The 122,128-nt window shown below is 43.9% G+C and overlaps 7 protein-coding genes across 8 annotated transcripts; 4 read left to right on the plus strand and 3 right to left on the minus strand.

Moving 5' to 3' along the window:
* Positions 1–283: 283 nt before the first annotated feature.
* Positions 284–3,334, plus strand: tril (TLR4 interactor with leucine-rich repeats). The gene has a single exon (XM_076755060.1). It carries the CDS (start codon positions 377–379, stop codon positions 2,864–2,866), a length of 2,490 nt encoding a protein of 829 aa, XP_076611175.1. The 5' UTR covers positions 284–376; the 3' UTR covers positions 2,867–3,334.
* Positions 3,335–4,404: 1,070 nt separating this feature from the next.
* LOC143335396 (cyclic AMP-responsive element-binding protein 5-like) lies at positions 4,405–18,911 on the minus strand. The gene is made up of 11 exons (XM_076754799.1): positions 18,878–18,911; positions 16,269–16,335; positions 15,893–15,986; positions 13,828–13,937; positions 13,163–13,395; positions 10,301–10,427; positions 9,935–10,006; positions 6,656–7,009; positions 6,250–6,537; positions 6,059–6,167; positions 4,405–5,248 (listed from the first exon to the last, which is right to left on the minus strand). Exons 2-11 carry the CDS (start codon positions 16,320–16,322, stop codon positions 5,112–5,114), a joined length of 1,578 nt encoding a protein of 525 aa, XP_076610914.1. The 5' UTR covers positions 16,323–16,335; positions 18,878–18,911; the 3' UTR covers positions 4,405–5,111.
* Positions 18,912–23,961: 5,050 nt separating this feature from the next.
* LOC143335647 (juxtaposed with another zinc finger protein 1-like) lies at positions 23,962–38,456 on the plus strand. The gene is made up of 5 exons (XM_076755213.1): positions 23,962–24,248; positions 31,055–31,127; positions 32,319–32,515; positions 34,322–34,491; positions 35,469–38,456. Exons 1-5 carry the CDS (start codon positions 24,134–24,136, stop codon positions 35,643–35,645), a joined length of 732 nt encoding a protein of 243 aa, XP_076611328.1. The 5' UTR covers positions 23,962–24,133; the 3' UTR covers positions 35,646–38,456.
* A 50-nt stretch (positions 38,457–38,506) lies between these two features.
* tax1bp1a (Tax1 (human T-cell leukemia virus type I) binding protein 1a) lies at positions 38,507–57,196 on the minus strand. Its single transcript, XM_076754319.1, has 17 exons — positions 57,061–57,196; positions 55,226–55,440; positions 51,886–51,988; positions 51,136–51,326; positions 50,684–50,839; positions 47,662–47,810; positions 46,998–47,088; positions 46,702–46,887; positions 46,286–46,537; positions 45,929–46,120; positions 45,719–45,791; positions 44,660–45,159; positions 42,600–42,686; positions 41,584–41,770; positions 41,287–41,495; positions 40,569–40,651; positions 38,507–40,050 (listed from the first exon to the last, which is right to left on the minus strand). Exons 2-17 carry the CDS (start codon positions 55,412–55,414, stop codon positions 39,840–39,842), a joined length of 2,859 nt encoding a protein of 952 aa, XP_076610434.1. The 5' UTR covers positions 55,415–55,440; positions 57,061–57,196; the 3' UTR covers positions 38,507–39,839.
* A 429-nt stretch (positions 57,197–57,625) lies between these two features.
* LOC143335197 (3-hydroxyisobutyrate dehydrogenase, mitochondrial-like) lies at positions 57,626–80,784 on the plus strand. Its single transcript, XM_076754439.1, has 8 exons — positions 57,626–57,755; positions 60,689–60,849; positions 61,015–61,124; positions 61,293–61,414; positions 72,251–72,384; positions 73,638–73,714; positions 78,426–78,582; positions 79,322–80,784. The coding sequence occupies exons 1-8, from the start codon at positions 57,686–57,688 to the stop codon at positions 79,478–79,480; spliced, it is 990 nt and encodes a 329-aa protein (XP_076610554.1). The 5' UTR covers positions 57,626–57,685; the 3' UTR covers positions 79,481–80,784.
* An 18,607-nt stretch (positions 80,785–99,391) lies between these two features.
* Positions 99,392–101,936, minus strand: evx1 (even-skipped homeobox 1). 2 transcript variants are annotated; one of them, XM_076755326.1, is made up of 3 exons: positions 101,573–101,936; positions 100,376–100,521; positions 99,392–99,919 (listed from the first exon to the last, which is right to left on the minus strand). In XM_076755326.1, exons 1-3 carry the CDS (start codon positions 101,934–101,936, stop codon positions 99,392–99,394), a joined length of 1,038 nt encoding a protein of 345 aa, XP_076611441.1. The 2 variants fall into 2 exon arrangements, with proteins under 2 accessions (XP_076611441.1, XP_076611440.1); XM_076755325.1 differs by having other exon boundaries at positions 100,376–100,611.
* Positions 101,937–111,482: 9,546 nt separating this feature from the next.
* hoxa13a (homeobox A13a) lies at positions 111,483–112,929 on the plus strand. Its single transcript, XM_076755002.1, has 2 exons — positions 111,483–112,143; positions 112,682–112,929. The coding sequence occupies exons 1-2, from the start codon at positions 111,483–111,485 to the stop codon at positions 112,927–112,929; spliced, it is 909 nt and encodes a 302-aa protein (XP_076611117.1).
* Positions 112,930–122,128: the final 9,199 nt, after the last annotated feature.

Below are 122,128 nucleotides of genomic sequence, written 5' to 3' on the forward strand. Positions count from 1 at the left end.
TGTGTGTGTGTGTGTGTGTGTGAGAGAGAGAGAGAGAGAGAGAGAGAGCACGCTTTTTTTTTTTTTTTTTTTGGCGAAACTCTGTAATTCGCAGCAGATGACCACTTGGGGGGATGAAGGCTTTACTGTGGATGTGAGCGTTTCCTCAGACAGCATCAGAGCGCACTGCACAAATTAATTTGCTCTACAGACGATGCTGCCAAGTGATGGAGCCGTGTGCTTGATGTGTGCATCGCTTTTTTCTCCACTTTTCAGAGCAACAAGTGGATAATGGACGAGTCGATCTCCAGCGTGAGAGAGGAGAAGGGCGACTGCACCTGAGCTACACAAAGCGAATGCCGCATCAGTCTCTGGCTGTGCCAGCCGCGCTGTGGGAATGGATACCGCCAATTTCCTGGCGGGGATATGCTTCTTCCTGCTGGTGCTCAGTGGGTTTATCTCTTCCTCACCGGCGACAAGCGTTTGTCCCGACCGCTGTGACTGTCAGCACCCGCAGCACCTCATGTGCACCAACCGCGGGTTGCGCGCTGTGCCCAAACCCGGCGCGCGGGTGTCCGAGGAGGTGCTGATCTTCAGCCTTGGGGGTAACTTCATTGGCAACATCTCTGCCTTCGACTTCACACGGTACAGTAACCTCGTCAGGTTGAATTTACAGTATAACCAAATACAAACCATCCAGCCAAAAGCATTTGAGAAACTCTCCAAGTTGGAAGAGCTGTACTTGGGACACAATCTTTTACCAAACATACCAGCCGGAACTTTACAACCCCTGAAGAAATTAACAATTCTCTATGGGAATAATAATGGCATTGAGAAAATTACCCCGGAACTGTTTGTTAACTTGGATAATCTTGTTAAACTGCGTCTGGACGGCAACTCAATAGAAGTTCTGCAGGACTCTGTTTTTAAAAGTTTGACCAGTCTACATTATCTCCATCTGGAATCCAACAAACTGCAGCACATTCACAGAAACGCTTTCTCTAAACTCACCAACCTGCGCTTTCTAAACCTGGCCCACAACAAGCAGTCAGCCGTGCGCAGCGCGCTCACTTTTTCCCAACTCAGAGCTTTGACAACTCTGCTGCTGTCTGAAAATGAAATTCAGCACGTCGGAAACCACGTCTTCCAAAATCTGAAAAAGCTGTCAACACTGTCCCTGAGCAACAACAGGATCTCTCGCCTGGACAGCGGGGCTCTGAAGGGGCTGTCGAGCCTCAGAGAGCTTCTGATTGACGGCAACGAGCTGGAGGAAATCCCCGCCGGTCTCCTCGACTCCCTGGAGCGCATTGAGGAGCTTGACTTCAGTCGCAACCGGATTTCCAACGTGGACTCTTTGGCTTTTTCGCAACTTAAACATTTGAAGGTGCTGAAGCTGAGGAACAACATGCTCACCAGCCTGTCCGGGAGCGTCTTCGCCCTCAACAACGTGCTTTACGACCTGGATCTCCATGGCAACAACTGGACGTGCGACTGTCGGCTGGATGAGCTGAAAAAATGGATGACTGCTGCGCATTCTCAGGGCAAGTTATTGACTGTTTTTGTGCAATGCCATCACCCAACCACTCTGAGGGGGAAATATCTGGACTATGTGAACAGCTCCCAGCTGCAGACTCTGGGGAACTGGACCCACTTGTGTAGGAGCCAAGCTGGGCCCGAGGAGAGCCGAGGAGGGGGCGTCTTGGTAAAGGTGGAGAGAAAAGAGATAGGACCAGCAGTTGCAATAAAGAAGGAGGAGAGAGGTGAAGAGCGTCAGGTGGAGGACACACAAGGTATAGATTTGAGACAGGGGGACAGGGATGGGGTGAAATTGAGGAAAGAGGGTGAGAAAAGGAAGAGAGAGGGACAGGAGGAGCTGGGAATCCAGGGAGACCAAGGCGGTGTAGAGGTGGCATCATCCTCTTCTTCACTGGAAAGAAAGAAAACAAAGAAAGTATCATTCCGCCCAAGGTCACGACCTGCCGCAGAGGCAGCTGGGAAAGGTGCTAAAGGGAGACAAAGGTCAAATGTCATTTCCAGAACTGATCCTCTAGTTGTTTCCACACCAAGTCATCCTGGAAACACCACTGATCCGAACACAGGGTTCACTACAACCTCTCCAGTCCAGTCAGGGGAAAAGTTTGATCTTCTGAGGTCAGATCAGGAGGAGGCTCTGCCTGTAATCACAGATCCCTGTGTGTTCAATCGCCATTTCATCACTAATGTTTCAGTGGATGAAGTGACATCTAGTACTGTCACTGTCTACTGGACCACCAGGGATCATCGCCGCTACACACCAGGACCCGGGCCAGGCCTTGATGAAGTCCACTACCGGATTCTGTTTGACCGGTTTGGAACTCCTGATCGTTTCCCCCGCTACGTTTACACCCGTGGCACAGCTCGCTCCGTGACCCTCAGAGAACTCAGCTCAGATGTGACCTACGTGGTCTGTGTGGAAGGAGTAGTCGGGGGATCTGTGTGTCAGGTTGCACCCCGTGACCACTGTGCAGGGCTGGTCACTCTCCCCGAGGGGTTCAGCCGCGGAGGCGTGCTGACCTCTGACCTCCAGCTGGTGACGGTGGCCACCCTGGCAGGGAACGCCGTGCTGCTGCTCGTCATTGGCGGCGTCTGGCTGGGGCGGAGCCTGAAGAGGAGGCTGCAGAGGAGGAAGTCGGCCGTGCACGTGCGGCACATGTACTCCACCAGACGACCGTTTCGTCCCACCATGGCGACGGCCTCAGTGTCCACTGACTTCACCAGCTACCAAAGCAGCCGTCCGACGCGACTTGCGCCCCTGGAGGAAGGGGACCTCATTGAGTTCCCTTGCGACCGCTTTCTGGACAGCAACAGTGTTCGCAGAGATAGTGACATGCAGAGATTCTCTGACTAGAGCCATAAAAACCTGACACTGTAGAACAGGAAGATATGTGAATCTTTGGTGTAGGCTTCAGAATATAGAAAATACTAAGTCCGCCATGTTGCGTTTCGATTTTCATTTGACCAGAAAAAGCTTTTAAAGGGACAAAAGAACAGCTGAGCTCATCAGTGCCTTTTCAGACACCAGAGGAAGTCCAATCCCTCTGACTTCCTCTTCCTGCTTTGCGCCTTTCCTCTTTCATTTCCTTGCACCTGCGTTCTTTCTAAATGTGGGATTTGTTGTGATAGCAAGTGTGCACGCATGAATGATTGATCACTGATTTCAACTATGGTGCTAATATTGAGTTCACAGACATCATAATGTCTCATATTTGTACAGTGTGTAATGATGGCTGCTGGTTGGCAGGAAAAAAAAACACTTTGTTTTGTATCACATCTATCATGTTTTACCATTTTATATATAATTTTGCATTACATTAAGTAAAATCCCCAACAATGTGATTGATTTGTCATTTGAGTGTTTATGGGTGTTTTACCTCTGTGATTGATGTTGGTGTGTGTGTGGCTTTCAAATATCTTTTATGTAAACCACTGATTATGTGAAGCAAAAGTGGATTATATTTCTAGAGACAAAGGGCATATATGCAGAGTACTCTATACATCCAATGATAAACATTACATATTCATACACAAAGGCTACATTCATCATCACCCTTTTGAACTCCAGGTTATGTTTCAAGCTTTTTTTTTACTCTTCATGCCATTCACTGGTAACATTAGCATAAAAGTATTTCTTTTATTTTAATATGCAGAGCAGTTAATGACATTTTTTCCTATGCAACTGGTATTTAGTGCTTCAGATGGAGACCTAACAGGGTGTGAGGGTGTGGAAGATAAAAGCAATAGTATGCTGGAGACGTAAGTGTGTGTGTCTGAGTGTGCATCTATGCTTTGCATGCGTGTCAAGATGAGGTCTGGCAATAGTTAAGCAGTCCCTTTGTTTGAGTAGACAGGGTGGAGTGCCTCCCACACTTAGTCCAAATCATAGACACACGCGCAAACACACACATATACATGCAGGCACGCAAAGTAGTTTCATATCACCAGTCAAGATGTCAGAACGGACGTTTTTTGACATGGAAACATTTTGCACTAAAGAGTCACTTTATTTACAAGCAGTACCAAAATGAAGTCCTGAAGTCTGGGGCACTTTACCTCACAGTCACAAAGTAAACATTTGAAGACAAAAGTCATTTGAAGGCCATTTGTTTGTGTATTATATATTAAGATATGTTTTTATATTAGTCAAACATAAAACATCTGCTGATCTACTTTGCAGGCCAACACCAGTGACTATGGTCAGCCACCACTAACAAAACCAGTCACTAGATGGCAGAAAAGACCACACTGTACATACAGGAACAAGCTCATAACTATTATCTCATTGGTTACAACCAGTGATTTTATGAGTCAAACACATTCAGATTTTATGTCATAAAAAAATTAGAAAAGAAAAGACAAGGAAATACCAGAATAAGTGCTTTTATTATTTACTGACAGCGACATGAGGTGCAGTTTATAGTTATTTAGTGTCTTGTGGCAGTTAGAAAAAAGTGCCTGAGTACTGTACAATTATGTTTTAAATGGCTTTCCAAGACAGATGTGGCTTTGATTTGAGCTCTTAAAATAAACTTTCTTTTTAATCTTAGTATTAGTTATTTGTAGAAAAATACAGTTGTGAAGCTGCTTCTGCGTTGAAGAGAAGGCATAAGGTGTGCACTCACAGATGCTCAGTTAGAAATATAAAACTAATATATAGTCTCAAAATTAGTGCAAGATGAAAGAGCAAAAGATACTGGCAGGATGTGTTATGATTGTGTATGTGCATAGCCAGCAGGCAGCAGGCAATGGTTAGAGACAGACATTGTCTGAATAAACACAGGATCCAGTTGCCATGTAACCATCACAGTTTTTAACAAGGCTTTCAGATAAGGTAGTTTTTGCATCTGTTATGGAAATGTATCAGTATGTGGTTCTGGTCTCCCCTCCAACCAGAAAAGAGGATAATAATGTTGAAAAATACCTCAGTGTTCACATGGATTTATAAATTCACCTATTCAGCTCAGTATTTCATTTACAATACAAAGAGACATGGATCAACAGCTGAGTGAGACTTTAGTGTAGTTAGGACAGAAACATAATTCAGTCTGGTCAGATTGAGTCATCCAGTCCCCACCCCCTCCTCTATACGGTGAGGGCTAGCGTCCAGGGTGGGGGTCATGCCCTGTGTCGCCTCCGACTGTTGAGGAGGTGGAGATGCTGTTGTGTTGGATGGCCTGCAGTTGAGACCCAGGACCTGCAGGGGTGGGACTTCCTCCGGGGCTCACCCCTGCAGCTGGACACAGAGACAGCTGTCAATCAAAGTCACTGATCCTGTGTGGACTGTCCATTCTGTGAGTGGATTTCGTGAGCATAGGCATGCAGATGAATGAAAAACCAACTACAGCTCAGATTAAAGGAAAATATCTCTTTTATTTTAACAAATACATGTAAAAAGACAACAATAGAAGTAAACAAATATAACACATGCCAATATTGCATCCATCATTTGTTCTCTGCAGCTCCACACATAAAACATAATGGCTGCTTTCATTTAAGCCACAAGGTGCAGTATTTTTCAATATCATTCACGTTAGGTCACATACAGGTTTAGTTCTTGTTGAACGTTAACTTAAGCCTGCCAGGAGTGCAAGATGGGCATGGTCTGCATTGTGATGCAAGCTAGCTTCATGCAAGGCAAAATGGCCAATGCCAGAATATTGCATTGCACTCCAACAGTATTTCAAATACCACCAAGGTCTGGTTCATTAAATGAGTATCAAAATGACGAAAACATTCCTTAAAGTGGAGAGTTAAGAGTGCAGTGCTTTCCCCTGATTGGCTCTCCATCAGAATAAAAGTGCATGTACCAATATTTGGAGAAAGTGGGGTTAAAAGCAGAGTTTTTACTCTTCAAGTGCTGTTTGGTTGCACTCTGTACGGTACAGTTTAAGGTCCCTGTGTGTGCAGAACGGTGGCTTGCACATACAAGGCGTAAAGTATGTGAATTATACCCTCAGTGGTGGATGGAGATGATTGGTGTCAGGCGTCTGGCAAAGCTGGTGAGATTTCTAGACAGAAGTGCAGGGTAGGGGGGTTTACTCACTGGGGTACCCCTGTGCCTCTCTCTGCCGGGCGGTGACAGGACAGTCCTTGTGGGTGAGCAGAATCTGCTTCAGTTGACCCACCTCTGACCGCAATGATGTCACCTCATTCTGGAAACACACAGAGAAATACTCAGTATCCTCGAGGTGTAGATTATGTTTGTGTGTGTGTGCTTGTCAGAGCGTGTCCCACCTGTAGCTGCAGGTTTGTGTGCGTCAGCTCCTCAGCTTTCTTCTCCAATGACGACACCCACAGTTTCCTCTTCTGTCTGCAGCGGGTGGCTGCAGCCCGGTTACGTTCCAGAAACTTCTGCCTGCGTTCGTCAGGGTCATGCTCTGCCGTCCTCCTGCGACGACCTCCTCCTCCTCCTCCCCCTCCTCCTCCTCCTCCTCCTCCACCGCTGCAGCTACCACCTGCCTGCACTGCATGCTGGGAGTGGGATGCTTGGGAAGGCTGCATCTGCTGCGCAACAGGAGATAACTGCAAACAAAAAAAAAGACAAACATTAGAAAAGTAGCCATACTGTGAGTCAGGTGTTACTTATAACATCATTCATATAAACACATATATACATAAATGTGAATTTAATGCATTATACCTGTGCTGGAACAGACAGGGGAGGTGCAGGAGGCGAGCCTTGGTGCAGGTGGGGAGGTGGTGATTGGTGAGCCTGAGCGTGTGGTACATTCGCTGACTGGTGAAGCTGGTGGCTGTGGGCACTCCCCAGATGTTGCGGAGGTGGAGCATGGCATCGCTGTTGATAGGTGAGCGGTGGAGCTGGAAGCTGAGAATGATGGTGATGCTGTGGATGATGGTGGTGCTGTAGCGGAGGTGCTTGATGGCGCTGTGACATCATCTCCATCATGTGCCCCATGGACGTCACAGGGTTGTTGATGGCGACCAATCCTGGGTGGTGCTGCTGGAAATGATGCCCCAGCGTCTGTTTGGATCTCTGAGTGGAGATAAAAAGATCAAAATACATATAGGTATACATTATTATAAATTGTTATCATTATTAAACACAGTGGAGTCTCAGTAATCGGCGTCCTCATTATAACTCTGAGTTTATTATGGACAGTAGGAATGTTACAGACAACCATATTCACTTCTCGGATATCTGAAGGATCTGGTACGACTGAATTTGATAGCACCTTTGCAGCATGGATCAAGATGCTTTTTTAAAATCTCACCTCCTCAAAGCCCCTTACCATATTCTGCTCTCTTGTACTTGTCAACATTACATTTGAAGCTCTGGTGCCTGGTTACAGACCGTCTTTCTTCCATATTCTATATCTCCTACAACATATTAAATTATTCACAAAATTTATGGCTAAATTGAGAAAAAAGCTAACTTTCTTCTATTGGAGACAATGAGTCATCCAAGTTCTCTTGGTAAGATCATACAGGAATGTTTCATACAAACACTATCTATGAAGAGCTTGTGATTATACATAAACATTTTCCATCTCTCCCATAGTGGGTGGGGTGAGCTGGACCCCCAACACTAGCTAAATTAGTAACAGCAGATAAGCTCCAAACCTACAGGCCACTTCAGGTAGAACAAGTCTTAACAGCAGGCTCCCACATATCCCACTTCTATGTCTCAAAATTTCAATAAGTGCTCTCAGACCACACTTGGTCCATCATCACCATTTGTCCACAACCGTGGAGACAACTGTAGATAAGTGGGATAATGTGTTCCAATAAATGCTATCGTTGCAGCTTGATACTTTCACACTTTATCATTGCCGCGTATCATCTGACTAAACAGACTGTAAGAGCTAAATTAAACCTCATCTCACCTTTCTCCTACGCTCAGCAGAGGAGAGGGAGAGAGGGAGAGGTCATGTTTAGAGCATGACATCACCCCCCCTCCCTGGCAATATTGCTATCTGCTCCCTGTTACACAATATTTCTTTAAGAGAAGGAGCAGATTTTTTTTTTCCCCCCTTCAACCATTCAGCGCCGAAAAAAGGGAGCACATTTAGCGGGTGCCAAGGATGAGGTCACCGAGCTGTCTGTGCCAGCTTTACCAGCCAGCCAGGCTGCCAGTCAAACACGCACACACAGCCACACACACTGAACAGGACGGGACACGAGTGTTTCAGCTACATAGAAACACCCTGACACTGGGGCCTGTGATTACATCATGGATCTCCTTGGACTGGATGACACACCACGTTGATATTTCTGTCTGGAGGGATCAGTGAATGAAGACACGAAACTGTACACGAAACACTGATCCACTTGTCAAACGTTTACTTTTCCACTTCAGCTGAGTGTGGAGTTACTGTACAATGGAGGCATGTTAATATACCTCCTGTGGTTTAGCAGACGCAGAGTCCCGTTTCACACCATGGAAAGGCAAAACAAAACACCTGGCAAGACTAAATTACAATAGAATAGCAAAAGATTGGGCTGGAAAAGAACTGTGTGTGTGTGTGTGTGTGTGTGTGTGTGTGTGTGTGTGTGTGTGTGTGTGTGTGTGCGTGTGCGTGTGCTCAAACAAGAGAAGAAGAGCAGTTCAGATTTGAACCCCCGACACTGAAACCTGAAACCACTTTTCATTTGCTGCTCTATATACAAGCTGTGCACATGAAGCCTCTGAGTGTGTGCGTGTGGACACAGGGCGATTTCACAGTTTTCCCTTTCAAGTTGCTTTTGATAGCACACATATTTTTAACAATTCATACTACATGCACCTAGAAAGAGGAAATGTAAAATTCACAAGGGGAGAGACTGAGAGCATTTTGACAGAAGGAAAATATAACAACCAAGGAAGCCTGAGAGAGCATGTAGATCGTGACTTCCTGTGGCACAGACCTGTGTGTGTGTGTGTGTGTGTGAGAGAGTGTGTGTGTTTAAGTGTAGAGTTACACTCTGTTTCCTGTCCATCCTGATTAGAGAGTAATAAGCCAAAGGCAGCATGTGAGGCAGAGTGTGTTTTGTGGCTTTCATTTAAGAGCAGAGATGAGAATACAGAGGTGAGCTCATACAAAGTTAAAGGGATAGTTTGACATTTTGGGAAATACACTAACGCAGAGTCAGATGAGAAGGCTCTCTGAGTTATCTGTTACATACAACGCAAATATGAAGCTACAGCCAACAGTAAGTTAGCTTACTGTAGCCTAACAACTGGAACCAGATGGAAACAGCTAGCCGTCCTCTGTCCAAAGCAAAAGCTCACTAATTAACATGTTATAACTGAACTGTGTAATCTGTTCAAAAACAGACTGAAAGACAATAATTCAATGTTCTAGTGTGCTATGTGCCAAAAACAAATCTTGGATCTGAGCAGTTTTTTTTACGGATTAAGTAAATGAAATAAATTAGGGGGTTTCAGGGGCCTGGTAAACAGGTTTTGTTACCTTTAGAGAAGGCCAGGCTTGTTGTTTCCCACCATTTCTAATTTTATGCTGAGCTATGCTACACAGCTGCTCGTGGTAGCTTCATACTGACCATACAAATATGAGTTTTGCTATAAATCTTCATCTCCACCGGAAAACAAATAAGTGTATTTCCCAAGATGTCAAACTATTCATTTAATAGCTGAACTAACAACTGATTGTCAGCTTTAGTCCAAAAAACAATGGCATTGATATCAATCGTCAAAAAGCCGCTAGTGGTCCTGCTGTAGTGTGTGTGTGTGTGTGTGTGTGTGTGCATGTGCGTGTGCGTGTGTGTGTGTGTGTGTGTGTACATTCTACACTAATGAAAACATATGTATGAATATTATATTCAACTGCTTGCCAATAGATCTACTTAAATCTTACAGACTCATACTGTCATCACGAGTATAATGTTATTACCAGAGGAGAAAGCAATAATCTACAGAAACAGGAAGAAAATATCAGTGTTTGAAAGGACTGCTCAGTACCTGAGGCGAGGAACAGGAGGGGTTGTGTACAGGACCTGGTATACCCATTATACAGGACATCTGCTTCTCTATCTGAAGAGAGGAGGGAATTGACACAAAAATAACCTTTCAACCATGACAAGAAAAAGCTTCAGCACATACATAACCTCAAGTATAAAGAGTTCCCCACAAGGTCATATCCATTTGGAGTTTGACACTTTTGATTAATTCATCCACAAGAGTGAAGTGAATTTTTCTGTCAGTCATGAATATTTCTGACTCGGGGATCTTGACCACTTTGGCCACTATACCTGCATATATAAATCATAGTGCACGCCTGTATGAATGCAAATGTTTGTGTGCGAGTAACCGCTCTCCCATACTTACAGGCATGTGCTGAGCAGATGCCCCTTGCATGGCGGGGTCTGGCAGGGTGCCAGGTAAGGAGGCTGGCAGCGGTTGTCTGTGTCTTTTCCGCATGTGGAGGAGGGAGGAGAGCGGCCCGGGAACCGGCCTGTGGTCAGCCACAAAGAGAGAGAGGGACGGATCATGCAAGACAGCTATCCACAGCTACAGTTTCACTAATCCGGGTTCAGAGAGAGGTGCAAGTTGAAACATTTATAGCCGGGTCTTAATGGCAGATGGAGGTGAGACTGAGATAAATGGGCATGGCTATTTTACATTTTCCGACTTACCCTCAGAGGTTATGGGTCTCTGAGATTTCTGCCTCCACCCCAATTCAGTGGAGGTGATTGAAAGTTTTGTTGGGGTGTTCAAAACATTGAACAGCCACATTTTAAACCACGTGCCTTTTCAGAAACAGTGTCCCAGTTACTGGATAATCCACAGTCCTCACTGTGAACAGTTTTATATAACAAATATTCCAGATGAAATCTATTGTTGTTTGGATTATCCACAATAATATAGACATTGTTTCTGGAGAGAGTTGCTTCATGGCCACTCTGTTCACATCCGTTGTACTGAGGTGGAGGCCATGTTGTCCATGTTGTTGATCATTTGTTGTACTGTTTTAATTGGTGCAGTTGAATCTGGTTCTGTTTCAAATTTATACTATTTTCACTGAATACTGGAAGTATGTCTTAGTACCGAATGCTTTATTTTCCTTGTCATGCTCGTATTCTGCCACAGAATTTAAGTGTTGGCTGGATGCAGGTATATTTGCGACCAAGCAGCATGTGCATGTGATTTTTACAAAATGCAATCACACCCGACTGGAGAAATGCGGCGAGACGAAAGGCAGATTTGAGGTTCTTATTTGGTTGGTTGGTGTCAGTCAAATCTGGTAACACTGGGAGGCAGACGAAATCCCAGAGGTGGAAACCTAAAAGAAATGTGGGCACCTAAAACCAAAACTATCCGCATAGCTACAAACCGCGAGACGTGTAAGTGAGAAAGTATGCTGTTTTGCAATTTCGGTCAACCAACTCAAAACAAATCTGGACAAATGGACAAATTAAAAAAGTTATTGTAAGTGACAAAAAAAGGCGTAAACAGAGGCTTGAGGTGAAGCAATGGCAATGGAAACTATGATGAGGTGACAAAAGTGAAAAAAAACAAAACAGATATGGATAAAAGGCACAGCTTGAGGGGCAGGAGAGCAGCTCAGGGATCACAGCGGGGGATGTGGAGACCCGGGGTGCCATGTGCTGACCTAACTGCTCTGGCTCTCGGCCAGTCGGACAGCGTAGGCCTCGCTGAGGTCATCGGCAATGATGTCATCACTGAATCTGGGGTATGCGGCCCGTTTAACATACAACAAAGTACACACAAACCAAAACAGCATTTCCTAACGTAACCACAACAGTTCTGCCGGGCCAACAGCCAGACACTGAGAGACCAGGTCACTATGGAAACCAGTGGTAAACATGAGGAGAAACAGTCAGACACCCAATCCATGGTTCATTCAGCAACACTGAGTAACATGCTGTCTGGATTCAGCTGGCACTGATTTCCTGCACCGTAATTGACTGTCAGCTCTCTCTCCTCTGTCCCGTTGTGTCCTGTCTGGTCCTGGACAGATGTTTGGAGCTTATTATGTCACTGACTCACTGCTGGTACCTCGATTCATCCAATCAACAGCACAGATGTGACAGAGGCTTTGTTTGTCCACAATATGTGTTGCGAGCAGAAGTCAGTCATGGGTCTGTTGATGGGTGGTAATAAGGAGGGTTTTATTTTTGTAGGGTTTAAAATTCTTTCTTAGGCTTCATAGTATTCAGAACAGTGCTACAAATGTGAGGCTTCCTGATGGTCTGGCTGTTTAATACACTGACCACGTGCTCACAATATCCCCTGGTTGAAATCCGGCTGGAGACCTTTGCATTTATTGTCATTCTCTGTCTCTCTCCCCCCTTATTTCCTGTCTGTCTTTATTGTTGACTCTCCAATAAAGGCATAAAATGTCAGAAAAAATTTTTCATTTATTAGGTGATGACTATGACTAGTAGACAAAGAAAAACTTGACTAAAAGAAAACATTAAGTGTGCTTGCAGCTGAAACTTTGCAGCTGAAACATTTGAAATAGTTAAAATACTGAAAGAAAATTTGCAAGATTAAAACAGTGGAATGTTGTAAATGTACTCTACACCAAATACAAAATCTAAAATACGCAAAATTGGCGTGAAATCTTTCATTAAACTCACAGTATGTGAATGACATAAAACAAAACCGAGTTGAAATGGCAGGAAGAGAAAGAGCAGCTGCTGGTCAGATGAAAGACAGGAACTCCTCTAATCTGTCTGTTGAACTGGGTGATAACCAGGGAGCCGTGGAAGCTGAACAGGCGCTGAGAGACTCCAGTCTGGTTCTGAGTCTTAACAGACATAACAGAGGCAGTGTTTAGGTGGCAGGGTGGGTGGTGTCAGTGGGTTTGAGTGGGTGTTACGCAGCCGTTCTCCATCTCTTTTGCTATGACTTTGTTCTCTCAGTAAATTGATGTTTGATTTTTTTTCCCCTTCTTTCTCTCAGTTCATTAGCGCAGTGATAAATTATGCAGGGGGAAATGCCAGTCTGTGCCAGACAGAATGAGTTATAATACATCCAAAACAGGATGGGCGAGACAGGGAGAAGGAGGGGAAGAAAGAGTGAGAAAAGGCAGCGTTAAAAGGAAATATATGTGTGTGGGATGTATGTGTGTGGGTGTGTGTGTGATGAAGAGAATAAGTATTACTGTATGTATACATTCAGATGCCGGTAGGTGTGTATGTGTGCAGCCATGGCCATACTCACCCTGAGTGTGTGAGCGGGGAAGGAGCCTGGGTGATGACTGATCCGGACTGAGAGGAAGCCAGAGCTTGCTGGGCAGCCAGGCTGCAGCTGGGGCCCATCATGGTGCCATGAGACTGGGGATGCTGCAGGGGATGGGTCTGGGGATGGTGCAGCGGTGGCTGGGGATGTGGGTGCTGGAGCTGAAGCTGGGGTTTGAGCTGGTTCATACAGGACGGCCCATTATGAGAAAGCGTCTGTGGGGAGAAGTAAGAGCGACAATCAGCTGGGACCACTTTGAACCCACAGAGCAGTGTCTACTTTCAGTCAGTGCGTGCTGTGGTATGAGGTGATTTTGATGTGTGTGTGCGTGCGTGCATGCATTTGTTGAGGTGTGTGTGTCTGCTTGTGCCTGTGATGTCTAGCTGTTTAATTTACAGGGGAGAATGTGATCGCCTGGTGTGTCTTTCCTTGCAGCAGGTCAGATATCTTCAGTCGTCTAATTGGGTCTGACTGCTTTTATCTCCCTCACATGAAGTGTCACTCAAAACGCTAACCTGACAGACCTCACAAGAAAGAAGAACACTTATCAGCATTCTGTCCTGATTCATTTTTTCTATCATTTTTAGGCTCACGTCAGCCAAGACAGAGAAATTCTGCTTGATTTTGGTTTGCATGTTTCTGTTGACCTGTTTGCTCTTTTCCTCTTCTTGGGCTTGAAGAAACTCCTCCTCTATCTCCTTGAATAGACCAACCTCTTCACAGTTCTGCAAGAATCGGGTTGGCGTCGGAGTCTCGTCTAGAAGCAGAAATATACATTAAAAATAGGAGCGACAGGTTTACAAAAATTAGAGCACATTCATGCATCGCTGTCTTTTTGTCACGACAGTCTCTCTTCTAGCTTGTTTGCTTTCAAAGTCAACCGTCGTCCAACTTGTGATGCCAAGTCTTGTCTCTCTCTGTGATAGCATCAGTCTGTCTCTCAGAGCCGTCTAAACATGCAGGGGTCAAAGGTCAGCAGGGCTCTTTGTTTTGACATGAGATTTCCTGCAGGAGGCGTGACAGGCTGCAGGACAGAGCCACAGAGAGAGAAAGAGAGAGAGGGAGGCGCAGAGGGAGAGTCTGGAGAGGTCAGATGTCATGCTGATGTTTACGTCCAGACAGACAGCTGTTTCTATGGTTACAGACAGTGTCATGTGACGAGTCTGGATCATGCCGGTGCAATAGAAAAAAATGCTTGACAAGTGAAGCCACTTATGCACCTATCCTGCATCCATCATTAGCATTATAACGGCTTTCAAATTCAGAACATTAAAGCTGTGACGTACAACTGGATTAGTGAATTGAAGCAAAAACATGCCCCAAATATCTGAACATTTTGTTTCATCTTCAAATAGTTGCAAATCTGTTTTATTTGATGTCTCAGTGGAGTTAAAAAACACAGCAATAATAATTTGCTGTTGCATGCAGTACACATTAGGGTTTAATTATGGTTTCTGAAAGGCAGTTTTTCCCTTTTTCTTATTTTTGCTTTGACAAAAAGGATATAAAGCAGCATTTAGACGACAATGGGACACAAAATCTCCCCACTGAATCCCATGATAATTCAATTATGTTTGGGTTAGCAGCTCTTTAAACAGGATGACCCCTTTTCTATTCATTTGTGGGGAAAATGAAGCCTTGAAAGAAGTGGAAGGAGATAAATAATTTACAAAATCAGAAAAATGAAAGTCAGGAGGTTTTGCAGTTTTTATCTAACTCTGTTATAGAACTGAAATGATTCATCAGTTAATTGGCTGGTCGATAAACAAAAATATGACCGGAAATTAATCATGTTTTTCTCATTTTACAAGCAGCTTGTCAAAGGTGAGTATTTTCTGTGTTTCTCTGGATTTTATAATAGTAAACTTCTTTGGGTTTTGGACTGTTGGTTGGACAAAAAGCTGTTTTGAAGATGTCATTTTGGAATTTGTGATCGACTTTTTTATGTTGCTCTTTTCTGACATTTTATATTCATAGCATTGATTTGATTAATCAAGAAAGTAATCAGCAGATTGCATAGTACAGTACATTTATGTGCAGTAACCCGCTGATATAATAGATGGCACTTACTGTCCATCTGATTTTGGTAAATATTTGCTCAATTAATTAGCAAACTAGTTCACTGTTATGGTCAAAGCCTAATGCAGACAGTGGGGTAGCTAAGACCGTCTATCCACAAACATATGGTTACATTGATTCTGTGTACTGACCCCTGTACACCTCCTCCCTGTGTTTTCAAATCAAAGTGGGTCTTATCAGTATGTTTGGTCTAATCTGATGGAGTATACTGTACATGTTGCAACATGGGCGACTCTGTTACACAGCACATACTATCTGAGGGAAGGAAGCCTGTATCGAGCTTATCTGATTTCATACAGTATAACGTAGCGTCATCATTTTTTCATCAAGCACTGATCCTGAAAAGAGGCCACCGCACACTCATGCAGCCAGACAACAGCTGAACTGTGGGACATGCAACATGTCTAAGTGGTGAAAAAAAGAGGAAGATTATTTATGATTACGGGGAGATAAGGGGAAAAACTACTGATTCTAAGTAAAATATCTCCAAAGGATCTCAGGAAACCAAATACTGTACACGAACTCCATATGATAATGGTCATCTTAATGTTAAATAAAACTGTGGAATGAGTGAGGGTTGTCATTACATATTTCCTTCTTTGCATGTTGCTAGCTTCTGTTGTGCTGCCTCACCTGTAAAAGCCGTATCCGTCTTGATGGAAGGGAACTTGAGGGTCATCTCATGCTTATGTCTGTGGATGATCAGATGCTCCTCTAACTGGAAGCGCTGCAGCACACCGACAGAGTGAGAAAGACATGAAGAGATGCGTGCAGCTGTATGACATGACACATGGGATGAGACGTTAAATCGGCTGATGACTCTTGTAGCTGACTATTCACTCATAACGTTCTTAGTGAAAATTAAATATATATGTATGCATAAATACATGTATTTCTGTTTATATACACACACCCCTACATATATACATATGTATGCATATATTTTCCTGCAAAATAATTTCCACTGTTACACTGCGGGTGTAACACACACATAATGTATCCAACTGACCTGAGAGCAGCCTGGGGCGCCGCACACATAAGGCCTGTCCTGTTTGTCATTCATGTCATACAGAAGCCTACAAAACAGAAGAAACAAGAACACCATGTTAACCTGCAACTTCATCATACTGTATGTAGGGAAGTTTCTCAGGTCCCAGTTACTGTATGATGATTTCACTCAGCAGGAAGCCTGCAGTTCTCTGTTCTGTATTTTCATTTACACACAGACAATGCCCTGAGATAAATCACACCCTAAGCTTCTATGATACAGTTATCCTCCTATTATCACATCTTTATTGTGGAAGCAGTGTGTAATGAGGTAGATGCCACAGATGATGGATGTTTCACCCTGAGACACAACATTATCTAGAGGAAAATGATCCCTTTGGTGCCAGCGGGAGTGTAACAGTCTTGGCTTCTACCAGCATCACTGTATGCTGCAGGTAGTCATTTTATTAGGACAAGTACTATAATACAAACAATCTGTTTGTGTCTTTCCTAACTACTCATTACACATTACTAATAATATGTAAGCACCAGAAGCGCATCAAGGCCTAACAGATCTTCACTTTTCATGGTTATTATGTAGCTACGTTCCAACTGTAGTGCAATTGTTTTGGCCTACAATTAGGCTTTCATCAGGGCATCAGCTAATAATACGCGGGTGATGAAAGAACACATGCTCTCCAATGCGTAACATGAAAATAAAGTCATCGCAGGGTAAAAATATCAACACAAACACAGAATATAGCACAATGATAAACCCGCAGGCAGCGCTAACCCAGGCTTGACCTACTCAGCTCTTCAGTGGAGATATTAAGCCAGTGATGGGCAGTAATTACGACCTATTTGAAGTACTGCTGCCGCTGCTGGCGCGTCGTTTTCCACTGAGAGCAAAAGAGGGGAAGAAGAGCTGACCACAGACATTCCTCTGAGCTGAGTGTCACCAAACAAGATTCACACACTTGTAGAGAATACCCAGAGGTCACCAGGGTGACCCTTCCTTGACTTTTCACCCTCCTACTGCACTGATAACCACAGAGTGGAGGAAGAAGTAATCGAGAAATGACAAAGATGAGAAATGGACACTTCACAGGTACACACACATTCTAAAACTCTGCATTTGCATGAGTGGAAAGCACAGAGAAGACAGTAAAGTGGGTCCTGATGTGATGGGAAAGACTGAGAGCGAAGAGACAGAGGGCAAAAGTACATGCTTCCATATGAAATGGAAAGTGTGTGTGTGTGTGTGTGTGTGTGTGTGTGTGTGTGTGTGTGTGTGTGTGTATTGGGGGGGTTGGAGAGTGACATTGAGGTGATGGACACGGGAATGGAAAGGGCAAGTGGCAGTGAGAGAGAGGACACAATGAATGGAAGACAGAAGGAATGAGGGTGGGAGGCAGCAGAGGGAGGGCTGCACTGTGGGCCTGACTCCTGACAGGTTTGAACCTGCCTCAGCCCCCATTTTCCAACCCCAGGCAAGTAGAGGTGACTTCATAGGTGTGTGTGTGAGTGTGTATCTTTGTTTGTGTGTCAGAAAACCGAATGAGCAAGCAAGTGTCCACAACACAGCTATAACTGGATATATAGTTTATCAAAATAGCTGAAAAAGGCAGAAAGTTTCACACTTTTTTTTTTATGTCAAACACTGCAGTTTACAGTGTGTAGCCTGTCTTGCAGCAGTGATACGTGATTGGTTGTGATTACATGACGTGATATTTCAGAGATAAATAGAGAGCTGGATAATGTGAAGATCATTATCTTCAACCGTTTTCACCGCTGTCCTCCTTTCAGCAGCACTTGTACACGGATCAGCGGACTCAGCACTTTTTCAGCAAAACCTTCTGTCAGAGCGGTTACATCAATGTAGAGTGACGTCATCCCTAATACATAAATCCAACAACAGACAGGACAACATGTTGCCAATTCAAGGCGGATTAATGCCCGTGTTGGAAAAAATAATATCTTCGAGGCGACTAAACCACACGACTTTTTTCCCCCTGCTTCCTCCTCTGGCATTGCTCGACACTCACGATCGTCAGAGCAATGATGGTGAATGACATAATACAAGCAGAACTTTTGAAACCACCTGTGCCTATGAATCACCTACAGCGTCCTCTTGTTCAGCTAAGAACGAGCCGACTTGAGCTACTTACTACTTCTCAAAGTTGCCATGTTTGATGGATGCATGTCAACAAAACATCGAGCGCTCGCGCCGGTTTACAGCTCACTCGGCTCACATTTAGGCAGCGGTTCTGAGCAGCAAATCCTCCGTCAAGGCGGCCGGTCAGCGCCTGTGTGTGTCTCAGGAACATGCCGGTGTGTGTCCTTTCCGCTCCGTAAAGCAACCTGTTCAACTCATAAACAAGCCCGGCACAGCTGTATGTCGAGTGCTGTCACACCCCCCAAATAGACTCTCGCGCTCAACCCGTCCGCCTGGTGATGAGACTTCACCGGGACGGCTAGCCAAAAAACTTCCCTCGTTAACTTTCCAGTAGCGTCAAATAACGTATAATAGAAACATTAAAGACAAATTCAGCAGACTGTGGTTAGTGTCAGGAAAGCGGTTTGCTGCGGGATTTTAAGTTTTGTGAATGAAAGCAAATTGCGGAGGCTTACCTACAAGTGGAGAGGGACAAGCGGCGCTCCAGAGAGGAACCACGTTGGACTGGAGCGGGATTACAATACGTTCTATTTACAGAAGCATTACATCACCCTCCCGGTGACGTCACGTGGGATTCCTGAACTTCTAAATCATTGCGGTCCCGTACGGAGAGAGGGATTGAGGGGGGGCGGGGTTACGACACCGGCCGGTAGGGGGAAGGACCGGACAGGGACACGGTGGTGGACCTGGACCGGCAGACGAGCCGAGTCAGACACACTAGCAGCAACGTGACGGGACACGGGACAGACCGGGTGGGCGGATGAAACTCACTTTTTTCTCCTCTCTCCACACTTTCAGTGTCTGTAACGGGACGTCCCAGCGTCTGCATCGAGTCTGTGCGTCAACATGAGCAATACAGGCCCCGAGGTTTTTCTTTTCAAAACTTTTCTGAGGTCTATGATGTCGTTTTATTCATTTTGGATTAGAACTGTTATTATGAGATAAAAACGGGTTTGTGGCGTGGAGAAATTAGGCCATGCTTTGTCCTGAACTGATCCCAATCGATGACGAGAATATGATTAATAGCGCATATCCTAAGTAGACAGCTAACAGCAAAGATTGACCTAATTCTGTAGTAATAATAATAACGATAATAATAATAATCAAACTGATGTTGTTACACATAAATATGAACAATAAGAGGCTAAACTGGTCCATTGGCCCTCTGTTTTAACCTCTGATGACCCAAAAAAAATATATTGCCTCTCTACCCCCAACATTTTTGTCTGTAGTCTTATTGAATAACGACCTAATACCAAAGCATTCACTTACCTACAAATTCTCAACTAGATATTTACAGTTAACATTCTTACTTGTTCCAATATATTTAGCCATATGATCCATCACTGTCAAATTTGACATCCGCACTTGAACATACTGTATATAAACAGGTATACATGTATATACTGTACATAACATCCACTTCATGTAAATAAGTCATCTTCTTTACTCATTCAGTATTTATTCATTTGCATTATTTAAATGTGTTTACAACTTACAAAGAAAACTTAAACTGTATGTAGACATTGTATATTGATGGTCATTCTTGCTTTCACATACATATATATACTTGTATGTACATATAGTTCTACATTTATTTTGACGTGTGTTTGTTCAGCTTTGGTGTCACTGTTTTTAGCTGTGTGTCTTTTCCTATCTTCATGTAAACTGACATTGGAACTGTGTGTAAATACATTGAGAGCAATGTAAAAAAAAAAAAAAAAAAAAAGAGATTACTTGAATGTGTGCACACTTGACCAATGAAGCTGATTCTGATCTCTTTTTCAAGAGAGACCTGAGAATAAAAAACATGTTATCAGACAACCATGCAACCAGCACACAAGAAATTACATATTTTAAGTCAGACAACCAACAATCAAGGGACCAACAGAACAGGCATAATTAATACACATATGTTATTATACATATTTTATTACAGTAATCATAAAGCATATTAGGGATTATAAGGATTTATAAGGATGAAAGCTGTTTGCAGTTAATTCCATTTCAAGGTGCATATACTTGAGTGTAGTTTTGCTGAGGTTAGAGCAACCATGTGGTTTATGTACAGTGACATCAAGTTATCACTGGATCATACAGTGTACTGTGGCTACAGACGGAGGAGATGTGGGGTAGTTCAAAAGCTTTAGCAAGGGAGCACTATTGATGAAGTTTGACACATTGTGACTGGGTTTATTGTTGCCATCAGTGCATCCACAGTCACTACACACTGTAGCCATTGTGTGTTTGATATGATGTCATAAGCCATGATCAGGGCAAGGAGTCGCACCCCATCCTGACACAAGTTTGTGTCATATTTTTTACAGACGGAGCTTCCTAGTTTGACAAGTTGTTATTCATCGTGTTTTGTATCAAGGCCTTTTAATCAAGTGTGTATGGTATATTCAGGCTTATATATCCTTTTTTTCAATGAGTCACATTAAATTATTGCTTCAAAAATGTACATAAATGGTGACTGTTATGTCATTTGATGAACTTATTTATATGATGCCATGAAATTCCATTGGCCATACAAACTAACAGGAGGGACTTTGGCCATTCACATCTCCATGGAGTAATATCTCTGCCATGTTTGGTCAGGCTTTCCGGTGAGGGTTATGGTTGTGTTGTGGATGAAGTGCAAAATGGGACCCAACCCTACTGACTCATCATCCACCAATCGCATGAAGTATGCAAATTCTGGTAGCCACAGCAATGAGAAGAAACAGGAAGTTGTGATGATGTCACTCTGTGTTTTGAGCTCTTCCCCCATGTGCATGTGAATCACTGAGTTTTGTTTTCAGTAAAGATAAAGGATGTTTTACAGCACGTGTTTGTGTGCTGGTGAAGAGTGCAGAGTCACACTAAAAAGTGCATCAGGGCAGACAGGAAGTCTCTGGCTGGTGCCCCGGAGCAGACGATGCTACTGGGATTACAAATACCTCCATAACTCAGTGGCTATACCAGTCATTACCATCTGGCATCTTCACCCCAGCATGGCTTTTAACGGCCAGACTGGGAGCTTTAGCGAGCTGCCTGCTCAGAGCCTGATGTCACCTTGTTTGTAAAGATATGGCGCTGCAGGTCAAAGGTCGAACAAACTTACTGACCTCAGTCCACATGTAGTATTATCCTCGCTGCAGCCACATCACACATCTGGCGCTGCCGCCACACCACTTCAGTTTGATACATGGCGGTTTGTGACTGTTTTTATCAGTGAGGTGCAGAGTAATGTGAGACTAATGAGCGACTTAAAAAGTAACTGGAAACAGATACTTTAAGCAGCATCCAAGTATACAAGTTACAGTCATCTGATTATGTAATGAGATGGTTGGAGTTAAATTTACATCCAACTGTGCCCTCGCATACAGATCCCCTCATGAGCAGACTGCTGATGTGTGTATATGTGTTCATGTTTGTGTGTATTATGACTGAGCGTGGTTCACATTGCACAAATGTGTACACCGGAATTGTGAGTTGGACTGGTTGGACTATTTGTCTTCAGCAGAAAGGAGCTGATCATCAGGAAATCTGCGTGAGCTTGAAATCTATCCCAAGCTGTTACATTGTGCACCACCCACAGATCTCAGATCAGATGATGTCACGCACCATAAACACTCTCAGTGTCTCTCCCTTTCTCTCTTGCACTTCACAACACATGCTAGCACTTCTCATTTACGTAATGGCATCGGGAGCTGCGTCACTGCCACAGTTCTGATACACCATGTGTGCGTAATGAGTGTGCTTACGTTGAGTGTGTGTCCACATGTTTGTGTGTAAGAGAGAACATCTGTGTTAGGCCGATGAAGTCACTGAAGCTCTATACTGTACATGTGTGAGACTGTGGCCACTGTGATGTCATGTTGTTTGTGTGAGTGTATGTGTTTGTAACAGTTAGGACTTACTTGAGGAGGTGAATTGGAGTTTATTTAATGTTTTTGTGTGCATGTGTTGCATGTGGTTGGGTAGATAGAGGGCAGTCAGAAAAAGACCAAGTGTGTTCCCAGGTCTAAGGCTGTTTGCTGAAGTCACTGGCCAGTGGTTTATGACAGGCCATTTTAACGCTCGATTAACAGGCCCAACACAGGCCAGCCGGCTCTGGTTAGCCAGCCCCAGTGATTTAAGGACATTCTCCCCTCTCTGGGAGCCACACACGCACACACACACACACACACACACACACTACAGAGTCCTCTCCTCACCACTGAGCCATTAAAGGGTAACATTAATCTGTTAACTTTATGGATGTAATAGATGCTGTTGTCAATGGGTTATGTAACTGCTATAACTTAAAAATTGATACACAGATAGGCCTACATGTTGTACTATAACACCCCATTCGATCAAATTATCTGAGTGACTTTGCCAGTGATGGAAAATGAGCTACAATAATTTTAAATACTGCAAACAGTGATTAAGGTCAAGCACCGACATGTTTTCTACACACGTACAAAGTTGGATCCAGCCCATTACCTGGCAATAATTGAATCGATTCAATTAAACAAAAAATATAAATCAATAAAGCCAAGGCAAAGTATTCTGTATTGCACATTTTAAAGTGATTGTGTAAGGCATAAAGGATATTTAGAAATGCACTACAGCAGGAGACAAAATAATTTCTTGAAAAATTGTTATCCAGAAACCATTTACCATGATGAGTATAAATAGAAGAATGTAGATTGTCAGTATGTCCAGCTCACAGCCAGCTGTTATTCTGGGCCTATGACACCGCCACGCTTGATCTCAGGTGACTCTGATCACCAGAAACTTGGTTCATCTTCCAAACGTCTATCGTCACAGTACCTGGATGACTATTCAGGCCTGTTCATTGGCAACCTCTGAGATCCTAAAGGGACTAACTGGCACAAATTAACCATTGAGGACAAATGAACAACATGTTACCTCCAATGGATGAATTTTCTGATTTGCCTTCCTGATAAAAAAAAATTTGGGGAGTAAATACAATCACTAATATATCAAATGAATTCAGATTACATATGGTTTATTCCTCCATACAAGTTCTGGGTGACTGTTTCATCGCTCAGTGTACAGTGCTCCACCAAAGACTTAAATCTCAAGGCCAAACTGAAATGATGTTATTAAAGGCTGTTGCACTGTAAAAGGCAATATGCACACTGCAATGCAAATGTACATCAAATAAATCATTACAGATGTCTGAATTCACTGATACCTACTGATTTCATAAATTGCTCATTTGCAATTAATTTAGAGAGATATAACCAAAACATTTTGCTCAATCAATATAAACCAGATGTACAATATCTGGGGAAAAAAAAAAAAGGTAAATCAGATTATGTTCATAGTGTAAACTACACACTCTTTTCACTGTGTGCCTGTGTGTTTCTGTGATTTGTACATAACGCATGCAAATGAGCTAAAATCTAACTCTGATTTCGCCAAGTGTGTCTGATGTCATTAATAATGTCACAGTCAGCCTCCGGGGCACGGATCCCAACAGGTAGGCAGGCCGTGACGTAGGCTGCCACCAGCCAGCCCTACCCCCTTCCCCACCCCCACCGTCCCGCCTGCCTCCCAGCTGCGTCCGCCGCTGTCCTGTCTGGCCGCCCGGTGTCTGCTCCGCCGCTCCGCGCTCTGCGGCGCTCCCACCCCGACCCCGAAGACTCTCCTCGCGCACCACCCCGGCTCCCGGACCCCCCTCTCCACCCGGTGAATGCACCAGCGCCGAAAACATGACGGGCATCGCCGCCGCTTCTTTCTTCTCTAATTCCTGCAGGTTCGGGGGCTGCGGTCTCCAGTTCGAGTCTCTCGCCGAGCTCATCGTCCACATCGAGGACAATCACATCGGTGAGTCGAGCCAGAGGGGGAGACGGAGCTAGGCAGCTAGCTGGTATTAGCTAGCCTCCTAGCTAGTTAGCCGAACGCACGTAGGCTCGGCTTTGCATTCCGCTATTCCTGCTGCTCGCTCTCCGTCGAGGCTCGTCGGAGTGCGACTTATTCGGCAACACGACTTTAATTCTTTAAAAATTAACGCCGCTTCTCTGTGAAATAAGTGGCCGGCTTGTTTTGTCTTGCATTTGCCGTGATAGTCACCTTTTGCAGCGGTAACTCGGCTGAGAGGGCCGCGTAGGTCTCATAGGTGTAACTAGCATTCCGACCAGGCAGCGGTGTCACAGCTAACATCGCAGAGGAGCCCGTGTTTACGTCTCCGGGCCTGATGCAGAGCAGACGGGGCTCCTCTCACACCGTCTGTGTCCTGATCTGCCGTGTCGCGTTTGTCACCTCAGCGCACCCAGACATCACCTTTTGTAACACTTTCAGATTATGTCGGCGTCACTTCATTAGCGTTTGACGCCTTATCAGTTGAATCGAGTGGGGGCAGACGTTCAGTGAGATGATTTATTTTCTTCCACATGCACAAGTTACAACTTGTTGCACCGCTTATTAGGTTTTCATCGGACAGTAAACCCTTCGATAACTGTCAGCTGGCATATTGAGACTCACCATCACCTCACCCACCATTAACATCAGACAGTCAAATGCCATAGGGAGTGAAGTTCTTTAATTTATTGATAACCAATAAAGAGTGCTTTACTAAAAATATGCTACCTGTGGTAATTCATACATTTATCAACTTACCTGTCAATGCAGATAACAAAAATAGCCTCTCAAGAGTAACTGGATAGACATTATGTTTTAATTGCGCTAACTAATGACTGCCTGCAGAAATGCCCGCCATGCATGCAGGCCAGCACAGTTAATTAAATCTTTGGAAAAGTCTGGTTTTTGATGATATAAGAGGGTGAAAAAACATTGACATGTACTCTAATTAGTACCCTGCAATGTAATCCTTGTTAAATATTGAACACTTTTTGATGCACAGCCCATCGCATCTGCTTAAACACTAAATAGTACACCTGTGATCCACCACAGCAAAGTAAAGTCTCAATCCCCAAACACTCAGTAATCTGTGACAAAGTTGATGTGGACTGATCGTTATTTGTGGCATGCATCCGTCCTCGGGAGGCTGTTTGTAGTGGGTGAGGCAGTGGGGTGAGGGGGTAGAATGGATGCTTCATTGAGCCAGTCTCCATGGCAACCGGCTGTCTCTAAAGGGGTTGGGGGCTGTATATTGGCTGAGTTATTGCACACCTGCTGTCTCAAAAACAAAGAGCGCTGCCGAGCAGCCAGCTGTGGTGAGGACGACCCGTGCGTGACGTCAGGTCACACGTGGAGCGGGACTGATGCGCTGAGGTTTCACAACGGGGGTGAAGTCTTCGTGCGAGGGTGTTTGTGGGTGAGGAGGAAAGTGGAGCGGTGTGGGTGGTGGTGTTGTGGACCGCTCTTCGCCCTGCCATATGCCCCATTTGAAGATTAACCAAAAGGGGAGGGGGAATCATCAGTTGCCATTTTATTGTTACCTGCCGACCGCCATGTCTCCCCAAAACCATGTGAGCAAATTAAAGGATACAGACTAACATGAATGCTTGAATAGATTTAGTCTGTTTCAGCTGCACAGCCCAAACCCCTCAGACACTGATCTATGCCCCATCTGGCTCTTTGACCTTTGACCTCAACCGTCAGCTGAGCAGAATGGCGCTTTACCAGCCAGATCACTTGGATTAATGAGCTGCCCCTCTGCTCGCTTCTGCTGGTCATCTGAAGCTTCAAGATCACACATAGCCTAATCAATACTGCTCTCAGATCAGTTACCACGGGGATAAGTGTGACAGATGGAGGGAACTGAGGTGAGAGTGTGGGAGAAGAGGAGGGAGGAGGACGGGTACTGGCGCTCAGCTTCGACTCCCCCCTTGGAGTTTTGAAATAGAGCTGGAGTGTGGGATCAACAATCAATGGAGAGATAAGAGAACCTCCTCCTTGATCCTCAGAGCTCCTTCACACGAGACGTCAGATAAGCTGTTTGAGGCTCTGCAGATAACAGATCGTCGTGATGGTGCAAACAGATTCTGAAAAAGCAAGCACTCGCAATAAATCAGATAATGCAGAGGTGACAACAGGCCTGTGCTGTCAGACATAAATAGCGGTGAGAACTGAGTCAGTGGGTCTCAGGTCAGGGTGCAGAAATCAGTGCAGGCCTGTGCTCAGACATGTGGTCATTACTGTAGACTGTGCTGCCCTCTTGTGGTAGGACATCCTATGTGCTGCATCACTCTCCCCCCCAAAAAATGTGTATTTCTTGTTCTGCCTCTGGTTTGGTCCCCTGTGCACCTAATTTGAAGCACACAGTAGCCGGCAGCAAACAGACCAGATGAGCCTGTTGGGATCTTTTCCGTGAGAAAATCAGATAATATGTGGGTGTTCAGTGCTGACCTCATCGTAGAAGAAAGGACAGCAGCCTTCCTCTAACATGCCCGTACTGTTTAGATTACAGCTGAATGCAGGAAGAATGTGTCCGGTGAACTGTGTTTAGTGTGATGTTTGGTTGTTGACGAAGGCTTTGTGCGGTGACTCTAGGTAAGGTCTGAGGAATGTAATGATGTCAGGCTTGTCTGCCTGCGAGCACAGCAGCGCAGTGCACTGTGTTCTCACCTGCACAAGCACACACTTGCCTCTTACCTCACCACAGAGGAGCTGGGAGCCGGGGGGGGGGGTCCGATAGAGATTAAAACTAAGGAAGAGCTTTGAACGAAAAGGTTAAGGAAGGCAAAATATGGGTGTGAGCACAGGGGAATCCCAAACATCTCAGCTTTGTTTGGACAGAATTGTGTATAATATGTAATACTTGGGTTGACCTGTGTGGTAATGATGTGGGCTCTGCTGAAGCATGCTGATAATTAACCGATAGTAACTTTTAAAGATGTAAATCATTCAGCCCACAGGCCAAGTTTGACTCCGTTATCTGCTCTGGCTCAAACAAAAGGCGAATGCAAACACAATACGGTGAAGAAGTTTTGACCTGTCTGTCATTAACAGGAAGGAAAACCCCGTCCCTGCTGTTGGTAGTTTTTTTTTTTTTTTTGAATAAAGATTTAATTGCATAGCTTTGGAGGTATTGCCAGGATTTGCACTCATTTTTGCATTTGTTTTTTTATATGGAGCCTGTGGGACTGAGCAGCTACTGGATGTGATTCTTTAATGACTTCCAGGTGCAGTCGTGCTGACAGTGATTGTCAAAGCTGAGATGATTAGTCAATTGATGGAAGAGTTTCACAGGCACACATTGAATTAGTAAGTGCTTTGATAGATTTGCTGCTTTTCTTCATCTTACATTGTAGTAAAATGAGTATCTTTGAGTTCTGGGTGGCTGGTCAGAGAAAACAAGCCGCTCAAAGTTGACCTCTTTAACTCAGGCGAACTGTTTTCACTGTTTTCAGACATTTCATAGACATATTAAGTCAAATCTGTGATTTTAGACCGAGAGAAGCAACAAATCTACTTCAGATGTGATTTTTCAAGCAATTGCCACGTCATGTAAATCAGTATCAGAAAAGCCCCTTGTTAAGACCGTGAGGGTGATTTAAACCATATAGTCCGATCGCTTCCCATCCTACTTTGAGAGGTGTGACACGGGAAGGGGCGTGTGTTTGTGCGTGTGAGAGAGTGCGTTCACCATACTTCCCAAATGACCTGTCAGGGTGTAGCGGAGCAATTAGTGGACTGGCATCCCGAACTGGAAACTGCAAACCCTCTCTTTTCACGCTGCACACACAGTCACACAGTTTGCCTTTCGGAAGTCGCAGGGCCCGAGTGCCCCACCAAGCACTGGGAAGTGTAATTACAGAGAAGTTTGCCCCCCCCCCCCTCACCCATATCCCCCCTGCTCCTTCTCCTCCTCCTCCTCCTCCTCTCCTCTCCCTCCATCCGGTTGCCTGCTGCTCTAGAAACACGTTAAAATGCTCTCTGTGGCTTAATTAGCAGTCTGCAACACAAGCCATGCATTCTTGGCCTGGTTTCAACACATAAGGCACAGACCTTTACACATGTGCACATACATGTGGACTCACTCAGTGTGCGTTCAGCAGGGGGCAGCAGTGCACCGCCTGCCAGAGATGGATGTCTGCGTTGAAGTGAGTGGAGGCTGTTGATTGGTTTCTGCTTTTAATGACAGCAGTGCTAATCAGGGAGATATTTATAGACCCCAGAGACCCTGAAACGTCTCAGACATGCAGCACACATGCACAGAAATGTGGACGGAGCACACACACGGAGTAGGCTGCCGTTAATGCACTGTGTAGGTTAAATGTGAAACTGGTTTATTGAATCAGTGAAAATTGATGTTCATGTAGCTTACTGTGTGTGTGTGTGTGTGTGTGTGTGTGTGTGTGTGTGTGTGTGTGTGTGTGGAGGATCAGCAGCGTGTTAGCTTCCTGTCCTGCTAGGTGAGCGGAAGTCGTAAAGCCGGTGAACGTTTACTGCAGCTCTCTCTCTCTCTCTCTCTCTCTCTCTCTCTCTCTCTCTCTCTCTCTCTCTCTCTCTCTCTGTCTCTCTGTCTCTCTCTCTCTCTGTCTCTCTCTCTCTCTCTCTCTGTCTCTCTCTCTCTCTCTCTCTCTCTGTCTCTCTCTCTCTCTCTCTGCACCTGGCTTGCTCCATTGCCACCAACACCCCTCTCCCCCCCCCCCCCCCCCCGTCTCTACACACACATGCACACACTTACCTCATATCTGAGCTGCTTGTACATCCCAGGTTATTAACTCTGGCATTTTTTCTCCTGGAACTTGTTCTTTAATACCTGGCTGTGAGACATTTGCCGAAATGGCATTTAGCTGACTTCAGCTGACAGAACTTCTGTGTTCCATATACAGTTTGCCACTTTGGGAGACTGTAGCATCCAGTTTTTGCTCTTTGCTGACCTTTCATAGATGCGGCACGAAGCTGGAACAACACGTCGATTAGTTGATCAGCAAAGTTAATCTGCAGCTGTTCTGATCATTGATTCATCGTTTTGGTCAATGTTCCAAACAAACAAGCCAAAAACTCGTTGGTTCCAGCTTCAGTAGTGTTTGATATCTGACAGATGTTGTCTGAAGGTGTTGGTTTGTTGTGATTTTGCCATGATATATGTTGTTTTTCTGTTCCTGAGGGCTACATTACAGTCAGATGATACACTGCTTCAGTTGAGTTCAAGGAGCAATGAATGCCCTTACACACACTCACATTTACTATTTTTCTTGTCTTTTAAAATCCTCAGAGCACCTCAGTGGTCATTCCTATAGTGTCACCACATTATATCAACATATAAAGTCACACAAAGATTCAGGCTCAGCGGGTTAAAAGAGGCCAGACTTCATTGTCATGTGTTGTGACGCAGCCTTGTCAGTGATGTAGGTCCATGAGTGTATGTGCATGCGTGTGTGTGTGTGTGTGTGTGTGTGTTTGTGTGTGCGCACACGTGCAGAGACCTCTGGCCTCTACATCTGAGCAGCAGGTAGGATTATTAAGGCTCAGCTATAAACGACTGTCAAAGACCTCCACTGTGGACCACCTCAGACGCCTGTTTGTGTCTGTGTGTGTTCATGGATGCACGCCCCTGCTATCTTTTTTTCTCGGCTAGCCTTTTCAGTGTTTTCACATATAATCACATGTAAAGGAGGACTGCGGTCCACACAGCAGCAGCGGCAGCAGTGCGCATTTTTTCGAGGTTGTTTTCGTGTTTGCTGGGCTCCTCGGTGTTCTCCTGCGCGGTGGGAAGTCTGCATTCTTTTTTAATTATGAGGTGTGAAAGCCTAAAAAACCAAAGGGCTAAGAAGGCCAACACACAAACACACACACACACACACACTTGGGATTTGTTGGAAGGGAACGTCCAGGAGTGTGTTGTTAATCGTTGCACAGAGATGATCCAGTTCTTGGATCTGAATCGCAATACATCTGCTAGCCATTACATATAAAGCTGCAATTATGCCCACATACACACACAGACATAGCCATGCACGCCATGGCCTGGGCCTAGTTTTTTTTTGAGTGTGGCTCCCTCTGGATGTTCCCCTGTTGAACACTTGATGGCACTGCTACTGCACAGATGCACCCACCCACAGCGTTTTCATGCACACTTGCCCCTGTTTTCCAGGGGGGTGGGAGGTGGGGCTTTGAAGTTAACACTGCTTCCCTCAGGCAGTGGAAGTTGCCTACTGTAGTGTGACTGACTTAGCAAGTCAACTGGAAAAAGCATGTGTCTGTGTGTGCGTCTGTGCATTTGTGTGTCTTTGGTGTAATACACTGTGTACATTCATCACGCCTCCAAGTCGCTCTTTCACTCACGGACAAATTTCGTGTTTACCACATTCAGCCTCCGGCGATAATTAAGCAGCCTTGGGTCACTTTGGGAAAGGCATTGGTAGTAAATTACTGAGGGCTTGGCGCTGGTGTAATAATGCGCCACTTATGAAAGTATCCGAAATGTATCTGCAGGCTCTCACATATTATGGAGTAATACAGAGAACGCAGTGTGAGAAACATCCAGTAATCTATCAGCTAGTCTGGCAGGAAGAATAGATGTATGAGTCAGCTGCTTGCTACGAATATTCCCACAACATTTTCCCTCCACAGAGAGCTGTGATTAATCTACATGTCTCTCTCTCTCTCTCTCTCTCTCCCTCTCTCTCTCTCTCTCTCTCTCTCTTTCTCTCTTTCTCTCTCTCTCTCTCTCTCTCTCTCTCTCTCTCTCTCTCTCCCTCCCTCCCTCTCTCTCTCAGACACAGATCCACGGGTCCTGGAGAAGCAGGAACAACAGCAGCCCACTTATCTGGCCCTAAGTTACATCAACAGGTACACACGCGCGCACGCACGCACACACGCACACACACACACACAAAACCAAAGGTGTCCATCCAATAGGGGGCAGCATTGCTCCACCGGTGAAAGTCCATGGTTTGTGTGTGTGTGTGTGAGCGTGCACATGTGGCTTGCAGAGGGCAGCTCCAATGACTGATGCCTTCCCATAGACACAGCAGTGACTCATCCGCAGACCAGTGCAGAAAACCACACAAGACAATCACTCCTGACTCCACGCGCTGCGAACGGCACAGCCAAAGGCGCCGTTTCAGGATTATGGCATGTGTGTGTTTTTGTGCGGTGAACCGATGTGTCACGTCCCACTTAATGCTCCATTAAATCACACCAAGACCCAACGTTGAGAACGATAACGGTGAAACATAGAGGGCAAGAGAGGATGAGGTTTGTTTTCTGTGGTAACTGCTCAAGTGGCGAGGTTGTAAATGTCATCCGTATTCACTGTACAATGTTGTGATGACTGTATATTTAAAGGGGCAGTTCATTCAGCTCAGTTATGTCTTGTCAAACCTCAGACTTCCCTCTCATAGTGTACAGAGAAGCTATAATTAGACGGGATGAAACCTTAAATGCTCCCGTGCTGGTCACAAATAACACGAGACAGAGAGAAAACATGAATAGAAGCAGAGTTTAAAGAACATAACAGCAGATAGGCTTTATTAAAGTGGATTTCCAGTTAATCACAGCTGGACTGGGGCCTCATTTTGTGGTTTTGACCATCATTCCCGTCAGAATTGTAGTCACAGAGGATCTGGGGACTCAGCAACATCTGTTAAAATAAGTTGGAGCAGAAAACATCCGCAGTCAGACCATCAGACAGGTTTTTAAACAAACCAGAACTCATTTGGGAGGGAAGACAAAGGCGATTTGTAACATTAGTTTCCAAACGGTCTGTTGTGAACATCCATCACAGCCTAAAGACTGACTTCCTGGTTCAGTTTTGTCTTATCACACTTGCTGTAGTTGTATGTGCACAGTTTTCCTGTTCAGTAAGGGATTGTTTCTGACATCGTTTTTAGCTTTACTTCTAAATAACAGCAATGGCCAATGAAATTAACACCCAATAATTATCGGTTAAGTGATGAAGTTTGGTATTTCAGTAGGTTCGCCATGGTTGCCTGGTGGGAGGTTTGCTGGTAGATTATATTAGATCGCCTGTTCCATCAGGTTCATGACGGATGCGGCCCGCCGGGAGCAGGAGACCATGAAGAAGAAGGCCACTCCCAAACTGTCCCTGTCCATCACCGGCGGAGTGTCCAGGAACAGCACGGCCACGCCTCCTCGCCACACCAGCGGTAACCTGACGCCTCCCGTCACGCCCCCAATCACCCCCTCCTCCTCCTTCCGCAGCAGCACGCCTACAGGTACGACAGGTGTGTGTGTTGAAATGTGTGTTTGAGGGCGAGGAAAGGCAGATTGCTTACACTTGTCGAGTGAATGGAGGTGTTGAAACGGGCTAATGCAAATTAACCCCGGTGGTGGTAACAAAAAAACGCTTGCAATTAGGGTTGCACCATCAGGAGCCCATTCGTCAAATTCAGACAGCGTACTGAGGAGCAAATGAAGATATTTGCAGCGTGAAAGGAATGCAGCTCATTTCATCGCAAAAATCCAAATATTACTACAATATCTGCCAAAGAGCACAGGCCAGCTCACCTTTTATTCAGTAAAACTGCACATCATTCACTTTCAACCATAAAAGTTATTTTGTAGGATTGTAGGAGGATTTTTGGATGTTAATATTTCTTCAGATTTTTTGTATCACAAAGAAAACTGACTTCCAGAGTGAAACGTGGAAGAGGCTCAAACCCCAGTCACTGTCTGCTGCTGCTTGTGTGTGTGTGTGTGTGTGTGTGTGTGTGTGTGTGTGTGTGTGTGTGTGTGTGTGTGTGTGTACGTACCTGTGTGTGTCTGCGTCTGCTGTTTGTGAGTTGGATTTGGTGGCCCCTGTAGTGAGCAGACCAGTCAACACTCTGCTAATTACATAGCAGCTGTCACGCTGTGTGTCTGCATGGGGCCGTGTGTTGCACAGCCCAGAAGCAGATGTCCAATTCCAGCCCAAATGGTTCCAAACGTAGTGTTAGGTCTGGGCTTATACACCAGCGTGGCTTCACACACACACACACACGCACACACACACACACACACACACACACACACACACACACTCTCTCTCACACTCACATGCACACGCCCTCTTTCGACATGTGCCAGGGTGCCATCCATTTCCTCATGCTGAGGTGCAGCATTTCCTGTGAGATGGTGGGGGGTCAGTGGGCCTTTATGTATGTGTGTGTGTGTGTGTGTGTGTGTGTGTGTGTGTGTGTGTGTGTGTGTGTGTGCGTGCACATGCGCCTGAACATTTCAATAATGTGGTATGTGGATGTCTGTGTGTGTGCATGCATGTGAGTGGAAAATGTTCTGCACTTAGCAAAGCACTTTTTCCAGGCTGAGCGATGGGGATCACTCCCACTTAATGATCTCTTTCTCAGTGCCAACCCCTGCGTTTTGACTCACAGGCGCACATGTAAACACACATGCACACCACTGCTGCTTTGTGTGTGCAGTGATTTCAGTGACATGTGGGCTGTTAAAGAATACATTAAGAACAGAATATAGAGAAAACTGTTGTTAATAATAATCAATACTAACAATAGTAATCTGTATTTATGGAGCACCTTCCTAAACCCACGTTAACAAGCTGATCATCAGAACACTGTTGGTGGAGTAATAAACAGATGAAACCAATCACACAAATAAAACCAGTCAATAAAAAAGGAGTAGAATCAGGAAAAGATGTATAGCGTGGAGAGGGGCAGAGCTTTGAAAGGCTGCAGAAAGATCCTGAAATCAATTGTAAAACATGCTGGGAGCCAGTGCGAGGAGGCTAAAGCAGGCTGAAGGTGGCTCTCTGTACAAACGGGAGCTGATTACGACAGAGGCTGTTGCAGCAGTTGAGGTGAGAAGAGATGACAGCGTGTAAAATGCTGTCCATGTCTTCAAATGATAAGATCGATTGTGTTATGGAAATATTTAAAAGAAAAAGTCACATATTATCTCTGTTTATTAAATTCCCAAGTCATGATGCGCTTTTGGCTATGCTCCCATTCATTTTTCATCGGGGATGACTCACAGCTTTTTTGTTCTGTGTGTCTCCATTGTGCCTCCAGGCAGTGAGTATGATGAGGAGGAGGTAGACTACGAGGAGTCGGACAGCGATGAGTCGTGGACCACAGAAAGCGCCATCAGCTCTGAGTCCATCCTCAGCTCCATGTGCATGAACGGGGGAGAGGAGAAGCCATTCGCCTGCCCTGTCCCCGGCTGTAAGAAGAGATACAAGGTGAGGCTGCACCAGAGTCGGTCCCAAGCGCTCAGCCTTTGCACACAAGCTTTCCACACTGGAGCTTTTGTCTGAGAATCACATGCCTGACATAGTATTTGAAAAGCACATTATAAATCCAGAATGTCTCGATTGGAAGCAGTGATAAATATATCATAGTATATTTGCTTTGGTTCTAGTTTATTACAGCTTGTGACAAAACCCTCATTCAGCTTTTAGACCCTGCTCTTTGACTAAATGACACTGTGGGAACATTTCTCTCTTCTACCCTTTTTAGAGCAAAACAGTGATATGGGATAAAGCCGCATTGATTGTTGGTCTGTTCACATGTGTTATTCAACCTGACTTCTCCACCTGCTGTCTGACAGGGTTTGATGGAGTTCTGACCAGCTATGATGTAAAACTGTAAAGAGGGATTTCTGTGATAACTTCACTTTAAAAGTTTCTGTAGGATGACTATGTAGTAGTTAGTAGTATCAGTAATCAAATGCTATGCTAGGCGAGTCCAAAGATAACAAAATCTGCCGCACACCACCTCTGAAGTTCACTTAGTAACATGTTCTATCTCGTTTTTTTAATGTGCACAAAAACCACAGAGGAAAAAATGACGCGCTGAACCGTTCCATGACCAGCTGCAGTGACTTCCTGCAGTCTCCACTGGTTGGCTGGTTTCCTGGAGTCTTGCTCTGACATAAGAAAGATATAAAGTGTACGACTTGTAAAAGGTGCTGGAAGGTGGATTTGTTTGTCTTTGGACAGAGCCAGGCTAACTGTTTCCCCCTGTTTCCAGTCTTTATGCTAAGCTAAGCTAACCACCTTAGATGAGAGTGGTTTGGCACAGTTGCAGACCTGAGTCAGTAAGTCTGCAGGCTGCAGTCTGGTATGAACGCCGGTCAAACGTGATACTCCTGTGTAAAAAGTGTGCTTGCAACCATTGTCCCCTTCCATGACGCAACTCCTCCTTCCCGTCTCTTCAGAACGTGAATGGTATCAAATACCACGCCAAGAATGGCCACCGCACGCAGATCCGTGTGAGGAAACCCTTCAAGTGTCGCTGCGGCAAGAGCTACAAGACCTCGCAGGGCCTGAGGCACCACACCATCAACTTCCACCCGCCCGTCTCCACTGAGATCCTGCGCAAGATTCAAGGCTAGAGCCCGCTGTCTCACCAGCGAACTACCCCAAACATAGCCCTATCGTGACGCTCCTTACCCGACCCTTTTATACACACCCCACACACTAAAGGAAGTGCATGCTTTAAGTTGTTCTCATTTACTTTTTTTTTTTTTCATCTTTTTGTTCGTGTTATATTTTTTATATCCATGTTATATCACTTGTATTTTTGGAAAAAAAAAAAGTATCTTTGTAGTATTTTTAATGTTGTACATTTGCACATTCGTATATGCTATCACGTTACTTTTTTCTATTGTTTGACTTACATAAGGTGCTAACTGTAAAAAACAACAGAAAGAAAAGACAAAAAAACAAACGGCGTGAAAGAAGAGAGGGGAAACGTAAAAGATGTGAAACAGGAAGTGCAGACGAGCCCTGCCCCTTCTCCTGCTCGCCTCTGAGCGGAATGAAGTTGACCCGTGCGCTGATCTGAGCTCAGCGCTCGTTACACACCCTGACACTCCCGCTGAGCTTCGATCTGTGCCTTCGCAGCAACTTCTGGGGGTTTAGGCGCGAGAGTTAAGTTATACTTTAAATAGATATATTGATATATAAACAATAGATATGTATGTGTACATAAAAATATATAAAAGTATTCATGAGCATATACATAAATAGTTACACTTTATTTTCAAGCTTTATTTTATATATTTCTGTCAGTGTTTTAGATAGTGTTCTTTTCTTTGAATCAGTAAGTGTTCCTTTTATTCCTTATTTGCTGAGATGGCTAGTTCTGTCACCTCAGAGGTCGAAGTCAAACAGCTGGCTGACTTTCGGTTCGGAGAGTCAGGTCGTCTCTCGCCGCATCCTCGAGGTCAGGAGCCGACGCGCCTTTCAGTTCGACGCTTCTCTGAATCTCGCGCGATGTTTCACTGTCCATCAGGAAGGGACGCTCAGCGCTGAACGTATTAGGACACGGCCCAGGCCAGTAATCCATACCTTAAAGTTGTCATCCCCGCAGAAAGCCATCCATGTCTTTCATATCTCCAGTGTTTCCTCATTCCGAGTGCCAGAGCTGTGCTCCAGAGACTTAGCCGTGAAAGCAGGTTAAGCATCATACTGTATTCCAGTTGCCAAGATCTTAGTTGTTTTGTTTTTCCATGATTGTTGCCAACAGCTCTCCACTGCCAAACATTGACCATACCATGTGCCTGATGGGGGAGGGGTTGGGGGGGTGGGGTGGGTGGGTGGTAGGGAGTTGTAATGGTTTCACCCTGGAGGTCGCCAAACGCGTGGCAGTGATGTTCTTCTTCATTGCGCCTCCTAAACGTGCGGATGAGTGGATGTACATCGACGGAATGTTTTCGTGCATGCTTTCTGTGTCGTAACAGGAGAAACAACGTGTGAAAGGAGCCGGTGGATTTGTATTTGAAAGAGATTAGCATCTACAACCTGTCATTTGTGCGTGTGTGTTGTAGACAAGAGCATTCCAGGTCACTGTATGTATGTATGTATGTATGTATGTATGTATGTGTGTGTGTGTGTGTGTGTGTGTGTGTGTGTGTGTGTGTGTGTGTGTGTGAGTGAGTGAGTGTGTGTTTTTCAGCAGTGTCATCAGCCTGTAGAGTGTTACTGTGTTCTGTGTTTCAGTGCTCGGGTCTGTCGTGTTTTCTGCGCCAGGCCGCCGGTTTGACTCCTGCGGAGCAGGATGGCTGGCCGGCCGGCTGGCAGCGTTGCGTCATGTAGTGTAGCGGCGGCCAGCTTGTCCCACTGACTGGGATTTCATCATTCATTGCCTCAAGAAAAACAAGAGCGGTGCGGTGCAGCGCCGCGAGCCAAGACACACAGATTTGTGACATCATTTCTCTCATTGTGCACGATGTTTTTTTTTTTTTATTCTGTGGAAGGCTCGAAGCATGGGCTGTTTCTGTTTTGTTCATGTGATGGGTACAGCGACCTCTGACATGCACACACCCTCCTGTCCTACGAGCTGCTGTTGCCATGGAAACCACTGGGCTAGCGTGGCAAAGATACCTTTTTTTTGTGATAATGCTTCATTTTCCACAGTCTTTGCAAGGCAGGTACCAGATTTTGTTCTCTGGTATTTCCTTTTTTAACCCCTTTATTTAGGTTAAATGAACATGTTTTTTAAACCCCTGAATTTCTTAATTTCCTGTTCTTATTTTACAAATTACCATGCGCCTTTACTGTAATCACAATGCCTTTAAGTAGTGTGCTACCTGACAAATAAGCACAAATGTGGCCGGAAAGACATCCGTGTCTATGTCGAGGCACCAAGAAGTGGGCCAAGATCTCTTAAATCCTGATATCAGTTTCAACATCTTTGGACTTACTACCCTGAAAGCAACCCTGAGATAATGGTGTGTGTGATAGAAAAGCTTCAAGGCTGGGATCAGAGCAGACCCGAAGGCAGACGGAGACTGAGAGTCTCCCGTTAGGAGCGCTGTCAAACACTCGTAAAACCATCCCCACTTCATGGACACCATGGCAATAGTTTCAGCTTAACACCTGGGCCAATTGCAGTATTAGACATATGGGAGAGGAGGAGCGGAGGCTGTGTGCAGGAGGAGGAGATGAGGGAGGGGTTTCAGTATACCGTGTACAGTGAATGTATTGTAATGTGTGTCTGTTTGTCAAGTGCTTTTAAATTATATTTTCGTATGTAACGTGGAGACCGATGTTTCCTTTTTGTATGGGGGGACAACAGGTTCTGAGCAGAGTAACTTGTAAATGATGTCAAACTGTCTTTCTATATAAAAGAGAAGCTGCTTCAATGTAAACAGGAAATGACTGAAAAAAAAAATTGAAAAATAAAGCAAAAATGCTCTGTGGCTCGTGTCGTTTCTTCCCTCTTCAACCCAAAGGAGACGTGACAGTTGAATGCATTTAGACAAGCTTAGTTTATTCATAAAGATCTTTGCGGTACACACTTCAACCACCAGTGTGACACTCTTACATGAAAAGGGCTGCATCGGACACATGACACACACACGTTTGCCTTGTGATTACTGGGCATGTGCAATTTTTAAAGCCTGAACACAACACTGTCAGGAGTCACTTTGTAATGACAGAAAATAGACAAGCGGTGACATGGAGCCCTGTGGACACACACGCATAAATGGTACTCACTCGTGATGTGGACCTGCACACAAAGCAATGATTTTCTTCACAAGTCTAATTTTAAAACGTGGAAGTACATGTCAATAAAAGTGTCTGTAACTTAGTGTCCTGCAGTCTATTTTCCCAGGGTCTTACTGCAGTAAGACATCATTGGTCCATCATTCTGTCATCGCCAAAACATGAGGGAAGTAACGAGTGGAAGGTGGGGGTGGGGGAGTGTTAGGGTCACGACAGTAACTCACAGATCTCGCCACAACTCATTTTCATATGTACAGTACATTCAGAATAAAGCCTTATTTAGTGCAGATACATGAAAACGTAGTGCTGATTTTGTTTAAACCATCTGATGTCTTTGCAAAACACTGTCATACGTACAGCAGTACTGTAGTTTGGGAGAAGTCACTTCCCATTCAAGTCACGAAAATCTCCACCACACCATTCGTCAATGATATACACACCATGCATTTACACTTTAAAAAAATCTTTTTTCTCATCTCTCTCCAGCCTTTCCAAACTCTTTGAATCACGTGGACGTTTAAATGAAGTCTTCCTGGCCGCTTTAACACAACAGAATCCTACTCGTGAAGATATGTTCAGGGTAGTTAAAGAACGGGGACATTAACATACTAAAATGTTTTGTTTTTTTTCTGGTTTAACCTCCTGCTGTGAAAAAAATTCACCCCTTCAGCTTGACCTGCTGTAGTTGTAAGTGTTGTGAACACGAAATAAATGCATGCGCTACCAGCAGTGTTTTCGGGACCTCGAAGCAGCAGGACGAGCGTAAAAATGATACAAAAAAGTTAAGGACCATGGCACTGCTCCCGAGTGTTAATGATCCTTTTACCTATCGTGGATTAAGGTGAAAGCTACCCTACTTAATAAACACCTTGGTGGAGTAGCCGCCGAAGAACAAACTGTTTCCTTTCAAAAGTGGACTACATTCTTTCTAACCTTTGTTCAGACTGCAAAAAAGTGCTAATGATTGTATATTAACAAGACAACTTAACCGAATCCCAATCGAAATGAACTAATAGCTGACAACACACATTTACCCATACACTAAGTCAGAATTCTCCGTTTGCCCGCCGCGTCCTTCATTCGATCTGCTCGAAGTTGAGCACGTGGCCGTCAAAGTGCGTGAGAACGTGCCTCTCGAAGAGCTGCTGCTGGCAGTTGAGGGGGAACTGCTCGGAGCACACGGGACAGACCTTCCAGTGGCTCTCCACGTGTTGCTCGAAGCTGCGCTGCTCAAAGTGCGGTGGGAAGATCACCTCGCATAAAGGGCAGCGCTTATGAACGTCGCTCCTGGAGAGAGACAGGGGCAGATGTGTTAGTGTTTGTTGTATATGTGGCATGTACACACTGTGCAAGTGCGCACATAGATGAGTTGGTATGTTGTATGTACAATTTCCCTTTTAAAACATACTTGACGCTCGAAGTGTAAGTCGTAAAAGTCGTGTATTTACAGTGAGGTGCTATATTTAGATCTGTGGGGATGAAAATCCAACCCTTGGCTTGCACATGGTCATGAAAACTACCACTTCATAATCTGTAAAGTCAGCAAGTCACCTGCAGGCCAAACTATGAAGAATGTCTTTTTTATTAACGTTGTTTGGCTCACCATTGGCACAGTGATCGACTTAAAGGGTAATTCTGATAATTCTACATATTTTGGGGTCTCAGTGACCATCAATGCTCTCCATTTTTACTGATGTCCCCGTCTTTGCTTGTGGAATCTTGTTTCTTCATCGCGTCTTTAAGTGAAGCACAAAAAGTCTATTCATCCTAAAATCGTGTTTTATGCGTGTGGGTTGGCACACTACCTGGAGTCAAAGCAGAAGCTGCTCCTGGTTTCACTACGTCTGCTGGACTGATGATCACAGGATGACTGAGCTCCATCGGCAGCCTGATGAAACACAGCACAAACACAGAAGGATGGAAAATGATGCCCCTCCATATTACATATCATATGGGTGTGTGTCGTCGTTTCTATTTAAAGAACAACGCACCGTAAAGCTCCCAAACAACCAAGGATATAATCCAACAAACTGATCTTAGGTCTGTCCCTTTGCAAAATCTCCCCTAATTACTCTCCAAGCCCTTGTTATCTCTGTCTCTCTGGAGTTCTGAGGGAGTGACATTAATTAGAGCTTTATGCAAATGAGCTCAAAGCTTCATCTTTTAAGGGCAGGCAACTAATTCCCTTCATGCAGTGAGGAGGAGCACTCCAGAGATAGAGAAAGAGGGATTACTGTGGCAGCAGGTTGGATGCTGAAAACACAAAGCGGGGGTGGAAGGACAAACACTGGGACCAGAGTTAGTTTGTCATTTATGCTGCTTTAAGATATGGATAAAGCTCTACAAGAATATATGTGGAAGGACCACTGCACTGAGATCAAACTGATGCTGTGATCAGTCATGGTGCTTGCAGACAACATGTCCAATTAAGACTGATTTTATTCATAAATGCATCATCTATGCATGATCAGCCGCATGGGAAACGTCATAATAACACCAGCCTGCACCTTTGCATGCACTTACATTTCGTGGCTCCTCCAGTGGATGCTCCAGGCTCTCGGGGGGACTTGTGGTGCGGGAGGGCTGGATGCAGACCACCTCTCGGTCCCAGCCTGGTGCCCCGGGGCCCGGACTCGGCGGTGCGATCGGGGGTGCGCAGGGAGAAGGGCAGGGTGGGGCCTCGGGTGGAGGACGGGACATGTGCTCAGGAGACAGCGCAACGTCCATCCGGTCTATAGAGACAGCAAAATTTAACTTAAAGAGAAGAGACAGGTGCAGAGTGAAGACAACATGGAGGAACGAGTTTTTAATTCCTCCCACCTCTCGTGGTGTCAGTGGAGTAGGGATTGCCGTACTGCAATTCAGCTGGCCTCTGTGGCACCAGTGGGGGAGGAGAGGGGTCCTGAGGGTATGGCAGGGGGTAGCGCAGCACCATCGGCTGCCTCATCTCAGCACCCTGAACACCGACTTCCTGTTCCCTCTGCCTGGACATGCAGCGCTGCAGCTCCTGGACGGGGGACGAGATGGATCCCTGAGTGTCACAGTAGCTGTTGTAGACGCTGTTACTTAGCATGCTATGCTACTCAAACAGCAAGGCAAACATACTTTTCATTATTCATTTAATTATTTTTACCTTCTATACATACATTAGTTTTAGAAAAGAGACAGATGAAAATAGCTGTGTGAAAGAAAGTCAGCGTTTCCACAGCTTATTTTCACTACTGGAACCACATGGGGAATAAGTATTTTCAGCTCAGAGTTAAGTTTCCCTCTACATTGTTTCTGCCCTTTGTGATTATATCTGAAACAAGAGCATTAGTACCCTACTCATTACTGTAATGGGTGTCAGACTCTGGCTCCCTCTGCTCTGGCTTTGCTGATGGCGGCGCTCGCCCTCTCCCTCTTTTACCTCCCTCCTTCCTCTCGCTATTCCCCCCTCTGACCTCTTCTCTTGATGACTTCATTAGTGCGCTGCTATCAGGTTTAACATTTAAACCAGGGTTGGGAAGGTGAAACAGACACGTCGCGTGGCATTTGCACTGTCTAATGGCACTGTACCGATGGGCGAAAGAAGCAAGTATGGATGTATTAATTAGTGGGTGGAGGGGAGTATGGAGAAGGGTAGGAAGAAGGAGTTCATACACTGTACTGAAGTGCTCACAACTGAATGTGATGATACTGCTGTAGACTTCAGTTCAGAGCCTACATTATCTATCAGAAGCTGTATGTTGAGATGCAAATTTCAGGTGGCTTTACTAAAATAAAACTAAGATCTAAACCTGCACTGTTTCATCTGTTGACATAAATAAACTGCGCACCGGGAGCTGCTGCTTTACCTCCTGTAGTTGCTCCTTGTCTCTGAGGGCCTGGGCGAGGCTGCGCTTCAGCTCCGTCACCTCGCCGGCTCGCTCTGCCATCTGCACCTAGAGACACACAAGGAAATAAAATCCCACAATGCACCCTGGAATTACTGTACTGACTGAATTTCACTAACCAACGAGAAAAAGAAACCATCCACACCAAATAAAACTACGAGCAGCAGTGCTGTAACAATGTCTTTGTGCAGAGGTTGCGTGACATTTGTCTTTGCCCTCTGGCATCAGTGCATTTTAGAGTACCAAATATTTAACTATTAAAACTACTTAATTATGAGCTGGCTTACTAGGGATGATGAAGGGAACGATGTACAGCAGGAATACTGAAAGATACATGGGACATTACTGCCGCTTCTAATTCCAATTATTTATATGTATTTAAATTCATACTAATTAACTCATAAAGTATTTGTTTCAGCTCAAAAACTAACTAAACCAACTCATTATAGATTCACTCATCCCTTCTTTTCCCTGCTTTCAGTCTGCATTTCCACTCTACTCGTGCTGACTGATGAAGAGGAATATCAATGGGCATCACACAGTCAGGCAAGTGAACATAATATTTGGTCGGTTGAGTTTTATTTAACCTGGATCGGTGTCAAATGTGTGGTGCTTACTGTAAAACATGCAGCTACAGCCACAGAAACAGGGTGCGTGTCAAGGGCAGGCTGGAGGAGCACTGCAGGCTGGAGCCGGCCGGGGGATCGTAGTAAATCTCTGACTCTCTAACAGGACTGACCCTGTGGGATAGTTTACATGACTGGTTGCCTGCTCTTCTCTCATTTCATCCCATTACAAAGGTTCCAAATCCCCTCCTATCCCGGTTTCTCTTTCTGCTTCATGACCGTCTGTCTGTCCTACTTTTTTTCACTCTTAAATTCTATTCCCGTCATTCTCTTTCATCTCCTTTTGTCCTCTCTCGCTCTCCCCCTCTTTCGCAAATTTACGGCGCAGCATTAGAGGGTTAAGTTCAGGTGAAGGGATTCTGCAACAATGTATTTCTGTGCCCCCCGACTCCCACTCCTCCCTCCCTGTCTATTCCTCTCCCTCGCTCCATCCTCTGCGCGGCTGATGTAAACAGCCGTAAAGCATGGCGTTCTGCGGCTGCCTCTCTCCTCAGTCTCCGGGGCCATTAAGAGCGGCTCGGGGCCCCGGGCATTTGCCTCAGACAGGAGACTCTATCAAAGTCAGGGAGAGCCTTATTTACAGCGCAGATAAACACACACTCACTCATGGAGATTAAATGCTGGCAGGACATTCGCACGCAAAACGCAACAGGCCCACATAGATGTAACAAGCTCAGGAGCTTGCATCGAATCACACACACATACCACACACAACGGCTCATGTGTGGCATGGATGCAGAGGCTATGTGTGCATGCGTGGAGTAACCCGGTTACTCTGATTAATGCATACTCAAATAAACACGATGAACATTCGCTCCTCTGTTACCACTTAGTATACGCTCTCTCCTTGAATCAGCATCTGTGTGGCTGTTAAAGTTCAAAGTCGAAGCTCATTTGCATAAAAATACAGACGCTAAGAACACTGGGCTCATCTGAAATATGTCGGAAATATGTTGAAGATGACGAATGAGGGACAAAATAACCAGTGTTTGTTAGAATAAAACAAACTTTATAACATGTGTAACATGACGGATGACAGCCTCAACAGCTAATTCAAGCGACTGGTTTTCTTTGTGTGTAATTACATCCAGTAATAGAAAGGACCCTAATTAAATGGACTGGAAAATTGACTCGTGAAAGGGGAGAACAGGGATTACAGATCTGAGGCGCTTAAAAAGGAGTTAGTGTGTGCGCATTGAGGATAATGAGAAATAGAATGAGTTAGTGTGAGAGGCTTCCTTTCACGAATGCCAGCCTACACTGTAGTTTATGTGCTGTTTTAATCTACACTTAAGGAAACACTGCCTTGCTTAAAGGCTTACATAGAAACGCTGAGTATCAGGAACAAACTGATCCCTCATGTTTCCAGCCACTCTGTGTACGCATGTATCTTACTCTGAATCGCTCCTCCTCGTTGGCCAACCGCTGTTTGAGCGTCTCGTTGATCGCGCACTGCTCCCTCCACTTCTCCTCCATCATCGCCAGCTCCTCTTCCACCGAGCGAGTCTGTTCCTTCTCCGCCTCCCCCATGCTCCTCCCCTCCACTGCATCCCTCAATTCCTCGACTTCCTCCTTTCCTGCCATTTCCACCTCGCTGTCCTCCCGGGCACTCGGCCTCTCGTTCTCCACCTCCACCCAGCTCGTCATCCTCAGGCTCTCCTCTGGCAGGCTGTCCTTCTTCTCCTCGTTCTCTTTGTCTTCTTTCGGTCTGTCCTCTCCTCGCTTTGCTCCTTCCTCAGCCTCCGCCTCGGCCTTCTCCTCTGGCATTTTCTCTCTCTGCATCTCTTCCTTCTCTGTGCTGATACATGCATCTATATGTGCGGATTCCCTGTGATTAAGTTCTGGAGTGATTGTCATCTGGGCAGCTTGTTGTAGGACTGCAGCAGCTATATTCCCTGTACAAACACAGAAAGTAAGAGTAGAACACAGAAGATTACACAGTCAGCAGGACAGTCTCTGATTCAGGTATTAAAACTGAAAATGAAGCGCTAATAATGGTTATTTCAGCACCATCACTTCTTGTTTTCCGTACTCTTTCAATCATACTGCTGTAATTAACATTCTTGGTGCAATTGCTATCCGTCACCCAGGCCTCGCCTTGTTGTTTTGAGATGTGCATGTTCGTGTGTCAGGCGAAGCGAGCAACAGTAACAGCACAGAAAGAGTTCTGTCCAGTCAAATAAAAGTGAGTCACAACACTTTCTTTTCATTATGTCATGCGATTGCAATGTGTCACTGTCGACTGAAGATACCGTTAGTGGAAAATCTTGTATTTCTAGCTTTCCACTTGCATGATGCAACGTTCGTCATTACATGACTGTTTCTTAACTAGTTTCAGTGTTTCATCATTTATTTGGCATCCAAGGGAAACAACTGCTCTTGAAAAAATGTAATTATAGTTGACCTAAGAATACTACAGTCTGTGTGTGTGGGGGTGAGTGTGTGTGTGTGTACCTGCTGTTGGTGACTCTGGACTCGGGGTCAGTGGCTCCTGTCTTGTCTCGGTGGATGCATTTCTCTTTGGCTCCTGCGAAAATACGCACAACAACAGGAAGACTGTATCAACACAATGTAATGTCTACTGCTTTAGGCACAAACTGCTCTGCGTGTAGCATTTATTTTTTGCCCCGTCTTTGCATATGAGTTTTATCACACAGTACTCACCCCCTGTGACTCAGCTGTGTTCAGTTTAGCCACCTGCCTGCGGAGACGCTGACACTCCCGGTACTTCTCCTTGTAGTGCTCAGCAGCCATGTGAAGACGCAGCTTCAGCTCCTCCACCTCTCTCTGCAGCTCGGCCTCCGCCTCTGACACCACCAAGATGCTGGGTGTCATCTCCCCACTGGTCCCAACGCCCTGGGACAGAAGCAAATTAAGAGAAAATTTTAAAAAATAATACGCAAAATCCCTCAGGAAAAAAAGGAATTTTCTTTGGTTTGCTTCAGAATTCCCAGAAGCCTGGCCTATCATAGCGTAGAAAATGAAAGACACGGATACAGAACGAGGATGTCGGACACTGACCACTTCCTTCTGTGCAGTGCTCCTCATGCGGTCTAGCTGGCTCTCCATGCGTTGGCACTCGGCCTGGGCATCGGCTAGACTGGCACGGAGCTTGTCAACTTCCAAGCGGGCGCGGTACAGCTCGGTCATCGTGTGGTCACGGGCGCTGGCTGAGTCGCGGAGCTCCGAGGCCAGCAGGGAGGCCTGCTGCCGGGACGCCTGGAGCTGCTCCTCTGTCTGACGGAGCAGCTCACGCACATGGGCCAGCTCTGCCTAAAGACATGAAGAGGAAAATTATATAAACAGATTTCGCTATACAGACACACACGTGGGTGGATGCTCCCACATGAGATAACAGGCAAGAAATTTACTACTTGTGTTTATATTTTGACTGTGTAGTTCGTTTAGATGATCTTGGCAGTAACACTTCAAACTACCTTGTCAGCCTTGTGTGCCAGCAGCTCTTTCTCCAGGTTGTCCCGCTGGGCAACACAGGCCCTGAGCCTGTCCAGCTCCTCCTGGAACTGGGCAATGGTCACCTCCCGGTTCAGCTCCACCGCCTTCAGCATCTGCAGCTCCGCACTCAGCTTTGTGTTCTCCAGCTCGGTGCTGCGCAGGTGTGCCTACACGGAGCGAGACAAGAGAAAGGGAAATGCAAAGGTCAGAGTAAAGACACAAAGGCTTTAATAGTCAAAATGCACCTTTTCATTCTTCCTGAGGAGCTCTCTCCCACCTTGTAGAGGTCTCTCTCGTCCTTCTCATTCTTCAGCTGGCTCTCCAGGCTGTCCCTCTCTACTGTCAGCTTCTTCAGACGGTCACGCAGGCTGAGACATAAAATGATGAAAATAACTTTTGTGCAGCTTTCTTTGTCAAACATTCCACAACGTCATCATATTACAGTAATTCTCACATGCTGCTGTTTGGGAACTAAGTGGGCAGCTTCAGAAGATCTTTCTAATTATGCTATATGTGTGTGAACAAGTTCCCAAATTAGAAACCACAACCCAATGAATGTCAGCAAAATCATTTTTTTTGCCAGAAGGCTTGGCTGGATGGTCATGCCTCATCCATCATCTAAGAGGTTGAGGAAAAAATTGGAATAGATAAGCATTTAATGCAATGCACGACAAAATCTGTGGAAAAAACACAACACCCCGTAAATTTAATTTTTAACAGCATCCGGGATGTGTTGAATGAATCTAATCTCTATGTTTGAGTGCATGATTGGTGCTTAGCATTATTTAGTCCAGCGTAGATGAGTGGAATGATGAAGATGTCGAGGGAGCAGAGGGCAGACAAGAACTCCTCCTCAAACACAGTCATTTTGACAGTCATGTCTTCACAGAAATGGATGACTTTGGATGATTGATAGTCACTTGTTTGCAGTCTCCACTCACCAATCCAGCTCCGTCTCCTTTTGCAGGCCTCTCTGGGTGACTCCCAGCAGGTCCTCCTCCAGCTGGCGGACCCGGTCCGTGGCCTCTGTCAGCCTCCTCCTCACCTCCTCCCTCTCCTCTGACAGGCCCTGCGACGAGCGCAGCAGCTCCTATGGGACAGAGAAGCAGCTGTGGGTCAGATGGTAAAATTTCATGTGACATGCAATGGTCATGTTGCATGCCGTATGTAGTGCATATGTCACACTGCGGTATAGATTTGTTTTTATATGTTTTCATGTACACTGTATTTGACAATTGTACCAACACTCAGCAGCCAATTTATTAGGTACACACACATAAAACTAAAGCAGTCTACGACTTCAACAGCCTTCATGAAGGTCACAATGTCGAATTTACATTGCAAATAGTTAAGATTTGCTCTAGTGGACTAACTGTTCTTGCACATGTGCATCTGCACAAAGATTTGCCAAAATTCATAAATTCATGTAAACAGAGTAAGACATTGTAATGCATATATAATAGATTGCTTTACATCTTGCTTCATTCTGTTTTTTTAATTTCATTTTAAATAGGCTGTCTTTGTTTCCTACCTCTGCAGCCTGTTTCTGGGGCAGTTGTAACATGTGAAATTCCCCTCAGGGGATCAGTAAAGTCTTATCTCATCAATCACAAACACCAGTCACAAATTATGACTCATGAGATTTTTGAGTGACGCGAAACACACATTCAGTATCTGAAGCTGCTGCAATGTTCAGACGGGACAAACAGTAAAGCATGCGGTGAATGCATGCAGACATCACTCATCTAGTATCAGCGAATTCCTTTGAACAAAGTCTTGCAGGCGTACAACAGATCATACAAGCTCTGTTTTCTGCATGTGAGGCCTGCTGAGGAAACGCTTTGTTTCAACTTGCTGCTAATCAGCAGTGAAGGACATTAAATCATCCATAGCTAATATTGGTCGTGACAGAACAACATACCTTTGCACACGCCCTCCTTTCTGTTTGCAGCATGCACACGCATACTCACTCACGCAAACACACCTGAGAGCAACAGAAAGACGGACACACAGCTACACTCTCAAGGGCGTTCAGAGACAGACAGACAGCAGAGTACGGCCATGAATCTGAAGCAGACAGAGTGCACATGCACACACCAATGCGTACTCCGGCCTGTCTCCCTCTGGGCTTGGCTCTGCGTAGATTACTGTATGATTTTTACGGCTGGCGTTTGGGAAGCACTTTAGCAGTGCATAAAGACCTTATAAAAAGTGTAGTCGTAAAATTAGCAGCCACAAAATATGTACTTATGTTTTCATGTTAAACTCGGGATATTTTCATCAGCGTGGCATGAGCTAACACACCTACTGTAAATGCTCCACGAAAAGAGACACACACCCCTACTCACACAAGTCGTATATCTACAGATGGACATGCCTGTTGAATGAGAAGCAGCACGGTAATAACAGTGTGTGTGCGTGCGTGTGTGTGTGTGTGTATTACCACGTAATTTATGGCGACTTTGTCCTTCATAAAAAAAGAGCAGCGGACTAACTCAAAGCAGCCCACTCTTGCTCTGAGCCTAGACCCGAGAGCTGCACTAGGGGGCGATAAGAGACTGGATTCAAACTCACAAACCTCTTGGCAAGTCGTAGAGTCCCCCCCCCCCCCCCCCCTTCTGCCACACCGCTCTCTGCTTTCATTGAAATTGCTTGAGCTGACTGCTTTTAGGCGTGTGTGCCAAGTAGCTGCTTATCAAATGAGAAACTCATAAAGCACTAAAATCCAAAATCTGACTCATCCTGGTGAGTGAGCGCACGGGGAGGGAGGTGAGCGAAAAAGTCGATGAAATTAAAGCAGAAGTTTACTTTTAGTAAGTAATTGTTCTGATTTGTGTTCCCAAATGTATTTTTGTTTACCATGCTTTAACAAAAACAAACAAACAAACAAACAAACAAACAAACAAAAAACACCTCATTGAAAACTGTGAGAGAGGAAGAGAGGGCCAGCCGGGGGAGAAAATAGACAGTGAGAAAGCAGTGGCCACTGCATCGCGTGACTGAGTGGTGTTTGTCCCTGAGGCTGGGCAGGGCTCTTTTTTCAGGCAAGCGGTTTTGCGGACTACCCTCCTCTCATTCCACACACAGACTAAAAGGGTTTGCGAGCGGGTGGCATAATGAGCGTGTTTGTGTTTGTGTGCGCGCTTGTGCATGTGTGAATGCACATTAGAAGGGGGCCCTGTGGTGTGGAACCTGAATGTGAGTGCGACAGTGAAGGGGGGCAGTTAGTGTGCGCGTGCGAGCGTGTGCGTGCGTGTGTGTCTGTGTGCGTTTGACGTCATGTTTGTTCACTCTGTGGTTGCGATGGCATCGTCCCTGACGCCAGATGCCCGAGAAAACTGTGTCCCGATTCCGTTCTGGCCCACTGAGTCAGGTCGTTAAAGAGGGAGAGAGAGACTGGCATGCACACATGCACGCGTGCGTGCGCGCACACACACTCACACACTCACACACACACACACACACACACACACACACGTGCGCTCTTTGTGTGTCTCTCAAATATGGATGCAGATTATTCATAAGTTCGGGTCTTTGAAGTCTTCAGACCTGTGATCACTGGCGAGGAACCGGCTCCGCACACACATGTGCAAATAGAGACTGTCTGTTTATGTACACACTCCCCACACACTTGCATACAAACACACACATGCACACACACTGAAACTCACCTTAAGTCTCCGTGTTGTTGTTAGAGTCTTTTTTTTGTGTGAGCTGCAAATTCTATTTTGCTCAAATATGCTGAATACATTAAAGAATGAAAGAAGATTTTTTTCTTTTGACTTCATCTGAATTAATAATAATTCTACATTTTGAGCAATAGTTTTTCCAATCTACAATGGTAAATTAGATGATGATGACCACCTGTGGCATAAGGAGGGGGTGGGACAGCTGTTAATCTCAATGTTGGGCAAATACCGTTTGATCAGTAAACTCACTTCCTGCCTTCGCTTCCTCTCTAACCTGGTTGTGTGTCCGCAGTAGACAGCATGTCTCCCTCTCCTGCTCCCTCTCCCTGGCCAGTCGTTTCTGCTCCTCCTGCAGCTGCTGTTTCTCCTCCTGGAGGAGACGCATGGCCTTCAGCAGCTCCCTGCGCTCCTGCTGCGCCTCCTCCACATGCTGCCAGGCAGGAGGTGAGTTAAGGGGAGAGAGAAAGAGGGTGAGGGTACATGTGTATTGAAGACTTCGGTGTTCAAGTCACTTAGTTTTGTCAATTTGTCAACACTTGAAAAGCTTTACATAAAATTCAATTTGTGTCGATATACTGTGTGTTGTCTCTGTGGTTGGTCAGAGTCATGTAGGGAACAGAAGCCCTGGATCTGTTAGGGATCTAGTACCTTGCTGTAGGACCCTTTAATGGGCACCCAGAAAGACGGAAAATTAAAAAAGAATTATCTTAAATTCCTGTGGTGTACCTCCAGCAGTCCAGTCTTGGTGGTGACGACCAGTATATCTGAGTTGCTGTCGTCCTCTGTAACAGTCAGCAGCTCTTCGGTGGGTGTGGCTGACCTGAACTGGAAGGGTGTGCTGGCTCCTCTAATGTCACCAGTATGCGTGACATAACAAAACTGGTAGAATTCTCCATCAGATTTAGGAACGTAATAACCTATAAAGAGATGAGAGTGTGTGTTTGTGTTAAATTCTCTTTTTCATTGTATTTAATGCTATATTCATCAAGAAGTGTCCATTTCATTCAATCAGGCTCTGATCAAACTGTTCAATTTAGCAAAAACCGGTGGCACACCATGTATACATGTTAGTAGGTCAAACAGCCCATAGCTACACTGTGAGATCTCACTGGAGCACATCGTTCACACGTCAGGCCTGGTTCTCCGGGACGGAGGACTAAGCGCAGAACATCCAGCAGCCAACCGGTTTTACTGACTACTGACACACCACAGCGTGCTCTCATATTTTCACTGTGTAATATCTGACCGTTCCAGGCCCAGTAAAACCAGTTTGCAGGCCTTCAACCTGCGTGTGTGTGTGTGTGGTTTGAGAGGTGCTCAGGTCCCAGGCCGCCGTTTGCGGTTGTGTTCCCTTATTAAATAAAAGTGCTGGTTTTTATATGCGCCGTAAAATGGAGGAGTTACTTTGGAATACCCTGGGTCTGTATAGTGGTTTACATAGTCTGTGTGTGTGTGTGTGTGTGTGTGTGTGTGTACCTTGAAACACCACAGTCCTGTGCACAGTACTTCCTGGTTCATAGTTTTCAGGCATAGGAGACCAAAGAAAAGTGTAGTAATCTCTGGCTGTGCTCCAACCCACCTGAGGACATAAACCATGAACAAAAATGTTGATCCACAATAAAAAATAGTGCCTGACTGGACAGAATGAAGATATTATGTGATTAAAAAAAAAATCACAAATGCCACAAGATGTTTTGCATTAATATGAAATGTTAATAGCCAGATGACATTTTAACATTTTTCATCGTCACATTTTAAAAAACACGCTTGATAAAGACAGCTGGAGGACTGCGTACAACGTTCAAGGCAAGAATGGAAACATTTAAAACCATGCTCCCTCATTCTTCCACACACCTCCTCTTCCTCCTCTCCTTCCCCTCAGTTCCTGCCCCTTTTGGGCTCACACAAAAGAGGGGCAGCGAAGGTGTGAGAATGGGGGGGGTATGCAGCGTTGTGTGCGTGTACACACATGCGGAGACTCGTGAGATGGCAGAGAACAACCCACATGGAAATGAGACAAGCAGGGGGGAAAAAAAAAAAAGAACGAGGGAAGAAAAGGTGAAAATTTTACACAAAATGGCAAGGGAGATGTAATTCCGTGGATTTCATGTGTTGTTAGGTGACAGATGATGAAAGGGAGTTGTGAACATCATAACTCAGGTCCTGCGTCGTAAATCTGTCGCACACAACCGCACACGCTCACGCACACACCTCATTTCAACTCACATGTGCGATACATGTTTGTGACGTTACATAACTGTAGTTCAGCTGCGGCTAAGTCAACCACCTGTGGCACTATGGGACGTTTTTACATTTTAAAAATGGAGAAAGTGGTGCGAGCGAAAGTCTCTCGTTTGGACAGCTGTCACAGGGTAACAGGATAATATTACATGTTTAGACAGTTGGTTGACTATGCTATATTGGAAATTACAGGATGTGACAGACACTGGGAGGGGTTTCTTACTTTTGTTGGATTTTAAAGGACCCATAACTTTCAAATATTAAACAATAACATGCCAGTAAATTCTTACCATGTGCACATAAAACCATTTACGCATGTTTAAATAAACAACAATCACATTTACAACTAAATAAATTTGAATTAAAAAAAAAAGATAAAAAAAATAAGAATAGGCCAATATCTGACAAAGCATTGGGAAGCAACAGTAAATCAACTCAGCTACTCAAAACATTTGTCAAAATGTCTGTTTTGATAATGCTGTTGCATGATACCTAATTGTAGTGTTTGCCTTATCAACCCATTACGCTGAGTATAATGCTACTCCAAACAAATGGTAATCGTCAGTGTGAAAACCTGGGCCAAGAACATTCTTTCCACATCCAACAGCATCTCAGTGAGAGCCCAGGCTGCGATGGACCCCTGCCAAGTTTGCTTGTGTGCTCACGTGTGTTTGCTTAAGAGAGAACAGACATAAATAATTTCACTAATTGCAGAGTGAAGTTGACTGACATTTGGTTAGGTATGGTGTGGCATTCCAACACGGGAGTGATGTTATAAAATAATCATAGGCAAAGCAGCTATCAATCATTCAGCCAAGGTGTGAGGGAACAGCACGATGACACGTTAATTATACACTTACACAACGGGTTTCTCCCTGCCGCCCCAACAAACATGCCACAACCAAAAAACCTCCACGGGGCTTTTTTAGGGAGTTGTGTGTGTGTGTGTGTGTGTGTGTGTGCGTGCGTGCGTGTGTCAGCCATCAAACTAAACTAAACCAGGCTTTCACTGGACAAACAAAGTAAAACTACAAAGCAATTTACGGGTGACGTATGGATAATGCTGTTAGCATGCTGGAAAACAAAAGAAAACTTGTCCGGCTTGATTAGATTACACTCTGTTAATGTTTACTGTGCATACACTGCATGCGAGTACTATTTGAGGGCACCAGCATCTAGGAGCACGTTTGTTAAACCAGGATCCTTTTTATTGTACTATGAACATTTTCAGCCACTAGGGGGTGTCTGTGCACAACTCAAATGAGCAGTGCCTGCCTGTGCAGTCTGAGTCATCCTCATGGCAAGTCAGCTTTATTGCTCAGTGTCTCTCTCTGAAACAGGTAACGCCTATGATGTGAAAGGTAAGAGGGGGGGGAAATGCTCTCTCCCTGAGTCATCTCTGAACAAAGGTTTTGCCTCTGGGAGGCAAAAAGACATAAATGACAGAGGACTTCAATTTTCATTAACATGTTGATCATCATTGCTCAGCGAAATCTAATCAATCATTTTTAATGATCCACCAACCCGTTCATTTTGACGATAAAGTAGTCAACCATCCTAACAAACTTCAAGCCAAAAAACAAGATTTATTAGCCTCAGTATAGTGACACGACTTAATTTCCTATTATAACCAAAGAGGATGATTATTATTTGGAAAAGCAAACAGAAATATTGACCCCTTGATATATGCCCCACTGACAAGAAGATGAAATAATCACGCGTTGAATGGTTTGTTCTAATAGTATGTATTCACACAGATTTCGCCAGAATTAAATAGACAAGTATCTCTACTTATCACAAAAAGACAGACATGTACGTCAAAAGGATTAATGGAGCGCAGTCTGCTTGTTCCCTGACATAAAGCGCCGACCATCAAACGGGCTTCATTAGCGTGGATTACAACAATTAAATTTTCCAATTGACTTTTTTCCATATAAACCCAGCGTCTTTATTCCTTTTTAATTGAGCTGGTGGATTTGAAGTCAGTTCTTAAACAACAATAAAATGTTTGTCTTTTGACTTTACGAGACATTAAGTTTCCTAGTTCACATTTCCTGTTAATTACGTGTGAGATTTGATGGCCTTGATAAAAGAGCGGAGCGGGGGCTGGATAGCAGGAAGCAGAGGGAAGACTGATGGAAAGACAGAGGGGAACGAACAAGTGAAGTGGAGGGAAAAGAGGTCCTAATAAGAATCAGAGTGGTCCATAAAGAGCACCAAATGTTTGCCCCCCAGCGAGACCAACTGCAACCAGCCCACCATGTACACTCTTCCTCCTCCTGCATGCAGAGCAACCACACCAAAGCTTGTGGTGAGGTATTAGGCATGTAGTGAAGAGCTCAACCATTAGTGTCAAGGCGGATGTATGTGTTAATGCGCCAACTGCAAAACTATAGCCAATTAATAAAACCCTAACACATAATCCATATCACAAACACTTATGTAATAGGCTGGGAGTAGTTCCAGTCTCCAAATCTGTCTTTGTAACATAAATGATTCAGATGAACTAAAGGCTGGTGCTTAACTGATGATGCTGGACGATGACTTTGAAGCAGCTGTGTTGCGCGTGATGTACCTTAAAGATGCCCACCCAGTCTTTAGGGTGGGGAGCGATGTAAGGTGTCAGGGTGTAGCGACACTCCAGGGGGGCCTGGGGCAGGAAACTCTTCCCCACATTCTGGAAGATGACGTGGGCAAAGTTGGACGTTTCCATAACGCTCATGCTGCTGCCCGGTGACGAGTCCACCACCTGGAACGATGACATTGTATCCTGGTGGTCACTTCATTTGTCTGTAAGACAAAGGAGCAGACGACAGAGAAGCTGAGTTTCACAAACAGCAGAGTGAAGGACAGTGGCACACACACACAACACAAAGACAAAATTAAGTTAAAATGGAGACAAAAACCAGCCTTCCGGTGGCTTTTTGAGGTTCCACACCATCTCAGACAATATGTATGGATTAAGGAAAAGACACAGCAGAGAAGTGGAGCACACACAGCATATACAGAGCACATATAGCACACATTTAACTTTTAATTCTCGGCTTGCTGTGCTTTTAGATTATTTATTGCAATCCCTTTACTTAAAATCGGTGGAACATGCTGGAACTTGTGAATTTCCCTTGGGGATGAATAAAGTATCTATCTATCTATCTATCTATCTATCTGTAGCCACCTGTAGGCAGGGGTACTCCTACGTAAAAACAAGGGTCTAAGGACAGAGAGTGTTGTAAAGACCTCTGAGGCAACTTTGTGATTTTGGGCTGTATAAATAAAACTTACTGACTTAAAATAGTTCATCTTGCGGAGCAAAACCTGTCGCCAGTCATGTTATAATATTTCTTGTAATGTGAGATGTTTGCAGCACAAACAAAGCTTTTGTTTAGTATATTTGACCTTTAACATAGGGCTGTCCCCCAAGCAGCTGGTGCACTGCCCTAAAATGACATCAAGCCTGGGAAGAAGTTATGACATGTAACCATACATGACATGTATCATGTATGGTTTTGAATTCAAGACTTTTGCATCTAATGGAGTATTTCTATAAGGGAACAGCATGATTTTACTTGCCAAAGTCAACTGACTAGTCATGATGAGAAAGAGCTACTCAGCCTGTGAGAACAGGGCATCATGCGCTTTCTGTGGCTCTGGAGGAGCTATGTCACGTCAGAGATGGTGATGGTATGGTGAGTCAAAGCTCCCCCAACTTCACAGAAATTAAATACTAAATTGCTGGAGTGCCTTTTTAAGCAAAGGATACACGTTCATGCAACTCTCTTAACTACATCACCTTGATGGTGTTGCTAAGCTTGTTGGAAGCCACTGTATACCAGTCTACCAAAACACCACCACATTACTGTGATTAAGTACCATGCAGCTGCCTTTGAACAGCTCAGGCTGAGCCTTTGGTGGTGGTCAGGATTAGAGGAAGAGCAGGCGTGAATGTGTGTGTCGCTGCTGGCAATCATGCAGCTGCTTTGCATCACTGTCATCTTTTCCTGGATGAGAATGAAGCTAAAACAACAAAGCCCCTCCTGCCCATCATTCTTTATTCAAAGCAACGCTGGACTCCTCTGTAAGATAAACGAAAGTGAAACAGACTAAGTCATAACTGATGCTCAGTTCAGCTAACCAGCTAACATAACATCGTCTGCACACTGAGCCACAGCGACCAACGTTGAGTATATGTTTCACGACGCAGCCAACGCACAGTTATGCCATATAAAACGAACTCAATTAGCCACAGGACAGTCTTATTTACGGTGGCTAGGCAGCTAACATTAGCTTGTGAACAGGCCATGTCGTGTCAAGTCACTGGCTAGCTAAACATTATCCGAGTCGGCCAGCTAGCTGGCTGACTCAAGACACGAAAATGACAGGCTGTAATTTAGCTTAAAATTGAAAGAGTACCCTTTTCATATGAATTCCACTTGCGAAAAAGAAGGAAATTCTGCCGGACAGGCCGATGTTTTTGTCACTGTCCCCGTTGTTGTCAAAGCTCTGACGATGATGCGTCTCTTCCTGAAAGAGCAAATGATGCTGAACTTCCGGGATGCTGAGCTGTACCAATGATGCTGAGGACGCCAAGTTTGGAAGCAGGTGTCTCTACGACTGAGGAGAACTCTATTAATTACTTGAGTCAGTTAAATCTGTTTTCCAATTCAGTTCGTTTGCTTCATATATGTGTATTCTTGCTGACTTAAAACGATTTCACAGGACAACTGTGGAGATGTTCGGCAGTCTCGGACTGTGCCATTCACTGCAAAGCAAAATATAGGGTGTACAGTTAATTTATTGCTGTTAAATAAATGGATTTTTGCGTTCTTAACAATTTAGAGAGGACACTGAACTCACAGAAGCGGCTAAAGGGAATTAAGTAAAAGCACAGGATATCCCGCCTTTGCCTCGTTTCTATTGGCTGTGGAAGCTCACCGAGAGCTGTGATTGGCGAAAATCACAGTCAATCATAACAGTTCCGTTTGGCTTTCCTGGCTTGACAGCTGTCACCATACGCCGAGGTCAAGGGGAGAGAAGCATGGCTGCGTTGTTTAGAGGGTCGCGACATTTATTGTTAAGGTGGAATAAGCATGTCGACCGTGCCTTCGGTAACGTATTCGCTTATGTTGTCAGTTTTCTTGTGCCGTTTTTTCCATTTAAGAGCGTTCAGAGGAAAATGTAAGCGGAGTTTCCCTGCTCCAGCCTGCTAGCTAGCACGTTAGCCCTCTGAACAAAGTATGAAGAGTGGCTGCCCTAGCTAGTTACTTGTTTAAGTCTGGACACAGTGTCCCTGAGTTAGCCACCTGCTGTGGGGTGTTCAATCACGCGGTATGTTCGGACAATGTGCTGAATGGAAATGAGCGTTATGACAGTAACAGCTACTTTTAAAGGAATGATTTCTTTATAGAACTCTCGTTGGCTGTGTATAAGACCCATGTTGGGTTCTGATTGCATTAGCCTTAACGTGCTGCTATTCTCAAAACAACAGTTCGTTTTACATTGGACACCTTCAAAGCTTGCATCACTGCCACAACGCCTCCTGTGTCCACTCCTCCTTGCCCATCCAAAGATTGCAGACACATCAGTGTTTTTTGAATCAGCAACAGGGAGTGTTGGTTTGAGTGATCCTAATTAAGATGCTATTTGAAATTAAGGTCCATTAACATGATATTATAATTACACTGTCCCTTGTCTCACTGCATGTAGCTCTCTGCCGTTGGAAGGGTCGGTCGTGTGATCCGTTATTATATTTTTCTTTAATATGTTGTAGCATTGCATGTCATTGGTTCAGTTTGTCTACAGGAAAAAAAAACCTGAAGGTTTTTCCTCTAAAATGTCTAATCCAGAACTTCCCCTTCTCTTCTGGCAATACCTTCACAAAGCAGACATGGCTCCAAGCCCAGTGTACCCACTGTCGGTTGACATGTGTGAACATAACAAGCGAGGTTATTATTGTATCAAAATAAATAGACGTCTATAAATAGATGATGAACTGTGCAGGGCTGCAACTAATGATTTTTTTTATTTTATTTATTTATTTATTTTGAATAATCTGTTAGTTGTTTGGTCTATAAAATGTCAGAAAATTGTTAAAAAAAAATATTGTCTGTGTTTCCTTAAGCCAAAGGTTTTGTCCACAACCCAAAGATATTCAGTTTACTGTCACACAGGATTAAACCAGAAAATATCCACATTTAAGAAAACATTTAAGAAACTTTTCCTTAAAAAAATACTCAGTGATTTATCAGTTATCAAAATTGTTGGTGATTAATTTCATAGTTGACAACTAATTGATGAATCGTTGCAGCTCTAAAATCGCTCGTTGCCAAGTATTAAATCTTCACAGCAGAAATAGACAAATTACCTGAAAACTTAACCCCTCCACTGCCTTTCAAAACTCAGAATTCAAATCAATCAATCTGTGAATCAGTGAATAGTTGTGCTAATATTACATACCAAGATTGAAATTAGTGTAGAAATGATAAATTAATATATTAATTGGGAGAAAATAAATAATAGGTCTTTTACTGCAAACATTTTTTCTGATTTCAGCTTCTCAAATGTGAGGATTTTCTCTGCTTTGAATAATTGTAAACTGAATACAGTTATGCATTGTTTTGGACTGTTTCTTGAACAAAAATACATGATTTGAAGAGAAATTGCAGAAATGATAGACTAAACAACAAATCAGAAAAATTACTCAACATTTTAATTGGTAATATGATATAAATAGTAGTCACAGCCCCAGTTAAAGTAATTACAAAAATGTCATTGTACTGTTTTATATTTGTTGAGTATACAACCCAAGGAAGCGGTGTAACCTGCAGAAAATTCATAATTAGCTTCAAAACTGAGGAGTGCCTGCAAATCTGCCTTTCATTTAAAGTTTCACTTAGTTATAGCACTCACATTTTTATCTAAGACTGCAAAATGGAACAGCGGATGATTTGTTCATTCATTTCACCATGTGCAATTCAATGGAGAAAATAAGGATTGGAGAAAAAACTATGTTAGAAATCTGAAATGTGTCATCAGCCTTAAGTCCGGGAACAATATTCCCAGACTGACTGAAAGATCTCTGTGAAGATCCTCAGTCATTCAGGTCATGGTTATCCGAGGAGGGTTCGATCAAGAGTGACTGGACATGGTTGTAGAAATGTGAAAATGTTTTACCTGTCATGTAAAGAGCTTCTTCAGTTCTAATTGACTGGTGGAAGTTATGCATTGTAAGGACAGAGAGCACACTAAGGCTACATATCTGTCTGGAGGAGGCACCTGTTTTTGTTTTTATGTCGTGCATCATGCACCATCAGAGATACTCCTTGATCTTACAAGATGTTGGCGTCCCATTACACAAATCTTATTCCACGCAAAGGAAGCAGCACCTTAACAAAGTGTATTTGTTTTGGTAATTTTAGGCCAGTGTCAGAGAATACTGAATCCTCTTGAAGGTATTGTTAAAAGTGTCCTTACTGAAGTAAAGGCAATGTAGCATCTGCAGTGTAAGCTGAGGGCTTGAATTTCAGGTAACGCTTTATGTTTGGGCTTCACTACCAAGGCCTAATCCTGTTGTTGTAGTCTGGTCACCTTGCTCTGTTTAGTATCTGTTAGCCTGGCTGGACCTTGGCTGAGGCAGCAGTGTTTAATAGCTTGGCCAGACTGCCAAAAGCTGGTTGTAAGTTACAGCATTAAGATTTGCTCTGCTGTCATTGATTCTAATGAGAGCATTTCCTTCATTAGCCATAGGGGCCCAAGTTTTTCATAGCCCTACTCATTATGTAAATTGTATGTAAAGCACTTTGAATTTCCTCTGACATTCAAATACACTTGCCTTGTCTTTATTGGGTAAGCAGAAAAAAAAACAATCAGCTGTATTATCGCAAGTAAAATTATGTTATTGCAGATAGCTACTGTATGTGATTTCACAAGTTTTGTCTATAGCCTCTCTGAACTGTTTGTGATGTATTTGTATTACTAAACAAATACCTTGTGTTTTTTTTTTCTCACACCTCTAATGGCATCTTTATCATCCCCCCTTCAGTGTCATCACGATCAATGGCCTCAAAAACACCAGTGGGGTTTATTGGTTTGGGGAACATGGGCAGTCCCATGGCCAAAAACCTGTTAAAGAATGGTTATCCTGTTATCGCCACCGATGTCTTCCCTGAGTCCTGCAAGGAGCTGCAGGACATTGGTGCCCAGGTAACACTCAGTCAATGACACCTGTGGACGTTTGAATGTTTAGTGAATGCAAAATTTTTCCACTTCTTCATTGAAACTGAAATATGTGCATGCATTTGTTCATGAAGACGTTTATTTTGTGTTGATGCCATGATGATATTGTGTAACGATGGATCCAATATTCAGGTCGTAGACTCTCCAGCAGAGGTGGCGGAGAAAGCAGACCGTATCATCACAATGCTACCCTCCAGTCCCAACGTCATAGAAGTCTACACAGGCCCAAATGGCATCCTCAAGTAAACAAACTTTACTATCACAGGCTCTGTGTGTCACATTTCTGACATTCATACAACCCCACCCTGCCTCTATTTAAAGAATCAGCACAGTTGCAAGGTGCTTAATGTACAAACAGAAAGGCTTAGCCAGACAAAATGTTTGAATGCTTTTTGTCTCGGACTCTTCAGGAAGGTGAAGAAGGGCACGCTGTTGATCGACTCCTCCACCATCGACCCTTCCGTCTCAAAAGAGATGGCGGTCGCTGCAGAGAAGATGGGGGCCGTGTTCATGGATGCTCCAGTGTCGGGAGGTAATGTGTTTGAAGGGGACCTACATGTTTGTAAATGGTACTGAAGGCTTTGTTTCTCTCTTTCACACCAGTGTCCCTTGTCAGGCATTCTATTAAGAGATAAGAACAGGTGGAGGTGGCAGTATCAAAAGCAGATTTAGACCACTAGTTTGTCCATTTGAGAATACCAATCATAGTGTTAGGCCTATGACCCCTCAGTCTTATTTCTGAACTGTCTTACAGTCTTTTGTATATCTAAACTATGGGACCTTTTGGGTTAGTGCTAGGACATGGGTTGTAATTACTGAGTGGGACAGCCAGTAGGTGCCCTCTTGAGGTTTTATTGGTGCTTTTGACCAGGGGTCTTAAAGGCAAGGTTAAGGTTTTAAGTCCTCATTATGTCGGTGCTGTCTGCTTGTGACGGCTTCTTGACAGAGCACAGGATCACCAGTCGTCCTTAATGGGCTGAGCCGCGGTGGAGAATCCCGTGTCAGAGCTTTTCATGTTGATGGAGCCGTAATGGCGGGTATCCCATGTTAGTGCCTTTCATGTCAGATAAAGAGTCATAAAGAGGAGAGAAACTGCGCCTCACATGGAGTGCGAGAGAGGAGAGGAGGGAGATAAGACATGAAGGAGACACATTGCAGTAAAACTGTCCATCTCTCTGTCTTTCTCTCTCTGTCTCTCTCTCTTTTCACTCTGACACACACACGGTTCTTTTCACTCAGGTATGCAGGTAAGATATGCTACATCGTGACACTCCCGCACATCAGAGTACTAGTACTAGCACTGAATGTACTCTGTTTGCTTTTTATTACACCATTCACGCACAATACCCAGTGTAGCTCCCGCCCTCTCCCATACAAACACAGACTTGGCCCACACTGGCATGTTTACCAGCTGGCGTCTGGAGAACAGACTGACTGCAGTCAGCGAGATCAGAGCCTTAAGCCTGTTACTCTCTCTTAACACACACTGTTTACATACTATAGACAGTGGACAGTTTGTGTGTGCAGTCCTCTGTGAAGGTTCTTCCTCTCCTGTCTCTTAACTAAGCCTCTTTTACTAGCCTGAGATGACCAATGATTTACCTGCTACCTCTGCCCTCTGCAGCTTGCTCTGCAGACACACTTACTTCACACACGCACACTGCTGCTGCACCCGCCCACCCAGTGTCACTTCGAGACAGCCACGAGTCATATCCATAAGTGCATACGGCCAGTTTAACAATTAAGAAACAAGCAATTTTGAGAATGAGTTATAATTCTGATGATCAATTAATGTTATTTATGATGCAAAGATATCAAACGTTCAATAGCTTTAGCTTCTGAAATGTAATTTTCTCTGTTTAGTATTATTCTAAATGGAAAATCTTTGGGGTTTGGGCTGTTGGTTGGACAAAAAAAAGTCATTTAAAGATGTCACGTGGGACTCTGAAGTTTTATAGACAAAACAATGAATCTGCTAATTTAAAAATGAATCAAACAATTGTTGATAAGAACAGAAATAGTTACAGCCCTAATAAGTCTGAGACATTCAGCCCCACTCTGAAGTGGGTGGTGATGGTGTGACCTTGATGAACCAGGATAAACCTGTGCGATATAAAGGTCATGAAAGAGGGTTTCATCCTGTGGCAACTTCACGGGAAATTGCAGAGACCTGTATCCCCCCCGTCCCCACCCCCCTCACCCCACTTTCCTCATCCCTAGGTGGGATGTGAAGTTACATGCTCTCTTCCAACCAGGAGATGGCACCCTACCCAAATGGGCATTGTCATACTCATGAGGTTTGTGTATGTGTGGCCAAGAGAGGAAAGTATGAGTGAAATCAGCTCTTAGTAATTCTCATATTTAATACTTTATGTTCACAAATTAAAAATGCAATATAGCATAAAGGTAAAATAGAAAATACTTCCAAACAGCAGCCGTTGTCTCAGACAGACTCCAGAAACAGGAAACAATATAATATCATATTCATATTTAATTGATATCATTTATTATAGCTTGTATTGATTTAGGCTTTGTCCAATCAAAATGGGTTTTGTTCACTGAGTATAACAATACACTCAGCACAGACTTGCTGTGATCTCTCGAACTCTTAAACTTTTGCAGACAGCCTGTTCTTTTTGTGGTTTCTGCATTTGTTTTCATTTTTAATTTAGATTTTTTTTTTTGATATAAACTGAATCCTTTCGTGTATGAGTGGTGTGTGAGGTGGTGTATTTTACACAGAAATGTGTGTGTGTATGTTGTGTGCGTCACCAGAGGTTTGGCAGCCAACCGTGGGATCTGAATGGCGGAGTCATAACCCTTTTTAAAAAGAGCAATCAAAAAAAACTTTCACTTTCTTCTCATGGGCACCCTTCTGGCTTTGGTTCTTGCACATTGACCAGTGTCTTGGCTTTAGCCCTGCTTGACCCAGCTGTGTCCATTGTGACACACACACACACACACACACACACACACACACACACACACACACACATACACATCCATGCAGAGTTGTCATCTCTGTGCAATAACTTTCCTGCATAGACACACTTATATTAACTTAGACACTGGCTCTTCAGGCATGCTAACATTTCCTTGCACACCCACACACACCCACACATACATACACACACACACACACACACACACTACTACCACTGTCTGGTGTCATTAAAAGCGTCCGCATGCAAAGTTGACCCACAACAAAACAAGCTCTGATGTCACAGGCCCAGGGTGTTGGCACAGCGATGGCAAAAATAGGAGGTCTGGCTAACAAGCGGCGGGGTCGTTAGCAGTAATTACCCAGAATGCCTGTGTTTGTGTCTGTGTGCCCATGGTGGGCTGCCACATTGCTAACGGACGATGGCTTTAAAAAGGCCCTAAAAAAACCTTTCATTGTGTTTTTCCCAGTGCTGGGAAAGTCAGCTATGGCTGCAAATGAAAGCAAGAAGGAGCCTAGCTGTTGTGGGACCATGGGTACTCAGGCTAATGTTGCTTGTTTGCGAGGTCTTATAATCCTCAGCTAACTACCTATTTAGGCTGAGTCTCAACACCACTCTAATCATATCCATACCACATAAAGTGAAGCTTGAGTGTTGCAGTGTGTCATTTGCAGACAGTTTGAACGTCATCCTCCAGCCTGTAGGAGCTTGTTCAAGCCAATGCTGGCACCAGTTTGTTCGTCAGTCAACGCTGCCAATCCACTCCTTTGCTGACTGATGGAGGTTCTATTTCTCCCTCGAGGCACGCAGGACCTGAGGCTTCTTCTTCTTCTTCTTCTTACAATTAACAAATAGTCAGACTTGAGGTTCATTCAGAAGGTCATTATTACATTATTTAGTTCGCTGGTTGCCTAAAGTTGTTTAGTTTAAAGCATTAACGTTCATTCTGGACCTTAGAGGTGATAGTTTGACTAAACAATCCTTTTTCTGGAGCTTTCAACCACGGGCAGAGTTTGATAGGAGAAGGCTGTTTCCACATTCATCTGCTGAAGGGGGACGTTTTCTCTGGGCTCATCTCAAATTTGAGTTTAAGACGTGGATGTATGAGCAGGATTTTGTGACGTGAAGCAAATCGATTGTCCAATATAGAATTTACAACTATGGTGTGGGAACTTTAACCCCCAAGAACACTGAGAATGGACTTTTCAGGGAAGTAGGATTAGATTCTGGATTTTTCAGTGAGAGGGAGTAGATGTTAGGGATGGGCAATATGACCTAAAATTTATATCACAGTGTGTTTTTTTGTTGGTTTTTGCGCCGGTACTATATCACAGTATTACAAAAATAGAAAGAATACTTCACTCAAAGCATTATTCCACTTCTTTTCACTCTGTTAACAATGTAAAGCAACATATCCTGGGAAAGAAAAAATGATTTTAAAAAAATGGATTTGTTTATTAGCTCCAGATAGGAATGATAATGAGATTTAGGCGTGTTTTGGAAGGAAGAACCTGCCCCATAATGCAGGTTAATTAGAAAACGCAGTCAGACAAGGGGGGCATGAGGCATCTCAACAGCATTTATTTGTCAGGAAACCCAAAGTACATCATCTAAGTACAGTAGTCAGTGTACCACGGGTCATGTCTATCAAGTACATTTACATACGGTAACACGCACATCCCCATGCAGCACACAGCAGAGAGGGAGCTTCCCTGTAACAACAAGCCAGCTGAGCTTGTGTTGCAGTAGTAAGTGTGGAGATAACGTTAGCTCTGGCTGTGTGTGACGACACAAACAGCAACCTGAAAAAACTGTGTCCCACATCCAAGCTACTCCTGTGGTTATTTACCTTGCTTCAAATGAGGCTTAATGTTCACACAGTTTCTCTTGACTGACCCTCAGTATTAAATACAGTAACATTGCTCCAGCGTGTGGGTACACAGTAGATGCTGCTAGCCACGGAACATGCTAACGCCAAATACAAAAGGCTAAGCAGCAGAATAAACAGTTAAGGAACATAAAAATGTCAAAAATTACAGGTTCGAAGTTTGACTTAAGCTTCAGTTTTAAACCGAATCCTGCTTTGTGTTGGCCCTCAAAGCAGTCTGAAGTAAAGTGATTAGCACACACATAGCCTAAGAGTTTCCCAGTTTTTCCAAGGAATTATGGTTCCAAAAAGTAAAGCTAAGAGTTATTTTCATTACTGATTAATATGTTGATTATTTTCTTAATTCATCCGTTTATCATTAGGTCCAAAAAATTCTGAAAACTGTCCATCACAGGTTCTTCAACCACAAGGTGATTGTTTCATCCAACCAACCATCCAGAACCCAAAGATATTCAGTTCATTATCACAGAAGATGGCGTTCCTTTTTTATCTGATTAGATAAAATAAGATGTTTGCCATTTTTGCTTGAGCAAATACTTAAAGAAATAATCAATTTTCAAAGTAGTTCATTAATTTTCTGTTGATCATCTAATCTATTAATTGACATACCGTTCAGCTCTAGTATAAACCATGCTCTGTTGTCACCAGGACTGAAATTACCCCCTTTTTCTCTCATTCAATACTCCCTACATAATGTCCACATTCATCAAAGTCGAAGCATTTCATTTTGGGGTCTTTAGAAAAAAGTAGTGAACAGACTATGGATACTTTTCCGTTTCCCTGTGGGAACATTGTGCATAAGATTGACACGGAGAACTGGGACTCTCGAAAGTAAATATAGTGGAATTAGCAAATAGGGAGTGATTTTGGAAGCCTAAAACCAACCGAACTTGTCCGTGTAAAACCTGCCATTGTTAGGTCTGGAAGGAGGAAGGAGCAGGGGAGCAATCAGGCCAACCTAATCCAGTCTGAGAATGGGATTAATTGAGAAGATGAGTCTGGGAACCTGATGGCCGTTTAGTGAAGGTTACTGATGATTCTCTGACACTGAGTTAAGGAATCAGTTTGGACGGGCAGGGGGTGGTGCTGTCGCAGTCTGTCATGTTGATGGCTTACCACTACTAGAGAGCGTCAGCGGTCCAAAGACTAGATTAGCATAACAAGCCTCTCACTGACGGGCTCTGGTGACATAGAGGGGGAATGGGGAGACGAGTGGGAGGGAGGGTGCAGGGCAGTAAAGTGACCAGGGATGGTGATGATGGAGGGCTGGTGACGGGGGGCTCTAGCCCATGTTCCAGATGGAGGTAGACCCACAGCAGCTGGGGACTGGCTCTCACATCCCTGCCCCTATGTCAGCTGTTCTGTGTGTGTGTGTGTGTGTGTGTCTGTGTGTTTGTGCGTGTGCAGGCAAGTAGTCAGCTGGTGTATGAGTCATACAAAAAGTCTCTGTCCGTCAAATGTAGCCTAAACGTCACACCGCGTGTCACTCAACCTTAAAGCGAATTAGCGCTATGTATGACAGACAGTTTGTGCAACCATGTGAGTGACTGTGTGTGTGTGTGTGTTTGTGTCCCTGCCTGCTAACAGCCTAATTGGGGATCATTATTAACTTGCTCTATCCTAGATGAGTCTCATTGGGCCAGGGAAAGGATTGATTGTGTATCTCTCCTGCTCCCTCCAGCCTCTGTCACCTACCATTGACCAACCTCGCCCCTACAGAATAGAGCAGTTACTGATGATGATGATGATGATGATAATGATGATGAGGAGGAGGAGGAGGCTTGGCCTGGCGGTCAATGGACAGGCACTACAAACTAAACCCTTAAGATTGTAGCAATGTTTATATACAAGAAACTGTTGACGTCTCTAAACTGAATTAAGTCTTCTCTTGTTTTTCTGTGTTTTTTCCCCAAACCCAAACTTTCTCCAGTCGCCTTCACGGTCGAGGTTCTCATGGAGTATTTGTGTGCAAAAGTCAGTTCTCATGGCTCTGCGCTCGTTAACTGGAGCCGATAAAGAGTCTGTTTTTAACATAACAGAGGAGCATTAGCAAAGTTGGCAGATAAACTATTGAAAGTGCTGATTTTTGTTTTATATGTGTGTGAGCGATTTTGGTTAAAGCGCACCCTCGTACCGTTTCTCGTATTTACTTGATATCCGTTATGCTTTTTACGGGGCCTGTTTGGGTTTTTAATTTGTTTTAGAAAAAGATCTGCCCTTGGGTGTAATTATAATGGTGGACCACATGAGGCTGCGTTGTTGGCCTGTAAACATCCTACCCCCACTGGCTTACACTGCATGCAGTCATCTCCCATTGACTCAAGGCTGTTACACTGTAAAGTGTGAAAGCTCTTTTCAGCCTGAATTATAGATGACTGCAGCCGAGCCAAAACCTTAACCTTACATGTGCGCATAGTTAAAAACTTAGGAGCAAACAGTGTAGTATATTGCCAAAGCCGGAGTTTGTTTACACCAGCTGCATTTGGACTTGAAGGTGTGACATGAAATCTGGCGTATCCCTAAATCTCTGCTGGCGTTCTCGAAGTGAGTGCAGTTACATTATCATTTTAGGAAATGAGGTGTTTGGAGGAGCTCTAATGATATTATAGGTGTTGTTTTGCTTGAAGTGTTTTTCCCTATGCTCTCTGGGGGGGGGAGAAAGCAGGGTTGTGGCACATTGTCAAATGCGTCATTCATTACCAAACTCTGGGAACATCCCTTTTTTGTGTCTGTGTGTGTGTCTGCAACTATGTGTGTTGTTTGCGTAGCCTCATATTCACAAATGTAGTTTAATTTAAACCCACCACCAATAAAAAGTGCCTACTGGTTTACATGCGGCTCGTAACTCTGAGACACGGCCTCAGAAGCTCTAACTGACGTCTTATTGGCGGCCGGCTCTGGGATCTGCACCTGCCCCTGGTACACACACACACACACACACACACACACACACACACACACACACACACACACACAGGGAACACACACACAGATACTGCATGCACATGTACACAGACATTCTCACTTACTTTGTATGTACATCCACCACTTCAAAAAGAGCCTTAGTTTAAAAGGTTCTAAGGCTGTCATGAATTGCTTTGGTTGATCCTTTTGTGTGTAATGAAAGAAGTGCTAATGAATTCAGTGTTCGCTACAAACACGCTAAACCAAAGTTGTTTCTCTGATCTTCCTTTGCCTTCACACCACCGGCTGCTCCCTCTTATGTTCATGGTTAATGCCTGTTGTCGAATCCTGCTGTTAAGCATCTGTCCTAATAGTGCTTGATTGCCTGCTTATTAACTTGGACCTTGTTAATTGAGGAGATCAGAGGAAGGAGATGTCTCTGTGTGTGTCTGAAATTGGATTGGAAGCTAACTTGCGCACGGGCCACACACGACTACACACACACTCACAGGGAGACACAGATATACACACTGTGCAGCGCCTCCTCGTACGTCATACAACACACTGTAGGAGCCACTTTGATTCTCCTCCCCTCCTCCTCACCCTTGCACTCTACACAGTAAAAGCCACAGAGTAGCTCATTAATAGTCCAGCCAGATTCAGCATGCTCTGAGAATATTTGCGTTGGGTGATTTGGGGGTGAGAACGTGGGCACCCACTACTCAGCCAACCAGAACTTGCTCTGAGAGAAAGTGACATAGAAGAGAGGTGGTTCTTTCCCAAGGGAATTATTTCTCATGAAAGCATCGCCTGCTACACACTGGAGTGGCACTTTTGTCTTTATTCTGGATCTGCTGTCATTTTCCATGAAAGAAGTGGCAGTATGTACTGTTTTTAGCACTCTGGCATAATTATATCATCCTGAATTTATTAAGTAGTATTTGGTGCGGTATTATATGCAGAAGTTTTTCTCTTGTGCATGTCTTTTTAGCGTTTTTGTCCCTCCTCTACTCTTTCCTCTGCATCTCTCAACCCTGTATCTTCTATCATAGGTGCCCCCCATCCCTCACACACACACACACACACACACACACACACACACATGCACACACGCACACACACCTTGGCTCCCCCCCTAGGGGGCGTTGTGTAGTTGTGCAGTGCTAACGATCCAGGACTGTCACTCCCGCAGGGATGGATGAGCCGGGCGGACCCGGCGCTCAGGAAGCCTCATTAGGATTCCTCTTTAATCCGTCTCTGACAGGACCAGTCCGAGAGCGGGATGTCCCCTCACACACACACACAAAAACACACACATGGTAAAAGCGTACACACTACATAGACACTGTCGTAGGATTCCGCGTCACACACGCAAACACAAATGCACTTTTGCCCATGCACAATGAACAGACTCACTGATACCCCCAACACGCATACACACACATATTGTTATGCTAATGATGTGTTATTCTTCCACCAACAAGGATCTTCCATCATCCCGGTGTCACTGCCTATAGAAATCCACTACAGATCATAAGAGCTTATTATGGGTGATTAGTTAATTTGAGGGAGGGAGAGTTGGGAGGGATGCTGGGAGGTAGGAAGAGAAAGATCGTTTTCCTCCTCTGCTGTCGTCTCTACATCTCTCTCTACTTCTCTCTCTCTTGCTCTCTTTTGTCTTGCTCTCCCTCTTTCTCTCCTTAGTGACATATATTGATCAGCACGTTGACTGTGATATCAATAATCTCCTCTTTAGTCGTCCGCGAACAGTGATCTCCACTAATGAACCAGCACAGTTGTCACAATGCTCCTTCTATGTGTGTGTGTTTGTATTTGTCTGCGAGAGGGAGACGATCAGCCTGAAACTTGAAAGCTAGTAAATGAAATGTTAATAAAAGGGGATACTACAAGTTGAACTTTTACAACTCGCTGTAATTAAAGAAAACTCCACTTGAGATTTTATTTATTTCAGAATTACTGCATGATGATGAAACGCTCTTTAACTGTGATTGCTGACTAAAGCTGGTCAAGCAGACAACATGTGAACCATCTCTGTGCCACTAAATAAAAATGTCATTGTATTAAAGTAAAAGTAGACTCTGATATGTTAAATGAGACCTGTGAGTGATTTAAAAAAAATAAAGACAACATAAAGTAACAGGAAGGGAACTGAATCTATCATGTCCATGGTCTGTGGACCATATGTGTGTATGATTGGTGTGTGTGGCGGCCTTATGGTGAGCGTGTGTCCATAGGCAGCTGCCTCAGAGTGGGCTCTGGGCTTCATTATATGGCCCTAATGACCCTCTGACAGCTCAGCGCTGACACACACATATACAGTGTAGTGGCATCATCATACAGTTGACAACAGCACAGCCAATTAAAGAGGGGGGAGGGGGAAAGGGATGTATATTTATGTTTATGAGGTATATAAATATACAGTAAGCCTCCTCTCCTCTGCCTCTGCAGTGAAGTCTGATAATGTGATTTCAGCTGTTTGGTCCCCAGCAATTCCCTTTTAATTATTAACACTGACATTATTAGGCTTTCACTATTAAGAGGCCTTTCATTAGAGCTAGACGACACCCTAAAGAGAGATCTTCTCCGTCCCTCCCGTCCCATCTGAAGAGCTGAACAGTCTGTCATTTTGCATACATGATCACAGCCTTTTTACTTCCACTGTATCAAGTGACCTGTACTGTATTGCAAGATCAGCATCATCTTTCGTTTTTTGTCCTGCGTGAGTGTGTGTATGCATTTTGTGTCCACCGGATTTCCTGTTTCTGTGGGGCTAGTCGATGAAGCATTTCAGGGACAGTGAAGTGGAGAATCAGGCCGGCTGGGTCCAGCCTACTCTGAAAAGGGGTTATTTCTGCATTAAGGACCCTGTGGATTGGCTGTGGTTGGGGCGCGGGGGGGGTAAGGTTGCCTCCTACAACATGGCACGCTCCTTAAGCCATCAGGCATGGGGAGGGACGCCTAATTGAACATGATAAAGTGTAAAGTTAATTACCCCTCACGCCTGTCACTGATACCCCCATGAGGAGGGCTGGCCTCAGGCACAGCTGTTGGTGTGTGTGTGTGTGTGTGTGTGTGTGTGTGTGTGTGTGTGTGTGTGTGTGTGTGTGTGTGTGTGTGTGTGTGTGTGTGTGTGTGTGTGAGAGAGAGAGAGGGAGAGAGAGAGTAAGGGTGACAGGACAAAAGGCAAGGGCTCCCACGAGGGTTGTGCAGTGGATGATGGCAACAATCGGCTTTTAAAGATACCTCTGTCCCTCTGGTGCACCACTACTTAACACGCCTGTCCCAGTATGAGTTTAACACACACACACACACCCACACACACACAGAAAAGTGCACAGCTGACCTTTTAGACACAGTTGGTAGTGTGGAAACAGTCAAATGGTTGATATATTATGTTCTTTTGTGTGGTAAATCCATATGTTTTAATTGGATACACCTGTTTACTTTTTCTCAGTTATGATTCGTCTCATCGAGAGTTTTGTAAAATTCAGCTCACACAGGTTAGACTATTTCAAAAACCAGGCATTGATACGTCTAATGTGTATCATAAGTACAGGAGGTGTACACCTTGGTAAACCCCTTCACTGTGTTTGCACACGTGTTGTGTGTTTAGGTGTCGGGGCTGCCAGCCTGGCCAAACTCACCTTCATGGTCGGTGGAGTGGAGGAGGAATACAATGCTGCTCAGGAACTGCTCACCTGCATGGGAGCCAATGTTGTCTACTGTGGACAAGTTGGCACTGGACAGGTAAAGACATGCCAATATACACACACACACAGAGTATGTGCCCCCCTGCTTTCTAAACTGTGTCTTCACTCACTCACTCGCAAAATTTCCCTCATTTGGGTGACATACATACATACTTGTATATACCGACACATACTGTAGAAATACACTTTCTCCATGCAGATTAGGGTGGGAGAAAAAATCAATTCTTAGATGCATCACGATTCTCTCTGGAAACATTATGTCTTGTTGCAGAAAATCAATGATCAGAAAGTTCAAACCCAACTCTTGACATTGTGATTGCATGTAACGATAATGGGCTGTATGTTCCTTATTGAACCAAATGGATGGTTAAACGTAAACATGTGCATTGTTTTTACGTTCTAAACTGGGCTACATCTTGGGTTTTGGTGAGGATGGTTAAGTGTGAGCAACTTCGGCTGGATACTGACTTAAAAGCCAAGCTATGGAGGCATTTTGGCGTCTTTGAAGTTGAAGGGAAAAGGGACCTGGACAAAAGCCGCATTCTATGTGAGTTGTGTTCAACTAAAGTAAAATATTTTGGGAACACAACAAACATGAGAAACTGTATTTCACATTTCCTCCTGGATTTGAAGAAATGACAGCCGGTTTTAGTTCCTGCCAATCAGAGAACAGTTGAAAAAGTGATATTAAAGCTAAAACCCAACTCAGAAAGGGCAAAACAAATCTTAAATTGATCACAACTTTTAAACCCTACTCAGTCACTGAGAACCAGGGTTTTCATGCTGTGTTGCACACTTTGGAGGTGAGATACAACATACCATCTCAACATTTTTTTTGCCAAGGATAGCCACACTCTACAACAAGACCAAAATTAAAGAGAAAAGTGGGCAAGTCTGTGTTAGTTTAGTACAAGGATGCTAAATTCATCTGTTTATTTGAATTACGGATATTTCCAAATATGCTTAAAAGTACCACGTAGTCACACACTGAGAACAAATGAATAATGTACAGAGATCAAAAATCTTCATGCATCTTGATGCATGAAGATGCATCGATAATTGTTTTGTCATCACATCGTAGCCCTCTGAATTGGAATCGATTCATGAGTTGCTTATATTAAATACATATCTAGGCAGTGTGTTCCAAAGCTGGATGATCTTATGATTATGGGCCTGTTATGATGTACCTTTAAATGTGTTTATATTCTGTATTACATCCTGTTCTGCAAACCTCCTCATATATACACACAGTAAAATTGCCTTTTCCGCTTTTTGGTCAATCCTTTTCAGGCAGCTAAAATCTGCAACAACATGCTCCTGGCCATCGGGATGATTGGGACCGCAGAGACCATGAACCTCGGCATCAGGTACTGTCAGCCAATGCTAAGCTGCTTCCGACCTGTATTCTCAAGAAAAAAGCATGGATGAAACACTAGATTTACATGAGCAAGGCTAATGCCGCTGTAACAGTTAGTGGTAGCGCACTGATAGAAATTCTGACACAGGGAAATGTGGGATATTAAAAGTGGATATAGCTAACTTAAACTTATACCCTTAAATGTAATATGAGCTAGTAAACACAACATGTTTTTGACATGCAGATGAAGCTGTGTGAGGTGTAACCTCATGGTCCAGTAGATCCAGTGCGGTTCGTTTTCCTCATTGAGGCATGTGGAACAAGGACTTTTCAGTTTCCAGACATTTGTTAAGTACAAGCACCGTGAACTCAAAAGGGGCACGTTAGAGGCTTCCACGTTTCAGCCACGCATGAATTTGACTTCAGCCTAGCCCTTAGATATAGCCGTCACCATAAACACAATTACTGTAACAGTGATATGTTTGTAACTGTGGCAGTAATTTACTACTTCAGTACAGGTTTGGAAATGTGTGTGTGTGAGTGTAGTTTATGGAAGTGTGAAGGGGTCAGCCCAGCCCCGAGTCAGAGAGATGGATGAGGGGGTGGAGCCACAGAGTCTGATTTACATCTGCTGATTGAGCTCTCACCAGCATCCTGTCACAACGCTGTCACTGAGCACCGCCTAGAAATCCCATCATTCATCATGCCTCGTGCTGGCACAGAACCTGTTTGGCCAGGGGGCTGAGAATGATGGGATATGAAGTCCTTTGAGTTAAACCAAAGCAGTTTGATGTGATCTGAAATATCTGGCTCACCGAAGGATGCTGGACAGTTGTGAAACAAGTGTCTTAGCATCCAGAGCTCATCATAGGACAGATTCCCTTCAGAATCTCCCTTTTTGGGATGGGAGGTGGGATGTAGTCGGTTGTCTCTCTCATGAATAACCTTACCTTAACCATCAGGTCAGTTTTTCACCTTATTATCTACTCTGTTCATACGTATCCCTGTCAATAATACACCATTTCCTCTGCTCACTGTGTGACTATTATGTGTTTTTTTTATGGGTTCTGCAACTTAAAAGGTGTGTGCACCCAGTTGCGTGTGTGTGTATGTGTGTATGCATGTGCGTGAATTGCTCTCCTCACAGTGCAGCTGTGTTAGTGCAGCTGATTTATCTGTGCTGAGACAGAGGAGGAAAATTGGCATGAGCAGACACACATAAATCCCCCCACTAGGCCTCTGAAATATGGAGGCATTAAGGGAGCAACGCAGATTTACACATTGCCACACTGTCTCTGAGGCACACACACACACATACACACACACTTGGACACACAGATTTACATCCACAGACACTGAAGACAGCAGTTTTCCACCAAACTACAACAACTTCTACTCACTGTGCACATCATTATAATGTATATGAAAAAGGACAGGAATAGTAAGTGCAGCATCCCTTCACTTGGAGTGTGAATTATTTTCCTACATCTTTACAAAATGACCTGTGTTCAGTCTTGATCATGTTTGCATACATGCATGCGTGCATATGTGTGTGTGTATGTGTGTGTGTGTGTGTGTGTGTGTGTGAGATCCCATGTTTCCCTCCTTCTTACTAGTCAATCTCTAGGGCTTTGTTATTGGGTTTGACAAAGACTGTCATCGTTTAGAGAGAGCCCACACCCGTAAATCTCCCATGCTGCATTGCGGCCCAGTCTCTTATGCAGAGAGGACGCTCTCTTAGGCGTATGTGTACAGACACACGCGCGCGCACACACGGGCGGCACAGTCCGACACAAAGGAGACCGAGCGCTCACAGCCAATTTACAGGAAAACGGCAATAACATTTTATCATTCTGGAGTTGGGCCTGATAGAGCTGCCCTTTCTTCAAATACGTGTGTTTCTTCTTACCTGTACATGCCGGCTGACACACACACTCACACACACAGCTCTGTTCGTGGAGCTAATTTGTTGATCTCAGATGGAAGCTGGGGCCGTCTCCAACAGAGCGTGACGTTCTCTTAGTGCAAGGAATGGCCACGCATGACAATTATGAGCACGCGCGCACACACACACACACACACTCTCTCTCTCCCAAACCCATATACACAACCACCCTGCCTTTCTGCAGTCCTGTCTTTCAGCTTTTTCCCCCCATCCCTATTTGCTTTACCTCCTCATTTTATTCTTTTCTTTTAATCCCTTCGTCTCTCCTCTCTGCCTCTTTTCCGCCGGCCGTAATTTCTGCATGCAGCCAACCAGTCAGTGAACGAGGGGGATGAGAAGCTGCAGAGAGTAGCAGTTTTAATGATGCACATGAAGATGAAAGGAGAGGAAGAAGAGGAGAGAGGCAATTGGCCCGAGGAGGGATATGAGGCTTTTACAGCTTACGGTTCACCTTGCATGCCTGTGTACCTGCACTCATTCATGCATACAAGCCATGCAGTCACTGTTATTGAAGCACAAGCAGACACTCACATATTTGCCTCTTTATTCAGTTTATGGGAAGAATGACGGGTAAATCAAAGGGTATAATAAGACACAACCCTTTGTGTTGAGAGACAGAAATAGGTTTGCCACCACACACATGAACACAGACACACATCTCGCCCGCTTTTAAATGAATTGTGAACATATGTTCCGATGAAGATTAAAGTTGGATGATAAACGCGCTTGTTGCCTCTATAAATGGGACAGTAAATGCTGGTGTGTGTGTATATGTGCTCGTTAGCTCTTTAATGTAATAATAAATGGGGAACGGGCTGGGCTTCCTCTCCTGTGGCATCAGACGAGGACGAGAAGCTAATCGCAATGAAACAGACAGTTAATATCGTCGCTGCAAATGAACTCCACCTGCTCGAGCTCCCTCAGTGCATAAACACATAAACACCCTCCCCTCTTATTTTCATCTCCGTCCCTCTCGCTCTTGCATTTCTTTAATCTGCAGCGGCGTCACACAGCAACACGTACTTCTCACCGTCTGTGTCTTTGTGTGTTTATCCATGTCAATCTTGTTAAAGCGTGACATGTCCTCTTCTCCACGCAAATTACCGCAGGCGAGGAACAACACCACTGCGGCAGCTAATAACCACTGCCGTGCGTGTGTGAGCGGTTGTGTGTGTGATGGGAGCAGGAGGGGAACTTCATTGATTTATCGTTAACAGAGGACAACAGCTCCCCGTCAGCGTCTCTGGTCGCTATAACAAACGATCTGCGCGCTCGGACGCGCTTTATTGTAGCTCAGCCAGTAACCTTTTCAGCTGCTGACCCAGAACGCAGGGAGGGGCTGCCTGCTTGTGTGTGTGTGTGTGTGTGCATGGAGAGATTGGGGGAGCTGGGGTTTGTGCGAGATGTCAAACATATGTCCCCCAGAGTCCTCAGACAGGGAGGTGTCAGCGGGGAAGATGAGGGGCGGAGGAGAAGGGAGGCAGGATGGTGTAGGGATGCTTACAGACATAAGCTAAAAAAGCCATCATCAGAGAGACTGCCATTAAAAAAAATTTGCAAGCTAAAGCACACACGCACACACGCATGCACGTAGTGCCACTTATGCCACATTTCCAAAACAGTTTGTTAAAAAACACAAGAGGGCTGAGCGAACACAAAAGAGACGAAGGGTAAGGGAGGAGGGAGAGACATGGAGAGAGTGTAAATGCAATTCCCATTCTTAATTAGTTAGTAGACAGCTAATAAAAACTGTGGTAGTAATGGCAGAATGAGAGCCAGGTGGAGGGAGGGGGGGGAGGCTGTTGGCCTTAAGGACCTATGATGGTTTAATTGTCATATTGAGAGCAGAATAGAGTTACAGGCCCGTAAGTAACAGCGAACGGAGGCAGCCATGGCTTGATGTGGTCAGCTTTACACTGGCCTTTAAAACATTAATATACAAAAGCTGCACTACACAAGCAGATTGAACGACCGACACAGACGCTACAGTTACACCCTCCTTACTGTAATGGCTGGCACTTTGTTTCACTCCCTGCTTCTGTCTGCCTGCACCCTCTCGCTCTCATTTGTTTCTTCTCATAGCCTGGAGATTTGTCCTCTTGCATATGAAAGTGGGTTGCTGCAAAATGGGGCAGCAAGGAAGTAAGAGCGTACTTCTGTACATTGACAGTGAGGTTTATGGCTCCCCTGTGCTGCTTAACCACTTCTCCTCCTCCTCCTCCTCCTCTTTCTTTTTTCATGAAAGAGGGATGATGAAGGATAGATGTGCTGGTAAACATCAATACTGCATTAGCCAGCATTACAAAGCCTTCAGCCATTAACACTGAGGAATGGTCACAGCCTAGCATAAGGTTCAATGGGGGTCACTACAATCACCAGCCGCCCCACACCCATCTTTTTCCATGTTCCTCTTTTGCTCCATTTTGAAGTTAATTCCATAATCAGCGCTCCTATACCTTCCATCCCGTCTGTCCCATGTCCGTTCTACTTCTGGCAGAATTCCTCTTCCCTTTTTCTGTCATCACAAGCAGTTTGAGTCGCTCTGGATTAGAACGTTAGCCAAAAGGCTAAAAAATATTCATCTTCCACACATGAATGTGATACATTAGATGTATGCTCCTGTTTATGAGACATGTATGTTGCACTTCATACAAGAGGATCAGTATGTCAATAAACACAATACTTCAGACATGGCTGTTTCACACTAACGACGACATGGTTTTCCCTGTTGCCTGGTCTGAGGGAGACACTGACCTCTGTCTTCTCCTTTTCCCAGACTGGGTTTGGACCCCAAGCTGCTGGCAAAGATCCTCAACATGTCTTCAGGTCGTTGCTGGTCCAGCGACACGTATAATCCAGTCCCCGGTGTCATGGAGGGAGTCCCCTCAGCCAACAACTACCAGGGTGGCTTTGGTACCACGCTAATGGCCAAGGTACAACCTTTGATTTATCTCTTGATTTCTTTTCATTTTTTTGGCTTTATTGTCAGGTTTTCTTTGTTTCTGTTTAGTCTATAAAATGTCCCAAAATAGAGCAAATGTTCATATAATTTCCTGGAGCTGAAGCTGACTGCAAATTTCTTGTTTACTCCATGCAGTAAACCAAAATCTAAAGATATTCAGATTTTACAATAAAATGAAACAGAGAAAAGCAGCAAATCTTCACATTTGAGGCGCTGGAAGCGGCAAATGTTTGGTGTTTTTCCCAGGATATGTGACCTAAATGATTCATCTAGATTGTTGCCATTTCATTTTTGGCTGATCAGCTAATTGAATAACTGTTTCAGCTAGTACTACTGCACTTTCTCTTTTTCTTTTGGCCTCTTTCTCCTCAGTCTCTCAACCCTGTAATTTGCTTTGTCTCACTTTTAACTGTTCTTTTGTGTGTGTGTGATAGTCCTGTTCTCCTCTTCACCATCCCATCTGTGACTTATTGTGTGCCACTTTATTTTACTGTCACTGCATTGGCTGGGTCAGTCTGTGTCTGTGTATTATTTAGTGCATCTTTGTGTCTATTAATACACTCCAGTGCGTGCTCTGCATACATCAGCCTGGGCAGTCCTATCCCACACACCAAATTACATAGAGTTGTCCGCCGTTAGATAAACAAAAATAGATTATTGGATTTGTCCACCTATCTGACACTCTGCCTCTCTTTCTCCTCCATTACTAGGATCTTGGTTTGGCTCAAAACACTGCCACCAACACTAAGACACCCATCCCTCTGGGTTCCCTCGCCCACCAGATCTTCCGAGTCATGTGCTCCCGCGGCTACGCTAACAAGGACTTCTCATCCGTCTTCCAATTCCTACGTGAGGAGGAAGGCCAGTGAATAGAGGGGGATGTTACCATACAGGCACACACACACACACACACACAACCACACACCCCAGTGCCCCTTATCCCACTATGCTCAGGAGAGACTAAGGCCTTGCCCTCAGGCGCAGATCTGCGATCTAATTCACATACTGTATGTTGGCACATGTCCTCTCATTGCATTAGCCGAATAATATTGTCAATTCACAGCTCCCCCTCTGCATGGGGGAAATGCTAAAACTGACATTAGATCAGTATCTCGAGACAAATGAACTCCGCTCCTTGTCCGAGAGGCCAGAGTGGAAAATGAAAAGTAGGACAAGGAGCTCCAGGTTTACATATAACAATGCAAGTAATATGGGATATTTCAGGGTGATTGATAAGAAAAAACTGCATGATTGTTCAAAGTTTTGCTTTTTGCCTGTTATGACTGACTTGGACCTGTCCCTGTTAAATGAAAGAGGATAGAGAAAAAAAAAAACATAAGCAACTCTACGGATTGACTATAGTGATGGATTTGTTTAGGTTGAGGTCGAGGTTACCCTTTTTCCACTGAAAACAATTCCCATATTCACAGCACTACATGTAAGGTAACCAAAACTGGCCGCACTGTGGGCTCGAAGTTTGCTTGTTTTGTTACATTTGTGTGTTTGTGGCAGGAAGGTGGTGTCATTCAGTGAACCTGCCATGTCATTTTTCAGTCATTCAGTTAATTTTGTAATGTGTGAACACGTGAGTCAGCAGTGGTTTCATCTGATTTGTTTTGGTACATGTAAGAACATTAAGACACCTGTCACTGGATCGGCCAGTTCTGCTCTTCCGTTTGAATACTGTGAGATATATATCTAATTATTTTTGCACTGTCCGCATCGCAGTGCGATGTGCCGGGCCATTTTGATACAGTTACAGAATACCTTTGAACTTACCTCTCTTCTCTGCTGTCTGCATCTGCTTATCGAGCCATTGGAGTATTATTTTCTGACCAACACTGTTAAAATTTTATTCTTTTCACTACAAAATGTTCTTCTCACTGTCTGGCACTTTCTCTTGGCCGTTTTTACTTGAAAGCCTGTCCTCATATCCCCCTGCCCCCAGCTTGTGCGACATCTGTGTAAAGTGTAAGCGAGGAACGGTTCCTCCCTGCTCTGAACAAATGTACATACTGTATATTTCATATTGTTGTGTAGTACTGAAGAGGAATCTACATGGACTGTCATTTTTTTTTTAGTAAAATTCAGTAATAGTGTCTACAGTTTGTCTTTGCTCTGTGAAACAGATCCTCAGTCACGCTGTAGCCTAAAATAAAAGATGTTCTGTGTATTCGGTGTTTGTCTGGTTTTGTAAGATAGTTACAGTCTGCTGCTGAAGATGCTGAAGACGGCTCATGTAGTTATTGATATAGGTGCACACTGTGGAAACAGCTTATTTGGTAGTGATTAGTTCAGTAAGAACAGAGCTTTTGAGAGAGTGGCTCAGTGGCTTTTTTAACTGTCACCTCAACATGGCTGCTGGAGCTGTGTTTACTTTAAATGAGCCCACATGATGAAGCACATGTTTATACACCCACTATATTCACTACCTACTACATAGTAATGTCTGTAGCCAATCAACCGATTACACTGGAATAAGATGCGCTAGCTGTTCTGTTAGGCTGCGCTCAGGTACGGTGATGCTTTGAGGTAAATGCTAACATCAGAGCAGCTGGTATAATGTTGTCCATGTCCACCATCTCAGTTTACAAAGTACAGCAAAGGCAGAGGGGAATGTCAGTTTTGCAGGTATTTGGTCAAACTGCAAAATATTGGATCAATTATGCCAGATTAAAAAGTCAAGAGATCACCGAAGTGATATTAGTTTAGTACTGTTAGTACTCTTACCACTTTAGTACTTAGTAAGCCAATTCAACTTAAAATTTCTGGTTTGAATAAAACTTACAGACATTAATTCATTTCAAGTCTTTTGACTTGAAATGATGAATGAACATACTGCTGAGTAACTCAACTCATCAAGTTTCAATTAATCAATTTCTGAAGAAACATGATCATCATATTTTCAGACCTCCAGCATGCATTGTTTGACAGCTAAAACTCTCCAGAGACCCTTCTTGTTTGAAGGAAACCGACATGATGGAAACTTCCTGTGTGTCTTTGATACATTAACATAAGTCATGGTGCTACGAGAACCGCAATGGAGATTAGTAGCAAATTCAGTCCCTCCCCCAGACACTTAGAATTCAATAATGAATCTGCAATCTATAGCGATAGATATTTCCTTCAGTCAGTGGACCAACAGACAAACAGACCAATTTACGTAACTTTAATTTCTACCTTATCTACTATTATTGGTCAATAGCACAGAACACTGGGTAATCCTTTACCTTTTCAACTGTATGTTTCGCCACGTGTGTACACGCCACTGTCTTCTGGTTCCATGTTTCAGAGCCTGTCACACAGTCTTACTTCACTTGGAGTTTGCTGTGATCCAGCCATCCCGCTCTTCAGTGGGCTGTTGTTCCATTGTTTCTCCAAAGCTCTTCAGCAGGCGCTCATATAACGCTTAACGTCAGTCGGGGAGAAATAGCAGCACTAATCTCAGAATGATGCCCTTATTTCCATCATTACAATGAAATGAGAGGAAAAAAACAAATGCGGTTTTGTTTTATTTTACTGTCTTTTTTTCTGAGGGCTGGTGTTTCTTCGCGACATTTTATGGAGCTGCTGTCGTCTAAGTGGCAGCCACAGTTGTAGCAGACTGCGGCGAGCCATTGGTGGCAGGGGTTGTGTCGTGGGCTTGTGACTCACTCTGTTATTGTTCTTTGGGAAGTATGCACTTGCCTCGGCTGTGCGCTTTGAAGATTATCTTCACCTGATTATGAAAGAGAAGCACTGCTAGGTTAAGATGAAGAAGCTGTTGATATCACATGTTGCTTCCCATAGAAAAGCTGGGCTCACTTGTCGGGCAGGACTTGGTATCTTTTAGCCTCCAACACCATCTTGGCCCGTGCAGACAATAGACTCTGGTCATCCTGAGGTCTTGCTAAAGAAGAGCTACGCCTCTGCCCTGGCCTGCCGAATTAGGCAGCGTAACTGATTCATATTTGGGTGTTTTAATTTGCCTGTGTTTTATAGGAGGCTGCTGAGCCGGCGGTTTCCTCATTAAAGGACACATGAAAGCAGGCTGTAAAGGAGCCTTGGTGAGACCGGCCTGCGCTGACGTCTGAAGGGGACGCAAGCAACCGAACGACCGACCGAATCCCGAGCCAGCCGGTCTGAGCCGGAGGGCCTCACCCTCTCAATCAGGCAGCCAGTGGCGGGACACCAGACACACCACACTGAACTGTGTCCACACCAGGATACGACACCAGTCTGATGTGTCAGCAGGAGTTCAGCGTTTGATGCAAGACTTGTGTTTGTATTGTGGGGTTTGAATAGACTGCTTTTACAATCCTGAGCTGAGAGATATATGGCTTTTTTAACCTTTTCAAGCATCAAACAACACCTCCTGAACATAGATATCGGGACACGTACATGAAGCTGAGCTAAACTGGTCCTGAAATTAAATTTAAGTACGTTATACACAGATCAAGTTTTGTATCTTTCCCATTCCTGCTGATGTGTTCTCAGACTTTGAAGTTAATTGCCCACTTAGTACACCCCCCACTTCTGCCACTTAGGGAATAAAACAGCCTCGGCTCTGAGAGCTGCTGCTGTGATAAATACCTGAGGCAACAGAGTCCATTATTTCACCATTATAACTGCTGGTGGATCCTCTCGCCTGTTTAACGACTCGCTCTTTAAGGAAGTAAGAGCGGTGGGGTCACAGTGCAGGGAGGCACCCTGTGATTCATATCAAACTCACGCTAAGTGGCATGTGGCCAAATTAGTGGCTGAAATCTAGCAGGTATAATAGCTAACCCGGCGGTGCGTAACGAGTCACTGTCTCACTGTGTAGTAATGTGGCCTTGATATCTTTTACATGAACCCACCAATAATAGTCAGGCTATTTAGCCCGAGCCCATATCCACACCCACAGTGTCTGCACATCGGCACAACACCCACACAAGTCTTCATCCTGTTTTGTAGACAACATTCTCCCATCCTGAGTCATTGACTCTGCTTAGGTTCATTAGTGAAGATAATTCTATTGCAGACAGCGGGTCAGCACATAACATGTCATGACGACAGCGCGGCACATAACAGCAGCTAATTATAACTATGAAGGCCTCATTAGAATATGTATGGGGGCGTAGAGAGTTGTTGTGAAGCATGGAGCCACTTTCTGGTTAAAAGCTTGCATCTCAACAATATGAGTAAACGTCTGAGAGGAAAGGACGTGGTCTTGTCTCACTATCTTGTTTTCACTCACTCTGCGGTCGCATCTTGCTCCGAGCTGAATGTGTGTGTTCAAAGGCCTGCAAAAAATTCCATCAGCATATCTCAAATTATCTTCCTAAAATGCTATCCTCCAACATTGTATTTATTCATACTTTCCTATCCTGCTCTGGCTCTCTCTTACTGCCCTTTCCTCCTCTTTCGCACTTCCTTCCTCATATTACCCCCCACACACCCTCTGTCACCTATGAGTAACGACAAAATGCACACTCTATTCATCACACAGTACTGCACATGCTCAGTAGCTCTTCATTATATTAATTACTCTCATTGGAAGAGCGATCATCAGCCCCCGTCAGAATCCATCACCGCCCAGTTCCCACAGAGACCCAGGCCCGGTAAATAATCACTGGTGTCGGTAGCAGGGCTCCGGCCCCGCCGTTCTCGTCAGACCCACCAGGGTGGGCCCTAAATACCCAGGGGGTTGCAGTTCCCACTGAGCTACATTCATCTCTGCCATTGGCAAAGGTAGCTGTCAGGCCAGTTCCAGAGGCTGCTGGTGCTGCTTCATAGCTGTAATGGGTGAGAGCAGAGTAAAGGCAGTCTGAGCCCGACTCAGTCAGAAGGGAATAACACATTCTGTTTTACAACAACCTCTGGAAAGGTGTATGAGGTTCTGTGGATTCATCTGTGTGAGGTAGTAATGGCTTTAAATGAAAAATTAGATCAGGAGTTCAAACAAATTTAAAACTGTAGCAAATCAATCACAGGACTGTGAGGGAGCCCAAAGGGTCAAGTTCACGCTAAACATGCTCGGTGTGGTTCATCAAATGTACGGGTTACTGAGCTGATATCAGTGTTATCTTCTTCTGAACTTTAAAATCTGTACCCTGCACTGCTTGGAAGTCATTGGAACCATTTTAATGAAAGGTAACATGAGGCCAGGGACTGCTGTGGCACTAAAAACTCATTCACTGGTTGGCCATGACTGAATGAATGTAAATGATTCAGCACAGACTGTTAAAATGACACGGATGAAGCAACTGTTGATTGGTCATATCATGCTTAATAAAATCCTGATCAGTTCAGTTTCAGGAAGTTTGTACATACTTCAGGGAGTGTAATTTGAAGCAACTCCAAGAAGCAACCCCAGAAAGCATTTATTGATAGCTTGCAGTTACACTGCAGTTATTGTCTGTAAAGAGGAGCATAACAAAATGAATTAAAGGTCAAACCATTGTCTTGATCGATGCTCAGCTAGTTTTTCAGCCGTTTGTATGGTACCTGGTGTAAACAAGTATTCACTTTGCTAAATGGACTGGAATCGCCTTTATAACACCAAATCTCCAACAGTGTGTGGTTTTTTTAGGTCACTAAAACACAAAGTCCATGTGCATCTTCTTATAGAGGATAGTTAACAGTAAGAAAAGTACAGAATATCACCAATACACCTCCTCTTTCACAATATTTCTGACTTGGAAGAAGAGACCTTTTTGAAACACAGTTCACGACCGCAGAAGCGTTTAAAATGCTAATCAGAAAATTAGCTTACTCACTCTGAATATACCGAATTCCAGCCTCGAGTTGCCCTGAGCATAGCAACTCTGTGATAGCCTCATCTTGCTCTGTTTAAAGCTCTCTTCATGGCCAATTGACCTGATGCTTCACTCTTGTCTCTTGCTAATTGAACAGAGAAGGAACAAGAGAGAGGAAGAGGAACAGAGAGAGCGAGAAAAAGAGGGGGGCTGAGGAGGAAGGACTGGTGTGATAGAGGACGAGTGAGAGGAGAGAAGCGAGGGGTGGTGTAGCATGCAAGGCCTCATTGATTAGGTGGTGAGCGGTGCAATGTTTCTCTCCTGACGCTTACACGCATTAAAGCTACATAAACACCCATAATTGGTTCGTTTAGAGCAGAGTGGAGGGAAACAGCACACCCCCACACATGCAGCCATCACTGTCTGTATGTGTATGAGGAATATATGGAGAGAAAAAAAGAAGCAAAATTAAAAAAAAAAAAAAAAAAAAAAAGGTATCACAAGTTTGCAGAATGTGGGAAGAATGGCCATGAATATGTGTGTGTGTGTGTGTGTGTGTGTGTGTGTGTGTGTGTGTGTGCGTGTGTCACATGTCCCAGTGCTGTACTAAGCAGGAATGATAAAACCATCCTCAGAGACGTGGGATGACAATAACACTCACTTCAGGGAGAGGACGAAATGGGAGGAACGCTGCTGACTGTGACAAATTGGCTCTCAAATATCGAGGTCGGCGATTGGCTGTGGGAGCCAGGAGGGAGAGATACGGTTGGCTGGCTGAGTTGATGGATAGTTATTATGCCACTCTATTAAAAGAATGTGCAACTTTGGGGCTTTGCAGTTCAATGATAGTTGTGGAGAGCTGCTCAGCATGGTCAAATGGGATCCTGCGGAGTGTGCGTGCTCATCTGTGCGGTTCTGTCCATGTCCTGGAACATGCAATAAGACACAAAGTGTGGTAAAGCAAAGAGTCGACTATGAGAAGATTAGACTGCTGTAAGAGCTGTGTGTCCTGCAGCACTGATGAGAGTGAGCCTGTCTCTGTTCCTGGATGACAGTGAGTGTGAGAGGCAATATTCAGGGTGTTCCCTGCGTCCCGTAGCGTTACATCCATCAGGTCGTAAGACCCCCTGACATGGCGTAACTGGCACCCCCACCTCCTACCACACCCCAGAGGACCGTGTCACTGGCTGAATGCAACACACCCTGGATGTGGAATGATGGGATTTCTCGGTCCTGGCTGTCATCTCTAATCTGACACTCTCACCCACACTGCTGAATCTTCATCTGAGTCTCTCTCATGCTGTGCACCGCACGTCCGGTCACACACACACACACACACACACACACACACACACACACACACACACACACACACACACACACACACACACACACAGTGAACTTTCTCCCTCATTCTCCCAATACTCTGAGCCACAAATAAATTTGCATTCACTGCCAATTCAGATGCTGTATCAACATCGCTGAATCTACATATCGTTGACGTGTCCAGGTGCTAAGTCACCATTATGTCTCTCCAAAACACACACCCACACTCTCTCACACACACGCACACAGGAAGGGGGAGGCAGGTCACCGTGGCCCCAGAGCACTGGACTGTGCTAAGCAGGTAAATATAGCGAGGACAAGCTTTATTAGAATAGAAAAAGCTCTGTTACTGTCACAGGTAAGCATGACCGATTGGGAGCTTTACCTCCACGGCCAACTGTGCAACAGTCGCCCTCAGCTATTCCGAGAGGCCTCCGCACCTCTGTGTTGCGCCTTTTCTGTACTTTTCCTAAAAGAAAAAATGTCTCATAAGGCTAATTTTCCTCCTGTTTTAATTATTCCACTGTTTAAAAAGGAGGCATCTGCGGTTTGGTGTGTGTGTGCATGAGTGTTTGTGTGCACCCTCTGTAATTTATTACTAATGTTCTCGGCCTATAAAAAAAGAGGTGTGTATATGTCATGTCTTTCTAATGTAACTGCCTAGCAGATTACCGCCTTATTGCCTCCAAATCAATACCCTTGAGTGGGTGAAAAATAAGGCTTGTTTCATCTCAAGTCCCCTCGGCATCTGCCCTGCACACACACGCACACACACATTCACACACAGACACTGTGAATGCATGCACTTTAACATGCATGTTGATTATAATGTGAAGATGTAAAAAGATCACTGGAAAATGGAGAAAAAAGGGTAGAAATAGAGTGATGATGAGAGAGATGGAGAGCTCAGGCTGGGAAATCTCTCTGGCCATGTCATCACCACTGAGCTGAGACATAAGGAACCATCCATTCTTGATCCTCTGAAGCTCATTGATCCCATCAACCTCCAGATGTAGCAAGAAGGTCCCCTCTCCCCCTTCCATTGCTCCACACTCACTCTATTACTGGGATCAATTTTGATTATCATCTTTAAACTGCCTGTCTTTGACCATGTGCTTCAGGAGCTGGAATAGCTAAAGGTACTGAGGAGGTTTGAGGAAACAAATGGCTGACTTTCGCTCTGAATTTCCCATTTTGGGGTTTTGTGATTCAAAGTGTGGTTGCGGAACCAAAGCACAAGAAATGAAACAATGAGAAGAAAGTTAGGGAGATGGGAATATATGGATAAGAGAGGCAAATTCAGTCTTGTAGATTGGTTTTCTGGTTTGTGGAATGGGCCTTGAATCACTACGTCTGTATTTTCTCTCATCAGTAGCCGACACTTTTTGCACGCTTTTGCCACCAAAGGCACGTCTGCATCAGCATCAGTGTCCAGCTCCTTCCTGTCCTCCTTTATTCCACTCTCCCATTCACACACCTGACTCCATTCCGTCAATCATGCCTCTCAGATAGCACCATGATCGCAATCGACACTCAAATGATGGAAGTGAATAAAACTCATTACTGACAGTCAGCGTGAGTCATGGCAGGGCATTAAAAGTTGCGTCTGGCCCGCAGCCGCTCATCCCTCAGCCATGCTTTATGATGGGGAGAACCTGGTTCTGTTCCCATCGCCTTTCCGCGCCAGTCTCCATCAATCCACCACACCTACAGACACCCCCGCCTCCCCTGTACTTAATGCACCTTGTGTTGTCAGACATCAAGCCGCTTTTATCCAAGTAGTGGGAGTTTTTAGCTGAGGGTTTTGGACGAGCAGTATCAGAGAAGTCTTGGTGTCTGCGGTTGCAAAATGTGGTTGATGTAATAAACCGAACGAGCTACTACTTTTTATTTTTAATTACTAACCCATTGCCACTCTCTGGAACTTGGGACCAATTATTTCTCACACTGGTAAATGCAATGGTTGCAAAAAAAAAGACCCCTGTGCAGCCATTACACTGCTGCTGTTCATACTCTCCACCTGACTATACTAACCACTGCCTAAACAAGTCTTTACCTAATGTAAACTAAGTGAGTCACCCACCGTCTTCGACCTCCTCCTAACTGTTCCTGTCCTCATAAACCCAGAGCAGAGAGAGAGCAGTGTTTACAGGAACACAGGAGCGGCTCACCTCTGATCTGCCCTGTGATAGGGGAAGAAGAAAAGACAGAGAGAGAAGGACAGAGAGAAACAGAGAGGAAAGGAGACACCAGGGGTTACATGATTGCAGGACAAACTCATAAAAGTTCCATTAACCCGCGAGGAGTTAAAGAGGTCCTGTTTTCATCCAGCAGACAGCCGTCACAAACAGAGCATCACCATAAACCGTATCCTCCTTCTTTACCTCCATCTTTCTCTTAATCTCTAGCCCTCGCTCTCACAGTCTCTCTGTCTTTTTCTCCTTCAGGCCTTCCTTTTATTTTATTGTCCTTTTTTCCTACTTTTTGATATTTTACTCATTTATTCCTTCCTAAGCGGTGGACAAACACAGATCTATAAAACAAGGATTCCCTATAGGCTCTGTTCCTTCAGCTCTTCCTCCCTCTCTTTCCCTAACCCCCCTCCTCCCCCTCAGATGACCAAAACAGGACTCCCTCCGTACGCCCTCTCCCCCCTTAATCTGGGTTCCTGGTCTGTGAGTCACAACCTGAAGACGCCACAGGTCTGTCAGCGTCAGTCTGTCTGTCTTATTAAAGCGGCTCGCCATTCATCCATGTCCGTTCACCGACTGCTTTCATGTAGATCTGCTTTAAAGAGAAGTTTACTTCAAATGTGACTGCAGTCTTTTTATAGAGTACACGTGAGTGTCCTTAGATTACACACGTAATAATTAAACTGTGTTTGCTCTTAAAGTGAAAACAAGAATTCTGGTTGTGAGGACTGTTTGTTGAGGAAATCTGTGATTGTGTTGTTTTAATTTTGTTGCCATCTTCAGTGTTGAACTCAGCATCAGATCTACTCATCTCTGCACTGTCCAGAGGGTTCACTGTAAATCCACTCTTTTTCCTATGCTTTCAGTCCTGCTTTCTATTGTTGCAATATGCTTACTAAGCAGCTCTTCTTTGATTGATTCCATGCAAACCACGGTGGCCTCTGCCAGCAACAAAACACATCACTTCCTGTTCGCCAGGGGGAGACCCAAGTAACAAAGACTTCACAGAACAATAAATGTAAAAGAGTTAGGTATGAGCTGAAACATAACTGTCCATCAGTTATTGGTAAGAGTAGTAAGTGCAACTTTTTGAAATAAATATAAGGTCATTTTAGAGAATGTTACTTCAAATTAATTCAGAAAATTCTAAGAATTATTTTTAATCTTAGTCTTCTCTACATTATGACTTAAATGCCGTGCAATTTATTGTGCAAAAAATCATTGGCTATTTGTCAGTGTAGGTTTTGGTCTCATTATGTCTCAACATCTCTTTCTGCAGGAGGGGCTTTACACAAAACTATCATGACATGGGTACTTTTAGGCAAGAAAACGATTTGGTTAGGTTTAGGTTAAGATCGTGGTTTGGGTAAGAATTAGCACGTTTGCGTGAGTAAAATACATTATGTATGTGATGTTACATACACAATGTTACGTATGTGACGTATCTTAAGTTAACTCATGTACTTTTTTAAATGAATTGGTTCTGTGTAACAAACCATCTTGCTCATCATGTTGTTCTATCTGCTGTTATTAAAAAAAACACATTAAGATGATATAGATTCTAACAAAACAGATGCAATAAAATATGATCATGTGGTACATCATATCATCAAAATTAATAATCATGCATCTAGGGAAGAATCAGGATTAGCATTTAAGCTCAAATCCTGCAGCCTTACATGTAATCGTGCACTTCAACCAGCCTTTAATCCTACAGATAAATATGTTTCTGTTGACTCATCCATTGTGAAATAATCCTGACAAGTTTATTTGTACAGATACTTTGAGCACTGAACACACACACACATACAAACACACTCCGCTCACCCCACCTCTACCTTGTCAATCATAACAGTTTTATAGTTTTGGGGAGGTCTGCTCGTAGTCAAAAAGTAGGAGTGTTCTTTCAAATCATCCATTAAGGCACTAAGCACAGCCTCTTTGCTCCTCTTCTGATGCCCGCACTATCTGGTACCACTATCTCTTCAGCAACCTTTCCCATGGTGTAACCTTACCTCCCAAACTTATCTTGTCTCTTTCTCTCTCTCACACGTGTGCGCGTGCACACACACACACACACACGCACACACATCAGTCTGTTCCTGCTTGGTTGGCACACTTGGTACCAAAACGCACATTCTAGTGTGAGCTCCTCCATTGGGACTTGACCATTTGTGAAGCTTCAACTCCTAGTTATTGCTCCAATGCCTGTCAAGCTTTGCATTCACTCACAGTGCATAAATACTGTTTACAACGATAACGGAAGCCCATTTCCCACACAAACGTCTTTGTACATTGTGAAACAATGGCTCCTTGAATATAGGCAGAGATACACAGAACTGGCCTCTCATTTCTAGCCCATGGCCAGCAAATATGATGATTAAAATGGCAACTGTTCCTCGCAGATTTTTTTCAGCTGTAACTAGCTACCTAATTGAGCTAACGTTAGCCCTGTGAGTTGGTTTAAGAGTTGTCCTGAAGCTGATTGGCAATCGCTGTTCTAAGGTTTACCATCCGAATTTCTTTCCAGAAAAACATTTGTGTTCAGCCCTGTTCATTCGTTCCATATCTCTACTGTGAGGTCACTATGCATGACCCTCAATTCAGCCTGCACTGCTTTTGAATTAAGCTTTTCATCTTCAGTTAACATCACCAAACCGCAGCTATTGGTCAGCAGCAGTTAGAGGTCAGCAGGACGACTCAGCACTTCAACCTCAGTGCAGGTTGGGGGATGGGGGGACTGGAGTCAGAAGGGCGGGGGGTTGGGAGATGGAGGAGCGGAGAGAAGGGGAAGCCCAGACGCCCCGATCCCCCAGGAGAGGACCACTGGGCTGGGTGTGACGGTCATGGGATGGAGGCATAATGAGGATACATCACTGCAGCATTGGGGTGCTCTGTCACAGACACACACACCACCAGGGATACAGTAGTGACACACTGACTACACATCCACATCACCAATGGCCCGCACAGACATCAAATTACCATCAAACCTCTGAGCTGATCGTGGCAGACAACGTCAAATAAGCTCCAATCTCCCTGTAAAACACAGCATGCTGCATTTTGAGTGATGCAAGATCAGTGGGACTGTGGGAACATGCTTTTTCTTACACTCCGCTCCGCTCTGGAGTCTGTTTGATGATTCTCTGGGAAAGAAGGGGCACAAGTTTTCCTGTCGCCTTCAGCCACCGCCGTTACTGAGCAGTAAAGCGACCAGCGTGCTGTAAAATAAAATGAGGTGTGGAGAGAATTGGACTGATCTGCAAAGCCATTGGCTGCCCAGAGAGTCGTAAAATAATAACACTCCGTCATAAAACAAAGTGCTTATTAAATCATTTTAAACAATATCGAACGATGTGGTGTGCTCCGTGAGCACAAAACAAAAAAAGATCTCATGGGGAAAGCAGCTGAACAACCAAATGAAATTTAATAAGTTGATCATCATCACAATGCTGAGTAAGACTTTTGGGAGACCTTGGTGGCTGAGCTCCTCCCAGTACTATCAATAAAGTGTCACTTGGCCATTATGTGGCCATTACTTGGACTTTAAGTGACAATTGTACATCAGAGGAGCAGAGGAGTACAGCCCCCCCCGCATTACTAAAATAAGCCTGTGGTTATTTCTTTCTGTGCGGTGGTGGGAACAACCTACAAAAAAAAAAAAAAAAAGTGCACGCACAGTGTGTATGTTATACACCATCATGTCATATATTGGATTTTCAGTGTGAAGTAATGACACTGCCCTCCAAGTTGGTGACCAAGTAGGCATGTACAACACACACACACACACACACACACACACACACACACACACACACACACACACTCACTCACACATGTGTCCTAACATCTTTACTGTCTGCAGTCGCTCTGTCACACTTGCTGGCTGGTGAACTAAAACTCTTGCTGCATTGATCCGCAGTGAACGGATTTCTACCACTATCACTGCAATGGAGGGCTAATAAAGGACTGGGACCTTGAGAGGACTCTGACAGGAGGTTCCATATGGATTTGTGCATCAGTACAAGTAATGAGGATGTAGAGTCTTGCAGTTCAGGAAGAGAGAAAACACAAGCTGCACTATAGCTAGGAAGTTAAAATGATCAACTGTACAAGTTAATCATGTTAAGCATCTGCTAAATGAATGTAACTCATACAGCTACACTGTATGAGTTACTTACAGTGCGCAGTGTACTTCATGGTGAGACAGTTTCATTGTCTTGGAATTAGTTCAAAGAAAACTGAATTTCCTGCTTTCCCCATCCTCTTCTTTTGGTCATTGTACCTATATCAATTTATTGTGCACTCCAGTTCAAAGGCTTTTGGTTTGATAAAGATCATTCATGAATGCCTAAGAATAAAAAGCCGTATTTATAACTGGTGAACTGAATGCCTGCAAAATACAGTGATTCAGTCTTTTACTCCAAGTAGTCAAATCACAGCTATATACGTTGAGTTTCCCAAGAAGGGTGACCAACAGGCTGGATGGCCATTGCTTGAGAAGAAGGCTGAACAAAGGCAACAAGAGACAAGGTATCAGCCAGTAAAAGCAAAATACAGAATTGAATTATAGTAGTTACGTTTCCTTTCTTCACCTGTGAATTTCAGTGTGAATGATCACAGTAACAAGCAACATGAGTGTCAAATGTTCTTGACATTTCCTGCTCCATGAATCACAGCAGAGGAAATGCTTCCACCTGGATTGGGGCAACTTCACAGAGTTCCTGCAGAGTGAAATATGAAGATGGCCAATGTCAAAAAAAGCTGGAAAGAAATATGCTGTGCTGGCTTACACACCCAATCCGTAAATCACCATTTTGCTTAAGGGTCATAATCCATAGAGCATGCTGGTAAATACCTGCAGGCTCTTTGCTACTGTACATTGCCATGGTTGTTTTTCTGGCATATCTGGCTTATCGCGCTCGTCTGGATTCCACTCTGTCGCGCCAACTAATCTCCAGCTTCTCAACATTTTGCAAGATTGCAATGACTTGGACCCTGCCTGCAAAAAACTCCTTTTTTTCTGCAAAAACACAGGAGTGTTGACTTTTGGTCACTTTTAACAACCACTGGTGTTCCATATAACTGTGAATGAGCCAAAATACAAAGGAAAAGTACACTGAAATCCTTTGAAATTGTGCCCCCTCCATTGTTGCTGAAACAGTCTGATTCTTCTTTGATTTTTAAAATCAATAATCAAAACCTTGTATCCTCTATTGCAGTCAGAAACGGCTAAAAACCTGAGAACTCAAATGATAGCAAAGAGGATAAAAATGAGGAAGGATCAACACTAATTCAGGAGACGGTTCTGCTTCACCGCCAGCCACAGCAGAAGCTGTTACACAAGAGGTGACACTCAAACCAACCCTGTCCATACCCTTTAATTTCAACATGATGAATTATCAGACTGTTTTGTACAATATAGTCACAATTTTGTGTTACCTGTCTGCTCTCAGCAATAGAAATGGATATTTTTCCTGGTCTAATAACTTGCTCAAGAAATCTCATTGCACTCAGTATTCTGTGTTTTCTTGGTTCATTACTTCTGTGGCCTGCAGAACACTGACATCTTTGTTCAGCTGAAAACACAACACCACAACTGGGAAAATGTCACTGAAAGCTGTATTTCAGCTCAACAGCAGCGGGGAAATAAAGGGAGACTGGGAGGCTGAAATCAGCTCTTTCAAATCTTTAAAATACTTGATATTTGTGTGAGGGGTTGAGGTGCATCCTATCAGCCTGAACCATGAGTTAGTAACAGCAACTCTCGTATGAGGTCATCGCACAAATTTTAGGGTTAAAATAAAAATGTATTGCATTTACATTAAACATGGGCCTCTGGGTTCATTTGAATGCAAAACAAATTATGGCCATTCAAACTATATTTCAGAATATAATTAACTCTGTGATGCCATTATGTTCAACACACAACACAAGTCTGACTTCAACTTCAAATGCTCCACCTTCAAAATTAATTCTAAAAGCCGAAATTATTCGTCACATCCTCGTTTTAAAGTTGACAAAGGACGCTAATCTGAAGTGGTGCTGCAGGACCTGGACAAAACTGGGCCTTCCTGCTGCAGAGACAGCAGGTTCATAACTTCAGGTATTCATATCACTGAATTCCTGCATCTTAAAAAAAGAAGTCTTAACGCTTCAGCATGGAATGAACCATGATTCCATGCAATACGTCTCGTGGAACTGTATTGATCTACATTTGATTGAATTCCCAAGCCTGCGTTATCGTATGCACAAAGGATATATTGATTTTCAGTTTTTATTGACCGCTGACCTCACTCGTGTTATACTGTTTGAGGTTTCGAGAACTGGAAAACAGTGATCTTATAGAAAAAGACACACAAATGACCGCACGTACATTTTCCCGAGCAACAAACACGTTGGACGCCGCACACCTGCTTAAGAGCACCAGGAGCAAACCATATTAATAAAGAGGGGAGTGTAGTGCATAGACAACATCGATTTTGTGTTATTGCATTGATAATCGTTTGTCACTGCGTCGCGTATATTAATTTCTGCTTTTGTAAACATTTGCTTTAATGTTATCACTTAGTGTTTTTTTTTTTTTTGACAAATATTTATTATTTTGGTGTCCTAGTTTCACCCGCATGGTATTTTCCAACTTCTTACCTGCAAAGAAGATCTATAAAAAGCGGCTAGTTGCTTCTCTCAGAGTGTTTGAGTCACGATGACAGAAATGTCGGAACAGTTTAGATCACATGTGACCTACCGGCCACCAATGTTTAATCCAACACCATCTGCACGTGTAAGCATCTTTTCTATTCTCTTCTTTTTTTTTTTTCCCTTTCTCACATAAATACACTGAAATGAGGTAAAATTCCTGCCGTGAGGTGAAATCATTTATGCTGCTACAATCTGAAGTTGACATAAGTGGACATCCATGAGTGATGTTAATGGTTTTGTTCACGAACTGTGACAATTAACCAATTTGTGCTCATAGGAAAGATAATTATGAAGAAAAAAAAGGGGGATTTCAGACCGATTGTATGAGCTTGCATCTACTCTGCATGTAGTTTGGTGAAGTAGGATAAATTAGGTCCATCGGTGGCCCGTAAATAACCCCACCACAAACCAGATTTGCTGTTGCTGTTGACAGAAAAATCCACACAATGTGAACTTGTTGATGTCTGTATTTCTTTAAATGCTGCCCTTTCTTCAACGAGCCGTTTCATGGTCCACAGAACCCAACATTGCGAGAGTATTTGGATTAAAGATGTTCATTTTCGGGCCAGAAAGGAAAATTTTAACATGCATGAGCACAGAACCCTTGAGAAACAGCTCTGATTTGAGCAACCAAAACATTTAAGAGCATCCTTTTGTATTCTGAATCCACCCTGCTGTATTTTTTCTTGCTCTTCTATGTCACACAAGCCCGTAGCAGCCCATTTTCCAGCTGCATATAGCTGTCTCCAGTGCACCGTAAATAAGGCTGATAAAGACGCCGCCGAAAACGACTTTCACGCGTCCCCCGATTGATTTAACGTGACCCCCGTTTCCAAATGATATTGGAAGCCTATTTAAACAGATGAAGGCTTAAATTGTCTTGCTTGTATGCGCATTAATCTCCCATTCATCATCATTACTGTGTGATTGGTCCGTCCACGCCTCCGCCAGCCCCTTGCGTTACGACAAGGGCCTGTAAATTAGGATGTAATCCAATTTAAACAGCGGCAGCAGCAGCCACAGATCCATTTGGTGCGTTTTTGAATTTGCTGCCGGTGGACAGCTGCACTGCACCGCCCCTATCAAAATGCTTTGTGCTGGTTTTGGGAGCTGGGGAGCCCTGAGCCAATTCGCACAAATAGGATCTTGTAAGGCTGGTGTAATTGGTGTTTTGTGCGCAATCTATGAGCCCATCATATCTTGAAGCTCAGTCATACGCAATCTTTCAGCGATTAAATGGCATGTTGATGCTGGATTAGGCCGCTGAGGATGCAGCCATGTAGTTTATGCAGTGAAGAGAGATGGGGATCCATATGCGTGGCTGGGTAAATGTGGTTGTAATTTGCCTCACTTTAGTATGTCATTCTGGCACAGTGTGACGCGGCTTTTAGAAGATGATCGTATAGTGCTGCCGCTCCTGTGTAACCAAATGAAAATCAGCTCCAAGCTTTCCAGGCTGTTAAAAATAACCCGCTATGAAACCAGAATTTTGGAGAGACTGCGCCTCTTGAATATTCAGCTACCCTGACTCGGTTCGTCTTTATTTTATAGCACGATTTTATTATGCGCGAGCCAAAACCATTTCCCTGCGTGACCCGTGTCCCCATCAGGCTTAAAGACACCGGCTGATAGTTTACATAAATCTGCCTTGTGGTTTCTCCTCGACCCGGGCGGCTTAAACGGTGTATTATTCCAAACATATGCATTTTAATCAGCTCGGTCACACTTACAAGAACTCCAGTTAATAAGGCCATCAATCAAACGCGAGTGTAGGGGGAGAGGGGGGGCACATCGGTGCGGCGTGTGTTTGTGCGGTGTCTGATTAGGATGAACCTTTTAGCTCAGAAAGCTTCAGAGGAGGATGAAAATCAAGTGACCGTTTGGGGTCTGCTTTAGTTTGGGCACAGCATACGTGTTCATGGAGGAGGCAGCTTGGAAACAATGCAGCAGGGTATTTTGAATTCATGTGCTTTGCTAATTATTCGTTAGTGTTAAGGCTGCAGGATAGTGTCTCACCTCAAAAAACGAGTTGGGTATTTTTGAAAAAAGGCAAACCTTGCCTGTTAGATTAGCTACAGTGACGCAGTTGGCCAGCCTTTTTTGCCAGGTGGACTGTAAGGCCCGCGCTAAATGCCTGCGCACATTACTGCAAAACTTCTAATCTCTCCCATCTACGACGTTAAAACCCCATTTAAAATGTGATTTGTGTGTCTCTCAGCGGGCCGCAGCACCTCGCCAAATCCCATCACGCTCAGAAAAGACTTTTAATTTGCGCAGCCCCACTCAAATGCGACCAATTAAGATCCCACTGATTGGTGGAGGGCCTCTCTGAAATCATCGATCTCTTTGCATTTCCAATATCTCTAGACAACTAATTCTGTCGTGTCTATTAAGTGGTCGGAGAGAAAATATGAGGGCCGTTAGTGGAGCCCGGGGACCACTTAACTGTCACAGTCAATCTAGCCGTCCCATCAGGAGATATGGGGGCGCACTGGCGTTTTTGACACCAACCGCTTGAGAACAAAATTAGTGTTATTATTGGAGGGGGTTGGTGTGGGTGAGACTCCAATTGTCAGCACAGAAAATCCTTAACAGGCTACAAGCGAAATGAAAATGACCTGAAGGGAGGAAAAGTTGTTTGAATCCGATTTTGTTCCGTAACATTTAGGTAATGGATGAATTTCCATTCTCTTATACCCCTATTCGGGCTGTTGGCCATTTAAATAACATCATAAAGGTGTTGAGAAGACACACACTCCGTTGCTCCATTGATTCTTTGACAGTGTTTATTGCAAATTAGACGTTGAGGACAACCCAGCCAAAATAAAATAAAATAAAATAAAATAAAATAAAATAAAATAATAACCAACAAAAACAACATAATCAGTCACTTGTTAGTCCACTTTCTCCACAAAAAACCCACTAATGTGGCGCCACTGTAGCAGTGCAAAGCGAGAAATCATATTTTAAAAGAGGCCTGTAGGCGCATATCAATCACATTTTCATCAGATTGGAGAACTGGCTCTCATGTCGTAAAGGGAGAGAACTGAAAGAGTGTTCGATGGCCTTTAAAAATGTTCACTTCTATTTTTTTTTTTTCATTGTGATTGTCCTCCCTCTGTCTCTCTCCATCCTCTTCTGGGTCCCTCTCCCTCCCCTCCCCTCGTCAAACCGTGCGGGCTGTAGTAATCCGTTCCCCTGGCGCCTTGTTACCTTTTGGCAGTAACGATCCCTTCCTGGTATTATCATTAATTCAACACTCAAAATTCACCGGGTCGTACATATACATCACTTACTAATTTTCCTAGCATCTGCACATTTCGGCCCGGGCCGCCGTGGAGGGCCCCGGTGTGGAGAGCTGCGTTATAATGAGACGGGCGCAGTCTGTTAACAAATCCCCTTGTTAAAAAGAGAGACGGAAAGCATCATTCTCGCTAACTAACAATACATGTAGGTCGATTTGGACGCGTAAAGAGACGACAAGAAATGATAAAAACCTTAACGTCATCCATCACGGAGATTTAAACGTTTCTCTGGATCCCCTCTCTCTCACACATCAAATTAATCTTCTAAAAATCAAATCTGCTTTTGTGTCCGTGCCGTCATATTTCAGACCACTGCCCTGGCTCTGCAATGGGATTATTATTTTTCAGTAATGGGAAGATCCGTTGTGCGTCACAAAGCTGAAGATCTGGCTAATTATCTTGCCTCAAGTCTAAGGTGGCTTTCACTGCTTACAGGCTACCTCTTCATGCTGTTTCAGTCCTGATCATATAATATGTTAGGTTAAAAGCTTATGGTAAAGGCTAACATAGAGAACAAGGGTTGGTTTGTTTTGGTTTTATCTGGTCAGAGGCACTTCTTCCCTCTGGTCTAATGTCACAGATGAGGATTTGCTGAGAATTGAAGGCGTGAAAGTGACAAAAGCGTCAGTCCTGCTAGTTGGGGAGCAAGCGAAGTCCGAGGCGGAGGGCCTGGCTGAGATACCGTTGGATTGACTGGAGTGACAGGCCAGGCAGGAGCAGGGGCTTCCTCCGGGACCGAGGCCGTGGGTCGGACCCGGGTACAGGGACGGGTGTCTAAAGGCGCACAGGAGCTCCGGCCTCTGGTAGGGGTGAGACAGCATCCGGAAACTGTCAAGGGAACGCAGGGGGTTGGAGAATGGGGTGGCGGCCGGAGCCGAGCCAGCTCCCACACCCAGGTGGGAGTAGTAAGGTAGCGGCAGGTGGGACGGGAAGGGGTAGGGCAGGTTCCCCGTGGCCGCCGCGTGGCTCATCATGTAGGTGTAGAAGGCCGGGTCCGCGGGGTGAGGCCACGTCATGGCCAGACGCTGGCGCTTGTCTTTCATCCTGCGGTTCTGAAACCACACCTGGGACAGAGACACACCGAGTCAAATATTAACTACGTCCCCCACTGGTTCAAAGACAAACCACAATAACAAAGCAGATATGTAGCTCATACAGTAGTTCCGCTTTTACGCACCGATTTGAATTTGGGTTACTGCGAGTTTTTGCTTTTGTTTGAATTTGTCTTGCGAATTATGTGGAATTTTACTATTGTTCTTGTTCCATTTGATTTTTTTAAATGAAGATAATTAAAAAAATAACAAAAAAATAAAAAGAAAATAAAAATCAAGGCCTTGCGGGTTTTTTTTTTCAAATTTCTTTGTATATTTCGGTATTTTAAAAAAATCACCTTTCAGAATCCGTTTTTTAAACAGGACTCTACTTTTGATAGACCTTTACGTGCCCACAAAACATGAGCCTGTATTCTCAGATGGAGGCCTGCCTCAGCTCTGCTCCTTTGAGACAGAGTAATATCTCACCTTGATTGTGGTTTCAGGTAGATTTAAGGCGGCCGCCAGTTCGCATCTCCGCGGCCTCGACACGTAGTTCTCCCGGTAAAACTCCTTCTCCAGCCGTGCGATCTGCTCCCGGGTGAACGCTGTCCGGTACCGGCGAATCTGATCCGCTGAATAGGACAGAGAGCCCTGACCCGGGACAGTCGTACCCGGGTCAGCGCCGGTCTCACTCGGATGACCCGGAGAATCCCCATTTCGACCTGAATCAGTACGCAGAATGATTAATCAGATATGATTAGCATACAGTTTCAAACACCATGCAGCAGAATCATTTAAATGGAAGAAAAACACATTGAGTGTTTTATTTCTTTCATTCGTTTCGTATTTGATATTTTCTAAGAGGTGGCATTTGAAGACGATTTCAATATTTTTACCTCTCTCTTTCACTTTTATTATTTAGGGCCTTCTTGACGTACAGCGTCGGCAGCTCGTGTCGTCTTTTGTGCAGTTTTAACAAGTGCTATTTTTAGCAGTATTATTTTCCAGATTGTTTTGATATGTTGAACATATTTAGTTGACTAAAATGATGCTTCATGAGCTTGTATTGTTGCCATTCATTTGTCTTCTTGTCATCCTTTTGGTTTGAAGGGAACAGCAACCACAAATGATTCATATATGTCTATTAATATTTACGTCTAATTTCGGTAAGGGATGTGACACATTTGCAGCAGACGGTCTTCAGTGTTTGCTTCTTAGACGACGCCGGATAGACACAAACCCCCATGTTAGTGGCCTTCCCTTCACGTTTTTGCTTGTGGTTTACATAAAATCCTGCATTCCTCCTCATGCAGTAAATATATAGGCTCTGAGCTGATTTGCTCTACGAGTGACTCACTGTCAAACTGAGGGGAAAATGCCTGGTTAGATTGTGGGTGTCACCTCAGCGTGTCTCCAGCCACACTGGTCATTTGACAGAACAGCTGTGCAGCACCGACTGCACTTATATCTTGCTGTTATTGACGCTAAACTGTATTAAAATAGTGTCGTTTGAAATTTCGATTTCATTGCACATAATTATGCATTTTATTTATTTTTATGTTTTAAGTCCGGGTGCACATTGACATCTCCGATTGACATAATCCACGTTGGCGTTCAATCAACTCATTAGCACAACCATGCAGTCACAGAAAAGCCGCAGTGGCATGCAGCTCCCAAACCTACCTTTAGCTGTTGGGTAGTCCATGCTTTCAGGCGTGCAGCTGACATCAATTTCCTCGTAGAAGTCCGACTCGGTGTCTGAGCTGCTGCCGTCTTTGTGGTGGTGATCAGTCCGGTGCCTCTCTCCGGAGGAAGACGTGCCAACTGGCCTCATATCGGCGCACATATTCCTCCGTGCGCTCTCCTCTATCACCACCTCCGTCCTGTCCCGGGAGTAGGGCGCAGCGCCGGGGCTCAGACAGCTCCTGTGGCCCGGCTTCCCCTGCGGTTCTCGCACGGGGCTCCCGATGGCTTCCGTCAATTTAGAGCCGCTCTTGCCAAGCTGACCTCCCTCCGCCAGCATCACCATCTCCTCTCTGCTTTCCATCACAAGCACGACTTAAAAACCTCGACTACGCGGGAGAGTGCGAGCCGTCAAAAACCAAGGCGATGATTTTCAGGTTGGAGGGGTGTGTGCGTGTTGTAGTGGTGATGATGGTGGAGGCGGGTGGGGGGGTTGAGTCCCGAGGAGAAGGAGAGGCTTCTGGAAAAAAGAGGGGATGCAATCCGGTCTGACCCTGAGAGAAGAGCGCTCCAGAGTGCGCAGAGGGAGCTCTGGGAGGGATCACCATTTACCCTCTCTCTCTCTCTCTCTTTCTCCAGAGCTGTCATTCTTAATAGGCCCGTCGTCATGATGGTCCCCCCCCTGATGACGACACGCATTGATTGGATATGGGTAAACAGACGGAGACATGTCAGTGTCGAGAGGAAGGTGAGGGGCGTCAAGGGGCACAACAAGCAGCTATGGAAAACACATCTATCTATCTATCTATCTATCTATCTATCTATCTATCTATCTATCTATCTCTATCTTCACTGAGTTAATACAAACTTATTGAATGATTGTTTTACGTAATAAAGAGAAAAACCACCAATAACATAAAATTTTAATTCACAATTTTGTATGAACTTTATCTTTTGATCATCATGATTGTAGTTAGTGCAGAGTTGTAGAATATTTTAAGGATAAAAGCGAACACTTATCAATCAAAATGTATGATACGCTTGCACTTTAGTCTGCATCCCCCCATCTCTATCCTCCCCCCGTTCTCCCACCACCTCCACTCCACCTAAAGTGGAGTCAAGTGAAGTCCTCAAGGGTCAAGTCTTACGGTCAGAGTTTAGATAACACACCATTTGACATGAAGTCCTTGAAGACAACAATGTGGACTCCAGCAAGTCATTATTTGTGCCTATTAAACAAGCTATGAAGCCTCTTATTACCATAACAACTGTATGTGTGTACATACTTTAAATGAATATCTGCACATCAGAAGTGAGCCTCTGTCTCATTCAACCACATGCATTTAAAAGAGGAAAAAAATACAACATCATGGTGTGCTGCTGTGACAATGCCTCAACCAGAAGTGTGGGGCAGAAGTGATGGGACAGAGAGAGAGAGAGAGAGAGAGAGAGAGAGAGAGAGAGAGAGAGAGGGATCTATATCATTCAGTAAAAAGTCACTGAGCAACGATAAAGGAGGAGTCACAGTTCAGGACATGTTCTTGTAGGGGCTGACGCTGAGATGATGAGCTCACCACCCATTAACTTCCTGTGTGTTTAGGGAACAGATAGACTCTCTCTGGGATCACGGGCCTAATGCGGATTTAACACAGTTGTAGCACATTCAGTCTCATATATCCTCGATGGGAAACTGTGAAGGATGCAGTGCACACAACGTCCGCTGAAAGGTGTCTGAGGTTAATGCGTCCTCAGGCAGTAATCAAGTTCACGCAGCGTTTGCTCCAACTTTCCGCCTTCAAGCAACGACAAATATTCACTTCTTTAAGCCTCAATGACTGTAAATTATATGTTTATGCTTCATCACCAATACAAAGTGTATGTGGGGACTATTGACAAAAATTAAGCGAGCTCTCACTATCAATGCACTTGTGGTGATGTGGTCATATTTTTAAGATCTGCACCTGATGACCTACCTTAACATATGACCTATAACAATATCAAAATAATATCAAGCAGAGTTTCAAGCTGTGGTGAAAAATGGTATTGCATCACAAGGACCCAAGCATACCTGATGCCTCCAGAAACAGCCTCTCCTCCGATTTTTGACCAGATCCGAGATCTGCTGCTGAAGGCCATGGTGGCATACTTTGACGGCCATGATGTAGAGAGGTGGAGTCATGTGGTCTCAAAAGAGAGGAGAGGGAGACAGACTGTGGAGCTCCAGCAGCCTCCGCTGTCCTTGTGCGCCCTCGCCTGTCCGAATGAGGGAAAAGGCCCCAGCGGCGGCCGCCCCCTCCCCCCAAGCAGGGATTGAGGGAAATTCCTTTGGCTTTCTCCCTCGAGTCTTTCATCTGGCCAGCAAAGGAAAAAGTACCCCCCCCCCCCCCCCCCACCACCACCCCACACACACACACACACACACACACACACACACACACACACACACACACACACACACACACACACACCTCTCTTTCTTCTCTCTCGCTGACGACTTGATGTTGCAGCTTTTAAGAGTTTGCAAAAGCACACTTAGATTTTCTAATAACCTATCCGTCTGTCTGTCTGTCTGTCTGTCTGTCTGTCTGTCTGTCTGTCTGTCTGTTGTGTAAATATGCTTTAATTAATTAATGTCTTTGAGAGACTTAAATTCTGATGGTATTTTGGAGTTTTTTGAGACTCAACCAAGAGCACCAGACTCAAAGATCAGTCTGAAAATCCTTAATAAGGAACCATAAACTAATGGAAAACGGAATGAAAAGTTCTGAAGAAACTTCTCCGTCGAACCATAAATATCCTCTTGAGTCAGACGGGAAAAGGGAAATTGAATTTGTTTCATTCCGGTCTTTGTGGCACAGAGGAAAGAGTTAGTGCGTAACTTAAGGAACTGTTGATTTTCATTCCCTGTACTGGGTTAGTTTAACTGACGTACACGTGAACTGATAAATGGTGAATCTTGTGTATTTTCTCTCATATTGTTCTTATGTGGCCAATATTTAGTGCAGCTTGCATGTAGGTTTGATTTTGGCAGATCACATCCGACATGGCTGATTCAATAGTTCCTTTGTTTTGAAAGACGTGACTGGTTTACTTTCAAAATCATAAAGATGGGTTACCATATAGTCTTTTAGTGAGACATCCAAAGATGGCAAAGGTCCCACTGTTTTGTTACTTACCAGGAGTTATGCAATAGGTCTTGGCCGGGGCAGATAGGATCTTGTGATCATTCGAAGATAACACTTAGAAAGGCTTTTGCGCAACAGATGAATGACCTTGTAGGTTTACAGTAGTGTCACTTATATTGTGTGTGTTTTAGATAGTGAAGGACAGCGAACGGGTTTGGAGAGTGCTGATTATGGAACCTTTTTTTTTTTTCCTTATTTACATGAAGGAATTACGATATGCAGAATAGATATTTTGAAAACACACAGTTGGTCCACATCCTGCACATTCTTGGTGGCAGAAGTGCAGAACATTGAGGTGCAGTGGCTCTGCTTCAGTGTCTAGTTTTGCAGGGGGAGATCAAAGAGGGGGAGCGCCCCCCGCGGCAGACACTGCAGAATGCGCCCCTCAGTTTTACTAGCCAGCCCAACTTGAACTTGACCATGGAGTCTGCGCAGTACGCATGTAATCCAATCCGCGGCCCTGGCAGTGCAGACCTGTCAGAATATTTGCTTTTGGCACAAAAAGTGTTTGAGTGTGTGATCGAATGGTGCATGAATGGGTTTGGTAGATGGTCGGTGTGCCGCTGGCTGGGGCGCACCGCGTTTCACACAAGGAGCCAGAACCTGGAAGAAAATAACATTTAGCCTCTCCTTCATTATCGTGGCCCCTCCCGTCTTCGTTGCTTCAACTTGGCCTTGAAACAGAATGACGCAGCTACCAGAGAGTTTAACTCGCTGACCTTGGAGCGAAACATGTCCTGATGACTATACAGCTGGAAATCTCTGCGCTGTAAGACCCGCTTTTATCACTCTTCCCCTCTCCATCCTGCACACCCTATTACACCAAGGGCTTAGCAAGCCACTGAGATCAGGCCTGTATTACCCCATTAAAGGGAAAAACATCATGGGGTATGGCTTACCACCAATTCAGCAGCAGCAAGGCAACACACCAGGTGCAAAGCCCTGACGTTTCACAAGAGTGCATGTAATTCTTTAGGCTGGTCGGTGCGTCCCTGGCATCTTTGCGAGAGGCGATATTTACAAGTCTGTCTGTGCTTGCAAATGGGTTTTTATTTTTAGAGAGTGTTTCTGTCATCAGTCTCATTGCAAGTGAACGTCCCTCTGTTTTCTTTATGTCTCTGCTAAAATTGCGCCTTTCGAGAACATTTCTCCAACTGCAGGCGTTTTGCGATGCGTTCAGGTGCTGATGTCGTGTGGGTATAATGCCACATTCAGACTGGCTTCCGACTGATTTACATGTGACAGTGTGTTACAGATAGAGCCGATAGAGGGCTCAAATGAATCATAGCGTTTCGATCTTTCATATTCACCGATAAGGTACAATATTTAACTCATTTAAATAGCATACGGGAAATAGAGATAACTGACGGGAAAAAAATATTTTTAGAGAACTTTGCATATTGAACACGACACTCTAGTCAGCGACATTATGAATGAATCAATGAGTGTGCAGACGTAATTTAATAAAACAACATTTTAATAAAATGAGGCGATCAATCACGAAACAGACAAGCATGTTTATGAGGAAGTTATGAAAACAATAAGCAAGATTTCCAAGAAGTGAACTATGCTTTTGTAAGTAACTAAATTAAACACATCACGCAATATTTAGGCAACTTAAAAAAAAATAAAAATAAAATAGAATAGATATCTTGTTTTACTTTGCTTTAAAAATCTTCTACAGCCAATTTCAAAGTAAACGTTTCCAAGTCAACTGTTTGCACTGTTTTTTATTTGTATATTTTAATAATCGGTGATAATTAAAGGCTGAACGCTGCTAATTAACTTTTGCCACTATTTTCGTTTAGTTTCGACTGATTGTCTATAAGAGCTTAAAAAAAATACATAAATAAAGATTGTAAATTAAACTCACTGCAGCATCTTCATATGCACGCTTTCACTGTACACACGTCATTTTTTTCCCCAATAAAAAAACACAGCAGATCATCTGAGATATAACAAGTGGAGGTGTTCAGCAGTGCATTGAGTGACGCATCACTTAGGCTACATCAAGTTTCTATTTAATGTAGCTTATTTGTAGGTAATATTTATGGTGCGCAAGGCTCCCGAAGATGCACCCAGAAACACGTTCTTTCATATCGGCCTTCGTGCTGGATGCAAATAACGACAGGCCGAAATGGCAGATTAGATCACATCGTATCCTGATGAGGATAAATGACATGATCAACAACAAAGGATACAGTAATAATAATATTAATACTACTACTACTACTACTACCTACTACCTACTACTACTACTACTACTACTACTACTACTACTACTACTACTACTACTACTAATAATAATAATAATAATAATAACAATAATGAGACTTGAAGTGAGCTTTCTCCAGAGAATAAATATAAAAGTAGGCCTTAAATTATGTATTTCCTCCCCTTTTCTGGTCATCTGTAACAGAGCAGGGCTCAAAATGGCGCACAGACACACATTTTTCCAGAATGATGAAATTTAAAAAGTGGGCACTGTTTTCCCCTCCATCATAGTCTACATCCGTCCAGTTGCAATTCCAACCAAAAATACCACAGATGTGTACCTTTCAATGAAACAAATAGCAGACTTTTACATTTGGAGATTCCTGTATGCCAATAAATGAGTTCACATGCAGCTCACAGGCTGTAGCTTTAGCAGGCTGTTAACGCAACATTTAAGACTTCTGCTGGAGAAACAGAAACAGGCTGAAGCGTACAGCCAGCGTGTCAGTCACGAGCACACATCAGGAACACCTTGGGAGTGAAATTTCCCAGTTAACCGTAGACCTTTAGGTGGCTTCCTGTGTGTGGGTCTGAGAATGAAGTGGGTCAGTTTTTCTTGTTATTTTTACGCAGTCCTTCATAATCACACAGCAGGCGACCGTCCAGAAAATATGGAAAAGTCAAGTGTGTGACCGCCCTGCGGTTCGCTGCTTTGACCACAGAAACATATTGGTTGTTATGTTTTGACAACTTTTTGACAGCCGTCTACTTTAAACACGTGTCACCGACACGTCTGACATTTGACTGCGTGTAGTTCGTCTTAGCAGCCCGGTTTATAACACAATTTATGCTATTAAAGATAGAAATTTATTGCTGCGCATAACTTTATATGGCCCTTTCCCAACTTCATCCATGCAGGCTTCAGGCGCTGAGGCCGTGGAATAAATGCGCTCTTTCTCCCGGGCGCTGCGTAATTTGGTTGCCAGTACAAACAGGGGGTTGAACCTTGATAATGACCTCAGAGAAAAGCCTCCAGGCTGTGCTGCCAAGCCCCCAGAGTCGTAGGAACCTCCAGGCATCCTTCAGATAGACCAGGAAAGGGGTCCATATGAAAACAAGGAAACGTTTAACTTCACTATCATTGAGTTATTTCACTGAGAACTTTATTCAGTCTGATCATTGTTATCTCCAATACATTTCCTGCCGACAGCTGAATGAGAAGTCTGTGTCAAATGAACAATGAATAAGCGTTTCTGTTTCCGACGAGGCAGGAATTTAACGCCATAGTAAGACGTGCGTCTATTTGGCGGGACAACGTGTGAGCCGGTCTTATTGTGTGTGTGTGTGTGTGTGTGTGTGTGTGTGTGTGTGTGTGTGTGTGTGTGTGTGCTCATTGTACTTTGGGGTGTCTCACGTCTGGACTGAGCACATGTGCGCGCCAGCGGCCACCTTGGGCGCAGGCTTGTTGGGACAGCAGGACTGGAGAAACAAAATAATGTTCTAATCATGGCTCAAACTTACGTACTGAATGAAAACACCTCGCTGGAGCCTGGTGGACTTCACATGACTGTCATACTGATAGATGATGTACAATATAACTTGACAACCACAGCGTAAGGAATGGTTAATGATTAACGCATTCGTGTTTATTTTGAAGCTGGATTTGCCTACATTGAAGAAAACGCCACAGGGCAGTGCGCAACAGGCTAGGCCTTGTACAGTTACTCCATGACTCACAGCTGTTGCTGCATGTTGCTGAATGATTTCATGACATAAACTTTTTTGTGTGTGACAACGTCAAGAGACATCAAGGCTATTTTGATCATAGTTTGAAGCATATTATGTTGTCGCTCGCCGAATTGTGACAGCAGCGCAGCTTCTAAAATTTCGCTTATGAAGAAAATTGCATATAATCACGCTCGATTTAAATAATTGTGAACTTGAGGAATGGTGCATGGAAAATTCTTTAATACATAAATACATACAGAAATAGATTTTTGAAGCAGTGTATGTAATGCAAATGAAAGAAAGACAGTTTGCATTTTGAACCCCAAAGACAGACGCCTATTGTGTTTTCTGCGCTTGCATTTCTGCACGGTTAACGCCTGATATAATAACTAACTATAATAAGAAGCATAAGGTTGTGTTTAGTGAGTGTTATTTCAAAAGGCCTTGTGTTAGTAGGATATTCTTTTAAACTGTTTTTAATCAAACACAGAACATGATAGTAAACCTGGTAATTTTCCTCTTATTTGGATTAAAGTTAAGATGTTACCGCATGAAATAAGTGCAAATAACAAAAACAACAAAAATCAAAAATAATGCAGTTCTACGTAGTTCCATTATAGTTAACAGAAATGATGCACCTCCCCCAGAGACAAAACATGAAGTACATATTTTGTTGCTACAACACACACCACCCTTCAGTCGTGGTTGTTGTAAAGTAAAACAACCTTAGTCCACCATTGTTCGCTGTGTACGGCGCCTTTTCGCACAGTATGATTTTTATCCCCCAGTGCGATCAGGCATACAACACAAACACCCAAATTCATGTATAAAACTGCAATTAGAATACATCAGGTCTCACAGCTAATAATTTGGGGCTTTGATATGCTGTAGTTTGGAAGTTAGCATATATTCAGGCTTTTTGAAAAAAAAAAACAAAAACAAAGTCTCTCTGATTCAAAATGATTTGCAATGTTATTTAAGGTGGTTTTATGTTGGGACGTACTAACGTGTAAGTTTATCTTTTGATAAATCAAAGGAAGCAGATGAGACCCAAGAAGCTTTTTTTTTTTTTTTTTTTTTTTAGAATTTATATAAACATCATACGTCTATAGGCTGAAAAGCAGACGTCTGCATTAGTGTTTACGCGCGTGAGTGGCAGCTTCTGTTTGGTTGATTTTTATCCTCCAGCAGCAGGTTACACACCAGCACAATTACAAAACTCAACTAGGCTCGTGCTGGATTCGCAAAGCCTGGTAAGAAAACCAGTGAAAGCTCTACCAGGTCCATTTCCTCCAACACAGAATAGACGGAGTGCCACTGGTCGTAAACACAAACCAGTAGACCAGACACACATAGACACGCACACGCGCGCACACACACGCACACACACACGACACGTCTACCCCGTCCCCTCTGTTCTGAGATCAACATCATTTTCACACGTACCTGCCAAAAGAAAACCTCCAAAAGATCAGCACATAAAAAAGACACCAACATTCCTTTTATATTTCCAACCTTGTGATACAAAAGTACGCACCACCCAAGCGGAGCGCGTAAGGACTAGTTCGTGAGCATAAACGTTGGAGAAAACAAAATGATAGTAAAAGTTAATGTCCTCCAATAGCTTTCATTGGACAGGAATTCTCACCCCTCTTCCGCTCTTTTCAAGAGCTCAGACGGTCCCTTCAAAGCCTGAATAGCCCGACGGGCTGGATGGCTAGACAGCAACTTTCAACTTGACCTTGGCCTCCAGCCGCGTCTACCTCCTATGTGAAAACACTTACACACTGCCAAGCAGAGAGCTGTTTTCTCTCTTTGCATATTGTAAACACGTCGGAAGTGGAGTGTTTGGAACATTCACCTCAAACAGTGGCGTTACGCTCGATTTTCTAGATTTCTACCTGAAATTAGTATGGAGACATTTGAAGGGGAGGGTGCCTCTGACTGAGGTTCTACAAATATGTGCATGTATAGATGAAATGACTTGAACTGTGTTGACTCGCGTACTTTTCTAAAGCATTTTGCAGAATGCGCTGTTTTGTGCAGAGTACAGACGGACAAGTATAACACAAAGTGTATCTATGCATCTGCACGCGTAGAAGTATGTTAAATTCCTTCTTTATTATGTGCAACGCTGGAATACAATATTCTATAACATGATGTTGTTAGAAATGAAAATCTCCTTTCGTTAATGACTGCGTAATGATACTCACTTCATATAGCGACGCAGACAAAGGCTGGTCAATGTGTGCGTGCGTAAAGGCCATAAGGCTACGCACATTAGTCATATGTAGATGGTTGAGTCCTAGCTGTTTCTTTTTGAAATTGTTGACCACTTTCCAATAACCGACTCTTATTTGAAACTCACACATAAAAATAAGCATTTTCAAGCCAATATTATCCAATTCGAGCATTTTGGATGATGGATTTTAACCTTAATCAATCAAAATTAGGCTGCTCGTATGTATCTTACTTTTTAAAAAATAAATAAAGATACAAAATCAATCTCAACTGAAGCAGACGCGACAAAAGCTAAATCCCTTTATAGGTACGGTCACCTTACTTCGCCGCATTTTTCTCCATTTAATTATCTGTACTGGGTGATGTTTACCGTCCTCTTTGCATAGCCCCGTCACGTGATAACATCTGGGCCAATGACGGCGCGACCTCGGCGCTCTTGTGCGCGTCAGAGTGGCATTACTCTCTGGGAACCAGTATCTCCTTTTTTCAGTCTCTGGGCTTTTTAAAAAAGAGCCAGAAGCTTCAATGTTGGATGCCGTGCTATGACAACGTCACTGCTCCTCCGTCCTCGCTGGGTCGACCCGTCGGTAATGTTCCTCTACGACAACGGCGGAGGTTCCGATGAAGTAAGCAAGAACATGGAGGGTTTTGCTGGTGGCAACTTTGCTGCGAACCAGTGCAGGAATCTGATGGCGCACCCCGCGTCCCTGGCACCCAGCACGGCTTACTCGTCCAGCGACGTGCCCACCTCCGGTATGGGCGAGCCAGTGAAACAGTGCAGCCCTTGCTCTGCGGCTCAGAATTCCTCCAGCGCGTCCCTGCCGTATGGGTACTTCGGTAGCGGCTATTATCCGTGCAGAATGTCGCATCACAGCAGCATTAAGTCGTGCGGAGCGCAGCCCCCCTCCGCGTATGGAGAGAAATACATGGACACGTCTGCCGCGGGCGACGACTTCACCTCTCGGGCAAAGGAATTCGCCTTTTATCCGACCTACCCTTCAGGTCCATACCAACCTGTCCCCAGTTACCTGGACGTTCCTGTGGTGCCAACTATCAGCGCGCCCTCAGAGGCCAGGCACGAGTCCCTGCTGCCTATGGAGAGCTACCAACCGTGGACTCTCGCCGCCAACGGCTGGAACGGCCAGGTTTACTGCGCCAAGGAGCAGCCGCAGCCCGGACACATGTGGAAATCCTCCATACCAGGTAGGCTACTTCCCCCAGAGTCCAGCCTTTAGAGGACAGAGCTGTTTGACATGTGAACAGGATGCACATTGTATAGAATGGGAGGTGTATGAAATGTCAGTTGCTGTGTCAACCTGCAGAGCAAACAGCACAACAGTATGTTCATGTGGTTACAGCAAAATGATTGAAATAATCCACAGAAAGGGTCCATGTTTAGTTTAAAAGAAGTGAAAAACACAATGCGTTCACATTATTTCCTAAGTGTCTTTTCCAGAAAAAATTTAATTCAATTAAAAAAATAATAATCATCTGTCATCACGGAGTAGTTACCCTTCTTCTTTGTTTTAGGAATGTAACACTTTATTCCACAACAGCAAATCTTGAATAATTTGATTTTATTTGAAAGCAAAATGTGGAAATGTGGGGCTCACTGATGAACAAATTCTCATTTATTGGAATGAAAATGCCACACAAAATTGGGAATGAACGTGAGGCGGCACCCACTTGTTGAGAAGCGCCTTCTGACAGTTTCTTTTGTCTCTGTCTGTCTTCTTGTCAGACGCGGTGTCCCACGCCGGAGGAGACTCTGGCTCTTATCGACGCGGAAGAAAGAAGCGCGTGCCATACACCAAGGTGCAACTGAAGGAACTCGAGCGCGAGTACGCCGCCAATAAATTTATCACGAAGGACAAAAGGAGGAGGATATCTGCCCAGACCAACCTGTCCGAGAGACAGGTCACGATATGGTTTCAGAACAGACGCGTAAAGGAGAAGAAAGTTGTCAACAAATTGAAAACCATCAGCTAGTTTTTTTATTTTTTATTTTTATTTTTATTTTTTTATTACGGACAATATCTGTGGGAGATAAAACTACTAGGCCCACACACACACACACACACACACACACACACACACACACACACATACACACACGCACGCACGCACGCACGCTTGTGGACTCATGGATCGGAGCAAGAAAGCTCCTTTCTGACTGAACATGATTTATTTGTATGTTGCCAAATGATTTCTCGGAGCTCCTGGAACAAACTTTCGGAGGCCTCTGAATGTTGGACCCTCTAATTCCTGCCACTTGTTGTTAAATATTGTTCTAGGAGTCAAGTGGGGGGAGGAAAGCGAAAATATTAAACTGCAGTATGTGTGACTTTTTTCTTTTTCTTTTTTCTTTTTTTTCTTTTTCCTTTTGGCATGCTCACTCTCAGTAAAGGAAAAGTGACCCCAGCTCAGAAAGGTGTGCGCCACCGAGCTACGCCTTTATCTGCGACTTATCGAGAGTGATAAACGTGAAGATTCACAGGAAGTGACGGTGTTAACGGATTTGGACCTTGGGAATGTTAAATATTAATCTCTCCTGGCTTCCTCTTCTTCTTCTTCTTCTTCTTCTTTTTTTTTTAAGACCTACTCACATGCTTAGCTTGTATGAAGTTTAGTCTCATCATATGAATCCGTGCTCTCATTCATATCCAGTCCATGGTGCAATTCTTCTTATTATAATGCTTAGATAATCGTTCGGGATATGTGTTCATATCAATCATAGCTTTTATAATGTGTGCGTATTCATGTGGTTGTATATAAAGTAAAGTCCGGCATGATATCCAGGTTATTTGTGTGTGAGTCCAGTGTGTCGCTGTGGAAGTCCGTCCAAATAAAATATGGACTTGGTGCAATTTTATCATAGTTATGCTGAAAAAGCTATGATCATAGCTCAGTTTATATTCTTACATCCAGCCACTTCATCTGCTGCTCCTCTGTTCCTCGCAAACACTTGAAAAATACTCTTCAAGGCCCATACACCCGCTGCATGGAGCTAATCAGCTTTCAGCGGTGAACTTGTCTTGTAGTGGCTTTGCTTTGTTTGTTAGCTGATTTCTTTATCAGGAAAAACTACACAGAAACTCTATTAGAAACTCCAATATTTGCATTATGTAGTTGAGTCCTGGGGAAAGAGGAAACGAGTCAGTTGAGGCTGATGTGTGCTGAAATATAGGCTGACATCGCCATCTAGTGACGACTTTGTGTTACATACACAAGTGGGTCAGTAGTCAAATTTCCCATACAGAGCTTAAAGGCCTACGGGATAGTATAATAATAATAATAATAATAATAATAATAATAATAATAATAATAATAATAATAATAATAATAGTAATAATAATAATAATAATAATAATAATTTAAAATACTGGTAATCTTTTGTCTTTGGCTTTCACCCAGTCGTAATAAACAGACGCAGGAGAAGAGAGCAGGAAAACCTCCTTTATTTTATTTTATTTTATATTAAACGTTGTCAAATATTCCCCTTACTCGCCGTCGGATGCGTGACTGGGCAATTGAAAGAGTCGCTTAATTATCAAAATGATTGTAATGACATTTAATCTTCAAGGACACTGAGTTAAACTTGTTTATTTTTTCTCTCCAAATGCATTTCTTACCGCTTTGGTTTTATTCGTGAACACGTGCATAAATACATGAAATCCATACTCTTTTAAGTTACTTTTTAAATACGCGTCCCCCTGTTAATAGACTGCGCTAATATTTACGTTGGCCTTGATAGGTTGCGTTGAGTGAAAAGCAGCAATTTTACACGTTGAACGTTGTTCTCTGTGTGTAAATACAGTTTTATAAAAGAAAAGAAAAATGGATTCGGTCAGACTGAATCAGTTAATGTCGACTAGGCTACATTTAACTACATTTATTCCATTGGTTTCAAAGGGCGCAGGCGGCAGGGGATCAGTTTGTACCAATCAGGCCTCATCTACAGTTATTTGTTTGTCTCTTAAGATTTTTAAAAATGAGCGTGTGTGTCTGTATGTATATATGGCCTAAAAAAAATCTGACTCCCTTTTATCTCTTTGCTTAGCCTGTGGTTTTACCATTTCCGTATAGGCTTTTTTCACCATTATTTGATTCATCAAAAATCAACACATAATTGGCCGAAAAATTCCCTCGGTCTCGGTGATGAACGGTAATTTTAATATACTTTGCAATTTAATATTAATTTGGACCATTTTTCTAGACGATTCGTGGAAATATTTTGAATGGAAATCCAAAATATCAAACACACAAAAAAGCCTTATGAGCGCTTTATAAATATGAGGTGACGTGCATTTTAATTCATTCATATGGATGTTTTTATGGTGCTGGGGAAAACTCCGCAGCGTCTGTCGGCTGTCAGACGTGTCGTGCGTCCTCAGGCGGTCTCATTGTTCATCGGCCGCTGTCGATAGTACCGTGCTAGCGTGAAGGTGCGAGTATTTACTCATTGTTCTCAAACATTTTCTTCTTGAGTGACTAAGTACAGTTTTTAACACACCTGCAGACAAAAGTCCAACATCCCAGCATGTTTGGTTTGGCTGCAATCGTGAATATGATTCAGCCTTACTGGCAGTCAAATGTCAGGCGTGAAACCAAACCCTTCCTCACTCACAGCTCCAGCTCCTCTAGCTCGTTTCCCCACCTGTTACGCTGATTTACGTGCCGGATATAATTGTTTTTAGGCCGTTTGGTGAATTCTAAGGGCGTCAAGCGTTATATGTCCTCTCTCAGTAATTTCAAGCACACAGGCTTACACATCGTTGCTTACTGTCGTAGCCCACATGAGGTTCATACCTTTTTTTTTTTTTTTCCCTCCCACTTCTCCCAACGTCTGAAAACGCACAGGCTCGGAGAGATACTCATACATATGCCAATTATTCACTGAACCTATGTTATTTCAAAACGTTTGTATAAATCTTCATCCGGAACCTGGATGCTAAATTATTATCAGAATAATTCTTATTATTGTTAAGACTATCATTGTTAGGCTCCGTGCTGATAATTAAAATAATGTTATGGTTCTCAGTTGTAGCCATATGTACTGTATTACTAAACTAAACTTCTGTGGACTTGTTTTTATTTTTAACGTCTAACACAACAGTTCAAAGAACACTTTAGATATGAACTGCAAAGTTATGAGAAAAATTGCAAACATTAATTTGCCAAGACAAACGTTGATTCGGGATTTTTTACTGCACTTCCAACAAAAGGCTCGATTGTTTAGAGTTTTTAAATAGCGAGCAGTCTTATATTTTGTACTTATGACTTGCACATGGCCAGCTGGCTGACCCTGAGGAACGCCACAGACATGTCACACGGTAGGCCCTACGTCCGCGAGCACTGAACGCAACGTCGCCGTGCTCCCACGTCCTCTGACGTAGGCACGACGGGGCGCGCACGCGTTATACAATAAACTCAGAGATGCCGCAAAAGTAAGATGTGTGACTGCTTAGTGTATCCCGTAGTCCATAAACACAGAAGAGCGGAAGAGCTGAAGCTTGAGAGCGGAAGTTTACGGCAAGGGCGTGACCGACGCGGCAGCTCATTGGCTACACGGAGCAAGGCAGCGTTCTATTGGCTTGCTGACAACCAAAACAAGACTACAAGTCCCGCCTCCGTTCTGACACAAACGCGACAGTCAAAGGCCCACAGCGGCATGCTCCGCCTATCCCTCTGTCCTCACACGAGCCATCTTTGATGGGACTGGGGAAGGGAACACAGGAAGAAGACGTAGAAGAAGAGCTCTGCTGCCACACTAAGGCAAAAGACTGAACTACAGTTCATTTCAGTGCATAAAAAGGGCTCAATTAATTACATTTCTTAAAAAAGCTATTTATGGCTCCATGCATCATTCACGTTTGCTTTAATCACAAATAAGTGAAGAAAGTAAAAGCAAACCATTACAATTATTTGCTTCATTTGTTTTAAAGCCTATGCCATTTTACTATTCAATTTCATGTTACACCAACCTCTTTTAGAGGAAGAGAAAAAAACAAAACAAAACACACATACTGATTTGTTTTCATTAAAAAATAATTGAAGAATGTTGCATCCTCAGAGACAGTATGCATATAATCAAGACTGAAACTCTGCATTAAAAATCTGTAATAACCTGATATCTTGTGGGCTTTGCGGATCAGTGAGTGGGACTGATAGACCACACATTCAATAAGCAGCTCGGTATGTCTCTCGGCTTCCTGTCAGACGTGGCTGAACACAGACAGGGCCAACGCCAGGCAGTGCTCTTTACATTGACCTTCGCTGTCTGTGCGTAATGGAGGCGAGGCCTGCAACCTTCACTCAGTCAACAATATAGCTCTGGTCAAGCTTGAAAACCACGACTTTGAGAGATAATCTCGTAATACACCACAAAGTCCCGAGCAGACATAAGCTTATCCAAGACCGTGACAGCGGTCAAATAGAAGCACTTGACCGAGATTACGTGAAAGCCTCCCCCATGTCCCTGTCGGCGCCTTTTCCCTCTGCAGACGGGCTTTTCCTGTCCCGATCTCATTTGGTTTGATATATAAATGCCAAATAATTTACTGTGTTCATTTATGAGGGATGTATAGGTATGAGGCAGATGCACAGCGAGCCGAATGCGTCATGGATTACAGTGGAAGCAGAGGCTCTGTTTGCTTTGTGTGGTTTTGGTTTGCCTGAACACAGATTAAGCTAATTCCCTCAACATGAAACACACATTTCACATTAATTATAGTCAAAGAATAAAAACATAAACTTGCACAAGATATTGTAAGGCCAATTTGTAAAGCAAGCATTTGGTAAATACGCGAACGCGCGTCCATTTGATCCGCTATCCCGACAAACGATATGGGAGATTATGGAAATCTGCGTGTCCTTGAAAACGTTTTCTAAAGCACTGCAAGATGGCTCTCATTCGTATCGTTTCCAAGCAGTGATCTGCAATGACGTTGTTAGATTTAATTCAAGATAAAATATAACAAAAGGTCCCCCCCCCCCCCCCCCCAAGTAAAAAGACTATTGATAAAGTCAGAGAGAAACAGTTATTATGTGATGATTCGGTGTCCATCCTCTCACAGAACCTGGATCATTTAAGGTCTTGATATTCGCTCATCATTTGAGCTTGGATAAATAAATTCAAGACAAAAGTGATTATATAAGTGGTGATATCTTTTCTGGTGACAGTTTAATTCCGCGACGGCATTTTCGTTGATCGTTCAGTGGAATAATCCTGTTTACCAAGAGTCACAATATATTTGATGTGAGACTATATGCTGTGTCTATGGAGCTTTTTCTCAGTCGGGAAAAACAGGAGCGATGTCGTCTGAATTTCGAAATGTATAATCTGATTAAACTGCAAGCGTTGGCGTCTGTTTGGCTGAAACATTTCCGCCACGTTAACATACACGACTGTTGACTGTTCTGTTTTATGTTTTTGGAGAAGATCACATTTAAAGCGAAATACAGGGGAGATGCTGCCAGACAGACATCTACAGTGTATATGTTTTTTGTTTTTTTTTTTTAATCAAATCAAAGGAGACAAACAAATAATACAAGGTTCACTGTTCACCAGACTCAATTCGACTCTTCTTTATCAGAAATATTAGAAATGGCGTTTTTGCGCACACGCACACAATTCGAGGACTGGGAAGTATATTCTGAATGTGTTTTGGTTCTAAAACCATCAATAGCCATATATCACCTGAGACTCGATGGATTTTCTGATAAAGAAACCTAGTTTGCTGTTGTGTTCATTGCTCAGTTAGTTATCCCTACACTTCAATGCTGGTCTATATCTTCCCGTCTGTCCTTCTCCTTTCTTCCTTTGTGAAAAAAATAAAAAATAAAAAATCGTTTATTCGCCCAACTGAAATCCATTTTAAATCCTTTTGTCCAGCTCGGCTCCTGCACTCGCCTTGTGTCTCAGGATACCCTCTGCACGCTGGGGATGTTCACTGGTTAGTCAGAGGTGCTCCCGTTGACCGTGGAGTTGATCAGTTTCCCTGCATGGCCCCTGTGTGGTCCGCATGGCCCCTCTGTCGTCGCCGTCCGCTGTCGGCCCACATTTCTGTCACCTGTGGATAAATCAACAGTTGTTCGCTGAATCAGGTTTAAATTTAGGCCGACGGATATTTTCCTGCTCGTTCATTTGCACGCCACTAAATGCGAGCTGCACTTGTTTCATGTTTCAGTCTGATGGTTTTATAATCCCCCCGCAACGCCAAGCTCGTATCAGTGTAGCCAGCGACATGATAACGGCTGAGCCAAGAGCATGCGCCATTCAAGTTCAAAAACACTTTAATGAAAATTTTGTCATAATGTGTAAACAGCCAAATATAATGTATAAACATACTGCAAATGATACATTTATTAATTAGCTCAGCCGAGATTTGTCGTGGTTGTTCGACCGCTGTGCTCACTGCAAACCTCCATGTTTGGTTAAGTCGTATTTTGTGATCTTTTAATATACATATAAGGGTTTGTGCTTTTGAAGGTTACAGTTGGCACCCGTCTCCTTATTGTCTCCTGCTCCCCATAGTATGCACTAAAGACGGTGTTTTCGTTTTGAGATTGAGAATATAGTCAATAGATGCTTTGAGGTGCAGGTGTGGTGGCCCATTTTTCTGCCATAGAATGAAAACAACAGAAGGGCCAGTAGCTCACTAAAGCTCTGGGTCTTTTATTTCACTTGAAGACTTCAGAAGCTACAGGAGGTTTCTTTGCAAGACACTGAATGCGCCTATTTAGCCTCCTTTACAGCCTATAGGCCTACCTGACGTGGCGTTAAACTGTACTTTCAGGTCCTCCCCACACTTGATTGTTTACTTGTTGTCTGACTAGGTTTTATGGCACAAGGATTGGGCTATCTGTGCGTCGCATTCTCTTCCCAACAAAAACACTGCCCAGGACAGGAGTTACGCTTCATTTCAGGTTAAATATACTATGTTTATATCTGTGGATTCATCTAATAGTGTAGTATTATATTATTTTAATTAAATCAAACAACCAATTGTGAATGTATGTTTGTGTCCGTTCTTTTGTTTGTTTGTTTGTTTGTGTGTGTGTGTGTGTGTGCGTGTGTGTGTGTGTGTGTGTGTGTGTGTGTGTGTGTGTGTGTGTGTGTTTGCGCTAAAAGAAGAAGAAAGTAAGTTAAGACAAGAAATCAGTGTCCCTGAATAGCCTATATGCACCGATTCTCTCTATCTCCACACCAACTCTCCTCCAGTCCCTCATGACCGTTTATTGCCAAAAGTCAATGAGTTGATGTTTATCTTTTAGGCTTCATGCTTCTTTTATTATCGAAACATTTGATAGAAACTCAATGTTTTCTTTGCATAAAGCGCATAAAATAAAATTATTATCAACCTAATGGGTTGATAGACCAATTATCCCAAGTAACATCATGTGTTAGTATCAACTGTTTATTATTTAGAGCACTATTTGGAGTTAAATTCCAACCTGCACCAGGCTCTATATTAATGGCCTACTATACTCTGACAATTAGTGCGAAGGTGAAGTTCATTTGACTTTTCCTCAGCTCAGAGTTACAGGCTCACATTATCGGCCAATCTTGTAACCTAAAGCCTGCGTAAATGCAAAAGCAATTAAAGGAACTCCATCCGGGGCACAGTGGGCCCTTTGCTCTCTGTGAAGGACCCTCTCCCTCCCCCGAACTTGAAGTCGACCGTACAGACAAAACTTTGGCTTTGAGAGCTTTTACGCAACGCCAGACTGCAGTTTGATGACCAAATACCGCAGGAGGATGGTCAGAGGATCGGCAGAGCGACTTGAATTGATTCAAAACATGTTTGACATAACAATGGCTTTTAATTTTGAACGTCTTTCTTTATTTTTAGGAAACTTATTTATTTTATTTTTTCAATCTAAGGGTTAGAGTTATTGTGCTATTCTATTGTGAGTAGAAATCTTACCTTAGTTGTGCACAGACATGATTTCTGAGTCACTGAAAATCCTCAGTTGCTGACTTTGAGTCCGTGTAGGTGGCGACTTCCTATCACGCTTGGCCAGTTTTGTGGTGTCTGTCTGGCCGGGGAGAAAAAAAAAAAGCACAGCAGAATACTATAGCAGCTATAAAAACGAAGGTCTGTGCAGAGCTGGCTTTGGTTTTCCTGGGCATCCTGTGCTCAATTACAGCTTAAAAGCTTCAGCACAACTCGTAGAATTTGTCTGGATTGACTGAGAGGCGGAGCGTGTGGTCGCAAAGACACTCGAGTTGTTTGTTCCCCTGCAATTTATCCAAATGAAATGGCCGGTGGATAGCTCGCACTGCATGTTTTTCTTTACTTTTTCTTTTCAGCTTTTTTTTTTTGGTTTTGTTTTCTTGTTTTGATACAATCACAGGGCGTTAGTTGGTGCTTGCACCGTCTTAATATGTGTGTGATATTTTAAGGTTGCGTTTCACATGTGACATCAGGGGCCCCTTGGATCACCATGTGCACATCGGGCTGTAGGGCCATACCAGCCGCGGCGGTCTTAATCCGGGCTCAGTTCTCTCATTCACAGCACATTAGAGTCAGGTTGCAGCCTCTCCAAAACAAGCTCCACGGTGGCCTGGTAGCAGAGAGCCAGGGAATGTGTACGGTGACATGTTTACTAAATCAAATAGAAGAAATCTCTGCATTTTCAAAATCTGTGAGCTTGATTTATTTGAAGTTTAAAGGGAAGTAAACCTTTAATCCAAAATGATTGCCATTTCCCTGTATGACTATTCATAGATATTTGGTTTATTCACAATAAGAGTTTTAAAATAGATTGTAGAGCAAAATATTGCTTATATATTTCGAGCTGTGACTGTGAAATACAGCTTCGGGTATTTTAAAAATCTATGTTTAGAAATGTGGTTTCTCCCTTGATTGTGTGTGTATATTGATAGAATTTAACGTGTGTATACATGCGTCGAGGGAATAAACAGAAAAAAATAGGGATCTGATGGAAATTAATATTCATCAAAACATAAAAGTGTCTTGTAAATTTCTGGAAGCTGTCGTCTTACTGAACGACGGACATGTGAATAAATATTTGCACCAAAACGTAAAGAAATAGCCGTGCGTAAAAGTGGAGGGGGTTTGAATGTTGCGGCTTTTGGAGCTGTTAGTGGATCCATTAAATATTTCATACGAGGCAAAACAGAACCGTAAGACAAGGGGCATTTAAATAGAATAAGTTTATA

The sequence above is a fragment of the Chaetodon auriga genome, chromosome 17 (genome assembly GCF_051107435.1).
Source record: "Chaetodon auriga isolate fChaAug3 chromosome 17, fChaAug3.hap1, whole genome shotgun sequence".
In the NCBI taxonomy this organism is placed as follows: Eukaryota; Metazoa; Chordata; class Actinopteri; order Chaetodontiformes; family Chaetodontidae; genus Chaetodon; species Chaetodon auriga.

Bases quoted from the DNA above. Each gene is read 5' to 3' on its own strand.
- hoxa13a (XM_076755002.1), top strand. From the start codon at position 111,483: ATGACAACGTCACTGCTCCTCCGTCCTCGCTGGGTCGACCCGTCGGTA. The intron at 112,144-112,681 runs GTAGGCTACTTC...TCTTCTTGTCAG, and splicing joins GTGGAAATCCTCCATACCAG to ACGCGGTGTCCCACGCCGGA.
- LOC143335197 (XM_076754439.1), top strand. From the start codon at position 57,686: ATGGCTGCGTTGTTTAGAGGGTCGCGACATTTATTGTTAAGGTGGAAT. The intron at 57,756-60,688 runs GTAACGTATTCG...TCCCCCCTTCAG, and splicing joins GCATGTCGACCGTGCCTTCG to TGTCATCACGATCAATGGCC. The intron at 60,850-61,014 runs GTAACACTCAGT...TCCAATATTCAG, and splicing joins TGCAGGACATTGGTGCCCAG to GTCGTAGACTCTCCAGCAGA.
- evx1 (XM_076755325.1), bottom strand. From the start codon at position 101,936: ATGGAAAGCAGAGAGGAGATGGTGATGCTGGCGGAGGGAGGTCAGCTT. The intron at 100,612-101,572 runs GTAGGTTTGGGA...GTACTGATTCAG, and splicing joins GGACTACCCAACAGCTAAAG to GTCGAAATGGGGATTCTCCG. The intron at 99,920-100,375 runs GTGAGATATTAC...TCTCTGTCCCAG, and splicing joins TACCTGAAACCACAATCAAG to GTGTGGTTTCAGAACCGCAG.
- LOC143335396 (XM_076754799.1), bottom strand. From the start codon at position 16,322: ATGAATGACAAACAGGACAGGCCTTATGTGTGCGGCGCCCCAGGCTGC. The intron at 15,987-16,268 runs GTCAGTTGGATA...GGTGTGCTGCAG, and splicing joins GCGCCCCAGGCTGCTCTCAG to CGCTTCCAGTTAGAGGAGCA. The intron at 5,249-6,058 runs GTGAGTAAACCC...CTCTGTGTCCAG, and splicing joins AGAGGCACAGGGGTACCCCA to CTGCAGGGGTGAGCCCCGGA.
- LOC143335647 (XM_076755213.1), top strand. From the start codon at position 24,134: ATGACGGGCATCGCCGCCGCTTCTTTCTTCTCTAATTCCTGCAGGTTC. The intron at 24,249-31,054 runs GTGAGTCGAGCC...TCTCTCTCTCAG, and splicing joins CATCGAGGACAATCACATCG to ACACAGATCCACGGGTCCTG. The intron at 31,128-32,318 runs GTACACACGCGC...CTGTTCCATCAG, and splicing joins GCCCTAAGTTACATCAACAG to GTTCATGACGGATGCGGCCC.
- tax1bp1a (XM_076754319.1), bottom strand. From the start codon at position 55,414: ATGTCATCGTTCCAGGTGGTGGACTCGTCACCGGGCAGCAGCATGAGC. The intron at 41,496-41,583 runs GTGGGAGGAATT...CTGTCTCTATAG, and splicing joins CTCCACTGACACCACGAGAG to ACCGGATGGACGTTGCGCTG. The intron at 40,652-41,286 runs GTAAGTGCATGC...GTGTTTCATCAG, and splicing joins CACTGGAGGAGCCACGAAAT to GCTGCCGATGGAGCTCAGTC.
- tril (XM_076755060.1), top strand. From the start codon at position 377: ATGGATACCGCCAATTTCCTGGCGGGGATATGCTTCTTCCTGCTGGTG.